The sequence below is a fragment of the Panicum virgatum genome, chromosome 5N, assembly GCF_016808335.1.
Source record: "Panicum virgatum strain AP13 chromosome 5N, P.virgatum_v5, whole genome shotgun sequence".
In the NCBI taxonomy this organism is placed as follows: domain Eukaryota; kingdom Viridiplantae; phylum Streptophyta; class Magnoliopsida; order Poales; family Poaceae; genus Panicum; species Panicum virgatum.
In genome coordinates, this window is record NC_053149.1 from 29,911,758 (window position 1) to 30,055,936 (window position 144,179).

Genomic DNA, 144,179 nt, shown 5'->3' on the forward strand with positions numbered 1-144,179 from the left:
GAGAGCAGAATCTGCTGTCTTCACTTCATGGCACCAGGTCGAGGGCCACCGCAACAGTCATACCTCAAGCAAGCCGTATTCCTGGAGGCCATCACTGTCAACAATAGCTAGATTAGGAAAATCAAAGGAACCAGGAGGACCAGGAAGTCGCAAGCTTCCATCGCCCCTGGGGTGGCCAGCCACCGACAAACCAAGCTCCTAGGCCTCAACCAAATCACAACAACAACCGCGGGCAGAACAGGGAAGAAGTAGCCGACTCCATAGTGGACGCACGGGACATCATCAATGCAAGACGCAGATCGCAGCTTGTAGACAACTCCGATCACTTCCAAGCCCTAAGCAGAGTCTTTGACAATGTCGAGTACCCGAAGGACTTCAAACCCACGAACATCCAGAAGTACAACAGTAAGCAAGACCCTGCTCAATGGTTACGTTTATACTCGACCGCTGTTAGTGTTGCAGGAGGAGACACCTATAACACCCTAATTTAAATTTCAGTATTTAATAATAAAATTAATTGGGTTTATTTAATTTTCTAAGGTTTATATGCTTAGTCTTGCTTTTAAATAAATTTTTCTATCGCAAGTAATTAAAATTTTTCTAGGTTCAAACTTGTTTGTGCATTCATGCTGGTGCATAAATTTTATTGGTTGAGTGGATAGGGTTTGAATTCAAACTCTAGTTTGAATTCAAATAGATTTGGGTGTAGTTTGGAAAAGAAAAAGAGAAAAGAAAAAGAAGAAGGGAACCCAAACCAGCCCAACAACCCAACCCGGCGGCCCAACCCGCTCCCTCCTTCCCTCTTCTCCCCGCGGCCCAGTCCGCTTCCCCCACGGCCCAGCTCCCTCTGCGCTCGGCCTAGCCGCGTCACGCGAGCCCCTCCTCCCCTTCTGGCCCAGCGAGCCACTCCCCACTCAGCCGCGCAACGCGCTCACCCGCGTTCGCTGACCGCGCGACCCCACCTGTCGGCACTTTCTCCTTCCCTTCCTTTTCTTCTTCCCCGCGTCCGAACTCCTCTGCTCACGCGATCGCACCCCGCTCGCTCCGTCCCTGCACTGTGGACCGCCCCTCTCCGCAGACCCACTGGTCAGCCATACCCGCGCCCCATCCCTCTAGAAGCTTCAACAACGGAGCCCGGGATCACGCGGAGCGGTTGCTCGCGATCCGCTTTCACCGCGCTGCGCCCGCGATCCTCGCCAGCCTTCCTTCTAGGGGCACGCACGCCCAGGCCCGAACCCTACATTTAATTGGCCCGCGAACCTTTCTGTGACCTACCACGCCACAACACCACCGCCTCTCCACATTCCAGAGCCACTGCCGCCCCGTCTTGCCGCCGGAGCAGAGCCGCTGCGCCGCCGTGGCCACGTCGCTCCGCCGCACCCCAGCCCCACCGGAGCTGCACAGCAGCTCCGCCTCGAGCCCAGGAAGCTCCCCGAGCCGCTGTCCCCGACCCCGGTCCTCACCCGCACCAGAATTTCTCCGGAGCACCGCCGTTGGTGAGTTCGGTCCGCCACTCGATTCCACTCTGACCGCCGGCGACCCCCGAGCCTCTCTGATCGCCGTGGCTCCCTTGCAGGCACTCCACGCGTCGATCCGTGGAGTCCAGGAGCACGGAGACTACCTGCAACAGCCTCCTCCCCGAGCGCCGCCCGCAACTCGTCGCCCGACTTTGACGCCGGCAGCACTGCACGTCAGCGCATCTCAATCTCGAGCCTCGGTGAGCATCAGTCCGACCCCCTGTTTCCTTGCGCTAGTTGTTTCCGCTCGAAGCGCACTCTAGGAGCCCCGGCACCGTTCGCCGGTGATGTCCCGTCAGCGACACGTCAGCAGAAACCAGTGAAACCCGCGTTCAATCCTACCCGTTAGATCTAGATCCAATGCTCAGGGTTCACCCGAGCTCGAGTCAACCAGTCGGATAACGGTCAACTATGACATTTTTGCTAAAGAGACCCCGCAGTTTCCAGTAATCAACCCGCAGTCCTGAGCAGTGTAAAAATAATTCCAAAACTGCCCCTATTTTTACATTTTGAACCCTAAGCTTTTTAGTATTCGAACCCGCAGTCCAGCCCTTGCAGTTTTGTGAGTCAGACCCCATATCTATGGTTTCATTACGTATAGGTCCCTGGTTTTGCGCAGAAGCCCGTAGAAACCCTATTTTCTTGCAGTTTAGTCCCTAAACCTGGTTTTGGGCCTAGTTTTCGCGTTCTAGCTCCGTTTTAGGCGTTCTTTATGTTCACGTGATCATTGTAACACGTAGAATACCAGTACCCGGAGCAGCCACCATCTTCACAGCAGTTTGAGCAGCAGGAGAACTTTGAAGAAGGCAAGTATAACATGAACACCACCTATCACTTTTAAATACATTTTCATACTGCATTTTAATACTGTATGCCTATAAGGATTTTCCTAGCCACTTTCTGTCCTTTATATATATCCCTTGGGTTGCATTTTGGTTAGTTGTGCTAGGTTGCTGCGCTATAACACACTTGGTCTTTTTTAATTAATTTGATTAATGGTATATGCAACTTAATTCTGGGAGTGGCCTTCTGTGATCTGTGCTTGAGTGGCTCACGTCTCGTTAAAAATTGGTTTTTCTAGAAACATGGTTTAGGGGGGCAGCACGGTGCTTAGTGCTTGGTTGGCCACTCTCCATAAGGACCGGTTCATAGAGCGACAACCTGGGACAACAGCGCTACCATAAGACTGGAATGAGACAGTCTTGACTTACTAATTAGGTCTTTTTTGGTTTGGAGTAACTTACCTACGGGGCAAGAGTGGTAAGCTTCAATGGTCCCTGCTCCTCTGGCTTGGTCTGTGCTCTATGACTTGTACCCCCGTGAGGTGGGCCCCATCGTTGCTGATCCAACTCTTCACGATTACGCCTTACCAAAGAGATTCTTTGTAACGGCCTCGTAGTGTGTTTGCTAGTCATCTCACCTAAGGAAGTGTGATGAACAACTAGTGTAACTCACGACTTGTGTGTAAAAGATGTGCAACCTCTGCAGAGTGTAAAACTAGTATACTAGCCGTGCGGTCATGAGCGGCCCAGATCCTCCTTTTGATTAGTGGGGTTATCTTCCTTTGATTAGGGGGGTTCCCCGGGTGGTTTGGTTTGGTTCTCAGTAGTATTATAATTTATTCTGATTAATTACTATGTAACTGGGGTATGGTAACTCATCAACTTCTAGTAAATAGCTTTAATAAAATTTTTACAAGATTAAAAGCTAATGCAGTTAAGTCAGCCAACCTTAGTGCCTCATAGTTTGTGTTATACTTGTTGAGTACTAGTTGTGTACTCACACTTGCCTACTCTACTCTTTTCCTCTTGTTCTTTTTGGGGATACTCTACTACTGCTCAGTTCCTGCCGACAAGAGGGAGTTCACCCAGAGCTACCAGGAGAACGAGGACTTCTAGGCGTTCGTCTCCCAGTCGACGTCCCTGTGGCGCCTAGCTTCCGAGTTTCGTACTTGTTTTACGCTTCCGCATATTTAGTATCAGACATTTGTCATTAATGTAATAAATAACATTCGTACTCGCTTTATTATATCTTTTTACGTGATATGTGCTGTGATATACTGTTCATTCTGTTGTATATACGTGTGACTTGATCCTGGCACGTATATGATTGCTCGGTTTATGTCCTTTTGTAAACCGGAGGTCGCTGGAGCACGGAGGGAGAAAGAAAGGAAAGAGATGACAGGTGGGGTCGCGATGTCAGTCGGAGGGCAGCGGGACGCGGTGCTGTGGAATGTGGCTGACGGTTGGGCCCGCCTTGTCAGCGGCAAGCGAGGGAACGGCGCTCGGGCGAGCGGAGGGCGCGGGGGGGGGGGGGGGGGAGGCACTGTCTTGCTGGGCCGATCCGGAAGGGGGGTGGGCCGAGTGCGGGGATTGCTGGGCCGGCACAGGTAAAGGGGAGAGGAGTGCGGGCCGGACTAGTTGGGCTGCCGGGCTGGGTTTGGTTTTGTGTTTCTTTTCCTTTTCTATTTCTAATTCAAACCAAACTAAACCTATTTGAATTCAAATTTGAATTTGAATTCAAACCACACTCAATCAAATAAAATTATGCACCAGCATGAATGCACAAACAAGTTTAAACCTAGAAAAGTTTTAATTAATTGTGAAAGAAAAATTAAATTAAATGCAAGGCTAAGCATAAAAACCTTAGAAAATTAAAAAAAAAAGCCAATTAAATTTATTATTAAATGCTGAAATTTAAATTAGGGTGTTACAGACCCTACCCCCTTATAGGAATCTCATCCCCGAGATTCAGCTGGACTGGCTAGCAAAGAGATCTAGATATGTCTTCCTCAGCTCATCTTCTCACTTCCATGTAGCCTCAGCTTCACTGTGATGACTCCACTGAACTCTGCACATCTTGATGCGCTTGTTCCGTGTTACCCTCTCTGATGTCTCCAGAATCTTCACCGGATGCTCAGTATAGGTCAGATCTTCCTGCACATCTAACCCATCCAGTGGTGCCTGCTCCTCAGGTACTCGCAGACACTTCTTCAGCTGAGAAATATGGAAGACATCATAAACTCCGGAGAGACTGGTAGGCAACTCCAGGCGATAAGCAACTTCGCCTTTCCTCTCTAGCACCTTGAATGGACCAATATACCGAGGTGCTAGCTTCCCCTTCACATTAAACCTGCGGATTCCTCTCATCGGGGACACCTTCAGATATACATAATCATCAACGCTGAAGGTCAGGTCCCTCCGTTTGCCATCTGCATAGCCCTTCTGCCTACTCTGTGCAATTCTTAGATTCTCCCGCACAGCCTGTACTATCTGCTCTGCATCTTCTATAATGTCATGGCCAAATAGCTGCTTCTCACCAATCTGATCCCAATATAGAGGAGACCTGCACTTTCTGCCATACAATGCCTCAAAGAGGGACTTCTTCAGACTGGCCTGGTAGCTGTTGTTATAGGAGAACTCAGCGTACGACAGGCACTTATCCCAACTAGTACCATACTGAATAGCACAAGCTCTCAGCCTCTCCTCCAACACTTGGTTGGTTCTCTCTGTCTTCCCATCTGTCTGAGGATGATAGGCGGTACTGAAGCGCAGCTTCGTATCCAGCGAATCATGGAGCTGCTCCCAGAACCATGAAGTGAACTGAGATCCTCTGTCAGATATGATCTTCTTGGGCACACCATACAAACAGACAATCCGGGAGATGTACAACTCTGCAAGTCTAGCACCGGAGTAAGTAGTGTTCACTGGAATGAAGTGAGCAACCTTCGTCAAATGATCCACTACTACCCATATGGAGTTGTACCCTTTCTGAGTACAGGGCAACCCAACAATGAAGTCCATAGTGATCTCCTCTCATTTCCACTCTGAAATCTTCAATGGCTGTAGCAGACCTGCTGGCCTATAATGCTCAGCCTTGACACACTGACTGGTGTCGCATATAGCCACGTACTCTGCCACTGAATGCTTCATCCCATACCACCAGAAGCATTCCTTGAGATCATAGTACATCTTGGTACTGCTCGGATGAATAGAGTAAGCTGTATCATGAGCCTCACTCAATATCAACTTTCTGAGATCCTTCACATCTGGCACACAGATCCGGATCTTGTACCACAAGGTACCCTGATTATCCTCTCTGAAATGAGGAGCCTTGCCTTTTTTTGAGCAAATCACGGATCTCCTGCAGCTTCTCATCTTCCTTCTGATGCTGCCGGATCTTTGCCTCTAGATTGGGCACTGCCTCGAATGCTGCACTCGAAGTATGATGCTAGAAACCCAGACTCAACTGCTCAAACTCCTCACATAACACCTGAGGCATCTGGAAAGCAATGGCCATGTTGATATAGCTTCTTCTGCTCAGAGCATCTGCCACCACATTGGCCATACCCGGATGATAGTGAATCTCAAGGTCATAATCCTTGACCAGCTCTAACCATCTCCTCTGCCGCATGTTCAGCTCATTCTGCATGAAAATATACTTGAGGCTCTTGTGATCAGTGTAGATATCACACTGCTGCCCATACAAGTAATGCCTCCAAATCTTCAGAGCATGCACAACTGCGGCTAACTCAAGATCATGAGTGGGATAGTTCAACTCATGCCGACGTAACTGCCGTGAAGCGTAAGCAATCACTCTACCCTCCTGCATCAGAACACAACCAAGACCATCCTTTGAAGCATCACAGTACACAGTGAACCTCTTACTCTGGTCTGGCAGAGTAAGGACTGGCGCCGTAGTTAACCTCTTCTTCAGCTCATCAAATGCCATCTGACGCTCATCTGTCCATATGAGTGCCGCATTCTTCTCTAGCAAGGAAGTCAAGGGCTTCGCGATCTTGGAGAAATTCTCAATGAACCTCCGATAATATCGTGCTAGGACCAAGAATGACCAGACTTCCTTCACCGTCTACGGTGTCTCACACTCGAGCACATCCTTCACCTTGCTTGAATCAACTGCATTGCCTCCCTTGGAGATGATATGACCGGGGAATGGAACCTCGTCAATCCAGAACTCGCACTTGCTGAACTTAGCATACAGCTGATGCTCCCTCAATCTCTGCAACACGAGCCTCAGATGAACTTCATGCTCTGCCTCTGACTTGGAAAAGATCAGAATATCATTAATGAAGATCACCATTAAGACATCCAGATAATCCATGAAAACCATGTTCATCAAGTGCATGAAGAAAGCCGGGGCATTAGTCAAGCCGAAAGACATGACCGTGTACTCATACATCCCGTACTTGCAGGTGAATGTCATCTTCGGAATATCCTCAGGACGGATCCTCAGCTGAAAATAGCCCGAACGCAGATCAATCTTTGAGAATACATGAGCACCTCGAAGCAGATCAAACAGATCCTCAATACGGGGCAGTGGATGCTTGTTCTTAATGATAACTGCGTTCAGCTCCCGATAATTGATACACATTCTGTTCAAGCCATCCTTCTTATCTACTAGCAACAACGGAAAAGCCCAAGGAGAAAAGCTGCGATGGATATAGCCCTTGGCTACCAACTCATCAATAGTCTTCTTGACTTCCTCATGCTCTATAGGTGCCATGCGGTAGAGCCACTTTGCAATAGGAGCTGGGCCAGGCAAGGGGTCAATAGAAAACTCAAGGTCGCGTTCAGGCGGCATACCTGGCAAATCATCTGGAAAGACATCCGGGTATTCAGACACCACGTGAATACCATCCGTGGGTCTAGCCTCCATCTGATGAAGAAATCCTGAGGGCTCTGAAGCACTGACTGTCACCTCTTGGCCATCAGATGCTGACAAGTGAACTGTCCGCTGAGCACAATCAATACGGACTCCCCATCTGGTAAGGGTCTCCATGCCCAAAATCACATCTATCCCCGAGGAATCAATGACGATTAAACCAGTGCGGAATTCTACCCCCCCTTATGACCATACTAACTTTGGAGCATATAGAGCATGTGTGTATCTGGCCCCCAGGTGAGGTAACTACCATAGCTGTCCTCATACAAGAAACTGGTATACGATGCTGCTCGGCAAATGACTTGGAAATGAAAGAATGAGTAGCACCGGTATCGAAAAGCACTGTAGGTGGATGAGAGTTGACCATGAACGTACCAATAACCATGTTAGGAGCCTCGGCCGCTGACCCAGCCATCACGTGGTTCACCCGGCCCTGTGCTGGTGCCCAGGGCTGAGCTGGGCGCCCCTGCTGTCCCGCCTGCGCCTTCCGGGGGCAAGAGTTGGCGTAGTGCCCCGACTGGCCGCAGTGATAGCACGCGCGAGGAGGTGCTGGAACCTGCTGTCCGGCAGGAGGAGCTACCTGCCGTGGAGCCTGAGGTGGGGGCAGAGCTGGTGGAGCGACACGAGCCAGAGGTGCCAGAAACCTCTGGCCCTGGCCCGCCTGCTGCTACTGTCGAGGCGGGTACTGCTGCGGCCGCTGCTGGTACTACTGGGGTGGCGGTACTGCTGCTGCTGGTACTGCTGGGGCGGCTGGAGGCGAGGACGGGTGTTGCTGCCAGAAGCAACGGGAGTGATCTTCCTCTTCTTGTACTCCATCTCCCGGTGCTTGCGCTCCGTGTTGAGCGCGCTGTCAACCAGATAGTTGAAGTCGTCGAAGCGGAGGTTGAGCAGCGCGTACTGGATGTAGTCCTCGAGACCCCCCATGATGTGCTCCTACTTGTCGCGATCATCCGCGACCTCGGCAGGGGCGTAGCGAGCGAGCTGAAGGAAACGATCACGATACTCTGTGACCGTCATAGTCCCCTGAAGAGATAAGGACAGATGTATGACGAATGATTAGCTCATGCTTCAGAAAGATAGATCAAAAGGGATACTAGCTCAAAAGGAAATGCTGAAAGATTATATCTGAGTTTACCTGCTTAAGCGCAAGGAACTCCTTCCTCTTCGTCTTCATAATGCCCGCCAGGATGTTGGGGCTACAGAACCGCTCCCGGATCTGGATCCAGGTGAAAGCCTCGCAGTCCTGAACTCGGTGGGACTCCCACCAGTCCAAAGCTACCCCTCGCAGCTGTCCTGCTGTGTACAAGACACGCTCCCGATCATCGCACTGGGCGATGTCCAGCTGTCGCTCCACTGCACGGAGCCAGTCGTCTGCCTGAAGTGGGTTAGAAGTGTGGGAGAACGTCGGTGGGTGACCCCTCAGAAACTCCGCACGCCTGTCGCGGGGCTGTTGTGGTGGAGGCGGAGGCGGCGGCTGAGCGTGGACCTGCTGCAGTGCCTGAACTGTGGCGGAACCACCCAAAACTACTGGGCCCGGGTGCACTGATCTTTGTTGCTAAGCAACTCTGACCCAAAATTGGCACTCACCGGTAGTTCCTCGAGGGAAGCCTCGATAAAAGCCACACTATTCCAGGATCAGCAGACAACACTCACACGAAGGTGAGCCCAGAGATTACAACACAGAACATTTCATACATCTCAGAGTGATTGCAGCGGAAAAGAAATTTATTACAAACCAGGTTCAGAATAGTAAAGTACTATAGAGTTCCATCTACTCAAATTATTCAAGTCTCATTGTTCTAGCAAAATAACGTGACGCATCGATAAAGCCCGTACGAAAGCGTCACTCAGCGGGAGGGTGGTCAGCACCAGCTGAAGGGCCATCCCACTCAACAGACCAGCCCGGAGGCAAAGTACACGGCCAAGTAAGACTTGCAACCAGATCTTCAAAGTTAGTACCTGAAAAACAGTGCCACAAGCAAGGCTGAGTATACTAATACTCAGCAAGACTGACCCGTCACCGGATATAACATAGTCCGATAACTAGACATGCAATGCTTTTTGGTTGGAGGGGTTTGTTTGCACAAAAACATGCCACTAAGAGTTGGTCCTTATTTGCAAATTTTATCTAGCCGTCTTCTAGTTAGATTAATCGTTCTAAGTTTGCATCTAACTCTACACAAACATGGTAGAGCAACCATTTAATCAACCAGCAGTATTATCATTATTATGTTCCACTTGTTACTCTGTGTGACCGAAATCATTAAGCAATCTCATGCCGTGAGAGGCGGACGATTCTGAATCGAATTTCAACCTGGCCAGGGGAACCTAGACCACACGTATGGGAACCAAATCACCCACACAACTTTCCCCCTTTCTTTCCAGTTCGTGGATCCGGAACACCCTCCCCGACTACAGAGCCCGACGTCTCTGCACCCGTACGTCTGGACAAAAATAAAATCTACTTCTAACAAGAGGGTGCGAGATCGTTCCACTCGCTGGTCCAATCAGGTACTTAAGCTTACCGATTACCATATTTCTCGGCATGTGGCTAGTACTTTCAAACGCTTAACGAAATGAGCCACACACCGCGACCTTAACCATTTTTGACTATACCAGCGGGGTACCCCGCCCGTTGTCCTTATATTTCAGCAGGAATTAAAGTCAGTAAAATTCCTATTTGCTCGCGAGAGGCAGGAAACCCCTTGACCTCTACCGTACCTAATTAGCATGGCAACTAGTCGATAAAAAGATCCGGGCATCAAACATAGGTACCTAGGGATCATGCATCTAAGGTTTTCGATCAACGCCTTGAAAACTTAAATGCAGAAATAAAATTAATACAACATATACAAATAGTTGGACGAATATAAGGCGTAAAATAATGGGATTATGCACTAGGGCTTGCCTTATTGGGCACTGTTCAAAAGTAGCCTTGGGCTCTTCCGAACATTGGTTCGGGTCTTGATTCAAGTCAGTAATTAAGAGAGACACTCTCCGGAGTGGTAGTATTCGCGGCACCAACTCGTAATCACCGTCGAGTAGATTTACCGTTTCTATATGCATGCAGAATTGATATTGTTACAACATGATATAAACATATTTATTTCCTTCACTATAAAGTTGTAGTCCAATATATCATGTGTTTGTTGTGGTGGTCTTAGTTAACTTTATTTTCTGGGCAATTGTTTATAGAGTAGTTCTTAAATTCACTTTACTTCATAAAAAAGCTGTGTGGTGGGTTTTATATTAAATGTAAACACCTAGTTGTTTGACTATTTAACTTCATAAGTTAGGATTAGTTTCTGGAGCTACAATTTTTATGTAAGGTACTTCATCTACTCAGCTACTCCCAGTAAAAAAATTTCAAGTACAAACAATAAAGCATCTAGCCATGAAAATTATCCAAAACTGAGCATGTACTAATGAAGATGTATTTATCCAGACTAAACTACACTAGATCTGGAGTTCAAAATTTAACAGCATCAACTAGACACTATGTGTGCTGAACTGTAATTTTTCCAAATTTAATCTGCGCATATAACAGGAGATATAAAATCGGCAAATTTAACATGCATTTATTAAACTTAAATTCTTCAAAGAGTTCTACCAGGTTTCTGCACATAAAACTTTTACCAGAGCTTATTTTCTATCTAAACATGCTGTAGTAAAAATATGAAGCATTTTCATCCCAATTATAAATATCAAGGAATAAAACAACGTATACATATGCATTATTATTCGAATTATAAAATTTGTGGTAAAGCATGTCAAATTTTTTCTATAGCATCTACTCAAACTGTTTAGTAATGGGAGCAAAAATCATGAGTATTCAAGCATTATTGTTACCAGGACAAAAAGAACAAATCTATTCATGGCATAACATGCACATTTTGTATCTACCGTTATGTTCATCACATGGATCTCAAATTTTGTAGACATGCATTTATGACTAAAAGAGAGTCCCAAAAATATTATCAGATTTTTATACACAAAGGAACTTTTTATCACAAATAAAGCCTACTTATCAAGCATTAACTCAAATATATAGTTAAACTAATCTTAAATTTCTCAAACTTGCGCAACAGTAAGGTTTTAGTGACATGCATACAAGGAAAAAGTTTCATACACATAACCTCATTATTTCTACCAGCATTAATACATGAGCAATACTAGTAGATTTAGAAATCTTGATCATTTGAGCAAGCAAACAAATTCAAACATATCTCATATTTCTACCAGGTTCTTATAACAGTACTAAGTTCAACATATCCAAAAATCAGAGTCATTTGTTGAGTAGAACTTCCTGAACATGCATTAATGGCTTTTCTTATTCTTTTCTATAGATAATTATTGGTTGAGTTTCTGCAGATTTGGTTGTTACAAAACTTGTAGATCTTGTTACAAGGATTCCAGATCAGTTGAGTTTGCATTTTTACGATTTTTTACGAATTGTTATGTATTTTCAAAGTTCACTGTTTTGAAGTTTAAGCACATTTTGCAGTTTGACCCCTAGAAGTTTCGTTTCTTTTAACTTGGGGTCCCTGGACGGAAATCTCAGAATAGGGGAGGGTTTGTGCGGCGTTCCCGGCGAGGAGAGTCACCGGCGGCGAGGGGCAAGTGGGGGAAAATGATGAGGAGACCGGCGCGCACCTATGGGTGGTCTTGTGGCGCAGGGAGGTGCCCGGAGGCGGCGGCTCGACGGAGCAGGGCGGCCGGCGGTGATGGCCGCTCAACGCGGCAGCGCTCCGGCGAGGATGGGTCAGGGTAGCCGGGCCTGGGAGCTTCCTGGGAACGAGCTTAAGCTAACTGGAGGGTCAATTTGGGTTGAGAGGAGGCCAAGTAGGTAGCTCGGCGTGAGGGCGAGGTGAACGGCAATGGCGACCGCCGGCAAAGGGCTCTGCTCGGCCTTTTAATAGGCGTGGACGAGGGGGAGGGCGAGCTGAGGAGGGAGCAGCCGGGGCAGGGCTCGAAGCTAGGGGAGGACGCGGACTCGGCACGTCGCTCGGCCATGGCGATGGCGTGGCGAGCAGGGGCGCGTGCGGGGGTTCGTGGCAGCACGACGCGGAGCCAGGGAGAAGCGGGCTGGGGGAGCTCGTGCTGGGGGAGGTGCGGAGCTAGCAGGGCGCGGCGCGTGGCCGGCCAGGTGGCGCCGGCGGCGTACGGACGCAACCCGTAGGCATGGTGCCGGGAGGCGAGAGGTAGGAGATGGAGTGGAGGGTAAATTCGTAATTAACTCGAAGTTCAAGATTCAAAACTGTAAACTCAATTTTTCTCCTTCTTCTTTGCCTCAATTGAAAAACTTTTGAATACCATTTTTGTTCAGTTTTTCGAGATCTACAACTTTCGTTTTATGCACCTTTTCATTAGAGCAATGATTTGAGAGTTATTTAATTATTTCAAAAACTGCATTTTAAAGTACTTATCATTCCATGTGAGTTTTGGCACTTTTACTCCTAGGCTTCAACTAGGCTTTTGTTTAACATGACATGGTGAATATGTATATTCATTTTCCTATGCATAAGTGCATTGGTTTGAAAGTTATTTTTAACTTCCTTATTACTAGAAATTGAAATCCTGTTTATTTGAATGTTTAAATTTTGAATTAGCAAAAAGTCTTTTTAAATTAAACTATGTGCCCCAAAAATATGAGTGTATCTTTATACTAAATTTTTGTGACCAGTTGAGCATGAAAGTTCAAGAATATTAAAGGAACAAGTTTTATATCCACACATACTCATATACAAGGATGCATTATTGTTTTGTATAAATATTTGACATTATGTGCTAAAGGAATGTTTAATCCTTTGTTCGAATTTTTATTTTGTTCCATTACTCTGAGTTGTCATTTGAGAATTAAGTGAATACTAAATATTTTCTTATTGGACCTCCGAGGTAAGTATGGTCTTTATGTCTTCTTCTCTTTAAAAAGATTTTCAAGATTTCAAACTACTTGTGCGTTGAATATTTGTGGCCTCATTTTATTATTTTGTTTGAACTAGTAGATCCTCACAAATCCTGAATGGTTCCATTAATCATTTCATGTGATGGTTTTCCAGTTTGAATTTGATTTGCGTAGAAAAATTATAGATCATTATGAAAAATGTATTTTAGTGCCTTATTACCACTTATGTCAAGTCAAGTTTAAAAGTGTACCAAAAATTGTTTTTTAAGCACATTGCACTCAAACACATGCACTCATACATTTACACACACGTTTGCAAAAACTAGACATAGGGTTCTTATTTAAGTTTTCTTAGCTCATTTGTGTGTGAAGTTATGTTAATTGCCTGGCTTTGGTTAAACTGACACCAGAGGTGTCACATGAATGGTGTTGTTCAGGGTGGCCATCATCTGCATCTGGATCTGGAAGATGTGCTCCGGAGTCAAGGGTGGAGGCATCGGCATCCCGGTACCCTGATTGTTCTGCCCCTGCTGCTGGCCAGAACCGGAACCGGTGCTCCTGGTGTTCACCATCTGATTTGAACAAAAGATGTATGAGTAAAGATATTGCAGAAATAATTTCAGACGGACATGATATCTATCTGCAAGGAAGACTTAGGCATGATAAAGTAGAAAGGATAGAGTGCATGGTTTTAACCCCAACGTTCTAACTCACTTTATTAATTAATTAACTTTAACTTAAAACTGATTTTCATTAAACAAATTTTAACTACTAAGCTATGCAATCAACCAAAAATCCAAATCAAACATTGGCATAATAACAAGCATTCAAAAGTTCATTCTTTAGTAGAGTTTAACTCACAACTCGACTAACACAACGCGTCGCAGAACGTTCTATCGTGCTATTATAAAGGGGTCATTTAGCTTACACTTATGATGGTCAAACGACTTTTTTCAGGCCAGAGATCTACGGAAACTAATTCTATAGAGAAAATTCAAGGCAAGACGAGTAAAAATCTTGGAATTTCAAGGAATATAATAGCAAAATAGTTTCAGCAGACAAGGCTTAGAGAGAAGAAGACCTAAAACTCGACCAGTTCTATCTAGGTTTTTGTCCTACAGTCGATGTAGCTCTGATACCACTCTGTAACACCCGGTTTATAAAAGGACATAAACCGAGCAATCATATACGTGCCAGGATCAAGTCACACGTATATACAACAGAATAAACAGTATATCACAACACATATCACATAAAAAGATATAATAAACTGAGTACAAATGTTATTTATTACAATAATGACAAAATGTCTGATACAGAGTATGCGGAAGCGTAAAACATATACGATAACTCTCATCGAAAGCTGAGCAGGGCACCACAGGGACATCGACTGGGAGACGAACGCCTATAAGTCCTCATACTCCTAGTAGCTCCGGGTTAACTCACTCGCGTCTGCAGGAACTGAGCAGCAGTAGAGTATACCCAAAAGAACAAGAGGAAAAAGTGTAGAGGAGGCAAGGGTGAGTACACAACTCGTACTCAACAAGTATAACACAAACTATGAGGCTCTAAGGTTGGCTAACTCAACTGCATTAGCTTTTAAGTCTTGGTAAAGTTTTATTACAGCTATTTACTACAAGTTGATGAATTACCATACCCCAGTTACATAGTAATTAATCAGAATTAATTATGATACTACTTAGAACCAAACCAAACCACTCGGGGAACCCCCCTAATCAAAGGAAGATAACCCCACTAATCAAAAGGAGGATCTGGGCCGCTCATGACCGTGATCACGGCTAGTATACCAGTTTTACACTCTGCAGAGGTTGCACATCTTTACCCACAAGTCGTGAGCTACGCTAGTTCATCACACTTCCGTAGGTGAGATGGCTAGCAAGCACACTACGAGGCCTTTACAAAGAATCTCATTGGTAAGGAGTAACCGCGAGGCTGGATCGGCGACTATGGAGCAGGTCTAGTGGGCGTCAAGACACGGAGCACAGACGAGGCCACTCAGTACGAGGGCCATAGAAGCTTACCTCCCCTGCCCCACAGGTAAGTTACTCCAAACCAAAAAGACCTAATTATTACACCAAGACCGTCCCATTCCAGTCTTGTGGTAGCGCTGTTGTCCCAGGTTGTCGCTCTATGAACCGGTCCTTATGGAGAGTGGCCAATCCAGCACTAAGCACCGTGTTGGCCCCCTAAACCATGTTTCTAACAAAAACCAATTTTTAACGAGACGTGAGCCACTCAAGCGGGCCACTCCCAGAATTAAGTTGCATATACCATTAATCAAATTAATTAAAAAGGACCAAGTGTCTTATAGCGCAACAACCTAGCACAACTAACCAAGATGCAACCCAAGGGATATATATGAGGTAATAAAGTGGCTAGGAAAGTCCTTATAGGCATACAGAATTAAAATGCAGTATGAAATTGTATTTAAAAGTGATAGGTGATGTTCATGTTATACTTGCCTTCCTCAAACTGCTCCTGCTGCTCAAACTACTCAGAAGGTGGTGGCTGCTCCGGGTACTGGTACTGGGCTCCTCTGGTAGCTCAACGTCTACTCACGAACACATGGCCAGAAAAAAGGCAACAATATAAACATACATGCAAACAAGAGCAAACACTAAGAAATAGTACAACAATACATGAAAACAGCAAACAAAACTAAGCTAGAACTATTCTACGCATTACAATGATCGCGTGGACATAAAGAATTCTTAAAACGGAGCTAGAACGCGAAAACTAGGCCTAAAACAACGATCTCGGGTGTTTCTGGCCGTTGGATCAAGATTGAGCGATCCAGATCAAAGGGGACGCGGGGGCGGCAGTGCAAAGTGCCGGAGATGCGTTCCCGCGGCGGGGCTTCACTGGCGTTGAGCAATCCAGTGCCACAGGGGTCTATTCGGGCCGGGGTTTGGCCGTGGAGCACCACCGTGGCATGCGTAATCCACCTGGGGTGTTAGCAAGGCTCGGCGAGGTTTTGGGAGGCACGCGCAAGGACGGCGGCGGCTCTGCGCGATGGAGCTCGCCGGCGTGCTCACGTTCTAGCGTTTCCGGTCTGGGTTCTGGGTGGGATTGAGTCAGTGAGTGCGTGTGGTGCAAGAGCATGCCCGATCGTGGCTTTCGCAGGGTTCTACTGCACAGTAGCGCGATCGCCACGGCGGAGCGGCGGTACGTGCGGCGGCGGCGCACCGGCGTATGGTGCTCTGGCACCTAGGGCTCACTAGGGTCTACAACAGCTAGCGCAAAAGGTGTAGGAGGTCGGGGCGGTGCTCACCGTGCACTGGATTAGATGGAGGCGTGGCGCAGTGTAACACCCTGATTTAATTTCAGCATTTAATAATAAATTTAATTGGCTTTTTTTTAGATTTTCTAAGGTTTATTGTGTTTAGTATGGCATTTAATTCAATTTTGTTCCTTAATGATTAAAATTTATCATAGGTTTAATTTTTTTTGTGTTGCATTCATGCTGGAGCATCTTTTCTATTGTTGTGTGGTTAGGTTTTGAATTCAAATTAGTTTGAATTCAATTAGTTGTTTTTGGTTAGAATTTAGAAAGGAAAAAAGGAAAAACAAACCCACAACCAAACCCAACCGGACCCAAACTCACCCCAAACTCAACCCATCTCCCCAGCCCAAAATCCCGCCGGCCCAGTCCCTTCCCAGCACTCTCTCCGCGGCCCAGACCCCAGCCCAGGCCCGCTCGCCCTCTTCCCCGCTGGCCCAAGCCGCCGGTCCGGCCCACGCCGCAGGCCTGTTTCCCCCCCCCCCCCGCTCCACTCACGCTACACGGCTCCGCTCACCCAGCGCCCATTAGCACACCGCACTCCTCCCTCACCCCGCACTCACCCGGGTCCACAACCAGCCTCTTCCGCGCGCGCACACCACCCTGGCGCACGGGACCTACCCGTCAGCCCTTGCTGCGCACTGAGCCGCGCTCCCGCCGCGCGCTCGCTGCATCCCCGACCGCCCGGTCCCACCCGCCAGCATCACTCCGCAGCCGCGCCCCGCAGCTCAGCGACTCAGCACCTCTCCCGCGCCTCAGCTCCGCGGCCCACGCGCCAGGATGCCTCCCCGCCCCACGCGCGTCGCCCCTCTCGCTGACGGGCTGACCCCACCGGGTCAGGCCCGTCTCCCCCGCCTCTCCCGGCTGCGTAACGGCCAGCCGCGACCCCGGCCCGGTGATCTCGCCAGCCTTCCTATTCGGGCGCGCACGCCGAGATTCCGGCGCCCCTACTTAAACCACCCCGCAGCCCCCGGGAGATCTATCCCAGCCCATCGCCGCCCAAACCCTACCTCCGCCGCACTCGCTCAGCCCCGCCGCGCAGGGTCCTCTGCGCCGCCGCGGACCGGCCGCACCACCGCCTCCTAACCATCGCCGATCACCCCAGAAGCTCCATACCGACTCTGGGAGTCTACCCAAACCGATCTCGCTCGACCTCAACGCCTGCACGCGCCTGATTTCCACCGGCGAGCATTCCAGGTGTCCTGTCCGCCGCCCGATTTCCTCGCCGCCGGCCATCGCCGAGTCTCCCTGACCACCATGGCTCCATCGCAGGTACTCCGCAAGACGACCTGCGGAGCCCAGAGACCCGGAGGCGCTGCCTTCTTCCTCCTCCACGAACACCGCGTCGTCGCCGTCGCTGGTCACCACTGTCGTTGCCCCTGCGCCCATTCTTCTCCTTTTTCCAGAGCCCGGTGAGCATCTCCCCATCCCCCTCTATCTTGCTCACCTGATGCCTAGGCACGTGGCCCACTTCTGTGGCCAGACACCGCACGCCGGCGGGCGCCGCCGCGCAGTGCCGCCCTGCACCGCCACGAGCCCCGACCAAGCCCCAATCCCATGACCTGAGTGTCCAGGTGGTTTACGCATGTCATTATCGTGCTCCATGGCCAAACTTCGACCCAAACGGAGCTTTGTAGCACCCGTTTCGCTAGCTCCGGCCGAGCGCCGCCGCGGAGCTCTGCTCCGGCGACCCAGCGCCGCCGCCCGCACCCCCAACCGCCCGTGGCCGCTCGTTCCCGAATCAACGCGCCAGATTAGATCCAAGCCCGAGCCATCCTGAGCCGCTAGATCGCGATCCAACGGCCCATATCCAAAGATACCGGTTCGGCTTGGTAAAATTGTTAAAGAGACCCTCGGTTTACTAGATATCAACCCGCAGTCCTAGCGCATTGAAAAATAATTATATCCAGGTCCAGTTTTTAACACTTTAGCCCCTGAGCTTTGTAGTTTTTGAACTCGCGATCCAGACCTGTCCTTTTTGCGAGTTAGACCCCAGGAATAAGGTTAAATTTCGTTTTAGTCCTCGGTTTTAGCAGAAAACCCCCTGGAACTTCAGTTTTCTTACAAATAAGCCCCTGAACCTTGTTTTAGGCCTAGTTTATGCGTTTTAGCTCCGATTTTAGCGTTCTTTATGTCCACGCGATCGTTGTAATGCGTAGAATAGCTCTAGAGTAGTTTTGTGTGCTGTTTTCATGTATTGTTGTACTGTTTCTTAGTTTTGTTAGTGTTTGCTCGTATGCTTATTTTTGTGCATTGTTTTGGCCATGTGTTCGTGAGTAGACGTTGATCCATCTGAGGAGCCCCAGTACCAGTACCAGGAGCAGCCGTCTTCCGAGCAGTTTGAGCAGCAGCCAGAGCAGTACGAGGAAGGCAAGTATAACATGAACAACCTATCATCTTTAAATACAATTTCATACTGCATTTTAATACTGTATGTCTTTAAGGACTTTCCTAGCCACTTTATATCCTTTATATATATCCTTTGGGTTGCATTTTGGTTAGTTGTGCTAGGTTGCTGCGCTATAACACAATTTGGTCCTTTATAATTAATTTGATTAATGGTTTACTTGAATTTAATTCTGAGAGTGGCACTCTGTGTGGCTTGAGTGGCTCACGTCTCGTTAAAATTGGCTTTTGTTAGAAACATGGTTTAGGGGGCCAGCACGGTGCTTAGTGCTTGGTTGGCCACTCTCCATAAGGACCAGTTCATAGGGCGACAACCTGGGACAACAGCGCTACCACAAAGCTAGAATGGGATAGACTTGGCGTAATAATTAGATCTTTTTGGTTTGGAGTAACTTACCTGCGGGGCAAGAGTAGTAAGCTTCAATGGTCCCTGCTCCTCCGGCTTGGTCTGTGCTTGGATTGCGCTCCTGTGCTTGTACCCCCGGAGGTGGGCCCCATCGTCGCCGACCTAACTCTCGCGGTTACGCCTTACCAACGAGATTCTTTGTAAAGGCCTCGTAGTGGGTCGCTAGTCATCTCACCTAAGGAAGTGTGATGAACCTCTAGCGTAGCTCACGGCTTGTGGGTAAAGATGTGCAACCTCTGCAGAGTGTAAAACTGGTATACTAGCCGTGCTCACGGTTATGAGCGGCCCAGATCCTCCTTTTGATTAGTGAAGTTACCTCCTTCCGACGAGGGAGGTGCTTCTCAGGGTTTACCTTGGTGGCTTGGTTTTGGTTTGGTTCTCCGTAGTATCATAATTAAATCTGATTAATTACTATGTAACTGGGTTAATGGTAATTCATCAACTCGTAGTAAATAGCTTTAATAAAATTTTGCCAACACTTAAAAGCTAATGCAGTTGAGTCAGCCAGCCTAGAGCCTCATAGTTTGTGTTATACTTGTTGAGTACAAGTTGTGTACTCACTCTTGCCTCTTCTCTACTTTTTCCTCTTGGCTACGCTACTGCTGCTCAGTTCCTGCCGACACGAGGGAGTTCGTCCAGCGCTACCAGGACTACGAGGACTTCTAGGTGTTCGTCTCCCAGTCGACGTTCCTGTGGCGCCCTGCTTCAGCTTCGGAGAGCTTTTATCGTATTTTGTACTTCGCTTCCGCTGTATCAGACATTTTGTCATTAATGTAATAAATAACTTTCGTATTTCGATTTATTATGTCTTATTCGTGATATGTGCTGTGATATACTGTTCATTCTGTTGTATATACGTGTGACTTGATCCTGGCACGTATATGATTGCTCGGTTTATGTTCTTTTATAAACCGGGTGTTACAGAGTGGTATCAGAGCCGTATCGACTGTAGGACGAAGCCTAGATAGAACTGGTCGAGTTTTAGGACTTCTTCTCACCAATCCTTGACTGCTGAAATTATTTTACTATTATACCCCTTGACTTCTATGACTTTTACCCTTCTTGCCTTGATTTCTCTCTCTGAAGAATAGTTCTCGTAGATTTGGCCTGAATCAGTCATCTGATGTAACACCCGGTTTATAAAAGAACATAAACCGAGCAATCATATACGTGCCAGGATCAAGTCACACGTATATACAACAGAATGAACAGTATATCATAGCACATATCACGTAAAAAGACATAATAAAGCGAATACGAATGTTATTTATTACAATAATGACAAAATGTCTGATACAGCGGAAGCGAAGTACAAATACGATAAAACTCTCCGAAGCTGAAGCAGGGCGCCACAGGGACGTCGACTGGGAGACGAACACCTAGAAGTCCTCGTAGTCCTGGTAGCGCTGGACGAACTCCCTCGTGTCGGCAGGAACTGAGCAGCAGTAGCGTAGCCAAGAGGAAAAAAGTAGAGAAGAGGCAAGAGTGAGTACACAACTTGTACTCAACAAGTATAACACAAACTATGAGGCTCTAGGCTGGCTGACTCAACTGCATTAGCTTTTAAGTGTTGGCAAAATTTTATTAAAGCTATTTACTACGAGTTGATGAATTACCATTAACCCAGTTACATAGTAATTAATCAGATTTAAACATGTTACTACTGAGAACCAAACCAAAACCAAGCCACCAAGGTAACCCCGAGAAGCACCTCCCTCGTCGGAAGGAGATAACTTCACTAATCAAAAGGAGGATCTGGGCCGCTCATAACCGTGAGCACGGCTAGTATACCAGTTTTACACTCTGCAGAGGTTGCACATCTTTACCCACAAGTCGTGAGCTACGCCAGTTGTTCATCACACTTCCTTAGGTGAGATGGCCAGCGACTCACTACGAGGCCTTTAAAAAGAATCTCGTTGGTAAGGCGTAACTGCGAGAGATAGGTCGGCGACGATGGGGCCCACCTCCGGGGGTACAAGCACAGGAGCGCAATCCAAGCACAGACCAAGCCGGAGGAGCAGGGACCATTGAAGCTTACTACTCTTGCCCCGCAGGTAAGTTACTCCAAACCAAAAAGATCTAGTTATTACGCCAAGTCTATCCCATTCTAGCCTTGTGGTAGCGCTGTTGTCCCAGGTTGTCGCTCTATGAACCGGTCCTTATGGAGAGTGGCCAACCAGGCATTAAGCACCGTGCTGGCCCCCTAAACCATGTTTCTAAAAAAAACATCTTTTAACGAGAAGTGAGCCACTCAAGCCACACAGAGTGCCACTTTCAGAATTAAGTTCAAGTAAAACATTAATCAATTTAATTAAAAAGGACCAGAGTGTGTTATAGCGCAGCAACCTAGCACAACTAACCAAAAAGCAACCCAAGGATATATATAAAGGATATAAAGTGGCTAGGAAAGTCCTTATAGGCATACAGTATTAAAATGCAAGTATGAAAATGTATTTAAAGATGATAGGTTGTTCATGTTATACTTGCCTTCCTCGTACTGCTCTGGCTGCTGCTCAAACTGCTCCGAAGACGGCTGCTCCGGGTACTGGTACTGAGGCTCCTCAGATGGATCAACGTCTACTCACGAACACATGGCCAAAACAATGCACAAAATAAGCATACAAGCAAATACTAACAAAAACTAAGAAACAGTACATCAATACATTAAACTAGTCTAAAACTATTCTACGCGTTACAACGATCGCGTGGACATAAAGAACGCTAAAAACGGAGCTAAAACGCACTTTCTAGGCTAAAAACAAGTTCTAGGGGCTTATTTGTAAGAAAACTGAAGTTTCAGGGGCTTTTCTGCTAAAACCGAGGGCTAAAACATAATTAAACTAAAACTCTGGGGTCTAACTCGCAAAACTACAGGGCTTGGACTGCGGGTACAAAAACCAGGAAGGTCAGGGGCCTAAAAGCTAAAAACTGGACCTAGTTGGAATTTCTTTTGAACTAAGCTGGACGGCGGGTTAATTCTAAATAAACCTAGGGTCTCTTTAACAAAAATACCGGCCGAACCGGTACGCGTGGATCCAGACCGCTGGATCTGGATCTAACGGTGCGGGTCTGACGGGACCTTGATCTAATCTAGTGCGTTAGATCTAGATCGGACGGGCTGAGTGCAACAGGGCGCGGGGCGGCGGCGGAGCTCGCCGGACTTGAGTCCCCGCGGCGGCGCTCCACCGGGAACTCGCCGGAGAGGACGGTTTAGGCGCTACAGGGGACCTTTTGGCCTGGGGTTTGATGCAAAAGAGCGAGCGCGGCGTGCGTAACGCACTGGCGGCAACGGGGAGGCGGTTCGGGGCTCCGGGAGTGGCGCTCATCGGAGAGGGCGGCACGGCGTGGCGGCGTATCGCCGGAGCGTGGTGTGCTGTGCCAAAAGGGAGGACTACGACCCACCTATTATAGTGCAACAAGGTGAAAGCAAACTGGGTGGTGCTCACCGGGCTTAGGATCGAAGAGGGGTCCGGCGCAGAGGCTGCGGCGGCGCGGACCGGCGGCGAAACTCGGCGGTGTGCTCGCGGACGGGTCGAGGCAGGGCGTCTCCGGGCCTGCTGAGCAGTCGAGGAAGTCCGGGCGGGGCACTGCAAGGGGTAGAGGGATTCAGGGCGGCCAGAGCACCAGTGGCGGCGAGAAATTTCGGCAGCGGCGGAGTTCACCTGCGGCGGAGGCTAGGCGAAATCCCGGCGCTGGCGTGGCTGAACTCGTGGGACCGGAAGCTCGGAGAGATCCTGGGCGCCGAGGCGTAGCAGGTGCGGGAGTCCTGGCGGCCTGAGGTGCGACGGGGCAGCGCAGGCGCGGCGGTGGAGGGAGCTCTGTTCCGGCGGGGTGGCTGCTAGGGTTGCGGCAGCCTCTGGCGTGGGGTGTGGGTGCAGGGGGGTCCGCCGAGTGGGTTTAAAGAGGCCGGGCGGAGATTGCGGCGGGGCGCAGCGGGATTAGGATCCCGGCGACCTCGCCGGTGATCTCGGGGGGGGGGCCGTTGCGGAGTCGGGAAGGAAGGGGAGAAGAGGGGGCTGACGCGTGGGCCCGGCGTGGCAGAGGGAGGAGGGGCGCGTGCGACGCGGGTGCGGGGTGAACGGCCGACCTGCGGGGCCCAGATGCAGGCGGTGTGAGAGCGGGCGCGCTGGCTGGGCTCGAGCGAGCGGGAGCGGGAGAGGGGCGAGTGTGCTAGGCCTGTGTGACGAGCTGGGCCGGAGAGGGAGCGCTGACGCGGGAGTCTGGGCCGAAGTGGGCCCGCGGGAAGGGAGAGGGAGGAGTGGGCTTGGGCTGGTGGGTTCTTGGGCCGGGTTAGAGTGGGGTTTGGGTTTGGTTGAGGGTTTTGTTTTCTATTTCTATTTTCTCTTTCTTTTCTATTTCTAAACCAATCAAAGTTTGAATTCAAATAAAATTTGAATTCACCCACACTCAAACAATTAAAAACTATGCACCGGCATGAATGCAACACAAAATTTAAACCTATGGTAAAATTTTAATTACTTATAGAACTAAAATTGAATTAAATGCCATACTAAACACAATAAACCTTAGAAATTTAAATAAAGCCAATTAATTTTATAATAATTGCTGAAATTTAAATTAGGGTGTTACAGACCCTACCCCCTTAAAGAAATCTCGTCCCGAGATTTAGCTGGGCTGGCTAGCAAAGAGATCTGGATAGGTCTTCTTCAACTCATCTTCTCGCTCCCAAGTAGCCTCAGCTTCACTGTGATGACTCCACTGAACTCTGCACATCTTGATGCGTTTGTTCCGAGTAACCCTCTCTGATGTCTCCAGAATCTTCACCGGATGCTCAGTATAAGTCAGATCCTCCTGAACATCGACTCCATCCAGGGGTGCCTGCTCCTCGGGTACTCGCAGACACCTCTTCAGCTGAGATATATGGAAAACATCATGAACTCCTGAGAGACTGAGAGGTAACTCCAGGCGATAAGCAACTTCGCCTTTCCGCTCTAGCACCTTGAATGACCCCACATACCGAGGTGCTAACTTCCCTTTGACATTGAATCTACGGATTCCTCTCATCGGAGACACCATCAGGTACACATAATCACCGACACTGAAAGTCAGGTCTCTCCGTTTGCCATCAGCATAGCTCTTCTGTCTGCTTTGTGCAATCCTCAGATTTTCTCGCACAGCCTGAACCATCTGCTCTGCATCATCTATGATCTCAGGACCGAAGAGCTGCTTCTCACCAATCTGATCCCAATAGAGAGGAGTCCTGCATTTTCTGCCATACAATGCCTCGAAGGGAGACTTCTTCAGACTGGCCTGATAGCTGTTGTTATATGAAAACTCAGCATAAGACAGGCACTTATCCCAACTAGTTCCGTACTGAATAGCACAAGCTCTCAGCATATCCTCCAACACTTGGTTGGTCCTCTCTGTCTGCCCATCTGTCTGAGGGTGATAAGCCGTACTGAAACGCAGCTTCGTATCCAACGAATCATGGAGCTGCTCCCAGAAACGAGAAGTGAACTGAGACCCTCTGTCAGATATAATCTTCTTCGGCACGCCATGCAAGCAGACAATCCGAGAGATGTACAACTCTGCAAGTCTAGCACCGGAGTAAGTAGTGTTCACTGGAATGAAGTGAGCAACCTTCGTCAATCGGTCCACTACTACCCAAATGGAGTTGTACCCTTTCTGAGTACGAGGCAATCCAACAATGAAGTCCATAGTGATTTCCTCCCATTTCCACTCTGGAATCTTCAAAGGCTGCAATAGACCTGCTGGCCTCTGATGCTCAGCCTTGACACGCTGACAGGTGTCACAAATAGCCACGTACTCTGCCACTGAACGCTTCATACCATACCACCAGAAACGTTCCTTCAGATCATAATACATCTTCGTGCTGCCCGGATGAATAGAGTATGCTGTATCATGGGCCTCACTCAGAATCAACTTCCGGAGATCCTTCACATCTGGAACACAGATCTGGTTCTTGTACCACAAGGTACCATGATCATCCTCTCTGAAATGTGGGGCCTTGCCCTTCTTGAGCAACTCACGAATCTCCTGCAGCTTCTCATCATCTTTCTGATGCTGCCTGATCTCTGCCTCTAGAGTCGGTACTGCCTCGAATGCTGCACTCGAAGTATGATGCAAGAAGCCCAGACTCAACTGCTCGAACTCCTCGCATAACTCTGGAGGCATCTGGAAAGCCACGGCCATGTTGACATAACTTCTTCTGCTCAAAGCATCTGCTACAACATTGGCCTTGCCCGGATGATAGTGAATCTCCAGATCATAGTCCTTGACCAACTCTAACCATCTTCTCTGCCGCATGTTCAGCTCATTCTGCGTGAAAATGTACTTGAGGCTCTTGTGATCAGTGTAGATGTCACACCGCTGCCCATACAAGTAGTGCCTCCAAATCTTCAGAGCATGCACAACTGCGGCTAACTCAAGATCATGAGTGGGATAGTTCAGCTCATGCCGACGTAACTGCCGTGAAGCATAAGCAATCACTCTGCCCTCCTGCATCAGAACACACCCAAGACCATCCTTCGAAGCATCACAATATACCGTGAACCTCTTCGTCTGGTCTGGCAGAGTCAGGACTGGCGCCGTAGTCAACCTTTTCTTCAACTCATCAAAGGCCATCTGACGCTCATCAGTCCATACAAAAGCCACATTCTTCTCTAGCAAAGAAGTCAAAGGCTTCGCGATCTTGGAGAAATTCTCAATGAACCTCCGATAATATCCAGCTAAGCCCAAGAAAGATCTGACTTCCTTCACTGTCTGCGGTGTCTCCCACTCTAGCACATCCTTCACCTTGCTTGGATCAACAGCAATGCCTCCCTGAGAGATAACATGACCGAGGAATGGAACCTCGTCAATCCAGAACTCGCACTTGCTGAACTTGGCATACAGCTGATGCTCTCTCAATCTCTGCAATACAAGTCTCAGATGCTCCTCATGCTCTTCTTCTGTCTTGGAGAAGATCAGAATATCATCAATAAAGATCACCACGAAGACATCCAGATAATCCATGAAAACCATGTTCATCAGATGCATGAAGAAAGCCGGGGCATTAGTCAAGCCGAAGGACATGACTGTATACTCATATAGCCCGTACTTGCAGGTGAATGCCGTCTTCGGAATATCCCCAGGACGGATCCTCAGCTGAAAATAACCCGAACGAAGATCAATCTTCGAGAATATACGAGCACCTCGAAGCAAATCGAAGAGATCCTCAATACGGGGCAGTGGATGCTTGTTCTTGATAGTGACTGCATTCAGCTCACGATAATCCACACACATCCTCTTCGAGCCATCCTTCTTATCTACCAGCAATAATGGAAAAGCCCAAGGAGAGAAGCTGCGACGGATATAGCCCTTGGCTAGCAACTCATCAATAGTCTTCTTAACTTCTTCATGCTCTATAGGTGCCATACGGTAGGGCCGCTTTGCAATAGGAGCTGTGCCAGGCAAGAGATCAATACAAAACTCAATGGCACGTTCAGGCGGCATACCTGGCAGATCATCCGGAAAGACATCCGGGAATTCAGACACCACGCGAATACCGTCCGTGGGTCTAGCCTCCATCTGATGAAGAAATCCAGAAGGCTCTACTGCACTGATAACAACCTCTTGGCCACTGGAAGCTGATAGCAAGACTGTCCTCTGAGCACAATCTATCCGAACTCCCCATTTGGCCAGAGTCTCCATTCCCAGAATGACATCAATGCCCTTGGTGTCTAGCACCATCAGATCAGTACAGAACTCTACTCCCCTCAAAGAAACACTGACTCTCGGGCAGTAAGTGTGAGACCTCAACTGTCCTCCCGGTGAAGATACTAACAGGCACCTCTTTAATGTGCTAGTATGAATACCATGATGCTCGATAAAAGACTGAGTAATGAAGGAATGCGTAGCACCAGTATCAAAAAGCACTGTAGCTGGATATGAATTAACCATGAACGTACCAATAACCACGTTGGGAGCCTCGGCCGCTGACTCGGCCGTCACGTGGTTCACCCTGCCCTGTGCTGGCGCCCTGGGCTGAGCTGGGCGTCCCTGCTGTCCCGCCTGTGCCTTCCGGGGGCAAGCGTTGGCGTAGTGCCCCGGCTGGCCGCAGTGAAAGCAGGTGCGAGGAGGTCCCTGAGCCTGCTGTCCGGTAGGAGCTGCCGGACGTGGAGCCTGTGGTGCCGGTGGAGCCGGTGGAGCACGAGGCGGAGGTGCCGGTAACCTCTGGCCCTGACCTGCCTGCTGCTGTCGAGGCGGGTACTGCTGCGGTGGCCTCTGCTGGTACTGCTGAGGAGGCCGGTACTGAGGCTGGTACTGCTGGGGCTGCTGGAGTCGAGGACGAGTGTTGCTGCCAGGAAGCAACGGGGACAACCTTCCTCTTCTTGTCCTCCATCTCCAGGTGCTTACGCTCAGTGTTGAGCGCACTGTCAACCAGATGGTTGAAGTCGTCGAAGCGGAGGTTGAGCAGTGCGTACTGGAGGTAGTCCTCAAGACCCTCCATGAAGTGCTCCTGCTTCTTGCGGTCATCCGCAACCTCGGCAGGGGCGTAGCGTGCCAGCTGAAGAAAGCGATCACGATACTCCGTGACTGACATAGTCCCCTGAATTCACAAAGACAGATAGATATCGGAAGATTAACTCAAGATTCATAAAGATAGAACAAGGGGCATTAGCTCAAAAGAAAACGCTGAATGATTATACTTAAGATTACCTGCTTCAGTGCAAGGAACTCCTTCTGTTTCATCTTCATAACGCCCGCGGGGACGTTGTGGCTGCGGAAACGCTCCCTGAACTGGAGCCAGGTGAGAGCCTCGCGGTCGTGAACTGGGTGGGACTCCCACCAGTCCAAAGCTGCACCTCGCAGCTGTCCTGCTGCGTACAAGACGCGCTCACGGTCATCGCACTGGGCGATGTCCAGCTGACGCTCCACTGCACGGAGCCAGTCGTCAGCCTGAAGAGGGTCGGACGTGTGAGAAAACGTCGGCGGGTGACCCCTCAGGAACTCAGCACGCCTGTCGCGAGGCTGCGGCGGTGGAGGAGGCGGAGGCTGAGTGTGAGCGTGCTGAAGAGCCTGAACAGTGTTGTTCAGGGTGGCCATCATCTGCATCTGGAGCTGGAAGTACTGCTCCGGAGTCAAAGGCGGCGGCATCGGGATCCCAGTACCCGGGTTGTTCTGACCCTGCTGCTGGCCAGAACCGGAACCGGTGCTCCTGGTGTTCACCATCTGATTTGAACAAAAGATTTCACGAGTAAGGATATTGCAAGAATAAACTCAGATAGATATGATAACTCTTTGCGGAAAAAGACTCAGCCATGATAAAGTAGACAGGATGGAGTTGACTGTTTTACCCCCAACGATCTAACTCATTTTATTAATTAGTTAACTTTACATCTGAGTGATTTTCTTTAAACAAATTTAAACTACTAAGCTATGCAATCATTCAAAAATCCAAATCAAACATGTAGCATAATAACAAGCAGACAATTTTCATGACTTAGCCGAGTTTAACACACGACTCGACTAACACAACGCGTCGCAGAGCGTGCTATCGTATTATTATAAAAGGGTCACCTAGCTTACTCATGGTGGTCAGATGACTGATTCAGGCCAAATCTACGAAAACTTTTTCTTCAGAGAAAGAAATCAAGGCAAGACGGGTAGAAAGTCATAGAATTCAAGGGGTATAATAGTAAAATAGTTTCAGCAGACAAGGATTGGAGAGAAGAAGTCCTAAAACTCGACCAGTTCTATCTAGGCTTCGTCCTACAGTCGATATGGCTCTGATACCACTCTGTAACACCGGGTTTATAAAAGAACATAAACCGAGCAATCATATACGTGCCAGGATCAAGTCACACGTATATACAACAGAATGAACAGTATATCATAGCACATATCACGTAAAAAGACATAATAAAGCGAATACGAATGTTATTTATTACAATAATGACAAAATGTCTGATACAGCGGAAGCGAAGTACAAATACGATAAAACTCTCCGAAGCTGAAGCAGGGCGCCACAGGGACGTCGACTGGGAGACGAACACCTAGAAGTCCTCGTAGTCCTGGTAGCGCTGGACGAACTCCCTCGTGTCGGCAGGAACTGAGCAGCAGTAGCGTAGCCAAGAGGAAAAAAGTAGAGAAGAGGCAAGAGTGAGTACACAACTTGTACTCAACAAGTATAACACAAACTATGAGGCTCTAGGCTGGCTGACTCAACTGCATTAGCTTTTAAGTGTTGGCAAAATTTTATTAAAGCTATTTACTACGAGTTGATGAATTACCATTAACCCAGTTACATAGTAATTAATCAGATTTAAACATGTTACTACTGAGAACCAAACCAAAACCAAGCCACCAAGGTAACCCCGAGAAGCACCTCCCTCGTCGGAAGGAGATAACTTCACTAATCAAAAGGAGGATCTGGGCCGCTCATAACCGTGAGCACGGCTAGTATACCAGTTTTACACTCTGCAGAGGTTGCACATCTTTACCCACAAGTCGTGAGCTACGCCAGCTGTTCATCACACTTCCTTAGGTGAGATGGCCAGCGACTCACTACGAGGCCTTTAAAAAGAATCTCGTTGGTAAGGCGTAACCACGAGAGATAGGTCGGCGACGATGGGGCCCACCTCCGGGGGTACAAGCACAGGAGCGCAATCCAAGCACAGACCAAGCCGGAGGAGCAGGGACCATTGAAGCTTACTACTCTTGCCCCGCAGGTAAGTTACTCCAAACCAAAAAGATCTAGTTATTACGCCAAGTCTATCCCATTCTAGCCTTGTGGTAGCGCTGTTGTCCCAGGTTGTCGCTCTATGAACCGGTCCTTATGGAGAGTGGCCAACCAGGCATTAAGCACCGTGCTGGCCCCCTAAACCATGTTTCTAAAAAAAACATCTTTTAACGAGAAGTGAGCCACTCAAGCCACACAGAGTGCCACTTTCAGAATTAAGTTCAAGTAAAACATTAATCAATTTAATTAAAAAGGACCAGAGTGTGTTATAGCGCAGCAACCTAGCACAACTAACCAAAAAGCAACCCAAGGATATATATAAAGGATATAAAGTGGCTAGGAAAGTCCTTATAGGCATACAGTATTAAAATGCAGTATGAAAATGTATTTAAAGATGATAGGTTGTTCATGTTATACTTGCCTTCCTCGTACTGCTCTGGCTGCTGCTCAAACTGCTCCGAAGATGGCTGCTCTGGGTACTGGTACTGAGGCTCCTCAGATGGATCAACGTCTACTCACGAACACATGGCCAAAACAATGCACAAAATAAGCATACAAGCAAATACTAACAAAAACTAAGAAACAGTACATCAATACATGAAAACAGCACATTAAACTAGTCTAAAACTATTCTACGCGTTACAACGATCGCGTGGACATAAAGAACGCTAAAAACGGAGCTAAAACGCACTTTCTAGGCTAAAAACAAGTTCTAGGGGCTTATTTGTAAGAAAACTGAAGTTTCAGGGGCTTTTCTGCTAAAACCGAGGGCTAAAACGTAATTAAACTAAAACTCTGGGGTCTAACTCGCAAAACTACAGGGCTTGGACTGCGGGTACAAAAACCAGGAAGGTCAGGGGCCTAAAAGCTAAAAACTGGACCTAGTTGGAATTTCTTTTGAACTAAGCTGGACGGCGGGTTAATTCTAAATAAACCTAGGGTCTCTTTAACAAAAATATCGGCCGAACCGGTACGCGTGGATCCAGACCGCTGGATCTGGATCTAACGGTGCGGGTCTGACGGGACCTTGATCTAATCTAGTGCGTTAGATCTAGATCGGACGGGCTGAGTGCAACAGGGCGCGGGGCGGCGGCGGAGCTCGCCGGACTTGAGTCCCCGCGGCGGCGCTCCACCGGGAACTCGCCGGAGAGGACGGTTTAGGCGCTACAGGGGACCTTTTGGCCTGGGGTTTGATGCAAAAGAGCGAGCGCGGCGTGCGTAACGCACTGGCGGCAACGGGGAGGCGGTTCGGGGCTCCGGGAGTGGCGCTCATCGGAGAGGGCGGCACGGCGTGGCAGGCGTATCGCCGGAGCGTGGTGTGCTGTGCCAAAAGGGAGGACTACGACCCACCTATTATAGTGCAACAAGGTGAAAGCAAACTGGGTGGTGCTCACCGGGCTTAGGATCGAAGAGGGGTCCGGCGCAGAGGCTGCGGCGGCGCGGACCGGCGGCGAAACTCGGCGGTGTGCTCGCGGACGGGTCGAGGCAGGGTGTCTCCGGGCCTGCTGAGCAGTCGTGGAAGTCCGGGCGGGGCACTGCAAGGGGTAGAGGGATTCAGGGCGGCCAGAGCACCAGTGGCGGCGAGAAATTTCGGCAGCGGCGGAGTTCACCTGCGGCGGAGGCTAGGCGAAATCCCGGCGCTGGCGTGGCTGAACTCGTGGGACCGGAAGCTCGGAGAGATCCTGGGCGCCGAGGCGTAGCAGGTGCGGGAGTCCTGGCGGCCTGAGGTGCGACGGGGCAGCGCAGGCGCGGCGGTGGAGGGAGCTCTGTTCCGGCGGGGTGGCTGCTAGGGTTGCGGCAGCCTCTGGCGTGGGGTGTGGGTGCAGGGGGGGTCCGCCGAGTGGGTTTAAAGAGGCCGGGCGGAGATTGCGGCGGGGCGCAGCGGGATTAGGATCCCGGCGACCTCGCCGGTGATCTCGGGGGGGGGGGGCGTTGCGGAGTCGGGAAGGAAGGGCAGAAGAGGGGGCTGACGCGTGGGCCCGGCGTGGCAGAGGGAGGAGGGGCGCGTGCGACGCGGGTGCGGGGTGAACGGCCGACCTGCGGGGCCCAGATGCAGGCGGTGTGAGAGCGGGCGCGCTGGCTGGGCTCGAGCGAGCGGGAGCGGGAGAGGGGCGAGTGTGCTGGGCCTGTGTGACGAGCTGGGCCGGAGAGGGAGCGCTGACGCGGGAGTCTGGGCCGAAGTGGGCCCGCGGGAAGGGAGAGGGAGGAGTGGGCTTGGGCTGGTGGGTTCTTGGGCCGGGTTAGAGTGGGGTTTGGGTTTGGTTGAGGGTTTTGTTTTCTATTTCTATTTTCTCTTTCTTTTCTATTTCTAAACCAATCAAAGTTTGAATTCAAATAAAATTTGAATTCACCCACACTCAAACAATTAAAAACTATGCACCGGCATGAATGCAACACAAAATTTAAACCTATGGTAAAATTTTAATTACTTATAGAACTAAAATTGAATTAAATGCCATACTAAACACAATAAACCTTAGAAATTTAAATAAAGCCAATTAATTTTATAATAATTGCTGAAATTTAAATTAGGGTGTTACATCTGACCACCATGAGTTAGCTAGGTGACCCTTTTAAAATAATACGATAGCACGCTCTACGACGCGTTGTGTTAGTCGAGTCTTTTTGCTAAACTCGGCTAAGTTGTGAAAATTGTCTGCTTGTTATTATGCTACATGTTTGATTTGGATTTTTGACTGATTGCATAGCTTAGTAGTTTAAATTTGTTTAAAGAAAATCACTCAGATGTAAAGTTAACTAATTAATAAAATGAGTTAGATCGTTGGGGGTAAAACAGTCAACTCTATCCTGTCTACTTTATCATGGCTGAGTCTTTTTTCGCAAAGAGTTATCATATCCATCTGAATTTATTCCTGCAATATCCTTACTCGTGAAATCTTTTGTTCAAATCAGATGGTGAACACTAGGAGCACCGGTTCCGGTTCTGGCCAGCAGCAGGGTCAGAACAACCAGGGTACCGGGATCCCGATGCCTCCGCCTTTGACTCCGGAGCAGTACTTCCAGCTCCAGATGCAGATGATGGCTACCCTGAACAACACCGTTCAGGCTCTTCAGCACGCTCACACTCAGCCTCCGGCTCCTCCACCGCCGCAGCCTCGCGACAGGCGTGCTGAGTTCCTGAGGGGTCACCCGCCGACGTTCTCTCACACGTCCGACCCTCTTCAGGCCGACGACTGGCTCCGTGCAGTGGAGCGTCAGCTGGACATCGCCCAGTGCGATGACCGTGAGTGCGTCTTGTACGCAGCAGGACAGCTGCGAGGGGCAGCCTTGGACTGGTGGGAGTCCCACCCAGTCCATGACCGTGAGTCTCTCACTTGGCTCCAGTTCAGGGAGCGTTTTCGCAGCCACAACGTCCCCGCGGGCGTTATGAAGATGAAACAGAAGGAGTTCCTTGCACTGAAGCAGGTGATCTTAAGTATAATCATTCAACGTTTTCTTTTGAGCTAATGCCCCTTGTTCTATCCTTATGAATCTTGAGTTAATCTTTCGATATCTATCTGTCTTTGTGAATTCAGGGGACTATGTCGGTCACGGAGTATCGTGATCGCTTTCTTCAGCTGGCACGCTACGCCCCTGCCGAGGTTGCGGATGACCGCAAGAAGCAGGAGCACTTCATGGAGGGTCTTGAGGACTACCTCCAGTACGCGCTGCTCAACCTTCGCTTCGACGACTTCAACCATCTGGTTGACAGCGCGCTCAACACCGAGCGCAAGCACTTAGAGATGGAGGACAAGAAGAGGAAGATTGTCCCCGTTGCTTCCGGCAGCAACACTCGCCCTCGACTCCAGCAGCCCCAGCAGTACCAGCAGCAGTACCGGCCTCCCCAGCAGTACCAGCAGAGGCCACCGCAGCAGTACCCGCCTCGACAGCAGCAGCAGGCAGGTCAGGGCCCGAGGTTACCGGCACCTCCGGCTCGTACTGCTTTACCAGCTCCACCGGCACCGCAGGCTCCACGTCCGGCAGCTCCTACCGGACAGCAGGCTCAGGGACCTCCTCGCACCTGCTTTCACTGCGGCCAGCCGGGGCACTACGCCAACGCTTGCCCCCGGAAGGCTCAGGCGGGACAGCAGGGGCGCCCAGCTCAGCCCAGGGCGCCAGCACAGGGCAGGGTGAACCACGTGACGGCCGAGTCAGCGGCCGAGGCTCCCAACGTGGTTATTGGTACATTCCTGGTTAATTCATATCCAGCTATAGTGCTTTTTGATACTGGTGCTACGCATTCCTTCATTACTCAGTCTTTTGTTGAGCATCATGGTATTCATACTAGCACATTAAAGAGGTGCCTGTTAGTATCTTCACCGGGAGGACAGTTGAGGTCTCACACTTACTGCCCGAGAGTCAGTGTTTCTTTGAGGGGAGTAGAGTTCTGTACTGATCTGATGGTGCTAGACACCAAGGGCATTGATGTCATTCTGGGAATGGAGACTCTGGCCAAGTGGGGAGTTCGTATAGATTGTGCTCAGAGGACAGTCTTGTTATCAGCTTCCAGTGGCCAAGAGGTTGTTATCAGTGCAGTAGAGCCTTCTGGATTTCTTCATCAGATAGAGGCTAGACCCACGGACGATATTCGCGTGGTGTCTGAATTCCCGGATGTCTTTCCGGATGATCTGCCAGGTATGCCGCCTGAACGCGCCATTGAGTTTTGTATTGATCTCTTGCCTGGCACAGCTCCTATTGCAAAACGGCCCTACCGTATGGCACCTATAGAGCATGAAGAAGTTAAGAAGACTATTGATGAGTTGCTGGCCAAGGGCTATATCCGTCGCAGCTTCTCTCCTTGGGCTTTTCCGTTGTTCCTGGTAGATAAGAAGGATGGCTCGAAGAGGATGTGTGTGGATTATCGGGAGCTGAATGCAGTTACTATCAAGAACAAGCATCCACTGCCCCGTATTGAGGATCTCTTCGATTTGCTTCGAGGTGCTCGTATATTCTCGAAGATTGATCTTCGTTCGGGTTATTTTCAGCTGAGGATCCGTCCTGGGGATATTCCGAAGACGGCATTCACCTGCAAGTACGGGCTATATGAGTATACAGTCATGTCCTTCGGCCTGACTAATGCCCCGGCTTACTTCATGCATCTGATGAACATGGTTTTCATGGACTATCTGGATGTCTTCGTGGTGATTTTCATTGATGATATCCTGATCTTTTCCAAGACAGAAGAAGAGCATGAGGAGCACCTGAGACTCGTATTGCAGAGATTGAGAGAGCATCAGCTGTATGCCAAGTTCAGCAAGTGCGAGTTCTGGATTGACGAGGTTCCATTCCTCGGTCATGTTATCTCTCAGGGAGGCATTGCTGTTGATCCGAGCAAGGTGAAGGATGTGCTCGAGTGGGAGACACCGCAGACAGTGAAGGAAGTCAGATCTTTCTTGGGCTTAGCTGGATATTATCGGAGGTTCATCGAGAATTTCTCCAAAATCGCGAAGCCTTTGACTTCTTTGCTAGAGAAGAATGTGGCGTTCATATGGACTGATGAGCGTCAGATGGCCTTTGATGAGCTGAAGAAGAGGTTGACTACGGCGCCAGTCCTGACTCTGCCAGACCAGACGAAGAGGTTCACGGTATATTGTGATGCTTCGAAGGATGGTCTTGGGTGTGTTCTGATGCAGGAGGGCAGAGTGATAGCCTATGCTTCACGGCAGTTACGGCGGCATGAGCTGAATTATCCTACTCATGATCTTGAGTTAGCCGCAGTTGTGCATGCTCTGAAGATTTGGAGGCATTACTTGTATGGGCAGCGGTGTGATATCTACACCGATCACAAGAGCCTCAAGTACATTTTCACGCAGAATGAGCTGAACATGCGGCAGAGGAGATGGCTAGAATTGGTCAAGGACTATGATCTGGAGATTCACTATCATCCGGGCAAGGCCAATGTTGTAGCAGATGCTCTGAGCAGAAGAAGTTATGTCAACATGGCCGTGGCTTTCCAGATGCCTCCAGAGTTATGCGAGGAGTTCGAGCAGTTGAGTCTGGGCTTCTTGCATCATACTTCCAGTGCAGCATTCAAGGCAGTACCGACTCTAGAGGCAGAGATCAGGCAGCATCAGAAAGATGATGAGAAGCTGCAGAAGATCCGTGAGTTGCTCAAGAAGGGCAAGGCTCCTCATTTCAGAGAGGATGATCAGGGTACCTTGTGGTACAAGAACCGGATCTGTGTTCCAGATGTGAAGGATCTTCGGAAGTTGATTCTGAGTGAGGCCCATGACACAGCTTACTCTATTCATCCGGGCAGCACGAAGATGTATTATGATCTGAAGGAACGTTTCTGGTGGTACAGGATGAAGCGTTCAGTGGCAGAGTACGTGGCTATTTGTGACACCTGTCAGCGTGTCAAGGCTGAGCATCAGAGGCCAGCAGGTCTGTTACAGCCTTTGAAGATTCCAGAGTGGAAATGGGAGGAAATCACTATGGACTTCATTGTTGGATTGCCTCGTACTCAGAAAGGGTACAACTCCATTTGGGTAGTAGTGGATCGATTGACGAAGGTTGCTCACTTCATTCCAGTGAACACTACTTACTCCGGTGCTAGACTTGCAGAGTTGTACATCTCTCGGATTGTCTGCTTGCATGGTGTGCCCAAGAAGATCATATCTGACAGAGGGTCTCAGTTCACTTCTCGGTTCTGGGAGCAGCTTCATGATTCTTTGGATACGAAGCTGCGATTCAGTACGGCTTATCACCCTCAGACAGATGGGCAGACAGAGAGAACCAACCAAGTGTTGGAGGATATGCTGAGAGCTTGTGCTATTCAGTACGGTACTAGTTGGGATAAGTGCCTGTCTTATGCTGAGTTTTCATATAACAACAGCTACCAGGCCAGTCTGAAGAAGTCACCCTTCGAGGCATTGTATGGCAGAAAGTGCAGAACTCCTCTCTATTGGGATCAGATTGGTGAGAAGCAGCTCTTTGGCCCTGAGATCATAGATGATGCAGAGCAGATGGTTCAGGCTGTGCGAGAAAATCTGAGGATTGCACAGAGCAGACAGAAGAGCTATGCTGATGGCAAGCGGAGAGACCTGACTTTCAGTGTCGGTGATTATGTGTATCGGAAGGTATCTCCGATGAGAGGAATCCGCAGATTTAATGTCAAAGGGAAGTTAGCACCTCGTTATGTGGGGCCATTCAAGGTGCTAGAGCGGAAAGGCGAAGTTGCTTATCGCCTGGAGTTACCTCTCTGTGGCGGAACCACCCAAAACTACTGGGCCCGGGTGCACTGATCTTTGTTGCTAAGCAACTCTGACCCAAGGTGGCACTCACCGGTAGTTCCTCGAGTGAAGCCTCGATAAAAGCCACGCTATTCCAGGATCAGCAGACAACACTCACACGAAGGTGAGCCCAGAGATTACAACACAAACCATTTCATACATCTCAGAGTGATTGCAGCGGAAAGAAAATTTATTACAAACCAAGTTCAGAGTAACAAAATACCACGGAGTTCTAACTACTCAATTATTTAAGTCTCATGTTCAACGGAAGCAGCAAAGATAACTAGCGAGATAACGTGACGCATCGGTAAAGCCCGTACGAATGCGTCACTCAGCGGGAGGGTGATTAGCACCAGCTGAAGGGCCATCCCACTCAACAGACCAACCCGGAGGCAGAGTACAAGGCCAAGTAAGACTCGCAAACAGATCTTCAAAGTTAGTACCTGAAAAACAGTGCCACAAGCAAGGCTGAGTATACTAATACTCAGCAAGACTGACCCGTCTCCGGATATAACATAGTCCGATAACTAGACATGCAAGCTTTTTGGTTGGTAGGGTTTGTTTGCCAAAAATGCCGCTAAGTGTTGATCCTTAATTTCAGGTTTTACTTAGCCAGATTCTAGTAGAATTAACAATTCTAAATTTGCAACTGACTCTACTCAAACATGGTAGAGCAACCATTTAATCAACCAACAGTATTTTCATCATCGTATTCCACTTGTTACTCTATGTGACCGAAATCATTAAGCAATCTCATGCCGTGAGAGGCGGACGATTCCGAATCGAATTTCAACCTGGCCAGGGGAACCTAGACCACACGCATGGGGATCGACTTCGCTCCCGCCCATGCTACTTTTCCCCTTTCTTTCCAGTCCGTGGATCCGGAACACCCTCCCCGACTACAGAGTCCGACCACTCTGCACCCGTACGTCGCGACATAAAAATAAACCCTACTTCTACCAGGAGGGTGCGAGATCGTTCCACTCGCCGGTCCAATCAGGTACTTAAGCTTACCGATTACCATATTTCTCGGTATGTGGCTAGTACTTTCAAACGCTTAGCGAAATGAGCCACACACCGCGACCTTAGCCATTTTTGACTACACCAGCGGGGTATCACAACTACACAACCCCGCTCGTTGTCCTTACATTTCAACAGGAATTAAAGTCGGTACAATTCCTATTTGCTCGCGAGAGGCAGGAAACCACTCGACTTCTATCGTACCTATTTAGCATGGCAACTAGTCGATAAAAAGATCCGGTATCAAACATAGGTTCCTATGGATCATGCATCTAGGGTTTTCGATCAACGCCTAGAGAACTTAAATGCAGAAAACCAACTATTACCATACATTAATAAATAGATGGCAGAATGATAATTCGGAAAAATAGTGGGATTATGCTCCGGGGCTTGCCTTCTTGGGCACTGTCAGGCAGAAAAGGTTCTGGGGCTTGGCCAAGGTCTTGGGACAAGTTAGTACAGTTCAGATTAACCTCCTGCTCCGCACGAGAGTCCGCGGGCACCAGTTCGTAGTCTCCGTCCGCGAGGTTAACCGTTTCTATATGCAATGCAAGATTTTGAGTTATTCAGGGATATAATTTCTTTCCTTCACGATAAAGTTGTAGTCCATGAAAGTTAATTTAGTGATGATCTCACATTTCATTGCATGGGCAATCGTTTATAGAGTAGCAAACATAACTACGGTCATTCATGAATGAGTGGGGTTTTGGGTTTTCATTTTTACTTTCAACACATAGCATGCTTTCATTATTCCTTAACAACACAACTACTAAAAAGCGAGTGATGAAACACTAAATTAACTCAGATTCAAACTTGAACATTCAGGGTATAAATTTCAGCATCTACCATAGAGCAAGAACTATAACTATTCATGCAAATGGATTACTCTAGTTACTTCATCTTTTTGTACAGAATGTTCAACATGGATTCTGGTGCTACAAATTTTATGCAAGCTACTTCAAAGCATAAACTCAGTACTGAAATTTTTCCAGATTTTATACACTTATATAGCAGAGGTGATAAAAAGATTAAAAACAGCAAGCCATTAACAAAGATTAATTCTACATAAAGTTTTACTAAGGATTTGGTTCTCAAATTTTTACCAGAGACTAGTCCTGAGTTAAACATACTCCAGAAAATTTTTGAAGATTTAACTCACTATGATAAATTAGTTATTCAGTTAACTTAACATGAGTTTGCATGAATTTCTCAAGATGCATTCCACCAGTATTGCATCTGAACTTTTTATCACAGGTAGAACATACTCTAAACAAGATCATGCCCAAAAATAATGATCAGAAACATTGTAGATTACTCAGAACAAAAATAGTAAATCTAGCCCTAAGATGCTAAGCATGATTATTCGATAAAGCCAAACCCAGTAACTGCAGCTCAAATTTTTTTGACAGGAACACAGAGCTAAAAAGAGACTCCAGAAATAAACATGGATTTTTCTGAGCATAAGAACTATATATAAGGAATTAAGTTGATTAAACAAGCATAAATCATTGTATATAGCAAAAGAACTCTAATAAATCTTAAATTTAGATATTAACAGTGTTTTAGTTTTACATGCACGCAGTAAAAATTCCAGGGCAAGTTCATGTGCATATTTTCCAGAATTAAATCGAGAAAGCTAACAACAGATTAGAGAATCTTGATTGTTCCAACATGATAACTGTTTTGGGTTGGTGTCATCTTTTTACTGTGATATTAAAATTCCATTAGTGATAACATATCCAAAAATCAAAGTCATTTGATGAGCAGAACTTCATGAACATGCATAAGGTGGTTTTATTAATCTTTTCCCTAGATTAAACTTGGTTGAGTTTCTGCAAAAGTGAATGTTACAAAATTTGTAGATCTTGTTACAAGGATTCCAGATCAGTTGAGTTTGCATTTTTCTGATTTTTCTGTGATTTGTTTCGCATTTTAGAAGTTCACTGGTATACATTGTAAAACTTGCAGAAACACCCTTAGACGAAAAAAACAAATTACAACCGGGTCCTTCGCCGGCCTTCTCCGCCGTGGCATCTTGCCGGTGGTGTTCTGCGGTGCAGGGCTTACCGGGGCTGCCACGGGGAGGCGCGTGGGGGAGAAAGGATCGAGGAACACCTACCCTGGTCGACGTTCGAGCGTTTGGAGCACAGGTTCAAGCTCGTCGGCGTTGATGGCGGGTCGGTTGTTCGGTTCGCCGGTGTTGGAGGCGAAGGAGGGCTCGGGGTAGGGGAACAAGGCGCGCACGAGCACCGCGTGAGCTCGTGGATGCTTCTGGGGTAGCTGTCGGGCTCGGTCTTCCCCGGAGCTGGCCGGTCCGCGGTGAGCCTGAGCTCGCCGGCGGCGGCGCAAAAGGGGAACGGCTTCGGGAGGGGGTTTGGATTCGATTCCGCGCGCGTGGAGCTTAACTGGGAGGTGGCGAAGCTGCTGCGGTGGTCGGAGGGGGCAATGTGGGGCTGGGCTAGCCGGTCCGCGCGAGCTGGATCTCGGCGGCCATGGCGGAGCGGCGGGAGGAGGAAGAAGGGGAAGAAGGGGCGCGGCTGTGGGGTTCTGGGGGTCTTTATAGGCCAAGGAGCTACTGGGGGAGGAATGCAGTGACTGGGGGCGGTTGATTTGGTCCTGGGCGGCTCGACGGCGAGCGGGCGGAGGAGGCAGCGGCGCTGCGCCGGCCGGGGTGTCGTGGCGGCTCGGGAGTGGCCTGGGACGCGTGTGCGCGCGAGGAGGTGCCAAGGGGCGGGCCAGGTGGCGTGGAGAGGTTTCCCCGGGTCCATTTGGCCGCGGGCGCACGGTGGACGAAGTCCACCGGCGGCGTACGGCAGGCGGCGGCTGAAACAGAGCAAGCCGGGAAAGAGAGATGGAGGTAGGGGCTCTTTTGCGATTTCTGAAAATTTCAGGGACCTCTCGGTAAACAAAAATTATCTCCTACTTGGAGGGCTCAAATGGAAAAGTGTTGAATACCATTTTTGCATAACTTTTCAAGATCTACAACTTTTGTGTTATGCAAATTTTCGTTTGAAACTCACATTTTGAACTATTGGTACATTTACATATTTGCACAAAAGGACTTTAGTTTTAATCAGTTTTTGACTTGATTTTGGCTGAAGTTCAATTGAGCACATGTCAATTGAAATACCTCTCATGAGCCAACAAAAATTTTGTGCACATTTTTGAATTAAAATTTGAGTAGTTTTTCACTCCTTTCTCTTTTTCCTTTAATTTCTTTTGTATGATTTGTATTTTATTTGGTCCTTTCTCTTTGAATTAGTTTCCCAAATTTTTCTTTTAACTTTCCCTAATGTGTATTGATTGGATTTCAAAGTATTGACACCTGAGGTGTCACAACCTACCCCCCTTAAAAAGAATCTCGTCCCGAGATTGGATGATTGAATTGAGGCGGGGAAAATGATATACCTGAGGTAGAGCTAAGGAAACCCGGATAGTGTCGATTAAGATAATCCTCCGTCTCCCAAGTGGCTTCTTCTTCAGTGTGATGAGACCACTGAATTTTATACATTTTTAACACCTTTCGACGAGTACCTCTCTCTTTTTGATCCAGAATTTTGAGTGGATATTCGGTATATGAGAGATCGGGCTCCACTAAAATTTCCTGCTGATCAATGATTTCCGTAGGAACTCGAACACATTTCTTAAGTTGGGATATGTGGAAAACATTATGGATGGCGGCAAGTCGTGAAGGAAGTCGCAAACGATAAGCCATGGGTCCACATTCTTCAATGATTTCATATGGCCCGACATAGCGAGGTGCGAGCTTACCCCTAACTCCGAAACGTTGAACGCCTCGAGTTGGGGACACTCGTAAATAGACGTGATTACCAACCATGAACTTCAAAGGATCCCTTCTTTTATCGAAATAACTCTTTTGCCGAGATTGGGCTGCTCGGAGGTTTGCTTGTACTATTTTTCTTTCTCTTCAGCCTCGACCACTAATTCAGGTCCAAAGATTTGACGTTCTCCAGTCTGGGACCAACTCAAAGGAGTTCGACACCGTCGACCATACAAGGCCTCGAAGGGTGCCATCTTCAGACTGGCCTGATAGCTGTTGTTATAAGAAAACTCAGCCAAGGTTAAACATTTGTCCCAGTTTTTGTCATAATGGATGACACATGCTCGAAGCATATCCTCAAGAATTTGATTCACCCTTTCGGTCTGTCCGTCAGTCTGTGGATGGTAAGCTGAGCTTCGAATTAATTTAGTTCCGAGAGCCTCTTGAAGTTGCTCCCAAAACCTTGCCACAAACTAAGGACCACGATCCGATATAATTGTTTTTGGTATACCGTGTAGGCAGACAATCCGATCAATATAGATCTCAGCATATTTCTTGGCTCGATATTCAGTATGCACTGGAATAAAATGAGCAGTCTTTGTGAGCCTATCAACAATGACCCAAATGGAATCATGGTGCTGAGAAGTATTTGGTAATCCCACGATGAAATCCATGCTGATATCTTCCCATTTCCAAGACGGAATCGGTAGAGGTTGGAGAGTTCCAGCAACTTTCAAGTGACTAGCTTTCACTCTCTGGCAGGTGTCACATTCTGCGACATATTTGGCAATCTCTCTCTTCATGCGAGTCCACCAAAAATTTTGCCTGAGATCTTGGTACATCTTGGTGCTGCTCGGATGAATAGAGAATTTAGAGAGATGTGCTTCATCCAGGATTTGTTTCCGCAGGTCAGGATTCTTGGGAACGACTAGGCGATCCTCGAACCACAAAATTCCTTTATGGTCCACTCGGAAACACTTATATTTATTTTCACCTTCTACTACTTGCTGCTTGATGATACCAACCCTTTTGTCGTGTAATTGTGCCATGATGACCTGGTCATAGAGTGTTGGTTCCACCGAAATATGATTCAAAGAGCCCTGAGGAATAATTTCTAATTTCAGCCTTTGCAGTTCAGCACACAATGTGTCATTATATGACTCCGTTGATAGGCAATTGCAGTGAACCTTGCGACTGAGCGCATCGGCTACAACATTCGCCTTGCCCGGATGATAATGAACCTCCAGATCATAATCTTTAATTAATTCCAGCCATCTTCGTTGCCTCATATTTAGCTCACTTTGAGTGAAAATGTATTTGAGACTCTTATGGTCGGTATAGATATTGCAATGAGTGCCCATAAGATAATGTCTCCAAAGCTTGAGAGCATGAATAACGGCGGCTAGTTCCAGATCATGAGTGGGATAATTTAGCTCGTGTGGCCGAAGAGCTCGGGAAGCATAAGCTATCACCCGATTGTCTTGCATTAGAACACAACCAAGACCAGTGCCTGAAGCATCACAATAAACGTCGTATGGTTTGTTGTTGTCAGGTTGAGCCAAGACTGGTGCAGTGGTTAGATGTGCTCTCAATGTATGGAATGCTTCATCACACTTCGTGTTCCATTTAAACTTGACATCTTTCCTTAGTAGTTCTGTCATGGGCTTAGCAATTCTGGAGAAGTCCGGAATAAATCTGCGGTAATACCCTGCCAAGCCGAGAAAACTGCGGATCTGATGAACTGAAGTAGGAGGTTTCCAGTCCATCACTTCTTGCACTTTGCTGGGATCAACTGAAATGCCTTCACTAGATATAGTGTGACCCAGAAATTTGACTGTGTCCAGCCAGAATTCACACTTGGAGAATTTTGCGTACAGCTTATGATCTCTGAGACGTTGAAGAACAATGCGCAGATGTTGCTCATGTTCTGCCTCATCTTTGGAATAGATCAGAATGTCGTCAATAAAGACCACGACAAACTTGTCAAGTTCCGGCATAAATACCGAGTTCATGAGATACATGAAATAGGCCGGAGCATTGGTGAGACCGAAAGACATAACCAAGTACTCATAGAGACCATATCGGGTTGAGAAGGCGGTCTTGGGAATATCGCAAGGCCGGATTTTAATTTGATGATAACCCGAATGAAGATCAATCTTGGAGAAAATCTTTGCTCCAGCCAATTGATCAAACAATACATCAATGCGGGGAAGTGGATATTTATTTTTGATGGTCACCGCATTGAGAGGCCGGTAATCAACACACAACCTCAGACTATCATCCTTCTTCTTTACGAACAATGCTGGACAACCCCAAGGTGAAGCACTTGGGCGAATAAAACCCTTGTCCAACAGTTCTTGTAGCTGGATTTTTAGTTCAGCCAATTCTTTAGGCGGCATTCGATATGGCCTTTTTGAAATAGGTGCTGTACCAGGCTGAAGTTCAATGACAAATTCGATATCCCGGTCTGGCGGCATACCAGGTAAATCTTCCGGAAAAACATCTACATACTCACGGACTACCGGAATATCTTCGAGACGAATATCTTTATTGGCATAGGCACAAGAGTTGTGACATTGAGGATGTGGTAAATATAGAACCGAATGACCATGAGTTGGAGAATTTATTTCAACAGCTCGGGAAGAGATATCTAACATTACCCCATGTCTTTTCATCCAATCCATTCCTAGTATAATGTCCATACCTTCTAGTGGCAACAAGATTAAAGTGGTAGGAACAGTTTTACTACCCAAACTAAGTGGCGCATTATGAACGATTTGGTTTGATGCGACTTTACCACCCGGGGTAGATATCATGAATGACCCTTTTGTGTGACAGAAATCTAACCCAACCCTTGCTCCAAATTTAGAACTAATGAAGCTATGAGATGCACCAGAATCGAATAAGATAACAGTGGGGTGTTGGTTTATAGAGAATGTACCCGACATGATTGGTGCTCCCTCAGGGAGGTCAGCAAGGTTGGTGAAGTTAAGTCGGCCCTGCCTGACTTGAATGGTTTGCCTCTTGCCCTTGTGCTGATCATTTCTGCGAGAAGCCTGCCCTTGAGATTGTCCCGCCTGGGGGCACATCTTGGCAAAGTGATCCGGACTCCCGCATCTGAAATAGCGGTTATTATTATCGGGGCGAGCGGCTGGCTGAGCATTCGGCCTAGGGCCGTTCTGCTGCTGCTGAGGTGCAAATCGAGCTTGCTGGGGAAGCCCGAATCGAGTCTGCTGCTGCTGTTGAGGAGGCCTAATAATCCAACGCCCTGGCTGAGGGGCCTTCTGAGAGGATGCGGGTGGGTTATTTTGCACAATACGATACCTCGGTGCAGAGGCACTCGAGGGTCCAGCAGGTGCCTTGCGCTTCTTTTCAGCGCGGTGTGCAGAAATCAGATCCTCCTGAGATATGGCCATATTCACCAATTCATTGAATGAGTCTGCTCGGACAAGGTTTAGCCTCTCTTGTAATTTGGTACCAAGGCCTCGACGGAAGCGCTCACGCTTCTTAGCGTCGGTATCGGCATGATGTCCAGCATAATGACACAATTGATGGAATACTTGAGCATATTGCACCACAGTACGAGTGCACGGAGTTAAGGACAAGAACTCGTTGAGCTTACGGTCAAGAAGTCCAGCTGGAATATGATGATCTCGAAAAGCCAATTTGAACTCATTCCAGTTCACCACATGATCAGCCGGTAGCATCCCGTGGTAGTGATCCCACCACATACGAGCTGATCCGCGAAGCTGCTGCGCGGCGTAGCGAGTCTTGTTTGCTTCGGAACAAGGAGTAGTCAATAGAGAAAACTTGGACTCAATCGTGCGAATCCAAGCGTCAGCGTCCAGAGGCTCATCCGCTTTATTGAACAGCGGAGGCTGAGTACTGAGGAAATCTTGGTAGCTCGCTTCTTGTGCGTGATGAGCATGATGCCCACCCCGCGGTTGTTGCTGAGCTTGAACCAACTGCCGCAAAATCTCTGTCTGGGCAGCAAGAACCTCAGCAATACCCACTGGTGGAGGAGGTGGAGGTGGATCGCCATTCCCTCCGGCTCCAAAACCACTAGGGGTGCCTCGAGTTGATCCAACCATCTGAAATGTGAGTACTTTTGCATTAGGCTCATCATTATCATCATTTCAAATGGAATATACAACTCAATATGACATGGAAATACTGTAAATTGCTTAATCAGGTTGTGCAGCAAGACCAGAGATACGAAAACGCTCATAACTGGAGTTCGGTACATGATATGGACTTGAAATTTTTACAAGAGATAGGAAATTTCATGATCTACAACTTTGGTAGTCATCACAAAGTCAGATTTCCAGAGTAGGTTAGTCGAAAAATTCAATTACTCCTCCTCTGGTTTTTCTGCTTCACAGAAAACAGAGCTTCTGTAATTTGCGATTATCTCCTGCAATACCAATCCGTTTGGGCTGAAATTTTGCGAGCAGGTTCCTGATGAAATTTGGAACAATTTTGGTATTCAACTCAGGAGCTAAATCCGAAAGGAAAAGAGGATAAAAATTCGAACTAACTGCTGCCTTCAGCTTTTTGCAGATCACTGATAATTAACACTAGTAGCATAAGGGGTTCATTACATCCATCGTTCTCTCATTTCTACTTGGTCACTCCTAACATCAGTACTAAGGGGGTTACTCAACTCTAAGTTAGCCTAGTAGCCATGATCCAAAAGTAGGCCACACTAAGAGGAGTCTACAAAAGCTAAGAAACAGCGCCTCAGTCTACATGTTGACCGATGCCTCACTCGCCGCGGGAGTGTGAACCTCAACCGGTGCGGGCTGCGGCGCCTGGTCCTCGGAGTCCATCTCTGAAACGCCCTCTATCTCCTGGGGCTCGTCCTCCTCGTCCACCTGCATCTCGTCGGGAGGTGCGTGAAGGGCATCCTGCGCGTGCTGTATCGCGTGGAGCTGCCCCTGAGCCTCGTCCATCTCAAGCTGCAGGTCGTGAAACTGGTCCTCCAAGAAGTTGATCGTAGCGTCCCGATCCGACACAGTGTCGTGAAGCTCGTGAACCTGGCCGTGGAGCTGGGCGATAAGAGTAGCCCTGCTCTCGAGCTCGGTACTAGCCTCCTGAAGCTGCCCATCTCTCAGCTGGACCGCCAGGTGCAAGGCCTGAGCATGGTCCACCAACTGAGCGACGGCGTAACTCTGGTAAGTGTGAAGTCTGTAAAGGCCGTCCAAGCACATCGCTGACGTCCGAAGTGCCCCGACCGGGTCAAGGGTAGCAACCACGTCCACGTGTGCCATCCGGTCGAGCCAAAGCGGGTCTGCCGGGTCAGGTGCAGGGAACAACCCGAACGCGGTCAGAACCACCTCCAGAGGGCGCAAAGAGCAAAAGGTGGTCATCGCCCTCATGGCGGTAAGCTCCCAGGTGTCCAGCAGGTAGTGACCTACCATCTGAGTCACGATCGGCTCCCACCCGTTGAGCGGGTGCTGCGGGATCACCATCGTCACACTGCAGCGACGAACTCCGTCCTCCACAAACTCGTGGCCATCGTAAACCGGTGGCTGGAGGTAACCGGCTGCACTCAAAAGCTCCCAAAGACGGCGGGGAAACCCGTCCCAGTGCAGGCAAGCGGAGTGCACGTGCCCCTGCGCGTCAACGACCAGCAGCTCTTCCATCTGTCCCAACAAAAGACCGATGGATCAGCTGATGGTAACAAGAACTACTAACTCTGGAACAGTGAAAGAAATGGCCAAAACTGTAGAGAACTTGCTTCAAAAATTCTCAAAAATTTACACAAGATCCCTCTGATGTTAAGGAACAATTCACCTAGTCATCACTAAGCTCAATTCGGATTCCATGGGGGTGATATGCTCAGGTATTCAGAGTGGTGTCAACCAGGAAAACTGAGTGTCCAGAGAGGGTGTATTTTGACTACAACTCTCAACCCAGACGTCAAAAATTCTTCAAATTTTTATGGTAAGCTCATCACTTAGTTGTCTACAACTTTCATGTTGAACGATTTTTAGTTTGAGCAACTTATAAAGGTCGAAAAATTTCAGTTGTATAGACGGTTCAGAGTTAACAGTTTTACACAGGGTTGATCCAAAAATACAAATACCATGCTAGAAGGCTTCAAAAATTTTCAAATTTTTACAGCAGCTTGATAACTTAGGAAAAATCATTTAGTCTTACTACCCCAAGTCGATTTAAGTAACTTAACAGAAGGTTAAAATTCGTGGAAACCAGGTTGCAGACTTTCTGGATACTCCCTAGGATAGTGTTTTAATGGATTTGCTTGCGATTTCCCCAGAGATTTATTTGCTAATCTTTTTGAGAATGAATGCAGAGCCTATACGTCCTTACCAAGGAAAAAATTGCCAAGTAACCTTAGTCTTACGCAATGACTTTGGTGGCATACATATTACGTCTCTCACTATATAGCTACTCGATATAGCTAGATAGCCTATAATTCGATTTCGAGTTAGCGTACCTGCAGAAGATTGACAGCATATAAAATGAACCTTTCGTGCCAGCACTCACGAAAGCGTCCCCATACATTACCGATCACTATAGAATTGGCATCCATACCATTACCGCCGTATGGACAACGTTAAGCATACGTTATCGAAACAACGTATTGACTGAGTACCGTCTTTGACGGGGAATTGAATTCCAATTTCGAACCATTACTCCCCATGTACTCAACCGAAGTTGGTATATGGGCAGCAGCTCAAGTAGGCCACTGCTTGAGCTCCAGCGTTCGGCTCGCATCACCGACGGGAAGGTCAGACTCTCTCAGCTGACTGAGTAAGCATACCTTCGTGGCGATGATGTAGTTGCAGAATTTAACTTACAATATTTAAATACTGAAAAGTAAGGTGCTGGAAGTTAGCCATACAAAATAAGCCACCTGATTATACCCATAAGATTCCCTAGGGCTTTATGTCCTAGACTTGTCCTTGGAGATCCTAAACTCTTTCAAAACTTTAGTAGCTTTGAAGTCAAGTTTTAAGTTGTTGTTGTGAAAACCGAGGTTGCCATCCCTGGTAGGCTATCTGCGAGCTCTGATGCCAGCTGTGGCGGAACCACCCAAAACTACTGGGCCCGGGTGCACTGATCTTTGTTGCTAAGCAACTCTGACCCAAGGTGGCACTCACCGGTAGTTCCTCGAGTGAAGCCTCGATAAAAGCCACGCTATTCCAGGATCAGCAGACAACACTCACACGAAGGTGAGCCCAGAGATTACAACACAAACCATTTCATACATCTCAGAGTGATTGCAGCGGAAAGAAAATTTATTACAAACCAAGTTCAGAGTAACAAAATACCACGGAGTTCTAACTACTCAATTATTTAAGTCTCATGTTCAACGGAAGCAGCAAAGATAACTAGCGAGATAACGTGACGCATCGGTAAAGCCCGTACGAATGCGTCACTCAGCGGGAGGGTGATTAGCACCAGCTGAAGGGCCATCCCACTCAACAGACCAACCCGGAGGCAGAGTACAAGGCCAAGTAAGACTCGCAAACAGATCTTCAAAGTTAGTACCTGAAAAACAGTGCCACAAGCAAGGCTGAGTATACTAATACTCAGCAAGACTGACCCGTCTCCGGATATAACATAGTCTGATAACTAGACATGCAAGCTTTTTGGTTGGTAGGGTTTGTTTGCCAAAAATGCCGCTAAGTGTTGATCCTTAATTTCAGGTTTTACTTAGCCAGATTCTAGTAGAATTAACCATTCTAAATTTGCAACTGACTCTACTCAAACATGGTAGAGCAACCATTTAATCAACCAACAGTATTTTCATCATCGTATTCCACTTGTTACTCTATGTGACCGAAATCATTAAGCAATCTCATGCCGTGAGAGGCGGACGATTCCGAATCGAATTTCAACCTGGCCAGGGGAACCTAGACCACACGCATGGGGATCGACTTCGCTCCCGCCCACGCTACTTTTCCCCTTTCTTTCCAGTCCGTGGATCCGGAACACCCTCCCCGACTACAGAGTCCGACCACTCTGCACCCGTACGTCGCGACATAAAAATAAACCCTACTTCTACCAGGAGGGTGCGAGATCGTTCCACTCGCCGGTCCAATCAGGTACTTAAGCTTACCGATTACCATATTTCTCGGTATGTGGCTAGTACTTTCAAACGCTTAGTGAAATGAGCCACACACCGCGACCTTAGCCATTTTTGACTACACCAGCGGGGTATCACAACTACACAACCCCGCTCGTTGTCCTTACATTTCAACAGGAATTAAAGTCGGTACAATTCCTATTTGCTCGCGAGAGGCAGGAAACCACTCGACTTCTATCGTACCTATTTAGCATGGCAACTAGTCGATAAAAAGATCCGGTATCAAACATAGGTTCCTATGGATCATGCATCTAGGGTTTTCGATCAACGCCTAGAGAACTTAAATGCAGAAAACCAACTATTACCATACATTAATAAATAGATGGCAGAATGATAATTCGGAAAAATAGTGGGATTATGCTCCGGGGCTTGCCTTCTTGGGCACTGTCAGGCAGAAAAGCTTCTGGGGCTTGGCCCAGGTCTTGGGACAAGTTAGTACAGTTCAGATTAACCTCCTGCTCCGCACGAGAGTCCGCGGGCACCAGTTCGTAGTCTCCGTCCGCGAGGTTAACCGTTTCTATATGCAATGCAAGATTTTGAGTTATTCAGGGATATAATTTCTTTCCTTCACGATAAAGTTGTAGTCCATGAAAGTTAATTTAGTGATGATCTCACATTTCATTGCATGGGCAATCGTTTATAGAGTAGCAAACATAATTACGGTCATTCATGAATGAGTGGGGTTTTGGGTTTTCATTTTTACTTTCAACACATAGCATGCTTTCATTATTCCTTAACAACACAACTACTAAAAAGCTAGTGATGAAACACTAAAGTAACTCAGATTCAAACTTGAACATTCAGGGTATAAATTTCAGCATCTACCATAGAGCAAGAACTATAACTATTCATGCAAATGGATTACTCTAGTTACTTCATCTTTTTGTACAGAATGTTCAACATGGATTCTGGTGCTACAAATTTTATGCAAGCTACTTCAAAGCATAAACTCAGTACTGAAATTTTTCCAGATTTTATACACTTATATAGCAGAGGTGATAAAAAGATTAAAAACAACAAGCCATTAACAAAGATTAATTCTACAGAAAGTTTTACTAAGGATTTGGTTCTCAAATTTTTACCAGAGACTAGTCCTGAGTTAAACATACTCCAGAAAATTTTTCAAGATTTAACTCACTATGATAAATTAGTTATTTAGTTAACTTAACATGAGTTTGCATGAATTTCTCAAGATGCATTCGACCAGTATTGCATCTGAACTTTTTATCACAGGTAGAACATACTCTAAACAAGATCATGCCCAAAAATAATGATCAGAAACATTGTAGATTACTCAGAACAAAAATAGTAAATCTAGCCCTAAGATGCTAAGCATGATTATTCGACAAAGCCAAACCCAGTAACTACAGCTCAAATTTTTTTGACAGGAACACAGAGCTAAAAAGAGACTCCAGAAATAAACATGGATTTTTCTGAGCATAAGAACTATATATAAGGAATTAAGTTGATTAAACAAGCATAAATCATGGTATATAGCAAAAGAACTCTAATAAATCTTAAATTTAGATATTAACAGTGTTTTAGTTTTACATGCACGCAGTAAATATTCCAGGGCAAGTTCATGTGCATATTTTCCAGAATTAAATCGAGAAAGCTAACAACAGATTAGAGAATCTTGATTGTTCCAACATGATAACTGTTTTGGGTTGGTGTCATCTTTTTACTGTGATATTAAAATTCCATTAGTGATAACATATCCAAAAATTAAAGTCATTTGATGAGCAGAACTTCATGAACATGCATAAGGTGGTTTTATTAATCTTTTCCCTAGATTAAACTTGGTTGAGTTTCTACAAAAGTGAATGTTACAAAATTTGTAGATCTTGTTACAAGGATTCCAGATCAGTTGAGTTTGCATTTTTTTGATTTTTCTGTGATTTGTTTCGCATTTTAGAAGTTCACTGGTATACACTGTAAAACTTGCAGAAACACCCTTAGACGAAAAAAACAAATTACAACCGGGTCCTTCGCCGGCCTTCTCCGCCGTGGCATCTTGCCGGTGGTGTTCTGCGGTGCAGGGCTTACCGGGGCTGCCACGGGGAGGCGCGTGGGGGAGAAAGGATCGAGGAACACCTACCCTGGTCGACGTTCGAGCGTTTGGAGCACAGGTTCAAGCTCGTCGGCGTTGATGGCGGGTCGGTTGTTCGGTTCGCCGGTGCTGGAGGCGAAGGAGGGCTCGGGGTAGGGGAACAAGGCAGCGCACGAGCACCGCGTGAGCTCGTGGATGCTTCTGGGGTAGCTGTCGGGCTCGGTCTTCCCCGGAGCTGGCCGGTCCGCGGTGAGCCTGAGCTCGCCGGCGGCGGCGCAAAAGGGGAACGGCTTCGGGAGGGGGTTTGGATTCGATTCCGCGCGCGTGGAGCTTAACTGGGAGGTGGCGAAGCTGCTGCGGTGGTCGGAGGGGGCAATGTGGGGCTGGGCTAGCCGGTCCGCGCGAGCTGGATCTCGGCGGCCATGGCGGAGCGGCGGGAGGAGGAAGAAGGGGAAGAAGGGGCGCGGCTGTGGGGTTCTGGGGGTCTTTATAGGCCAAGGAGCTACTGGGGGAGGAATGCAGTGACTGGGGGCGGTTGATTTGGTCCTGGGCGGCTCGACGGCGAGCGGGCGGAGGAGGCAGCGGCGCTGCGCCGGCCGGGGTGTCGTGGCGGCTCGGGAGTGGCCTGGGACGCGTGTGCGCGCGAGGAGGTGCCAAGGGGCGGGCCAGGTGGCGTGGAGAGGTTTCCCCGGGTCCATTTGGCCGCGGGCGCGCGGTGGACGAAGTCCACCGGCGGCGTACGGCAGGCGGCGGCTGAAACAGAGCATGCCGGGAAAGAGAGATGGAGGTAGGGGCTCTTTTGCGATTTCTGAAAATTTCAGGGACCTCTCGGTAAACAAAAATTATCTCCTACTTGGAGGGCTCAAATGGAAAAGTGTTGAATACCATTTTTGCATAACTTTTCAAGATCTACAACTTTTGTGTTATGCAAATTTTCGTTTGAAACTCACATTTTGAACTATTGGTACATTTACATATTTGCACAAAAGGACTTTAGTTTTAATCAGTTTTTGACTTGATTTTGGCTGAAGTTCAATTGAGCACATGTCAATTGAAATACCTCTCATGAGCCAACAAAAATTTTGTGCACATTTTTGAATTAAAATTTGAGTAGTTTTTCACTCCTTTCTCTTTTTCCTTTAATTTCTTTTGTATGATTTGTATTTTATTTGGTCCTTTCTCTTTGAATTAGTTTCCCAAATTTTTCTTTTAACTTTCCCTAATGTGTATTGATTGGATTTCAAAGTATTGACACCTGAGGTGTCACACTCTTAGCCTCTCAGGAGTTCATGATGTTTTCCATATATCTCAGCTGAAGAGATGCCTACGAGTACCCGAGGAGCAGGCACCCCTGGATGGAGTGGACGTCCAGGAAGATCTGACTTATACTGAGCATCCGGTGAAGATTCTGGAGACATCAGAGAGGGTTACACGGAACAAGCGTATCAAGATGTGCAGAGTTCAGTGGAGTCACCACAGTGAAGCTGAGGCTACTTGGGAGCGAGAAGATGAGTTGAAGAAGACATATCCAGATCTCTTTGCTAGCCAACCCAGCTAAATCTCGGGGACGAGATTTCTTTAAGGGGGTAGGGTCTGTAACACCCTGATTTAATTTCAGCATTTAATAATAAATTTAATTGGCTTTTTTTTAGATTTTCTAAGGTTTATTGTGTTTAGTATGGCATTTAATTCAATTTTGTTCCTTAATGATTAAAATTTATCATAGGTTTAATTTTTTTTGTGTTGCATTCATGCTGGAGCATCTTTTCTATTGTTGTGTGGTTAGGTTTTGAATTCAAATTAGTTTGAATTCAATTAGTTGTTTTTGGTTAGAATTTAGAAAGGAAAAAAGGAAAAACAAACCCACAACCAAACCCAACCGGACCCAAACTCACCCCAAACTCAACCCATCTCCCCAGCCCAAAATCCCGCCGGCCCAGTCCCTTCCCAGCACTCTCTCCGCGGCCCAGACCTCAGCCCAGGCCCGCTCGCCCTCTTCCCCGCTGGCCCAAGCCGCCGGTCCGGCCCACGCCGCAGGCCTGTTCCCCCCCCCCCCCCGCTCCACTCACGCTACACGGCTCCGCTCACCCAGCGCCCATCAGCACACCGCACTCCTCCCTCACCCCGCACTCACCCGGGTCCACACACCAGCCTCTTCCGCGCGCGCACACCACCCTGGCGCATGGGACCTACCAGTCAGCCCTTGCTGCGCACTGAGCCGCGCTCCCGCCGCGCGCTCGCTGCATCCCCGACCGCCCGGTCCCACCCGCCAGCATCGCTCCGCAGCCGCGCCCCGCAGCTCAGCGACTCAGCACCTCTCCCGCGCCTCAGCTCCGCGGCCCACGCGCCAGGACGCCTCCCCGCCCCACGCGCGTCGCCCCTCTCGCTGACGGGCGGACCCCACCGGGTCAGGCCCGTCTCCCCCCGCCTCTCCCGGCCGCGTAACGGCCAGCCGCGACCCCGGCCCGGTGATCTCGCCGGCCTTCCTATTCGGGCGCGCATGCCGAGATTCCGGCGCCCCTACTTAAACCACCCCGCAGCCCCCGGGAGATCTATCCCAGCCCATCGCCGCCCAAACCCTACCTCCGCCGCACTCGCTCAGCCCCGCCGCGCAGGGTCCTCTGCGCCGCCGCGGACCGGCCGCACCACCGCCTCCTAACCATCGCCGAGCACCCCAGAAGCTCCATACCGACTCTGGGAGTCTACCCAGACCGATCTCGCTCGACCTCAACGCCTGCACGCGCCTGATTTCCACCGGCGAGCATTCCAGGTGTCCTGTCCGCCGCCCGATTTCCTCGCCGCCGGCCATCGCTGAGTCTCCCTGACCACCGTGGCTCCATCGCAGGTACTCCGCAAGACGACCTGCGGAGCCCAGAGACCCGGAGGCGCTGCCTTCTTCCTCCTCCACGAACACCGCGTCGTCGCCGTCGCCGGTCACCACTGTCGTTGCCCCTGCGCCCGTTCTTCTCCTTTTTCCAGAGCCCGGTGAGCATCTCCCCATCCCCCTCTATCTTGCTCACCTGATGCCTAGGCACGTGGCCCACTTCTGTGGCCAGACACCGCACGCCGGCGGGCGCCGCCGCGCAGTGCCGCCCTGCACCGCCACGAGCCCCGACCAAGCCCCAATCCCCCGACCTGAGTGTCCAGGTGGTTTACGCATGTCATTATCATGCTCCACGGCCAAACTTCGACCCAAACGGAGCTTTGTAGCGCCCGTTTCGCTAGCTCCGGCCGAGCGCCGCCGCGGAGCTCTGCTCCGGCGACCCAGCGCCGCCGCCCGCACCCCCAACCGCCCGTGGCCGCTCGTTCCCGAATCAACGCGCCAGATTAGATCCAAGCCCGAGCCATCCTGAGCCGCTAGATCGTGATCCAACGGCCCATATCCAAAGATACCGGTTCGGCTTGGTAAAATTGTTAAAGAGACCCTCGGTTTACTAGATATCAACCCGCAGTCCTAGCGCATTGAAAAATAATTATATCCAGGTCCAGTTTTTAACACTTTAGCCCCTGAGCTTTGTAGTTTTTGAACTCGCGATCCAGACCTGTCCTTTTTGCGAGTTAGACCCCAGGAATAAGGTTAAATTTCGTTTTAGTCCTCAGTTTTAGCAGAAAACCCCCTGGAACTTCAGTTTTCTTACAAATAAGCCCCTGAACCTTGTTTTAGGCCTAGTTTATGCATTTTAGCTCCGATTTTAGCGTTCTTTATGTCCACGCGATCGTTGTAATGCGTAGAATAGTTCTAGAGTAGTTTTGTGCGCTGTTTTCATTTATTGTTGTACTGTTTCTTAGTTTTATTAGTGTTTGCTCGTATGCTTATTTTTGTGCATTGTTTTGGCCATGTGTTCGTGAGTAGACGTTGATCCATCTGAGGAGCCCCAGTACCAGTACCAGGAGCAGCCATCTTCCGAGCAGTTTGAGCAGCAGCCAGAGCAGTACGAGGAAGGCAAGTATAACATGAATAACCTATCATCTTTAAATACAATTTCATACTGCATTTTAATACTGTATGCCTTTAAGGACTTTCCTAGCCACTTTATATCCTTTATATATATCCTTTGGGTTGCATTTTGGTTAGTTGTGCTAGGTTGCTGTGCTATAACACACTTTGGTCCTTTATAATTAATTTGATTAATGGTTTACTTGAATTTAATTCTGAGAGTGGCACTCTGTGTGGCTTGAGTGGCTCACGTCTCGTTAAAATTGGCTTTTGTTAGAAACATGGTTTAGGGGGCCAGCATGGTGCTTAGTGCTTGGTTGGCCACTCTCCATAAGGACCGGTTCATAGGGCGACAACCTGGGACAACAGCGCTACCACAAGGCTAGAATGGGATAGACTTGGCGTAATAATTAGATCTTTTTGGTTTGGAGTAACTTACCTGCGGGGCAAGAGTAGTAAGCTTCAATGGTCCCTGCTCCTCCGGCTTGGTCTGTGCTTGGATTGCGCTCCTGTGCTTGTACCCCCGGAGGTGGGCCCCATCGTCGCCGACCTAACTCTCGCGGTTACGCCTTACCAACAAGATTCTTTGTAAAGGCCTCGTAGTGGGTCGCTAGTCATCTCACCTAAGGAAGTGTGATGAACCTCTAGCGTAGCTCACGGCTTGTGGGTAAAGATGTGCAACCTCTGCAGAGTGTAAAACTGGTATACTAGCCATGCTCACGGTTATGAGCGGCCCAGATCCTCCTTTTGATTAGTGAAGTTACCTCCTTCCGACGAGGGAGGTGCTTCTCGGGGTTTACCTTGGTGGCTTGGTTTTGGTTTGGTTCTCCGTAGTATCATAATTAAATCTGATTAATTACTATGTAACTGGGTTAATGGTAATTCATCAACTCGTAGTAAATAGCTTTAATAAAATTTTGCCAACACTTAAAAGCTAATGCAATTGAGTCAGCCAGCCTAGAGCCTCATAGTTTGTGTTATACTTGTTGAGTACAAGTTGTGTACTCACTCTTGCCTCTTCTCTACTTTTTCCTCTTGGCTACGCTACTGCTGCTCAGTTCCTGCCGACACGAGGGAGTTTGTCCAGCGCTACCAGGACTACGAGGACTTCTAGGTGTTCGTCTCCCAGTCGACGTTCCTGTGGCGCCCTGCTTCAGCTTCGGAGAGCTTTTATCGTATTTTGTACTTCGCTTCCGCTGTATCAGACATTTTGTCATTAATGTAATAAATAACTTTCGTATTTCGATTTATTATGTCTTATTCGTGATATGTGCTGTGATATACTGTTCATTCTGTTGTATATATGTGTGACTTGATCCTGGCACGTATATGATTGCTCGGTTTATGTTCTTTTATAAACCGGGTGTTACACGCAGGGTCGTCGACGTCGTGCTCCAGCGGCGGCGCAGGAATGGAGCTCGAGGATGGGGCTGCTGTAGGGCGTCTCCGGGCCTGCTGATCCATCGAGGAAGTCCGGGTGGGGGCTGTGGAGGTGTGCAGGGGTTAGGGCGGCCTGAATCACACCGGCGGTGAGGAAACGCAGCGGCGGAGGATCTCACCGAAGTTCGCCGTAAACAGCTGTCCGAGCAAAATTCTGGCGTGGTCGTGGCGGAGACCGAGGGCAGCGGGTTCGGGAAGCTTCCTGGGCTCGAGGCAGAGCTGCTGTGCGGCTCCAGTGGGGCTGGGGTGCGGCGGAGTGGCGTGGCCGCGTCGGAGCGGGGTGCTCTGCTCCGGCGGCAAGACGGGGCATGGACGCTGGGGTTGTGGTGGCGGCTACGGCGTAGTGTGGTAGGGTTCAGGAAGGTGCGTGGGGCAATTAAAGGCCGAAGTGGTATCTGGGCGTGTGTGCAGGGGGCTGGAGCGGGCATCACGGCGGCGAGCACGGCGTGCGGAAAAGGCGGATCGCGCACAACGGCCTCGCGCGATCTCGGGCTTGGGCAGGGAAGGTTCTGGAAGAGCGGGCGTGCAGGAGAGGCTGGCCCGTGGGTCTGGCAGGGCTGGCAAGGTCCACGTGCAGGAGAGGTGACCGTCCAGAGGAAGCGGAGGTCGCTGGCGCGCGGAGGGAGATAGAAAGGAAAGAGATGACAGGTGGGGTCGCGGTGTCAGTCGGAGGGGAGCGGGATGCGGCGCTGCGGAACGTGGCTGATGGTTGGGCCCGCCTTGTCAGAGGCAGGCGAGGGAACGGCGCTCGGGCGAGTGGAGGACGCGGGGGGGGGGGGGAGGCACTGTCTTGCTGGGTCGATCCGGAAGGGGGGTGGGCCGAGCGCGGGGATTGCTGGGCCGGCACAGGGAAAGGGGAGAGGAGTGCGGGCCGGACTGGGTGGGCTGCCAGGCTGGGTTTGGTTTTGTGTTTCTTTTCCTTTTCTATTTCTAATTCAATACAAAATAAACCTATTTGAATTCATACCACACTCGATCAAATAAAATTATGCACCAACATGAATGCACAAACAAGTTTAAACCTAGAAAAAATTTAATTACTTGTGAAAGAAAAATTAAATTAAATTCAAGGCTAAGCATAAAAACCTTAGAAAATTAAAAAAAGCCAATTAAATTTATTATTAAATGCTGAAATTTAAATTTGGGTGTTACACTACTTTATCATTCCTAAGTCTTTCCAGCAGAAAAATATCATATCCGTCTGAAATTATTTCTACAATATCTATGCTCATACATCTTTTGTTCAAATTAGATGGTGAACACCAGGAGCACCGGTTCCGGTTCTGGCTAGCAGGGGCAGAACAACCAGGGTACCGGAATGCCGATGCCTCCACCCTTGACTCTAGAGCAGTTCTTCCAGCTCCAGATGCAGATGATGAGCACCCTGAACAACACTATTCAGGCACTGCAGCAGGTCCACGCTCAGCCGCCGCCTCCGCCTCCACCACAGCAGCCCCGCGACAGGCGCGCGGATTTTCTGAGGGGTCACCCGCCGACATTCTCCCACACGTCTGACCCACTCCAGGCGGACGACTGGCTCCGTGCAGTGGAGCGTCAGTTGGACATCGCCCAGTGCGATGATCGGGAGCGTGTCTTGTACGCAGCAGGACAGCTGCGAGGGGCAGCTTTGGAATGGTGGGAGTCCCACCAGATTCAGGACCGCGAGGCTTTCACCTGGATCCAGTTCCGGGAGCGGTTCCGTAGCCACAACGTCCCCGCGGGCGTGATGAAGACAAAGAAGAAGGAGTTCCTTGCGCCTAAGCAAGTAAACTCAGATATAATCTTTCAGTATTTCCTTTTGAGCTAAGATCTCCCTTGTTCTATCTTTCTGAAACGGGAGCTAATCATTCGTCATACATCTTTCTTTTTCACTTCAGGGGACCATGACGGTGACGGAGTACCATGACCGTTTCCTTCAGCTCGCTCGCTACGCCCCTGTCGAGGTCGCGGATGACCGCGACAAGCAGGAGCACTTCATGGAGGGTCTTGAGGACTACATCCAGCACGCGCTGCTCAACCTCCGCTTCGACGACTTCAACCATCTGGTTGACAGCGCGCTCAACACGGAGCGTAAGCACCGGGAGCTAGAGGATAAGAAGAGGAAGATCACTCTAGTTGCTTCCGGCAACAACACCCGTCCTCGCCTCCAGCCGCCCCAGTAGTACCAGCAGCAGCAGCAGTACCGGCCGCCACAGCAGTACCAGCAGCAGGCGCAGCAGTACCTGCCTCGACAGCAGCAGCAGGCGGGCCAGGGCCAGAGGTTTCCAGCACCTCTAGTTCATGCCGCTCCACCAGCTCCGCCAGCACCTCAGGCTCCATGACAGGCAGCTCCTCCTGCCGAACAGCAGGCTCCAGCACTCCCTCGCACCTGCTATCACTACGGCCAGCCGGGGCACTACGCCAACTCTTGCCCCCGGAAGGCGCAAGCGGGACAGCAGGGGCGCCCAGCTCAGGCCAGGGCACCACTTCAGGGGAGGGTGAACCACGTTACGGCCGAGGCTCCCAATGTGGTTATTGGTACGTTCATGGTCAATTCATATCCAGCTATAGTGCTTTTCGATATTGGTGCTACGCATTCCTTCATTACACAGTCTTCACCGGGAGGACAATTGAGGTCTCATACTTTCTACCCCAGAGTCAGTGTATCCTTAAGGGGGGTAGAATTCAGTATAGATCTGATGGTGCTAGACACCAAGGGCATCGATGTCATTCTGGGGATGGAGACTCTTGCTAAGTGGGGAGTCCGGATACATTGTGCTCAGAGGACAGTCATGTTATCGGCTTCCAGTGGTCAGGATGTTACTATCAGTGCAGTGGAACCTTCTGGATTTCTTCATCAGATGGAAGCTAGACCCACGGATGGTATTTGCGTGGTGTCTGAATTCCCGGATGTCTTTCCGGATGATTTGCCAGGTATGCCGCCTGAATGCGACATTGAGTTTTCTATTGATCTCTTGCCTGGCACAGCTCCTATTGCAAAGCGGCCCTACCGCATGGCACCTATTGAGCATGAGGAAATCAAGAAGACCATTGATGAGTTGCTAGCCAAGGGCTATATCCGTCGCAGCTTTTCTCCTAGGGCTTTTCCGTTGATGTTAGTAGATAAGAAGGATGGTTCGAAGAGAATGTGCGTCGATTATCGGGATTTGAACGCAGTTACCATCAAGAACAAGCATCCACTGCCCCGTATTGAGGATCTTTTTGATCTGCTTCGAGGTGCTTGTGTATTCTCGAAGATTGATTTGCGTTCGGGTTATTTTCAGCTGAGGATCCGTCCCGAGGATATTCCGAAGACGGCATTCACCTGCAAGTACGGGCTGTATGAGTACACGGTCATGTCTTTCGGCCTGACTAATGCCCCGGCTTTCTTCATGCATCTGATGAACATGGTTTTCATGGATTATCTGGATGTCTTCGTGGTGATCTTTATTGATGATATTCTGATCTTTTTCGTGTCTGAGGCAGAGCATGAAGTTCATCTGAAGCTCGTGTTGCAGAGATTGAGGGAGCATCAGCTGTATGCTAAGTTCAGCAAGTGCGAGTTCTGGGTTGATGAGGTTCCATTCCTGGGTCATATCATCTCCAAGGAAGGCATTGCAGTTGATCCGAGAAAGGTGAAGGATGTGCTCGAGTGGGAGACACCGCAGACGGTGAAGGAAGTCCGGTCATTCTTGGGCTTAGAAGGATATTATCGGAGGTTCATTGAAAATTTCTCCAAGATCGCGAAGCCCTTGAATTCTTTGCTAGAGAAGAATGTGGATTTCATATGGACTGATGAGCGTCAGATGGCCTTTGATGAGTTGAAGAAGAGGCTTACTACAGCGCCAGTCCTTACTTTGCCAGACTAGAGCAAGAGGTTCATAGTCTATTGTGATGCTTCGAAGGATGGTCATGGTTGTGTCTTGATGCAGGAAGGCAAGGTGATCGCTTATGCTTCATGGTAGTTACGTCGGCATGAGCTGAACTATCCCACTCATGATCTTGAGTTAGCCGCAGTTGTGTATGCTCTGAAGATTTGGAGGCATTACTTGTACGGGCAACAGTGTGATATATACACTGATTGTAACACCCTACCAAAAGGCAAGCAGCAGAAGTAATGCAAGAAGTGATGTTAAGTTCACAGGGAGGTCAACCAAGTAGCGTCATTCACCTCCACCACAAGTGCTACAAATGCGGACAAAAAGGTCATTATGCCAAAAGTTGTCCACAGAAGCGCCCATCACTGGTAGCACCAGTCCAGGACCTTTCACCAGTTCCGCGTACCAGTGGTGACGAGACCGACCTTATTTCCGGGAATTGCTCCAAGCAAGATGCTCAGAATGATCAGGCTCAGCAGCAGGTGATACCAGTGTGCAGTGATCGTACGAAGCATGAGCAATCCAAGAAGGGGCCAAAAGAGTACCTCCAGGGTAGAGTTCACCATGTGTCAGCAGAAACCATTCGGGATAATAGTCCAGTCATTCTTGGTATGCTCCTGGTCAACTCTTTCCCAGCCTCAGTGTTGATAGACCCTCGTGCTACACATTCATTCATCAGCACGCAGTTTGCTGCTAAGCATGGGATATTGAAGCTTCCCATGAGGAAGAGAATGGTTGTCAAATCATCAGAAAAAGAACAGATCTCCAGTTACATATGTCCTCGAGTCAGCATGAGGATAGGCGAGGCAACCTTCCCTGAGGACCTTATTGTGATGGAGTCAACAGGAATCGACATCATTCTTGGTCAAAATTGGTCAGATCGAAACAAACTTGTGATGCAGCCTACCAAAAGAATGGTAAAGGTCCAGACCTCGTCAGGAGAGCGAATTGAGCACGAGGTTCAACATACTTCCAACTCAAGACATGCGGGTGTGAGAATCCAACTCAGGAGTGAGTAGAACTTAATCCCATCCTTGTTTCTCTTTGCTAGCCAGCCCAGAATCTCGGGACGAGATTCCTGTAAGGGGGTAGGATTTGTAACACCCTAAGTCAAATTTCAATATTTAATAATAAATTTAATTGGCTTTATTTAAATTTCTAAGGTTTATTGTGTTTAGTATGGCATTTAATCCAATATTTGATCCTCAAGTAATTAAAATTTTATCATAGGTTAAACTTTGTTGCTGCATTCATGCTGGAGCATTTATTTTATTTGCTTGTGTGCATAAGGTTGTTGAATTCAAATTTTGAATTTGAATTCGAATAGATATAGTTTGAGTTGAGTTTGAATAGGAAAAAGAAAAAGAGAGAGCAAATGGAATTAGAAGAAACCCAACCCATAGCAGCCCAAAACCAGGAAGCAGCCCAGCCGGTTCCAACCCTTTCCTCTCCACACCCGGCCCTCCCCCAGCGCGACCCACACCCCCTAGCCCAGCGGGCGCCGCGTAGCCGCTGCCTCTCCACGCGTGGTCCAGCCCAGTGCTCGGGCCCAGCGTCCTTTTCCCCGGCCTGCCCCGCGCCACGCGACCGGAGCATCGCCCCACGCTTGCCCACCTCCGCTCGGCCCGCTCCACCCGTACGCCACGCGCGTTGCCAGCTTCCTCTCCTCCGTCCCGCTGCCACACCAGGCCTGCATGTCGGCGACTCCCTCCGCAGCCGCGTAGCGCGCTCCCCACCTTCGACTAATAGGCCGGCCCCGCGCCCTGCTCGCCCCACCTAGCAGCCACCGCAGCTGCGTCCCGCGCCCGCCGTTCACTCGCTGACCACACGGCCCCACCGGTCAGTTTCATCTCCCTCCTCATCCCGTGTCCCCTGCTCGCGCGTGCAACGGAATCCCGAGATCTTCGCCGGCTTCCTTTCCTGGGCACGCCTGCCCAAGATGCCCGAGCCTTCTTTAAACGCACCCGCGACCCCCCTGCGTCGCATCTCGCCACCGCAGACGCCCCAAACCCTAGCCTCGGCTGCCTTGTTTTGCTCCGCCCGAAGCAGAGCTCTACGCCTCTGCAGGAGCGTCGCTCCTCGGCCCCCCAGCCTCCACCGGCCGCCGCAGGATCTCCTTGGTGGCCCCAGGAGCATCACCGGCCGCCTTCACATCCCCTTGCTCCGCGCTCGCTCGGGATTTCCACCCGGACCCGCCTCAGGTGAGCGCCGCCGCCCCTGCGATTTCCTCGCCGCCGGCGACTTCGAAGCCCCCCTGACCCATCTAGCATCCCCGCAGGAGCTTCACGAGTCGAACCATCGGATCCAGAGACCCGGAGGACCTACGCAGCACCCCATCCGCGAACACGGCCTCCACTCCGCCGCCAATCGTCGACGCCGACCGCCCTGTGCCGCTTCCCCGCTTGATCCGAGCCTTGGTGAGCTACACCCCAAACACCCCCCTTCTTCTACGCCCGTTCCCGTAGCCCGTGGCGCACCCTAGGTGCCCGGACGCCGCACGCCAGCGAGCCCTGCTGCGCCGAGCCGCCCCACCGCCGTGCACCTTGCCCTGACCCCCCGCAGCACCCCACTACCCACCCCAGTGGACCACGCGTGTCGTGCTCCTTCTTTTGCACCAAACCGTAGGCCAAAAGACCCTCGGTAGCGCCTAATCCTCCTACTCTGGCGAGCCTCCACACAGCGCCGCCGCGCGCCACCGGTTGCGCCGCCGCCCAGCGCGCCCAATCTCCTCGATCCGTTCGATCCAGAACGAACGGCCCTGATTAGAACGGCGACCCCCTTTGATCCTTGCCACCAGATCTAGATCTGACTGCCCAGATCTGAACGTACCCCTTCGCCTGGCCATTTTGTTAAAGAGCCCCTTGGTTTATCAGTAATCAACCCGCACTCCTTTGTAGTTCAAAAATAATTGCAGTTAGGCCCAAAACTTTGCAAGAACCCCCCTAAACTTCATGGAAATAGTACCCGCCGTCCAGGCCCGCTGATTTTGCACGCTAGCCCTTGTATCTAACCTTTAATTGTCCTCGGTTTTGCCCAGAAACCCCCTGGAACTCTGTTTTCCTTACAAATAAGCCCCTAGAACTTATTTTTAGCCTAGATTATGCGTTTTAACTCCGTTTTAGGCGTTCTTTATGTCCACGCGATCGCTGTAACGCGTAGAATAGTTTTAGACTAGTTTAGTGAGCTGTTTCCATGTATTGATGTACTGTTTCTTAGTTTTTGTTAGTGTTTGCTTGTATGCTTATTGTTGTGCATTGTTTTGGCCATGTGTTTGTGAGTAGACGCTGATCCAGTTGAGGAGCCCCAGTACCAGTACCTGGAGCAGCCATCTTCTGACCACTTTGAGCAGCAGCAGGAGCAGTACGAGGAAGGCAAGTATAACATGAACACCACCTATCATTTTAAATACATTTTCATACTGCATTTTAATACTGTATTGTAACACCTGGTTTATAAAAGAACATAAACCGAGCAATCATATACGTGCCAGGATCAAGTCACACGTATATACCACAGAATGAACAGTATGTCATAGCACATATCACGTAAAAAGATATATTAGAGAGAATACGAATGTTATTTATTACAATAATGACAAAAATGTCTGATACAGCAGAAGCGAAGTACAAAATACGAATAAAGCTCTCCGAAGCTGAAGCAGGGCGCCACAGGGACGTCGACTGGGAGACGAACACCTAGAAGTCCTCGTAGTCCTGGTAGCGCTGGACGAACTCCCTCGTGTCGGCAGGAACTGAGCAGCAGTAGCGAAGCCAGAGGAAAAAGTAGAGAAGAGGCAAGAGTGAGTACACAACTTGTACTCAACAAGTATAACACAAACTATGAGGCTCTAGGCTGGCTGACTCAACTGCATTAGCTTTTAAGTGTTGGCAAAATTTTATTAAAGCTATTTACTACGAGTTGATGAATTACCATTAACCCAGTTACATAGTAATTAATCAGGATTAATTAAGAAACTACTGGGAACCAAACCGAAACCAAGCCACCAAGGTAACCCCGAGAAGCACCTCCCTCGTCGGAAGGAGATAACTTCACTAATCAAAAGGAGGATCTGGGCCGCTCATAACCGTGAGCACGGCTAGTATACCAGTTTTACACTCTGCAGAGGTTGCACATCTTTACCCACAAGTCGTGAGCTACTGTAGCGAAAATGGCCTCTCATGCCATATTTCAATATAATGTTTTGGCGATTGATGACACACGCAACACTTGAACTAATGTGTTTGCTTAGATGATATACTCAGGCTTTTAGGTTCAAGTGATGACAAAGAGAAGAGATGCGAAGCTAGGCCCGAAGGGCCGCCCCTACGGGGGTTCCGCTACCGCAAAATGTACTCATCGGTGCAATGACAGAGATGGCCTGCGGGCTAGGGTTTGGCACCGGATGAACCGACGATAGGAAGTTTGAATACGTCGGTGCAATGGCAGAAGCAGACCAAGAAAAATGCATACATCGGATGAACCGATGATGCACCGGTTAATGGCGTCGGTGCAGTTGTCCAGAGAGTTTGTTTTTCAAGGATCAGAGGACAGTTGCACTCACCGGTTAAACCGACGCTAATATTACATACACCGGTCGATTGCGTCGGTTGATTGCCCGTACACGTAACGGCTAGTTTTCAGTGGGCAGTTTAGTATCACCGGTTAAACCGACGATGCCAATTTGGGGAGCATCGGATTAACCGGTGTTAAGCACATTTCTGGCAGCTTTTCTCCAACGGCTATTTTTGCTTGTGCTGCCTATATATACCCCAAGGCTGCACCATTTGAGAGTGCTGGAGTTCAAGGAAGTATACAAGAGCTAAAGATCATCTCCAACCACCATAGAGCTTCATTGTACATCATATAGGCTTAAGCACACTTGTGAGAGTGCTTAGTGCTTGTAATAGGGATTAGTTCTTGCGAGAGCTCCCTTGAGAGAAGTCTTGCTGCGGCAAGCAACTTGTGATCCGTCGTGTGACCCTCCGTCTTGGTGTGGAGTGGCAACGACACTTTGTGCGGGGGAAGAGGAGGCCCCCTCCTTGGTGGAGAAGCTCCGTAGTGGATTTCGGCCGGGTGACCGAGAGAGACGGTGGCGGTGCACGAGACTCGGTGTCTTGTGGGCACTTGCCTTTGCTTGCCGGCATCGCCATTGGTGGCGTAGTGCAAGACGGTGATCGGAAGAGCCTCGGTGTCCCGTGGACGTAGGCGTTTATGCCGAACCACGTTACATGACCGTGTCTACTCGGGAGTTTGCATCCCTCTTGCACTTACCTCTTTACTTACCGCATTACGTGTCCGCACTTACTCTACCTTGCATACCTTTACTTTCCTAGTTAGTTTGATTAGGATTAGCTAGGTTGCAAGTCTTTTTAGGGGTTAGTAGAGAGTAGCATAGATAAACCTTAGTCATAACTAGCATGCGTAGGACGTGTTAGGTTTATCTTATGCAAGTAGTTTGAGCCCTAGGTTAAAAAGCGATTAGCGACCCTATTCACCCCCTCCCCCTCTAGGGTCGGACACCCCGGTGATCCTTACAGCTACGCCAGTTGTTCATCACACTTCCTTAGGTGAGATGGCCAGCGACTCACTACGAGGCCTTTACAAAGAATCTCGTTGGTAAGGCGTAACCGCGAGAGATAGGTCAGCGACGATGGGGCCCACCTCCGGGGGTACAAGCACAGGAGCGCAATCCAAGCACAGACCAAGCCGGAGGAGCAGGGACCATTGAAGCTTACTACTCTTGCCCCGCAGATAAGTTACTCCAAACCAAAAGGATCTAATTATTACGCCAAGTCTATCCCATTCTAGCCTTGTGGTAGCGCTGTTGTCCCAGGTTGTCGCTCTATGAACCGGTCCTTATGGAGAGTGGTCAACCAAGCACTAAGCACCGTGCTGGCCCCCTAAACCATGTTTCTAAAAAACATATTTTAACGAGAAGTGAGCCACTCAAGCCACACAGAGTGCCACTCTCAGAATTAAATTCAAGTAAACCATTAATCAAATTAATTAAAAAGGACCAGAGTGTGTTATAGCGCAGCAACCTAGCACAACTAACCATAATGCAACCCAAGGATATATATAAAGGATATAAAGTGGCTAGGAAATCCTTAAAGGCATACAGTATTAAAATGCAGTATGAAAATGTATTTAAAAGTGATGGGTTGTTCATGTTATACTTGCCTTCCTCGTACTGCTCTGGCTGCTGCTCAAACTGATCCGAAGACGGCTGCTCTGGGTACTGGTACTGGGGCTCCTCAGATGGATCAACGTCTACTCACGAACACATGGCCAAAACAATGCACAATAATAAGCATACAAGCAAACTCTAACAAAAACTAAAGAACAGTACATCAATACATGAAAACAGCACACTAAACTAGTTTAAAACTATTCTACGCGTCACAACGATCGCGTGGACATAAAGAACGCTAAAAACGGAGCTAAAACGCGTATTCTAGGCCAAAAACAAGGTTCAGGGGCTTATTTGCAATAAAAACAGGGTTCCAGGGACTTTTCTACTAAAACCGAGGGCTAAAACGTAAATAAACGTTAACTCCAGGGTCTAACTCATAAAAGAACCAGGGCTGGACGGCGGGTTTAAATCTGGTAAAACTCAGGGGGCTACGCGTTAAAATCAGGACCTCTGCGTAAATATTTTTGAACAAGTTCGGACTGCGGGTTGATTTCAACAGAACCGGGGGTCTCTTTAACAAAAGTACTGGCCGAACCGGTACGCGCGGTTTCTGGCCGCTGGATCTAGATCTGAGGGTCTAGATCTAATGGATCCCAGACCTAATCTGGCGCGTTGATCCAAGATCCGGCGGTCCGGGGCAAAGGGGCGCGGGGTGGCGGCGGAACGTCGCCGGAGAAACCTTCCCCGCGGCGGCGCCTCGCCGGAGAGGCCCGAAATCGGCCATCCTGGGGTCGAATCGACGGTTTATTGGGTCGGGAGGACTCCACGCAACATGCGTGATCCACTGGGAGGTTTTCCGGGGTCTCTCGGGGCTACAACTACCAAATTCTAGCGCCAAAAGGAGCGGGAGGAGTTGCGGGTGCTCACCAGGCTCGGAAACGAAGGAAAGGGCCGGGCGAAGTCGATGGCGAGGCTGACCGGCGGCGGAGCGGGGACGGTGATCGCGGGCGGGGTTTGGCGGCCGTCCTCCGGGCGCCTGGACTCCGCGGGTCGGCTCGTGGGGCACCTGCGGTGGTGTCACGAGGTCAGGATGGGCTGAAAGCCACCGGTGGCGATGGAAATGCCTCGGCGGAGCTGCTTACCGGTGGTGGGCGCTCTGCTCTGGCAAGGCGGCGGCGCTAGGGTTTGCGGCGCTGCGGATTGGGGGTGGATGGGTGCAGGGGAAGGCTCGGGCCCCTATTTGTAAGGCGGCGGCCAACCTGGGCGTGCGTGCCCGGGATGGAACCTCGCCGAGATTTGCGGGCGGGGATCTCGGCCGGGCGTTGCGGGAGGAGGAGGATAGACCTGGCGAGCGGGCCCAGGCTGGCAGCGAGTGGGTGGAGCTGGCGTGTGGGGCCGGGCTGCAGCGGGAAGGCGCGGGCGGCAGGTGGGCCAGGGGCGTCGGCGGGAGCGGCCGCGAGCGCGTGGGAGAAGCTGGGCGCTGGGCTGCTGCGAGCGGGAGCGCGGGGCGGGCCGGGCCGCGTGACGCGGGGCAGGCCGGGAAGCGGGCTGGCCGGGGGATTGGGCCGCGCATGGGGTTTGCTGGGCCGAGCGGGGAAGAGAGAGCTGGGCCGCGCTGGCTGGGCTGCGGCGGTTGAGGTTTGGGCCGGGTTTCAAGCTGGGTTGGGTTTTTCTAGTTTTGGGTTTTCTCTTCCTTTCTATTTCTAAACTTTTCTTCTCCTAATTCAAACAAGGTTTGAATTCAAATACAAATTTGAATTCAACCACACTCAAATAAAAGCATGCACCAGCATGAATGCAACAACAAAGTTTTAACCTTAGACAAAATTTTAATAACTTAATGGAACAAAATTAGATTAAAAATGCCAACTAAACACAATAAACCTTAGAAATTTAAATAAAGCCAATTAAATTTATTAATAAATGCTGAAATTTAAATTAGGGTGTTACATGTATGCCTATAAGGATTTCCTAGCCACTTTATATCCTTTATATATATCCTTTGGGTTGTATTTTGGTTAGTTGTGCTAGGTGTCGTGCTATAACACACTTGGTCCTTTTTAATTAATTTGATTAATGGTATATGCAACTTAATTCTGAGAGTGGCCCTCTGTGTGGCTTGAGTAGCTCACATGTCGTTAAAATTGGTTTTGATAGAAACATGGTTTAGGGGGCCAGCACGGTGCTTACTGCCTGGTTGGCCACTCTCCATAAGGACCGGTTCATAGAGCGACAACCTGGGACAACAGCGCTACCACAAGACTGGAATGGGACGGTCTTGGCTTACTAATTAGGTCATTTTGGTTCGGGAGTAACTTACCGACGGGGCATGGGGGGTGGTGAGCTTCAATGGTGGCCAGGCTATGAGGCTTGGTCTGTGTACCCCTCGAGGTGGTTACCATCGTTGCGGAGCCTGATTCCTTAGTGGTTACACCTTACCAACGTGTCCTTTGTAACGGCCTCGTAGTGAGTCGCTAGTCATCTCACCTAAGGAAGTGTGATGAACAACTAGCACAGCTCACGACTTGTGGGTAAAGATGTGCAACCTCTGCAGAGTGTAAAACTGGTATACTAGCCGTGCTCACGGTCATGAGCGGCCCAGATCCTCCTTTTGATTAGTGGGGTTATCTCCTTCCGATGAGGGGGGTGCCTCTCGGGGTTTCCTTGGTGGTTTCGGTTTGGTTCTCAGTAGTAACATGATTAATCTTGATTAATTATTATGTAACTGGGTTTATGGTAATTCATCAACTTGTAGTAAATAGCTTTAATAAAATTTTGCCAAGACTTAAAAGCTAATGCAGTTGAGTCAGCCAACCTTAGAGCCTCATAGTTTGTGTTATACTTGTTGAGTACAAGTTGTGTACACACTCTTGCCTCTTCTCTACTTTTTCCTCTTGGGGATACTCTACTGCTGCTCAGTTCCTGCCGACGCGAGGGAGTTCGCTCAGCGCTTCCAGGACTACGAGGACTTCTAGGAGTTCGTTTCCTAGTCGACGTCCCTGTGGCGCCCTGCTTCCAAGAGTTTCTCGTATATGTTTTATGCTTCCGCATACTCTGTATCAGACATTTATGTCATTAATGTAATAAATAACTTTCGTACTCGCTTTATTATATCTTTGTACGTGATATGTGCTGTGATATACTGTTCATTCTGTTCTATATACGTGTGACTTGATCCTGGCACGTATATGATTGCTCGGTTTATGTCCTTTTATAAACCGGGTGTTTCAGAGTGGTATCAGAGCCGTATCGACTGTAGGATGAAAGCCTAGATAGAACTGGTTGAGTTTTAAGTCTTCTTCTCTCTCAGCCTTGTCTGCTGAAGCTATTTTGCTATTATACCCCTTGAATTCCAAGATTCTCACTCGTCTTGCTTTGATTTCTCTCCATAAAATAGTTTTCCGTAGATTCTGGCCTGGAGTAAGTCGTCTGACCATCATAGGTGTAAGCTAGATGACCCCTTTATAATAATACGATAGAACGATCTGCGACGCGTTGTGTTAGTCGAGTTGTGTGTTAAACTCGGCTAAAGTATAAATTTGAATGCTTGTGCTTATGCAAATGTCTGATTTGGATTTTTGGTTGATTGCATAGCTTAGTAGTTAAACTTTGTTTAATGAAAATCAGTCCTAAGTTAAAGTTAATTAATTAATAAATTGAGTTAGATCGTTGGGGGTAAAACCATCCACTCTATTCCCTCTACCTTATCATGCCATGGGTTTCCCCGGTCTTGTTTGTTGAGGAGGCTAGTGCGAAGAGGATGTGATATCCCGAAATTCACCGACAAGGACGTCACCGACGAGGACGTCGGTTTCTGTAAGGGGGTAGGATTTGGAACACCCTACCAAAAGGCAAGCAGCAGAAGTAATGCAAGAAGTGATGTTAAGTTCACAGGGAGGTCAACCAAGTAGCGTCATTCACCTCCACCGCAAGTGCTACAAATGCGGACAAAAAGGTCATTATGCCAAAAGTTGTCCACAGAAGCGCCCGTCACCGGTAGCACTAGTCCAGGACCTTTCACCAGTTCCGCGTACCAGTGGTGACGAGACCGACCTTATTTTCCGGGAACTGCTCCAAGCAAGATGCTCAGAATGATCAAGCTCAGCAGCAGGTGATACCAGTGTGCAGTGATCGTACGAAGCATGAGCAATCCAAGAAGGGGCCAAAAGAGTACCTCCAGGGTAGAGTTCACCATGTGTCAGCAGAAACCATTCGGGATAATAGTCCAGTCATTCTTGGTATGCTCCTAGTCAACTCTTTCCCAGCCTCAGTGTTGATAGACCCTCGTGCTACACATTCATTCATCAGCACGCAGTTTGCTGCTAAGCATGGGATATTGAAGCTTCCCATGAGGAAGAGAATGGTCGTCAAATCATCAGAAAAAGAAAAGATCTCCAGTTACATATGTCCTCGAGTCAGCATGAGGATAGGCGAGGCAACCTTCCCTGAGGACCTTATTGTGATGGAGTCAATAGGAATCGACATCATTCTTGGTCAAAATTGGTCAGATCGAAACAAACTTGTGATGCAGCCTACCAAAAGAATGGTAAAGGTCCAGACCTCGTCTGGAGAGCGAATTGAGCATGAGGTTCAACATACTTCCAACTCAAGACATGCGGGTGTGAGAATCCAACTCAGGAGTGAGTAGAACTTAATCCCATCCTTGTTTCTCTTTGCTAGCCAGCCCAGAATCTCAGAACGAGATTCCTGTAAGGGGGTAGGATTTGTAACACCCTAAGTTAAATTTCAATATTTAATAATAAATTTAATTGGCTTTATTTAAATTTCTAAGGTTTATTGTGTTTAGTATGGCATTTAATCCAATATTTGATCCTCAAGTAATTAAAATTTTATCATAGGTTAAACTTTGTTGCTGCATTCATGTTGGAGCATTTATTTTATTTGCTTGTGTGCATAAGGTTGTTGAATTCAAATTTTGAATTTGAATTCGAATACATATAGTTTGAGTTGAGTTTGAATAGGAAAAAGAAAAAGAGAGAGAAAATGGAATTAGAAGAAACCCAACCCATAGCAGCCCAAAACCAGGAAGCAGCCCATCCGGTTCCAACCCTTTCCTCTCCACACCCGGCCCTCCCCCAGCGCGACCCACACCCCCTGGCCCAGCAGGCACCGCATAGCCGTTGTCTCTCCATGCATGGTCCAGCCCAGTGCTCGGGCCCAGCGTTCTTTTCCCCCGGCCTGCCCCGTGCCACGCGACCGGAGCATCGCCCCGCGCTCGCTCACCTCCGCTCGGCCTGCTCCACCCGCACGCCACGCGCGTTGCCAGCTTCCTCTCCTCCGTCCCGCTGCCACACCGGTCCCGCATGTCAGCGCCTCCCTCCGTAGCCGCGTAGCGCGCTCCCCACCTTCGACTGACAGGCCGGCCCCACGCCCTACTCGCCCCACCTGGCAGCCATCGCAGCTGCGTCCCGCGCCCGCCGTTCACTCGCTGACCACGCGGCCCCACCGGTCAGTTTCATCTCCCTCCTCATCCCGTGTCCCCCGCTCGCGCGCGCAACGGAATCCCGAGATCTTTGCCGGCTTCCTTTCCTGGGCACGCCTACCCAAGATGCCCGGGCCTTCTTTAAACGCACCCACGACCCCCCCCCCCTGCGTCGCATCTCGCCACCACAGACGCCCCAAACCCTAGCCTCGGCCGCCTTGTTTTGCTCCGCCCGGAGCAGAGCTCTGCGCCTCCGTGGGCGCGCCGCTCCTCGGCCTCCCAGCCTCCACCGGCCGCCACAGGATCTCCTTGGTGGCCCCAGGAGCATCACCAGCCGCCTTCACATCCCCTTGCTCCGCGCTCGCTCGGGATTTCCAGCCGGACCCGCCTTAGGTGAGCGCTGCCGCCCCTACGATTTCCTCGCCGCCGGCGACTTCGAAGGCCCCCTGACCCCTCTAGCATCCCCGTAGGAGCTTCACGAGTTGAACCATCGGATCCAGAGACCCGGAGGACCTACGCAGCACCCCGTCCGCGAACACGGCCTCCACTCTGCCGCCAGTCGTCGACGCCGACCGTCCTGCGCCGCTTCCCCGCTCGATCTGAGCCTTGGTGAGCTACACCCCAAACCCCCCCTTCTTCTACGCCCGTTCCCGTAGCCCGTGGCGCACCCTAGGTGCTCGGACGCCGCACGCCGGCAAGCCCTGCTGCGCCGAGCCGCCCCACCGCCATGCACCTTGCCATGACCCCCTGCAGCACACCACTACCCACCCTAGTGGACCACGCGTGTCGTGCACCTTCTTTTGCACCAAACTGCAGGCCAAACGGCCCTTGGTAGCGCCTAATCCTCCTACTCCGGCGAGCCTCCGCGCAGCGCCGCCGCGCGCTACCAGTTGAACCGCCGCCCAGCGTGCCCAATCTCGTCGATCCGTTCGATCTAGAACGAACAGCCCTGATTAGAACGGCGACCCCCTTTGATCCTAGCCACCAGATCTGGATCTGACGGCCCAGATCTGAACGTACCCCTTCGCCTGGCCATTTTGTTGAAGAGCCCCTTGGTTTCTCAGTAATCAACCCGCACTCCTTTGTAGTTCAAAAATAATTGCAGTTAGGCCCAAAACTTTGCAATAACCCCCCTGAACTTCCTGGAAATAGTACCCACCGTCCAGGCCCACTGATTTTGCACGCTAGCCCTTGTATCTAACCTTTAATTATGTTTTAGTCCTCGGTTTTGCCCAGAAACCCCCTGGAACTCTGTTTTCCTTACAAATAAGCCCCTAGAACTTGTTTTTAGCCTAGATTATGTGTTTTAACTCCGTTTTAGGCGTTCTTTATGTCCACGCGATCGTTGTAATGCGTAGAATAGTTTCAGACTAGTTTAGTGTGCTGTTTCCATGTATTGATGTACTGTTTCTTAGTTTTTGTTAGTGTTTGCTTGTATGCTTATTGTTGTGCATTGTTTTGGCCATGTGTTCGTGAGAAGATGCTGATCCAGTTGAGGAGCCCCAGTACCAGTACCCGGAGCAGCCGTCTTCTGACCACTTTGAGCAGTAGCAGGAGCAGTACGAGGAAGGCAAGTATAACATGAACACCACCTATAACACACTAAATTCTGTTGTGCTAGGGGATATATATATCCTTTGGGTTGCATTTTGGTTAGTTGTGCTAGGTGTTGCGCTATAACACACTTGGTCCTTTTTAATTAATTTGATTAATGGTCTATGCAACTTAATTCTGAGAGTGGCCCTCTGTGTGGCTTGAGTGGCTCACGTCTCGTTAAAATTGGTTTTGATAGAAACATGGTTTAGGGGGCCAACACGGTGCTTACTGCCTGGTTGGTGTAACACCCTAATTTAAATTCCAGCATTTAATAATAAATTTAATTGGCTTTATTTAAATTTCTAAGGATTATTGTGTTTAGCCATGCATTTAATTTAATTTTGTTTCACAAGTAATTAAAAATTTGTCTAAGTTTAAAAAAAATTTGTGTTGCATTCATGCTGGTGCATACTTTTACTTGAGTGTGGTTTGAATTCAAATTTATATTTGAATTCAAACTTTGTTTGAATTAGGAATAGAAAAGTTTAGTAATAGAAAAGAGAGAGAAAGGAAACTCAACCAAACCCAACAACCGGGCCCAACCCAACTCCCTCTCCTTTTCTCGCGCCCGGGCCGACCCAGCCTTTCCTCCTGGCCTAGCTCTTTTTCCCCCCCGAGCCCACTCGCGAGCGGCCCACCTCCTCCCCTTCAGCTCCGCTCGGCCTCCCATCCCGCGCAGCGGCCCGACATGGGCTTCAGCCCACGCCCCCGCCTTCACCCGCTCAGCAACGGCCTGCACGCGCCCCCGCCCCTGCCACCTGGGCCCGCACGACAGCCAGCCTTCGCTCACCGCCCACGCATCGCCCCTCTCCTCCCGCCGCTGACCCGTGGGCCCCGCCCGCCAGCTTCGTCTTCCTCGCGCAACCGAAGCCGAGATCCCCGGCCCCGATCGCGCCGGCCTTCCAACCACGGGCGCGCACGCCCAGGTCACCCGCCGGCCTTTAATTAGCACCCCACGGACCCCCCGCATCCCATCCCGCTAGCGCCGCCGCGCCCCGCAAACCCTAGCTGCCCCTCCCCTCGCTCCGTGAGAGCAGACCACCGCGCCGCCGCGGCCACGCCGCACCCCAGATCGCCATTTGCCGCGCCGCAGCTTCGCCAAGGCCCCGCGACCCTCCTTGGAACCACAGCTCCAAGGTTTTCGCCACGTCGCGCTGGGATTTTTGACCCGAAGCCATCCCCGCCGGTGAGTCCACTCCCGAGCAATTGCTCGCCGCCGTAGGATCTTGGACCCCTCTGACCCCTTGTTCTTCTCCCCAGTGACGCCACGAGTCGAAACCTGCAGCCAGACACCCGGAGGACCGCCGCAGCGCCCCTGTCCACGGACTCCGACCCACCGCCGCCGCTAACCTTCGCCGACGACCCACCTACGCCGCAACTCCGGCCACCCCAACCTCTCGGTGAGCACCGCCTGGTCTCCCCTTTCCTTTGCACCTGTTGTCCTAGATCGTAGGCCGCTATAGCGCTTAGAACCCCGCTCGCCGGCGAGAGTCTCCTCGCCGACCCGCCGCCGCAGGGCCAGCGCCGCCACGGACGTTCTCCAGCCCCGCCAAGGCCACCAGTGCGTCACTCATGCCGCGCATGTGCTCCACGGCCAAGCCACGGTCCAAACCGAGCCTGGGAGCACCGGATTGGCCTTCTCTAGCAAGTCCCGAGCCGCACCGCCGCGGGATTTGTCGCCGGCGGTGGCGCGCCGCCGTTCCCCCGTGCCCCTTTCACTCCAGCCGTCAGATCCGTAACCGACGGGTCAGATTAGATCCAAAAGCCCAACCCCGCTGAGCCATCAGATCTAAATCTAACGGCCCAGATCTGCGCGTACCCCTTCGGCCCGGCTCTTTTTCTAAAGAGACCCTCATCTTTTGCCAAATCAACCCGCGGTCCATAGCCTTTGAAAATAATTACAGTTTAGTCCCATCTTCAACAACTAGCCCCCTGGGTTTCTTTAAAATAGGACCCGCCGTCCAGATTCGTTCTTTTTGCGGGTTAGACCCTGAAGCTTTAGTTTAATTACGTTTTAGTCCCCGGTTTTTGCAGAAAACCCCCTGGAACCTTAGATTTCTTGTAGATAAGCCCCTGAACCTTGTTTTTAGCCTAGATTTTGCGTTTTAGCTCCGTTTTTAGCGTTCTTTATATCCACGCGATCGATGTAACGCGTAGAACAGTTTAGGCTTAGTTTTTCTTGCTGTTTTTATGTATTGATGTACTGTTTCTTAGTTTTCGTTAGTGTTTGTATGCTTATTATTGTGCATTGTTTTGGCCATGTGTTCGTGAGTAGACGTTGATCCATCTGAGGAGCCCCAGTACCAGTACCCGGAGCAGCCGTCTTCCGAGCACTTTGAGCAGCAGCAGGAGCAGTACGAGGAAGGCAAGTATAACATGAACAACCTATCACTTTTAAATACAATTTCATACTGCATTTTAATACTATATGCCTATAAGGATTTCCTAGCCACTTTATATCCTTTATATATACCTTTGGGTTGCATTTTGGTTAGTTGTGCTAGGTTGCTGTGCTATAACACACTCTGGATTATATATACTTTTTAATTAATTTGATTAATGGTTTACTTGAACTTAATTCTGAGAGTGGCCCTCTGTGTGGATGAGTGGCTCACGTCTCGTTAAAAGATGGTTTTTGTAGAAACATGGTTTAGGGGGCCAACACGGTGCTTAGTGCTTGGTTGGCCACTCTCCATAAGGACCGGTTCATAGAGCAACAACCTGGGACAACAGCGCTACCACAAGGCTAGAATGGGATAGACTTGGCGTAATAATTAGATCTTTTTGGTTTGGAGTAACTTACCTGCGGGGCAGGGGCGGTAAGCTTCTATGGCCCTCGTGCTGAGTGGCCTCGTCTGTGCTTCGTGTCTTGACGCCCACTAGACTTGCTCCATAGTCGCCGATCCACCCTCGCGGTTACTCCCTACCAACGAGATTCTTTGTAAAGGCCTCGTAGTGAGTCGCTAGCCATCTCACCTAAGGAAGTGTGATGAACAACTGGCGTAGCTCACGGCTTGTGGGTAAAGGTGTGCATCCTCTGCAGAGTGTAAAACTGGTATACTAGCCGTGCTCACGGTTATGAGCGGCCCAGATTCTCCTTTTGATTAGTGGGGTTGTCTCCTTCCGACGAGGGAGGTGCATCTCGTGGTTACCTTGGTGGCTTGGTTTCGGTTTGGTTCTCAGTAGTAACATGTTTAATCTTGATTAATTACTATGTAACTGGGTTAATGGTAATTCATCAACTTGTAGTAATTAGCTTTAATAAAATTTTGCCAAGACTTAAAAGCTAATGCAGCCAGTCAGCCAACCTTAGAGCCTCATAGTTTGTGTTATACTTGTTGAGTACAAGTTGTGTACTCACTCTTGCCTCTTCTCTACTTTTTCCTCTTGGCTACGCTACTGCTCAGTTCCTGCCGACACGAGGGAGTTCGTCCAGCGCTACCAGGACTACGAGGACTTCTAGGTGTCCGTCTCCCAGTCGACGTCCCTGTGGCGCCCTGCTTCAGCTTCGGAGAGTCTTTATCGTATTTTGTACTTCGCTTCCGCTGTATCAGACATTTTTGTCATTTATGTAATAAATAACATTCGTATTCGCTTTATTATATCTTTTTACGTTATATGTGCTGTGATATACTGTTCATTCTGTTGTATATACGTGTGACTTGATCCTAACACGTATATGATTGCTCGGTTTATGTTCTTTTATAAACCGGGTGTTACAGAGTGGTATCGGAGCCATATCGACTGTAGGACGAAGCCTAGATAGAACTGGTCGAGTTTTAGGACTTCTTCTCTCCAATCCTTGTCTACTGAAACTATTTTACTATTATACCCCTTGACTTCTATGACTTTTACCCGTCTTGCCTTGATTTTTCTCTCTGAAGAATAGTTTTCGTAGATTTTGGCCGGAATCAGTCATCTGGCCACCATGAGTATAATCTAGGTGACCCTTTCATAATAATACGATAGCACGTTCTGCGACACGTTGTGTTAGTCGAGTCGTATGTTAAACTCGGCTAAATCGTGAAATTGTCTGCTTGTGATTATGCTTCATGCTTGATTTGGATTTTTGAATGATTGCATAGCTTAGTAGTTTAAATTTGTTTAAAGAAAATCACTCTTATATTAAAGTTAACTAATTAATAAAATGAGTTAGATCGTTGGGGGTAAAACAGTCCACTCTATCCTGTCTACTTTATCATGGCTAAGTCTTTTTCCGCAAAGAGTTATCATATCCATCTGAATTTATTCCTGCAATATCCTTACTCGTGAAATCTTTTGTCAAAATCAGATGGTGAACACTAGGCGTGGTTCTGACGAGCAGGGGCAGAACAACCAGGGTCAGAACACCCAGGGGACCGGGATCCCGATGCCGCCGCCTTTGACTCCGGAGCAGTACTTCCAGCTTCAGATGCAGATGATGGCTACCCTGAACAACACAGTTCAGGCTCTTCAGCAGGCTCACACTCAGCCACCGCCTCCTCCACCGCCGCAGCCTCACGACAGGCGTGCTGAGTTTCTGAGGGGTCACCCGCCGACATTTTCTCACACATCCGACCCTCTTCAGGCTGACGACTGGCTCCGTGCAGTGGAGCGTCAGTTAGACATCGCCCAGTGCGATGATCATGAGCGCGTCTTGTACGCAGCAGGACAGCTGCGAGGGGCAGCTTTGGACTGGTGGGAGTCCAACCCAGTTCACGACCGCGAGGCTCTCACTTGGCTCCAGTTCCGAGAGCGTTTCCGCAGCCATAACGTCCCTGCGGGCGTTATGAAGATGAAGCAGAAGGAGTTCCTTGCACTGAAGCAGGTAATCTTAAGTATAATCATTCAGCGGTTTCTTTTGAGCTATTGCCCCTTGTTCTATCCTTATGAATCTTGAGTTAATCTTTCAATATCTATCTGTCTTTGTCACTTTAGGGGACTATGTCGGTCACGGAGTATCGTGATCGCTTTCTTCAGCTGGCTCGCTACGCCCCTGCCGATGTTGCGGATGACCGCAAGAAGCAGGAGCACTTCATGGAGGGTCTTGAGGACTACCTCCAGTTCGCGCTGCTCAACCTCTGCTTCGACGACATCAACCATCTGGTTGACAGCGCGCTCAACACTGAGCGCAAGCACCTGGAGATGGAGGACAAGAAGAGGAAGGTTGTCCCCGTTGCTTCCGGCAGCAACACTCGTCCTCGCCTCCAGCCGCCCCAGCAGTACCAGCAGCAGTACCGGCCTTCTCAGCAGTACCAGCAGAGGCCCCCGCAGCAGTACCCGCCTCGACAGCAGCAGGCAGGTCAGGGCCCGAGGTTACCGGCACCTCCGGCTCGTGCTCCACCCGCTCCACCGGCACCGCAGGCTCCACGTCCGGCAGCTCCTACCGGACAGCAGGCTTCGACACTTGCACGCGTCTGCTATCACTGCGGCCAGCCGGGGCACTACGCCAACACTTGCCCCCGAAAGGCGCAGGCGGGATAGCAGGGGCGCCCAGCTCAGCCCAGGGCGCCAGCACAGGGTCGGGTGAACCACGTGACGGCCGAGTCAGCGGCCGAGGATCCTAACGTGGTTATTGGTACGTTCATGGTCAACTCTCACCCCACTATAGTGCTTTTCGATACCGGTGCTACCCATTCTTTCATTTCCAAGTCATTTGCCGAGCAGCATGGTATACCGGTTTCTTGTATGAGGACAGCTATGGTAGTTACCTCACCTGGGGGTCAGATACGTACATGTTCTATATGCTCCAGAGTTAGTATTGTCATAAAGGGGGTAGAATTCCGCACTGGCTTGATAGTTCTTGACTCCTCGGGGATAGATGTGATTTTGGGCATGAAGACACTTACCAGATGGGGAGTCCGTATTGATTGTGCTCAGCGGACAGTTCACTTATCGGCATCTGATGGCCAAGAGGTGACAGTCAGTGCTTTAGAGCCTTCTGGATTTCTTCATCAGATGGAGGCTAGACCCACGGACGGTATTCGCGTGGTGTCTGAATTCCCGGATGTCTTTCCGGATGATCTGCCAGGTATGCCGCCTGAACGAGCCATTGAGTTTTGTATTGATCTGTTGCCTGGCACAGCTCCTATTGCAAAGCGGCCCTACCGTATGGCACCTATAGAGCATGAGGAAGTCAAGAAGACTATTGATGAGTTGCTAGCCAAGGGCTATATCGGTCGCAGCTTCTCTCCTTGGGCTTTTCCTTTGTTGCTGGTAGATAAGAAGGATGGCTCGAAGAGAATGTGTGTCGATTATCGGGAGCTGAATGCAGTTACTATCAAGAACAAGCATCCACTGCCCCGTATTGAGGATCTCTTTGATTTGCTTCGAGGTGCCCGTATATTCTCGAAGATTGATCTTCGTTCGGGATATTTTCAGCTGAGGATCCGTCCTGGGGATATTCCGAAGACGGCATTCACCTGCAAGTACGGGCTATATGAGTATACGATCATGTCCTTCGGCTTGACTAATGCCCCGGCTTTCTTCATGCATCTGATGAACATGGTCTTCATGGATTATCTGGATGTCTTTGTGGTGATTTTCATTGATGATATTCTGATCTTCTCCAAGACAGAGGAAGCGCATGAAGAGCATCTGAGGCTCGTGTTGCAGAGATTGAGAGAGCATCAGCTGTATGCCAAGTTCAGCAAGTGCGAGTTCTGGATTGACGAGGTTCCATTCCTCGGTCATGTTATCTCTCAGGGAGGCATTGCTGTTGATCCGAGCAAGGTGAAGGATGTGCTCGAGTGGGAGACACCGCAGACAGTAAAGGAAGTCAGGTCCTTCTTGGGCTTCGCTGGATATTATCGGAGGTTCATTGAGAATTTCTCCAAGATCGCGAAGCCTTTGACTTCTTTGCTAGAGAAGAATGTGGCATTCATATGGATTGATGAGTGTCAGAGGGCCTTTGATGAGCTGAAGAAAAGGTTGACTACGGCGCCAGTCCTGACTCTGCCAGACCAGACGAAGAGGTTCACGGTGTATTGTGATGCTTCGAAGGATGGTCTTGGGTGTGTTCTGATGCAGGAGGGCAGAGTGATTGCTTATGCTTCACGGCAGTTACGTCGGCATGAGCTGACTTATCCTACTCATGATCTTGAGTTAGCCGCAGTTGTGCATGCTCTGAAGATTTGGAGGCATTACTTGTATGGGCAGCGGTGTGATATCTACACTGATCACAAGAGTCTCAAGTATATTTTCACGCAGAATGAGCTGAACATGCGGCAGAGGAGATGGCTAGAGTTGGTCAAGGATTATGACCTGGAGATTCACTATCATCCGGGCAAGGCCAATGTTGTAGCAGATGCTTTGAGCAGGAGAAGCTATGTCAACATGGCCGTGGCTTTCCAGATGCCTTTAGAGTTATGCGAGGAGTTCGAGCAGTTGAGTCTAGGCTTCTTGCATCATACTTCCAGTGCAGCATTTGAGGCAGTACCGACTCTAGAGTCAGAGATCAAGCAGCATCAGAAAGATGATGAGAAGCTACAGGAGATCTGTGAGTTGCTCAAGAAGGGCAAGGCTCCTCATTTCAGAGAGGATGATCAGGGTACTTTGTGGTACAAGAACTGGATTTGCATGCCTGATGTGCATGATCTCCGGAAGTTGATTCTGAGTGAGGCCCATGATACAGCTTACTCTATTCATCCGGGCAGCACGAAGATGTATTATGATCTCAAGGAACGTTTCTGGTGGTATGGGATGAAGCGTTCAGTGGCAGAGTACGTGGCTATTTGTGACACCTGTCAGCGTGTCAAGGCTGAGCATCAGAGGCCAGCAGGTCTATTGCAGCCTTTGAAGATTCCAGAGTGGAAATGGGAGGAAATCACTATGGACTTCATTGTTGGATTGCCTCGTACTCCGAAAGGGTATAACTCCATATGGGTAGTAGTGGATCGTCTGACGAAGGTTGCTCACTTCATTCCAGTGAACACTACTTACTCCGGTGCCAGACTTGCAGAGTTGTACATCTCTCGGATTGTCTGCTTGCATGGTGTGCCCAAGAAGATTATATCTGATAGAGGGTCTCAGTTCACTTCTCGGTTCTGGGAGCAGCTCCATGATTCATTGGATACAAAGCTGCGTTTCAGTACGGCTTATCACCCTCAGACAGATGGGAAGACAGAGAGAACCAACCAAGTGTTGGAGGATATGCTGCGAGCTTGTGCTATTCAGTATGGTACCAGTTGGGATAAGTGCCTATCATATGCTGAGTTTTCATACAACAACAGCTACCAGGCCAGTCTGAAGAAGTCCCCCTTCGAGGCATTGTATGGCAGAAAGTGCAGGACTCCTCTCTATTGGGATCAGGTTGGTGAGAAGCAGCTCTTTGGCCCTGAGATCATAGATGATGCAAAGCAGATGGTTCAGGCTGTGCGAGAAAATCTGAGGATTGCACAGAGCAGACAAAAGAGCTATGCAGCTGGCAAACGGAGAGACCTGACTTTCAGTGTCGGTGATTATGTGTATCTGAAGATGTCTCCGATGAGAGGAATCCGCAGATTCAATGTCAAAGGGAAGTTAACACCTCGGTATGTGGGTCCATTCAAGGTGCTAGAGCGAAAAGGCGAAGTTGCTTATCGCCTGGAGTTACCTCTCAGCCTCTCAGGAGTTCATGATGTCTTCCATATATCTCAGCTGAAGAGATGTCTGCGAGTACCCGAGGAGCAGGCACCACTGGATGGAGTGGATGTGCAGGAAGATCTGACATATACTGAGCATCCGGTGAAGATTCTGGAAACATAAGAGAGGGTTACTCGGAACAAGCGCATCAAGATGTGCAGAGTTCAGTGGAGTCACCACAGTGAAGCTGAGGCTACTTGGGAGCGAGAAGATGAGTTGAAGAAGACATATCCAGATCTCTTTGCTAGCCAGCCCAGCTAAATCTCGGGGATGAGATTTCTTTAAGGGGGTAGGGTCTGTAACACCCTAATTTAAATTCCAGCATTTAATAATAAATTTAATTGGCTTTATTTAAATTTCTAAGGATTATTGTGTTTAGCCTTGCATTTAATTTAATTTTGTTTCACAAGTAATTAAAAATTTGTCTAAGTTTAAAATTTTTTTGTGTTGCATTCATGCTGGTGCATACTTTTACTTGAGTGTGGTTTGAATTCAAATTTATAGTTGAATTCAAACTTTGTTTGAATTAGGAATAGAAAAGCTTAGAAATAGAAAAGAGAGAGAAAGGAAACTCAACCAAACCCAACAACCGGGCCCAACCCAACTCCCTCTCCTTTTCTCGCGCCCGGGCCGACCCAGCCTTTCCTCCTGGCCCAGCTCTTTTTCCCCCCCGAGCCCACTTGCGAGCAGCCCACCTCCTCCCCTTCAGCTCCGCTCGGCCTCCCATCCCGCGCAGCGGCCCGACATGGGCTTCAGCCCACGCCCCCGCCTTCACCCGCTCAGCAACGGCCTGCACGCGCCCCCGCCCCTGCCACCTGGGCCCGCACGACAGCCAGCCTTCGCTCACCGCCCGCACATCGCCCCTCTCCTCCCGCCGTTGACCCGTGGGCCCCGCCCGCCAGCTTCGTCTTCCTCGCGCAACCGAAGCCGAGATCCCCGGCCCCGATCGCGCCGGCCTTCCAACCACGGGCGCGCACGCCCAGGTCACCCGCCGGCCTTTAATTAGCACCCCACGGACCCTCCGCATCCCATCCCGCTAGCGCCGCCGCGCCCCGCAAACCCTAGCCGCCTCTCCCCTCGCTCCGTGAGGGCAGAGCACCGCGCCAACGCGGCCACGCCGCCCCGCCGCACCCCAGACCGCCATTAGCCGCGCCGCAGCTTCGCCAAGGCCCCGCGACCCTCCTTGGGACCACAGCTCCAAGGTTTTCGCCACGCCGCGCTGGGATTTTCGACCCGAAGCCATCCCCGCCGGTGAATCCACTCCCGAGCAATTGCTCGCCGCCGTAGGATCTTGGACCCCTCTGACCCCTTGTTCTTCTCCCCAGCGACGCCACGAGTCGAAACCTGCAGCCAGACGCCCGGAGGACCGCCGCAGCGCCCCTGTCCACGGACTCCGACCCACCGCCGCCGCTAACCTTCGCCGACGACCCACCTACGCCGCAACTCCGGCCACCCCAACCTCTCGGTGAGCACCGCCTGGTCTCCCCTTTCCTTTGCACCTATTGTCCTAGATCGTAGGCCGCTATAGCGCTTAGAACCCCGCTCGCCGGCGAGAGTCTCCTCGCCGACCCGCCGCCGTAGGGCCAGTGCCGCCACGGACGTTCTCCAGCCCCGCCAAGGCCACCAGTGCGTCACTCATGCCGCGCATGTGCTCCACGGCCAAGCCACGGTCCAAACCAAGCCTGGGAGCACCGGATTGGCCTTCTCCGGCAAGTCCCGAGCCGCACCGCCGAGGGATTTGTCGCCGGCGGTGGCGCACCGCCGTTCCCCCGTGCCCCTTTCACTCCAGCCGTCAGATCCGTAACCGACGGGTCAGATTAGATCCAAAAGCCCAACCCCGCTGAGCCATCAGATCTAAATCTAACGGCCCAGATCTGCGCGTACCCCTTCGGCCCGGCTCTTTTTCTAAAGAGACCCTCATTTTTTGCCAAATCAACCCGCGGTCCATAGCCTTTGAAAATAATTACAGTTTAGTCCCATCTTCAACAACTAGCCCCCTGGGTTTCTTTAAAATAGGACCCGCCATCCAGATTCGTTCTTTTTGCGGGTTAGACCCTGAAGCTTTAGTTTAATTATGTTTTAGCCCCCGATTTTTGCAGAAAACCCCCTGGAACCTTAGATTTCTTGCAGATAAGCCCCTGAACCTTGTTTTTAGCCTAGATTTTGCGTTTTAGCTCCGTTTTTAGCGTTCTTTATATCCACGCAATCGTTGTAACGCGTATAACAGTTTAGGCTTAGTTTTTCTTGCTGTTTTTATGTATTGATGTACTATTTCTTAGTATTCGTTAGTGTTTGTATGCTTATTATTATGCATTGTTTTGGCCATGTGTTCGTGAGTAGACGTTGATCCATCTGAGGAGCCCTAGTACCAGTACCCGGAGCAGCCATCTTCCGAGCACTTTTAGCAGCAGCAGGAGCAGTACGAGGAAGGCAAGTATAACATGAACAACCTATCACTTTTAAATACAATTTCATACTACATTTTAATACTGTATGCCTATAAGGATTTCCTAGCCACTTTATATCCTTTATATATACCTTTGGGTTGCATTTTGGTTAGTTGTGCTAGGTTGCTCCGCTATAACACACTCTGGTCCTTTTTAATTAATTTGATTAATGGTTTACTTGAACTTAATTCTGAGAGTGGCCCTCTGTGTGGATGAGTGGCTCACGTCTCGTTAAAAGATGGTTTTTGTAGAAACATGGTTTAGGGGGCCAGCACGGTGCTTAGTGCTTGGTTGGCCACTCTCCATAAGGACCGGTTCATAGAGCGACAACCTGGGACAACAGCGCTACCACAAGGCTAGAATGGGATAGACTTGGCGTAATAATTAGATCTTTTTGGTTTGGAGTAACTTACCTGCGGGGCAGGGGCGGTAAGCTTCTATGGCCCTTGTGCTGAGTGGCCTCGTCTGTGCTTCGTGTCTTAACGCCCACTAGACCTGCTCCATAGTTGCCGATCCACCCTCGCGGTTACTCCCTACCAACGAGATTCTTTGTAAAGGCCTCGTAGTGAGTCGCTAGCCATCTCACCTAAGGAAGTGTGATGAACAACTAGCGTAGCTCACGGCTTGTGGGTAAAGATGTGCATCCTCTGCAGAGTGTAAAACTGGTATACTAGCCGTGCTCACGGTTATGAGCGGCCCAGATCCTCCTTTTGATTAGTGGGGTTGTCTCCTTCCGACGAGGGAGGTGCCTCTCGGGGTTACCTTGGTGGCTTGGTTTCGGTTTGGTTCTCAGTAGTAACATGTTTAATCTTGATTAATTACTATGTAACTGGGTTAATGGTAATTCATCAACTTGTAGTAATTAGCTTTAATAAATTTTTGCCAAGACTTAAAAGCTAATGCAGCCAGTCAGCCAACCTTAGAGCCTCATAGTTTGTGTTATACTTGTTGAGTACAAGTTGTGTACTCACTCTTGCCTCTTCTCTACTTTTTCCTCTTGGCTACGCTATTGCTACTCAGTTCCTGCTGACACGAGGGAGTTCGTCCAGCGCTACCAGGACTACGAGGACTTCTAGGTGTCCGTCTCCCAGTCGACGTCCCTGTGGCGCCCTGCTTCAGCTTCGGAGAGTCTTTATCGTATTTTGTACTTCGCTTCCGCTGTATCAGACATTTTTGTCATTTATGTAATAAATAACATTCGTATTCGCTTTATTATATCTTTTGACGTGATATGTGCTGTGATATACTGTTCATTCTGTTGTATATACGTGTGACTTGATCCTGGCACGTATATGATTGCTCGGTTTATGTTCTTTTATAAACCGGGTGTTACAGTTGGCCACTCTCCATAAGGACCGGTTCATAGAGCGACAACCTGGGACAACAGCGCTACCATAAGACTTGAATGGGATGGTCTTGGCTTACTAATTAGGTCATTTTGGTTCGGGAGTAACTTACCGACGGGGCATGGGGGGTGGTGAGCTTCAATGGTGGCCAGGCTACGAGGCTTGGTCTGCGTACCCCTCGAGGTGGTTACCATCATTGCGGAGCCTGATTCCTTAGCGGTTACACCTTACCAACGTGTCCTTTGTAACGGCCTCGTAGTGAGTCGCTAGTCATCTCACCTAAGGAAGTGTGATGAACAACTAGCGCAGCTCACGACTTGTGGGTAAAGATGTGCAACCTCTGCAGAGTGTACAACTGGTATACTAGCCGTGCTCACGGTCATGAGCGGCCCAGATCCTCCTTTTGATTAGTGGGGTTATCTCCTTCCGACGAGGGTGGTGCCTCTCGGGGTTTCCTTGGTGGTTTCGGTTTGGTTCTCAGTAGTAACATGATTAATCTTGATTAATTACTATGTAACTGGGTTTATGGTAATTCATCAACTTGTAGTAAATAGCTTTAATAAAATTTTGCCAAGACTTAAAAGCTAATGCAGTTGAGTCAGCCAACCTTAGAGCCTCATAGTTTGTGTTATACTAGTTGAGTACAAGTTGTGTACACACTCTTGCCTCTTCTCTACTTTTTCCTCTTGGGGATACTCTACTGTTGCTCAGTTCCTGCCGACGCGAGGGAGTTCGCTCAGCGCTTCCAGGACTACGAGGACTTCTAGGCGTTCGTCTCCCAGTCGACGTCCCTGTGGCGCCCTGCTTCCGAGAGTTTCTCGTATATGTTTTACGCTTCCGCATACTCTGTATCAGACATTTATGTCATTAATGTAATAAATATCTTTCGTACTCGCTTTATTATATCTTTTTACGTGATATGTGCTGTGATATACTGTTCATTCTGTTGTATATACGTGTGACTTGATCCTGGCACGTATATGATTGCTCGGTTTATGTCCTTTTATAAACCAGGTGTTACACTGATCATAAGAGCCTCAAGTATATTTTCACGCAGAATGAGCTGAACATGCGGCAGAGGAGATGGTTAGAGCTGGTCAAGGATTATGACCTGGAGATTCACTATCATCTAGGAAAGGCCAATGTTGTGGTAGACGCTCTGAGCAGAAGAAGCTATGTCAACATGGCCGTGGCTTTCCAGATGCCTCCAGAGTTATGCGAGGAGTTTGAGTAGTTGAGTCTGGGTTTCTTGCATCATACTTCAAGTGTAGCATTCAAGGTAGTACCCACTCTAGAGGCAGAGATCCGGCAGCATCAGAAGGAAGATGAGAAGCTGCAGGAGATTCGTGAGTAGCTCAAGAAAGGCAAGGCTCCTCATTTCAGAGAGGACGATCAGGGTACCTTGTGGTACAAGAACTGGATCTGTGTGCCTACTCTACTCTTTTCCTCTTGTTCTTTTTGGGGATACTGTACTGCTGCTCAGTTCCTACCGACGTGAGGGAGTTCACCCAGAGCTAACAGGAGTACGAGGACTTCTAGGCATTCATCTCCCAGTCGACATCCCTGTGGCCCCCAGCTTGCGAGTTTCGTACTTGTTTTATGCTTCCACATATTTTGTATCAGACATTTGTCATTAATGTAATAAATAACATTCGTACTCGCTTTATTATATCTTTTTATGTGATATATGCTGTGATATACTATTCATTCTGTTGTATATACGTGTGACTTGAGCCTGGCACGTATATGATTGATCGGTTTATGTCCTTTTGTAAATCGGGTGTTACAACACCAACACCAAGGTCCTATATTTCCCGATGGCCCTGGAGCCCGCACCCCTCACGTGGCTCGAGAGCTTGGCTCGCGAGTCCATACAATCATGGGATGATCTCAAGAAGGCCTTCATCGACAACTTCCAAGGGTCCCTACATTCAGTAGCTACTCGACACGCTTTGTCCATGTGCAAGCAGGAGCAAGGCAAATCGATCAGATCCTACGTCATGCGCTTCTTCGACACAAGAGCCACCATCCCTAACATCGCCGACGATGATGTCATCGACTACTTCCAGAGCGGCATTACCGTCCAGTCTCTATACCGTGACTTCGGGCGCAATCGCCCCAAAACGGTAGTGGAGCTACGAGACATGATGTAGCACTGGACAGACGAAGAGGAGCAAGAATGCAGTCGCTTCCCACGCCGTAACAACGACAACAATGGGAAGCGCCACAATGACCATGGAGGGCCCAGTAACCAGCGGGATCCTGCGCGCAAGCGCAAGCCTGACGACACTTTCGGCACCATGGATCGCACTCCGTGTGGTAAGAAGGGTGACAAACCGCTGGATCAGTTCGACAAGATCCTTCACAACAAAAGGTGTCCAATCAACCCCAAGAGCAACCACTTGATGTGGGAGTGCACGATCCTGCGCAAATCCTTCCAGTCGGTACCTTCAGACGCCCCTAAGAAAAAGCAAAACAAAGATGACGAAGATGACAAGAAAGACCCTGATGGTTTCCAACAACCACTAAATGTCGTCAACGTCATATTTGGAGGAGATCCCAGCTTCTCTCCAAGCAAGCCCAGAAGATCCTACTCAGAGAGATCCTTTCAGTTCAGCCAGCAATTCAGAGGCCATAAAATACAGTGAAGTCCCCATTATCTTCTCCAGGGAAGATCAATGGACCAGCTTCTCTGATCCTGGAAACTTCCCGCAAGTACTCGACCCAGTTGTCCAAGGATCCAAGCTCACTCGAGTACTCATTGATGGCGGCAGTGGGCTCAACCTGATCTTCGCAAGTACATTGGCCAAGATGGGCCTCAACTACATGAGCCTACTGACTCCATGCAAGGCCCCATTCTACGGCATTGTTCCCGGAAATTCATCTACACCGATTGGCTCGGTCACTCTCCCGGTCACATTCGATACAGAACAAAACTTCCGGATGGAGTACATCAAGTTCGAAGTAGCTAACTTCGAATCTTCCTACCACGCCATACTGGGAAGACCTGCGCTAGCTAAGTTCATGGCAATACCACACTATGTGTACCTGTTCCTCAAGATGCCAGGCAACACAGGAGTACTCTCCCTATGAGGAGACCTCCTCAAATCCTTCGAGTGCGACAAGGAAGCAATAGATCCTGCTGCCACAATCCGAGTTCCTAGCTCTGTCAATGAAATACTTGCTGCAGCTAAGGAACTCTCACTCAAGGAGTCAATGCCATCCAAAAAGCCAAGCCAGTCATCAGTTAAGCCAACTGGTGACGTGGGGACCAAGACTATCCAGCTACAAGAGGGAGACGACTCCAAAACTGCCATCATCGGAGCAGGTTTGGGCGACAAATAGGAACTCAAGCTCATCAACTTCCTTAGGGCCAACAAAGACGTATTCGCATGGAAACCAGTGGACATGCCAGGGGTGCCCTAGGAGTTGATTGAGCGTGCCTTGAAAGTCGACTCCAAAGCCACACCAAAAAAGCAACGGTTACGGTGTTTCTCACCGGACAAGCGAGAAGCCATCAAGAAAGAGCTGGCGAAACTACTCGCAGTAGGGTTTATCAAAGAAGTCTACCATCCTGAATGGCTGGCCAACCCTGTACTTGTCCAGAAGAAGAACAATAACAAGTGGAGGATGTGTGTCGACTACACTGATCTAAACAAGCATTGCCCAAAGGATCCTTTCGGGCTACCCCGATTGATCAAGTAATCGATTCCACAGAAGGATGCGTCCTGTTATCATTCCTCGACTACTACTCAGGGTATCATCAGATTGCCTTGAAAGAAGAAGACCAAATCAAGACGGCCTTTATCACCCCTTATGGGGCATACGCCTACAAGACCATGTCCTTCGGGTTGAAGAACGCTGGGGCCACTTACCAGCGTGCGATACAGCTGTGCTTCGCCAATCAGCTACATCGCAATGTTGAAGCTTATGTTGACAATGTTGTCGTGAAAACCAAGACCCAAGATCAATTCATCAGAGACTTGGAAGAAACCTTCAACAGCCTCCGAAAATTCTGTTGGAAACTCAACCCAACCAAGTGTGTCTTTGGCGTGCCCTCTGGAAAACTACTCGGATTCATCGTCAGCAACCGAGGAATCGAGGCCAACCTAGAGAAGATCAATGCCATCATGGCCATGGACGCCTCAGCTACTATCAAAGACGTCCAAAAGCTTACAGGCTGCATGGCAGCCTTGAACCGATTCTTGTCCAGACTTGGCGAACGGGGCTTACCCTTCTTCAAGCTCCTCAAGCGACAAGACAAATTTGAGTGGACTACAGAAGCCGCGGAAGCACTCGAGAATCTCAAGCATCATCTCTAGTCACCGCCAATTCTTACAGCTCCACTACCAGGCGAGGAACTACTCCTCTACATCGTCGCGACTACTCACATAGTGTAACACCCTAAATTAAATTTCAGTATTTAATAATAAATTCAATTGGCTTTATTTAATTTTCTAAGGTTTTATATGCTTAGACTTGCATTTAAATTAATTTTCTCTCACAAGTAATTAAAATTTGTCTAAGTTTAAATTTTGTTGTTGCATTCATGCTGGTGCATGTTTTATTTTGCTTGATTTCATAGGGGTTTGAATTCAAATTTCATTTGAATTCAAATAGTTTGATTGGTTTGAGTTAGATTGAAATAGCAATTAGAAAAGGAAAAAGGAAAGAAATCCAAAACCCAGCCCAAAAATCCCAAACTCCCGCCCAGCCCGCTCAGCCCACTCTCTCTTTCTTTTCTCCCGCGCGCAGCCCGTTTCCCTCTCCTCCCGGGCCTGCTCTAGCGCCGCAGCCCAGCTGGTCCCCCCCCCCACGCTCCCACCGGTCCGCTCGCTCTCTCAGCTCGCGCGCACAGTCCCTGACAAGGCGGGCCCAACCGTCAGCCGCGTTCACCCGCAGCCGCGTCGCCCTCTCTCCCTCTGCCAAGTCGAGCCCGCTTGTCGGTCCCGTCTCCTTCCTTTCTCCTTTCCCCCGCCGAGCCTCTGCTCCACCCACTTCGCCCGACCCTGCCCCGTGGACCACCCCAGCCCTGCAGGCCCACCGACCAGCCCGCAACGCGCACGCCTAGACCTTCCAGAAGCTGCGCTCAAGCCGGATTCCGCGGAGACTGGTGCACGATCTGCTTTCCCCGTGCAGCACTGATCCCGGCCGTGATCCTCGCGATCTCTTGCCGGGCACACACGCCACAATCACTGTCCCACCTTCTTTAAACCTCCCCTGCGACCCCAGTGCGCCGCACTTGCCTCCCAACGCCGCCCCGAGCCAAGATCCACCCCGCCGCTCTGCTCCGCCGCGAAGAGGCCCCTGCGCCGCCGCAGCCACGCTGCTACGCCGCACCTCCCCCCCCACACAGACCCCCGCAGAGGCTTTGCCTCGACGCTGTGAAGCTCCCCGGAGCCTCCTTTCTCGACCTCGACCGGTGCAGCGCTGTAGTTTCGGACCGAGCCCACCGCCGGTGAGAACCTCCGCCCCTACAAATCCTCGCCTCCGGTGATCGCCGGACCGTCCTGACCCTCCATAGCACCTCCGCAAGAACTCAACGCGTCGAACCACGGGATCCAGAAGCCTGGAGGACCACCGCACCGCCCTGTCCGCGAGCTCCGCCCTGACCACGCCGCCGATCAACGTCGCCGCTGACCCTGTACGCCGTTTTCGCCCGTTCCGACCCTCGGTAAGCACCCTCAGGCCATCCAATCCTTTTGCACTAGATTAGGTAGGCCTTAGCCCCTGGAATCCGCGGAGCACCTGCTCGCTGGTGTGTCCCGCCGCGCACACCCGCCGCCGCAGCTACTAGCACCGCCACAGACCTCCCCGAGGCCCGCAAAGACCCCAGGTGGACTACACGTGCCGCGTAGGCCACCCCAGACCCAAGTTCGGGTCGATTTGACCCCCGGACGGCCATGTTTGGCCAAGTCCGGTGAGCCCCCACCGCAGGAGCACGTCACCGGCGTGTCCCGCCGCCGCCCGCGCGCCCTTTGCCCCTGGCCGCCCGATCTGGAAACAGCGGCCCAGATTAGAACGTGGGCCGATCCGATCTGATCTGCCAGATCGCGATCCAATGGCCCATACGCGTAGATACCGGTTCGGCCTGGACCTTTTGTTAAAGAGCCCCTTAGATTTTCTATATTCAACCCACAGTCCGCGCCCGTTCAAAAGTATTTGCAGATTGGCCCAAAACTTTGCACGGATTGTTTTCATGTATTATTGTACTGTTTCTTAGTTTTTGCTATTGTTTGCATGTATGTTTATGTTGTGTACTGTTTTTGGCCATGTGTTCGTGAGTAGACGTTGAGCTACCGGTGGAGCCCCAGTACCAGTACCCAGAGCAGCCACCACCTTCTGAGCACGTTGAGCAGCAGGAGCAGTTTGAGGAAGGCAAGTATAACATGAACACCACCTATCACTTTTAAATACAATTTCATACTGCATTTTAATACTGTATGCCTATAAGGATTTTTCCTAGCCACTTTGTTATCTTATATATATCCCTTGGGTTGCATTTTGGCTAGTTGTGCTAGGTGCCGCGCTATAACACACTTGGTCGTTTTTTAATTAATTTGATTAATGGTATATGCAACTTAATTCTGGGAGTGGCCCGTTTGAGTGGCTCACGTCTCATTAAAAATTGGTTTTTCTAGAAACTTGGTTTAGGGGGCTCGCACTATGTTTTGTGCTAGCTACTCTCCATAAGGACCGTACGTCATTAGAGCGACAATCTGGGACAACCGCGCAACCACAAGACTGGAATGGGACGGTCTTGGCTTACTAATTAGGTCATTTTGGTTCGTGAGTAACTTACCGACGGGGCAGGAGGGGTGGTGAGCTTCAATGGTCCCTGCACTACGAGGCTTGGTCTGTGTACCCCCTCGACGTGGGCACCATCGTTGCGGAGCCTAATTCCTTAGCGGTTACACCTTACCAACGTGTCCTCTGTAACGGACTCGTAGTGAGTTTGCTAGTCATCTCACCTAAGGAAGTGTGATGAACAACTAGCGTAGCTCACGACTTGTGGGTAAAGATGTGCAACCTCTGCAGAGTGTAAAACTGGTATACTAGCCGTGCTCACAGTCATGAGCAGCCCGGATCCTCCTTTTGATTAGTGGGGTTACCTTGGTGGTTTGGTTTGGTTCTCAGTAGTAACATGGTTAATTTTGATTAATTACTATGTAACCAGGTTTAAGGTAAATCATCAACTTGTGGTAATTAGCTTTAATAAAATTTTGCCAAGATTAAAAGCTAATGCAGTCGAGTCAGCCAACCTTAGAGCCTCATAGTTTGTGTTATACTTGTTGAGTACAAGTTGTGTACTCACTCTTGCCTACTCTACTCTTTTTCCTCTTGTGGATACTCTACTGCTGCTCAGTTCCTGCTGACGCGAGGGAGTTCACCCGGAGCTACCAGGAGTATGAGGACTTCTAGGCATTCGTCTCCCAGTCGACGTCCCTGTGGCGCCCTGCTTCCGAGAGTTATCGTATATGTTTTATGCTTCCGCATACTCTGTACCAGACTTTTGTCATTATTGTAATAAATAATATTCATACTCGCTTTATTATATCTTTAACATGATATGTGCTGTGATATACTATTCATTCTGTTGTATATACGTGTGACTTGATCCTGGCACGTATATGATTGCTCGATTTATGTCCTTTTGTAAACCGGGTGTTACAGAGTGGTATCAGAGCTATATCGATTGTAGGACGAAAGCCTAGATAGAACTGGTCGAGTTTTAGATCTTCTTCTCTCTAATCCTTGTCTGCTGAAACTATTTTGCTATTATATTCCTTGAATTCTGAGACTTTTACTCGTCTTGCCTTGATTTTTCTCTATAGAATTAGTTTCCGTAGCTTTGGCCCTGAAGTATCTCGCCGACCCTTTTCAGTCTAGGATTCCCTGACCCCAACACGATAGACCGTTTTGCGACACGTTGTGTTAGTCGAGTTGTGTGTTAAACTCGACTAAAGTATGAACTTTTGAATGCTTGTTATTATGCCAATGTTTGATTTGGATTTTTGGTTGATTACATAGTTTAGTAGTTAAATCTATTTAAAGAAAATCAGTCTTAAGTTAACGATAATTAATTAATAAAATGAGTTAGATCGTTGGGGGTAAAACCATTCACTCTATCCTCTCTACCCTATCATGCCTTGGGTTTCTCCAGTCTTGCTTGTTGAGAAGAAGGATAGCACGAAGAGGATGTGATATCCAGGGATTCACCGACAAGGACGTCACCGACGAGGACATCGGTTTCTGTAAGAGGGTAGGGATGTGACACCCTGGCCTACAGAGAGTACAGGAGAATTTGAGAATCTCTCATATGAGGCAGAAGAGTTATTCTATAGTTCTCTTTTTCGAGTATATGCCACACCTATCTGGAGTTAGCAGTAGTGATGCATGGGTAGTGTTGTCCAAATAAGATAGAACCTTACATAGTGGGGTTTTCTCTCTTCTTTGACCTTACCAATCTATGCTTCCTTTTATACCAGCTCAGATGTCGGCGGAACAAAAAGGCCTTGAAGACAGTGCAACGGGTGATGGTGTTCATGCAAAAGTTTCCGTGGAGCAGCCGATAATGGTACAAGATCAATCTTCGCAAACAACATACCACCCGAAGAATGGTGAGAAAGCTTGTCCGTGTTGCCAATTCTATGGTGTTCCCCGTCGTCAAGTTCGTGCGACTGAAGATGAAGCCACAACTAGGAGGAACTAGAGGTTGTTCTCCAGTACAAAGAGAAAGAGGTCTCATCAAGAGCAGCTAGCAGAGGATTCCTTTTTCCTTGACGCTCCATCAGTCGAAGAGCTACAGACCATCCAGAAGAGAAAGGATCCTGAGTGCTCTAGACATACATAGGTCAAGAACCAAGCACTCTATGATTATGTTGATGGGTTGACTATCACTATGAATGTGATTCAGCCACGCGGCCGCAAGGAGTCCAAAAAGCAAGCAGCAGAAATGATGCAAGATGTGATGTTAAGTTCACAAGGAGGTCAACCAAGTAGCGGCATTCACCACCGCCGCATATTCTACCAATGCAGGCAAGAAGGTCATTGTGCCAAAAGTTGTGCCCAGAATCACCTGCCACCGGTAGAACCAGTCCAGGACTCTTCAACAATCCTGCGTACCAATGGTGACGAGACCGGCCTTATTTCCGGGAACTGCTCCAAGCAAGATGAACAGAATGATCAGGCTCAGCAGCAAGTGATACCAGAGTGCAGTGATCGTACAAAGCATGAGTAATCCAAGAAGGGACCAAAAGAGTACCTCCAGGGTAGAGTTCACCATGTGTCAGCAGAAACCATTCGGGGTGATAGTCCAGTCATTCTTGGTATGCTTCTAGCCAACTCATTTCCAGCCTCAGTGTCAATAGATCCTCGTGCTACACATTCATTCATCAGCACGCAGTTTGCTGCTAAGCATGAGATATTGAAGCTTCCCATGGGGAAGAAAATGGTCATCAAATCATCAGGAAAAGAATAGATCTCCAGTTACATATGTCCTCGAGTTAGCATGATGATAGGCGAGGCAACCTTCCCTGAGGACCTTATTGTAATGGAGTCAACAGGAATCGACATCATTCTTGGTCAAAATTGGTCAGATCGAAACAAACTTGTGATGCAGCCTACCAAAAGAGTGGTAAAGGTCCAGACCTCGTCAGGAGAGAAAATTGAGCATGAGGTTCAACATACATCCAACTGAAGACATGCGGGTATGAGAATCCGACTCAAGAGTGAGTAGAACGTAATCCCATCCTTGTTTCTCTTTGTGTAACACCCGGTTTATAAAAGAACATAAACCGAGCAATCATATACGTGCCAGGATCAAGTCACACGTATATACAACAGAATGAACAGTATATCACAGCACATATCACGAATAAGACATAATAAATCGAAATACGATTGTTATTTATTACATTAATGACAAAATGTCTGATACAGCGGAAGCGAAGTACAAATACGATAAAAACTCTCCGAAGCTGAGCAGGGCGCCACAGGGACGTCGACTGGGAGACGAACATCTAGAAGTCCTCGTAGTCCTGGTAGCGCTGAACGAACTCCCTCTTGTCGGCAGGAACTGAGCAGCAGTAGCGTAGCCAAGAGGAAAAAGTAGAGAAGAGGCAAGAGTGAGTACACAACTTGTACTCAACAAGTATAACACAAACTATGAGGCTCTAAGGTTGGCTGACTGACTGCATTAGCTTTTAAGTCTTGGCAAAATGTTATTAAAGCTATTTACTACGAGTTGATGAATTACCATTAACCCAGTTACATAGTAATTAATCAGAATTAAACATGTTACTACTGAGAACCAAACCGAAACCACCAAGGTAACCCCGAGAGGCACCTCCCTCATCGGAAGGAGACAACCCCACTAATCAAAAGGAGGATCTGGGCCGCTCATAACCGTGAGCACGGCTAGCATACCAGTTTTACACTCTGCAGAGGTTGCACATCTTTACCCACAAGTCGTGAGCTACGCCAGTTGTTCATCACACTTCCTTAGGTGAGATGACTAGCGACTCACTACGAGGCTTTTACAAAGAATCTCGTTGGTAGGGAGTAACCGCGAGGGTGGATCGGCGACTATGGAGCAGGTCTAGTGGGCGTCAAGACACGAAGCACAGACGAGGCCACTCAGCACGAGGGCCATAGAAGCTTACCGCCCCTGCCCCGCAGGTAAGTTACTCCAAACCAAAAAGATCTAATTATTACGCCAAGTCTATCCCATTCTAGCCTTGTGGTAGCGCTGTTGTCCCAGGTTGTCGCTCTATGAACAGGTCCTTATGGAGAGTGGCCAACCAAGCACTAAGCACCGTGCTGGCCCCCTAAACCATGTTTCTACAAAAACCATATTTTAACGAAACGTGAACCACCCAAGCACGAAGCACAGTGGGCCACTCTCAGAATTAAGTTCAAGTAAACCATTAATAAAATTAATTAAAAAGGACCAGAGTGTGTTATAGCACGGCACCTAGCACAACTAACCAAAATGCAACCCAAGGTATTATATAAAGGATAAATGTGGCTAGGAAATCCTTATAGGCATACAGTATTAAATGCAGTATGAAATTGTATTTAAAAGTGATAGGTTGTTCACGTTACACTTGCCTTCCTCGTACTGCTCCTGCTGCTGCTCAAAGTGCTCGGAAGACGGCTGCTCCGGGTACTGGTACTGGGGCTCCTTAGATGGATCAACGTCTACTCACGAACACATGGCCAAAACAAAGCACAATAATAAGCATACAAGCAAACACTAATAAAAACTAAGAAACAGTACATCAATACATAAAAACAGCACACTAAACTAGTCTAAAACTATTCTACGCACTACAACGATCGCGTGGACATAAAGAACACTTAAAACGGAGTTAAAACGCATAATCTAGGCCAAAAACAAGTTCTAGGGGCTTATCTGCGAGAAAACTAAGGTTCCAGGGGGTTTTCTGCAAAAACCGAGGGTCTAAACGTAATTAACCATTAAATCTAAGGGCTAACGTGCAAAACCAATGGCCCTAGATGGCGGGTTTGATTTCTGGAAAGCTCAGGGGGTCTGTGCAAAGTTTTGGGCTTATCTGCAATTATTTTTGAACTACAAAGGAGTGCAGGTTAAATATGAAAAACTAGAGGGGCTCTTAAGCAAAAACACCAGGCTGAACCGGTATCTTCCAATAAGGGCCGTTGGATCACGATCTGACGGATCAGATCGGATCGGGCCACGATCTAATCGTGACCGCTGGGCTCGGATCGGAGGGCCCTGGGAGTTTGGGCGCGTGGGGCGGCGGCGGGACTCGCCGGAGCGCGGTTCCGCGGCGGCGAGTTCGCCAGAGCAAGCCAAAACGGCGCTCCCGTGCATGGTTTGCCCCGGGATTTGGCCTAGGAGCTCGAGAATGGCACGCGTGGTCCACCTGCGTGCTCAGGACGGGGGATTGGAGCTCGGGACGGCGTGAATCATGGACGGCGGCGGCTCTGCACGGAGACCCTCGCCGGCGATTGGGTGCTCCGGGGACTCCAGGGCTACGGCAGACCTAATCTAGCGCAAAAAGGCTTGGGATGGCCTGAGGGTGCTTACCGAGGGCCCAAAACGACCGGAGCTGCAGCCAGGGGCAGTCGGCAACGAGTACCGGCGGCGTGGTCAGGGCGGAGCTCGCGGACAGGGTGGTGTGGTGGTCTTCCGGGCTTCGGGATCCTGCGGTTCGGCTCGGGGTGGTGCTACGGCAGTGTACAAAGGGTCAGGAAGGCCGGAGCCTCAACGGCGGCGTGAAATCGCACCGGGCGGCGCGTCTTACCGGCGGTGGCTCTGGTTGAAAAATCCGGCGCAGCTCGGGCTGAGTCTTCGATCCGGTGGCACGGAGCTAGGTGGTGGCGGCGCGGCTGGGGTTAGGGGTGGCGCGTTGGTGGAGGATGAGGCGCAGGGGTGCGGCTGGGGTTAAGAAGGGCAGGGCCGGGGATTGCGGCGGGATAGGGATCCCGGCGACCTCGCCGGTGATCCCGGGCGGCCGTTGCGTGGAGCCGGGAAGGAAGGGGAGGAGAGGGTGCTGACGCGCGGGCCCAGGCGGTCGGTGGGATGCGGCGCTGGCTCGCTGGCGTGTGGGCCTGGGGAGCGACGCGGGGTGACGGGCGACGCGGGCGATGCGGGCGACGCTGACGTGCGGGCCCAGATGGCAGGCGGGTGTAGTGCGCGGGGTAAGGGTGAGTCGCTGGGCTGCTGCGTGACGTGGACATGCAGGGCAGGCCGGGGAGCGGGCTGGGCAGGTGGCGCGCGCGTGCGGGTTGTGGAAAGAAGGGAGCTGGGCCTCGCGGGAAAGAGCTGGGCCGCAGAGGGGAGTGCTGGGCCGTCATAGGGAAAGGGAGAGGGGTCCGGGCCTGGGTTTGGTTGGGGCCGGGGTCTGGGGTTTAGCTGGGCTTTGGGTTTTGCCCTTCTATTCCTAAATCAAACAAGTTTGAATTCAAATGCAAAAATTTGAATTCAAACCACACTCAATTAAAAGTATGCACCAGCATGAATGCACAACAAAATTTTTAAACCTAGACAAATTTTTTAATTACTTGTGAAACAAAATTAAATTAAATGCAAGGCTAAACACAATAAACCTTAGAAATTTAAATAAAGCCAATTAAATTTATTATTAAAAGCTGGAATTTAAATTAGGGTGTTACAGACCCTACCCCCTTAAAGAAATCTCATCCCCGAGATTTAGCTGGGCTGGCTAGCAAAGATATCTGGATATGTCTTCATCAGCTCATCTTCTCGCTCCCATGTAGCCTCAGCTTCACTGTGATGACTCCACTGAACTCTGCACATCTTGATGCGCTTGTTCGGAGTAACCCTCTCTGATGTCTCCAGAATCTTCACCGGATGCTCAGTATAAGTCAGATCTTCCTGCACATCGACTCCATCCAGGGGTGCCTGCTCCTCGGGTACTCGTAAACACCTCTTCAGCTGAGATATATGGAAGACATCATGAACTCCTGAGAGGCTGAGAGGTAACTCCAGGCGATAAGCAACTTCGCCTTTCCGCTCTAGCACCTTGAATGGCCCCACATAACGAGGTGCTAACTTCCCCTTGACATTAAACCTGCAGATTCCTCTCATCGGAGACACCTTCAGGTACACATAATCACCAACACTGAAAGTCAGGTCCCTCCGTTTGCCATCAGCATAGCTCTTCTGTCTCTTCTGTGCAATCCTCAGATTTTCTCGCATAGCCTGAACCATCTGCTCTGCGTCATCTATGATCTCAGGGCCAAAGAGCTGCTTCTCACCAATCTGATCCCAATAGAGAGGAGTCCTGCACTTTCTGCCATACAATGCCTCGAAGGGGGACTTCTTCAGACTGGCCTGATAGCTGTTGTTATATGAGAACTCAGCATATGAAAGGCACTTATCCCAACTAGTACCGTACTGAATGGCACAAGCTCTCAGCATATCCTCCAACACTTGGTTGGTTCTCTCTGTCTGCCCATCTGTCTGAGGGTGATAAGCCGTACTGAAACGCAGCTTCGTATCCAACGAGTCATGGAGCTGCTCCCAGAACCGAGAAGTGAACTGAGACCCTCTATCAGATATGATCTTCTTGGGCACACCATGTAAGCAGACAATCCGAGAGATGTACAACTCTGCCAGTTTAGCACCGGAGTAAGTAGTGTTCACCGGAATGAAGTGAGCAACCTTCGTCAATCGATCCACTACTACCCAAATGGAGTTGTACCCTTTCTGAGTACGAGGCAATCCAACAATGAAGTCCATAGTGATTTCTTCCCATTTCCACTCTGGAATCTTCAAAGGCTGTAACAGACCTGCTGGCCTCTGATGCTCAGCCTTGACACACTGACAGGTGTCACAAATAGCCACGTACTCTGCCACTGAACGCTTCATCCCATACCACCAGAAGCGTTCCTTCAGATCATAATACATCTTTGTGCTGCCCGGATGAATAGAATAAGCTGTATCATGGGCCTCACTCAGAATCAACTTCCGAAGATCATGCACATCAGGCACGCAGATCCGGTTCTTGTACCACAAAGTACCCTGATCATCCTCTCTGAAATGAGGAGCCTTGCCCTTCTTGAGCAACTCACGAATCTCCTGCAGCTTCTCATCATCTTTCTGATGCTGCCGGATCTCTGACTCTAGAGTCGGTACCGCCTCAAATGCTGCACTGGAAGTATGATGCAAGAAGCCCAGACTCAACTGCTCGAACTCCTCGCATAACTCTGGAGGCATCTGGAAAGCCACGGCCATGTTGACATAACTTCTTCTGCTCAGAGCATCTGCTACAACATTGGCCTTGCCCGGATGATAGTGAATCTCCAGATCATAATCCTTGACCAACTCTAGCCATCTTCTCTGCCGCATGTTCAGCTCATTCTGCGTGAAAATGTACTTGAGGCTCTTGTGATCAGTGTAGATATCACACCGCTGTCCATACAAGTAATGCCTCCAAATCTTCAGAGCATGCACAACTGCGGCTAACTCAAGATCATGAGTGGGATAGTTCAGCTCATGCCGACGTAGCTGCCGTGAAGCATAAGCAATCACTCTGCCCTCTTGTATCAGAACACACCCAAGACCATCCTTCGAAGCATCACAATATACCGTGAACCTCTTGGTCTGGTCTGGCAGAGTCAGGACTGGCGCCGTAGTCAACCTTTTCTTCAGCTCATCAAAGGCCCTCTGACGCTCATCAGTCCACACGAACGCCACATTTTTCTCTCGCAAAGAAGTCAAAGGCTTCGCGATCTTGGAGAAATTCTCAATGAACCTCCGATAATATCCAGCTAAGCCCAAGAATGACCTGACTTCCTTCACTGTCTGCGATGTCTCCCACTCTAGCACATCCTTCACCTTGCTCGGATCAACAGCAATGCCTCCCTGAGAGATAACATGACCGAGGAATGGGACCTCGTCAATCCAGAACTCGCACTTGCTGAACTTGGCATACAGCTGATGCTCTCTCAATCTCTGCAATACGAGTCTCAGATGCTCCTCATGCTCTTCTTCTGTCTTGGAAAAGATCAGAATATCATCAATGAAAATCACCACGAAGACATCCAGATAATCCATGAAGACCATGTTCATCAGATGCATAAAGAAAGCCGGGGCATTAGTCAAGCCGAAGGACATGACCGTATACTCATATAGCCCATACTTGCAAGTGAATGCCGTCTTCGGAATATCCCCAGGACGGATCCTCAGCTGAAAATAACCCGAGCGAAGATCAATCTTCGAGAATATACGAGTACCTCGAAGCAAATCAAAGAGATCCTCAATACGGGGCAGTAGATGCTTGTTCTTGATAGTGACTGCATTCAGCTCCCGATAATCGACACACATCCTCTCCGAGCCATCCTTCTTATCTACAGCAATAATGGAAAAGCCCAAGGAGAGAAGCTGCGACGGATATAGCCCTTGGCTAGCAACTCATCAATAGTCTTCTTTACTTCTTCATGCTCTATAGGTGCCATACGGTAGGGCCGCTTTGCAATAGGAGCTGTGCCAGGCAAGAGATCAATGCAAAACTCAATGGCGCGTTCAGGCGGCATACCTGGCAGATCATCCGGAAACACATTCGGGAATTCAGACACCACGCGAATACCGTCCGTGGGTCCAGCCTCCATCTGATGAAGAAATCCAGAAGGCTCTGAAGCACTGACTGTCACCTCTTGGCCATCAGATGCCGATAAGTGAACTGTCCGCTGAGCACAATCAATACGGACTCCCCATCTGGTAAGGGTCTCCATGCCCAGAATCACATCTATCCCCGAGGAGTCAATAACTATCAAGCCAGTGCGGAACTCTACCCCCTTTATGACAATACTAACTCTGGAGCATATAGAACATGTACGAATCTGACCCCCAGGTGAGGTAACTACCATAGCTGTCCTCATACAAGAAACCGGTATACCATGCTGCTCGGCAAACGACTTGGAAATGAAAGAATGAGTAGCACCGGTATCGAAAAGCACTGTAGCGGGGTGAGAGTTGACCATGAACGTACCAATAACCACGTTGGGAGCCTCGACCGCTGACTCGGCCGTCACGTGGTTCACCCGACCCTGTGCTGGCGCCCTGGGCTGAGCTGGGCGCCCCTGCTGTCCCGCCTGCGCCTTCCGGGGGCAAGTGTTGGCGTAGTGCCCCGGCTGGCCGCAGTGATAGCAGACGCGTGCAAGTGTCGAAGCCTGCTGTCCGGTAGGAGCTGCCGGACTGTGGAGCCTGCGGTGCTAGCGGAGCTGGTAGAGCAGTACGAGCCAGAGGTGCCGGTAACCTCGGGCCCTGACCTGCCTGCTGCTGTCGAGGCGGGTACTGCTGCGGCCTCTGCTGGTACTGCTGAGGAGGCCGGTACTGCTGCTGGTACTGCTGGGGCGGCTGGAGGCGAGGACGAGTGTTGCTGCCGGTAGCAACGGGGACAACCTTCCTCTTCTTGTCCTCCATCTCCAGGTGCTTGCGCTCAGTGTTGAGCGCGCTGTCAACCAGATGGATGAAGTCATCGAAGCGGAGGTTGAGCAGCGCGTACTGGAGGTAGTCCTCAAGGCCCTCCAAGAAGTGCTCCTGCTTCTTGCGGTCATCCGCAACATCGGCAGGGGCGTAGCGAGCAAGCTGCAGAAAGCGATCACGATACTTCGTGACCGACATAGTCCCCTGGAGTGACAAAGACAGATAGATATCGAAAGATTAACTCAAGATTCATAAGGATAGAACAAGGGGCATTAGCTCAAAAGAAACCGCTGAATGATTATATTTAAGATTACCTGCTTAAGTGCAAGGCACTCCTTCTGCTTCATCTTCATAACGCCCGCGGGGACGTTGTGGCTGCGGAAACGCTCCCTGAACTGGAGCCAGGTGAGAGACTCGCGGTCATGAACTGGGTGGGACTCCCACCAGTCCAAAGCTTCCCCTCGCAGCTGTCCTGCTGCGTACAAGACGCGCTCACGATCATCGCACTGGGCGATGTCCAGCTGACGCTCCACTGCACGGAGCCAGTCGTCAGCCTGAAGAGGGTCGGACGTGTGAGAAAACGTCGGTGGGTGACCCCTCAGGAACTCAGCACGCCTGTCGCGAGGCTGCGGCGGTGGAGGAGGCGGAGGCTGAGTGTGAGCCTGCTGAAGAGCCTGAACAGTGTTGTTCAGGGTGGCCATCATCTGCATCTGGAGCTGGAAGTACTGCTCCGGAGTCAAGGGCGGAGGCATCGGGATCCCGGTCCCCTGGGTGTTCTGACCCTGGTTGTTCTGCCCCTGCTGGTCAGAACCACGCCTGGTGTTCTCCATCTGATTTTGGACAAAAGATTTCACGAGTAAGGATATTGCAGAAATAATTCAGATGGATATGATAACTCTTTGCGGAAAAAGATTAAGCCATGATAAAGTAGACAGGATAGAGTGGACTGTTTTACCCCCAACGATCTAACTCATTTTATTAATTAGTTAACTTTAACATCAGAGTGATTTTCTTTAAACAAATTTAAACTACTAAGCTATGCAATCATTCAAAAATCCAAATAATACATATAGCATAATAACAAGCAGACAATTTTCACGACTTAGCCGAGTTTAGCAAAAAGACTCGACTAACACAACGCGTCGCAGACCGTGCTATCGTATTATTATAAAAGGGTCACCTAGCTAATACTCATGGTGGTCAGATGACTGATTTAGGCCAAAATCTACGAAAACTATTCTTCAGACAGAGAAATCAAGGCAAGATGGGTAAAAGTCATAGAATTCAAGGGGTATAATAGTAAAATAGTTTCAGCAGACAAGGATTGGGGAGAAGAAGTCCTAAAACTCGACCAGTTCTATCTAGGCTTCGTCCTACAGTCGATACGGCTCTGATACCACTCTGTAACACCCGGTTTATAAAAGAACATAAACCGAGCAATCATATACGTGCCAGGATCAAGTCACACGTATATACAACAGAATGAACAGTATATCACAGCACATATCACGAATAAGACATAATAAATCGAAATACGATTGTTATTTATTACATTAATGACAAAATGTCTGATATAGCGGAAGCGAAGTACAAATACGATAAAAACTCTCCGAAGCTGAGCAGGGCGCCACAGGGACGTCGACTGGGAGACGATAACCTAGAAGTCCTCGTAGTCCTGGTAGCGCTGAACGAACTCCCTCGTGTCGGCAGGAACTGAGCAACAGTAGCGTAGCCAAGAGGAAAAAAGTAGAGAAGAGGCAAGAGTGAGTACACAACTTGTACTCAACAAGTATAACACAAACTATGAGGCTCTAAGGTTGGCTGACTGACTGCATTAGCTTTTAAGTCTTGGCAAAATGTTATTAAAGCTATTTACTACGAGTTGATGAATTACCATTAACCCAGTTACATAGTAATTAATCAGAATTAAACATGTTACTACTGAGAACCAAACCGAAACCAACAAGGTAACCCCGAGAGGCACCTCCCTCGTCGGAAGGAGACAACCCCAACTAATCAAAAGGAGGATCTGGGCCGCTCATAACCGTGAGCACGGCTAGCATACCAGTTTTACACTCTGCAGAGGTTGCACATCTTTACCCACAAGTCGTGAGCTACGCCAGTTGTTCATCACACTTCCTTAGGTGAGATGACTAGCGACTCACTACGAGGCTTTTACAAAGAATCTCGTTGGTAGGGAGTAACCGCGAGGGTGGATCGGCGACTATGGAGCAGGTCTAGTGGGCGTCAAGACACGAAGCACAGACGAGGCCACTCAGCACGAGGGCCATAGAAGCTTACCGCCCCTGCCCCGCAGGTAAGTTACTCCAAACCAAAAAGATCTAATTATTACGCCAAGTCTATCCCATTCTAGCCTTGTGGTAGCGCTGTTATCCCAGGTTGTCGCTCTATGAACCGGTCCTTATGGACAGTGGCCAACCAAGCACTAAGCACCGTGCTGGCCCCCTAAACCATGTTTCTACAAAAACCATATTTTAACGAGACGTGAGCCACCCAAGCACAAAGCACAAAGGGCCACTCTCAGAATTAAGTTCAAGTAAACCATTAATCAAATTAATTAAAAAGGACCAGAGTATGTTATAGCGCAGCACCTAGCACAACTAACCAAAATGCAACCCAAGGTATTATATAAAGGATAAATGTGGCTAGGAAATCCTTATAGGCATACAGTATTAAATGCAGTATGAAATTGTATTTAAAAGTGATAGGTTGTTCATGTTACACTTGCCTTCCTCGTACTGCTCCTGCTGCTGCTCAAAGTGCTCGGAAGACGGCTGCACCGGGTATTGGTACTGGGGCTCCTCAGATGGATCAACGTCTACTCACGAACACATGGCCAAAACAAAGCACAATAATAAGCATACAAGCAAACACTAATAAAAACTAAGAAATAGTACATCAATACATAAAAACAGCACACTAAACTAGTCTAAAACTATTCTACGTGCTACAACGATCGCGTGGACATAAAGAACACTTAAAACAGAGTTAAAACGCATAATCTAGGCCAAAAACAAGTTCTAGGGGCTTATCTGCGAGAAAACTAAGGTTCCAGGGGGTTTTCTGCAAAAACCGAGGGTCTAAACATAATTAACCATTAAATCTAAGGGCTAACGTGCAAAACCAATGGCCCTGGACGGCGGGTTTGATTTCTGGAAAGCTCAGGGGGGTCTGTGCAAAGTTTTGGGCTTATCTGCAATTATTTTTGAACTACAAAGGAGTGCGGGTTGAATATGAAAAACTAGAGGGGCTCTTAAGCAAAAACACCATGCTGAACCGGTATCTTCAGATAAGGGCCGTTGGATCACGATCTGACGGATCAGATCGGATCGGGCCACGATCTAATCGTGACCGCTAGGCTCGGATCGGAGGGCCCTGGGAGTTTGGGTGCGTGGGGCGGCGGCGGGACTCGCCGGAGCGCGGTTCCGCGGCGGCGAGTTCGCCGGAGCAAGCCAAAATGGCGCTCCCGTGCATGGTTTGCCCCGGGATTTGGCCTAGGAGCTCGAGAACGGCACGCGTGGTCCACCTGCGTGCTCAGGACGGGGGATTGGAGCTCGGGACGGCTTGAATCATGGACGGCGGCGGCTCTGCACGGAGACCCTCGCCGGCGAGCGGGTGCTCCGGGGACTCCAGGGCTACGGCAGACCTAATCTAGCGCAAAAAGGCTTGGGATGGCCTGAGGGTGCTTACCGAGGGCCCAAAATGGCTGGAGCTGCAGCCAGGGGCGGTCGGCGACGAGTACCGGCGGCGTGGTCAGGGCGGAGCTCGCGGACAGGGCAGTGTGGTGGTCTTCCGGGCTTCGGGATCCTGCGGTTCGGCACGGGGTGTTGCTGCGGCAGTGTACAAAGGGTCAGGAAGGCCGGAGCCTCAACGGCGGCGTGAAATCGCACCGGGCGGCGCGTCTTACCGGCGGCGGCTCTGGTTGAAAAATCCGGCGCAGCTCAGGCTGAGCCTTCGATCCGGTGGCACGGAGCGGTGCGGGACGGCGAGACGGAGCAGGTGTGGGATCCTAGCGGGCGGTGCTGCGGTGGAGCGGCAGAACCGCGGCGGCGCAGAGGTCCCTTGGCAGCGGAGCTAGGTGGTGGCGGCGCGGCTGGGGTTAGGGGTGGCGCGTTGGTGGAGGATGAGGCGCAGGGGTGCGGCTGGGGTTAAGAAGGGCAGGGCCGGGGATTGCGGCGGGATAGGGATCCCGGCGACCTCGCCGGTGATCCCGGGCGGCCGTTGCGCGGAGCCGGGAAGGAAGGGGAGAAGAGGGTGCTGACGCGCGGGCCCAGGCCGTCGGTGGGATGCGGCGCTGGCTCACTGGCGTGTGGGCCTGGGGAGCGACGCGGGGTGACGGGCGACGCGGGCGATGCGGGCGACGCTGACGTGCGGGCCCAAATGGCAGGCGGGTGTAGCGCGCGGGGTAAGGGTGAGTCGCTGGGCTGCTGCGTGACGTGGACAGGCGGGGCAGGCCGGGGAGCGGGCTGGGCAGGTGGCGCGCGCGCGCGAGTTGAGGAAAGAAGGGAGCTGGGCCTCGCGGGAAAGAGCTGGGCCGCAGAGGGGAGTGCTGGGCCGTCATAGGGAAAGGGAGAGGGGTCCGGGCCTGGGTTTGGTTTGGGCCGGGGTCTGGGGTTTAGCTGGGCTTTGGGTTTTGCCCTTCTATTCCTAAATCAAACAAGTTTGAATTCAAATGCAAAAATTTGAATTCAAACCACACTCATTTAAAAGTATGCACCAGCATGAATGCACAACAAAATTTTTAAACCTAGACAAATTTTTTAATTACTTGTGAAACAAAATTAAATTAAATGCAAGGCTAAACACAATAAACCTTAGAAATTTAAATAAAGCCAATTAAATTTATTATTAAAAGCTGGAATTTAAATTAGGGTGTTACACTTTGCTAGCCAGCCCAGAATCTCGGGACGAGATTCCTGTAAGAGGGTTGGATTTGTAACACCCTAAATTAAATTTCAGTATTTAATAATAAATTTAATTGACTTTATTTAATTTTCTAAGATTTTATATGCTTAGACTTGCATTTAAATTAATTTTCTCTCACAAGTAATTAAAATTTGTCTAAGTTTAAATTTTGTTGTTGCATTCATGCTGGTGCATGTTTTATTTTGCTTGATTTCATAGGGGTTTGAATTCAAATAGTTTGATTGGTTTGAGTTAGATTGAAATAGCAATTAGAAAAGGAAAAAGGAAAGAAAACCAAAACCCAACCCAAATATCCCAAACTCCCGCCCAGCCCGCTCGGCCCACTCTCTCTTTCTTTTCTCCCACGCGCAGCCCGTTTCCCTCTCCTCCCAGGCCTGCTCCAGTGCAGCGGCCCAGCTGGTCCCCCCCCCCACGCTCCCACCGGCCTGCTCGCTCTCCCAGCTCGCACGCGCGTAGTCCCTGACAAGGCGGGCCCAACCGTCAGCCGCGTTCACCCGCAGCTGCATCGCCCTCTCTCCCTCTGCCAAGTCGGGCCCACTTGTCGGTCCCGTCTCCTTCCTTTCTCCTTTCCCCCGCCGAGCCTCTGCTCCGCCCGCTTCGCCCGACCCTGCCCCGTGGACCACCCCAGCCCTGCAGGCCCACCGACCAGCCCGCAACGTGCACGCCTAGACCTTCCAAAAGCTGCGCTCAACCCGGATTCCGTGGAGACCGGTGCTCGATCCGCTTTCCCCGCGCGGCACCGATCTCGGCCGTGATCTTCGTGATCTCCTGCCGGGCACACACGCCGAAATCACCGTCCCACCTTCTTTAAACCTCTCCTGCGACCCCAGTGCGCTGCACTTGCCTCCCAGCGCCGCTCCAAGCCGAGATCCACCCCGCCACTCTGCTCCGCCGTGAAGAGGCCCCTGCGCCGCCGCAGCCACGCTGCTACGCCGCACCTCCCCCCCCCCCACAGACCCCCGCAGAGGCTTTGCCTCGACGCCGTGAAGCTCCCCGGAGCCTCCTTGCTCAACCTCGACCGGTGCAGCGCCGTAATTTCGGACCGAGCCCACCGCCGGTGAGAACCTCCGCCCCTACAAATCCTCGCCTTCGGTGATCACCGGACCGTCCTGACCCTCCGTAGCACCTCCGCAGGAACTCCACGCGTCGAACCGCGGGATCCAGAAGCCCAGAGGACCACCGCACCGCCCTGTCCGCGAGCTCCGCCCGGACCACGCCATCGATCAACGTCGCCGCTGACCCTGTACGCCGTTTTCGCCCGTTCCGACCCTCGGTAAGCACCCTCAGGCCATCCCAATCCTTTTGTGCTAGATTAGGTAGGCCGTAGCCCCTGGAATCCCCGGAGCACCCGCTCGCCGGCGTTTCCCGCCGTGCACACCCGCCGCCGCAGCTACTAGCACCGCCACGAACCTCCCCGAGGCCCGCAAAGACCCCAGGTGGACTACACGTGCCGCGTAGGCCACCCCAGACCCAAGTTCGGGTTGATTTGACCTCCGGACGGCCAAGTTTGGCCAAGTCCGTTGAGCCCCCACCGCAGGAACACATCGCCGGCGTGTCCTGCCGCCGCCCCGCGCGCCCTTTGCCCCTTGCCGCCCGATCTGGAAACAGCGGCCCAGATTAGAACGTGGGCCGATCCGATCTGATCCGCCAGATCGCGATCCAACGGCCCATACGCGTAGATACCGGTTCGGCCTGGACCTTTTGTAAAAGAGCCCCTCAGCTTTTCTATATTCAACCCACAGTCCGCGCCCGTTCAAAAGTATTTGCAGATTGGCCCAAAACTTTGCACGGACCCCCCTGAGTTTCTTTAAATTAGAACCCGCCGTCCACCCTTAGCAGTTTTGCACGTTAGACCCTAGAACTAATCTTTAATTATGTTTAGACCCTCGGTTTTTGTAGAAAACCCCCAGAAACTCTGTTTATCTTACAGTTAAGCCCTTGGACCTTGTTTTTGCTCTAGTTTTCGCGTTCTAGCTCCGTTTTAGGTGTTCTTTATGTCCATGCGATCGTTGTAACGCGTAGAATAGTTCTAGCATAGTTTTGTTCGCTGTTTTCATGTATTATTATACTGTTTCTTAGTTTTTGCTATTGTTTGCATGTATGTTTATGTTGTGTATTGTTTTTGGCCATGTGTTCGTGAGTAGACGTTGAGCTACCGGAGGAGCCCAGTACCAGCAACCGGAGCAGCCACCACCTTCTAAGCACTATGAGCAGTAGGAACAGTTTGAGGAAGGCAAGTATAACATGAACACCACCTATCACTTTTAAATACAATTTCATACTGCATTTTAATACTGTATGCCTATAAGGATTTTTCCTAGCCACTTTATTATCTTATATATATCCCTTGGGTTGCATTTTGGCTAGTTGTGCTAGGTGCCGCGCTATAACACACTTGGTCGTTTTTAATTAATTTGATTAATGGTATATGCAACTTAATTCTAGGAGTGGCCCGTTTGAGTGGCTCACGTCTCGTTAAAAATTGGTTTTTCTAGAAACATGGTTTAGGGGGCTCGCACTGTGTTTTGTGCTAGCTACTCTCCATAAGGACCGTACGTCATTAGAGCGACAATCTGGGACAACCGCGCAACCACAAGACTGGAATGGGACGGTCTTGGCTTACTAATTAGGTCATTTTGGTTCGGGAGTAACTTACCGACGGGGCAGGAGGGGTGGTGAGCTTCAATGGTCCCTGCGCTACGAGGCTTGGTCTGTGTACCCCCTCGAGGTGGGCCCCATCATTGCGGAGCCTAATTCCTTAGCGGTTACACCTTACCAACGTGTCCTTTGTAACGGTCTCGTAGTGAGTTTGCTAGTCATCTCACCTAAGGAAGTGTGATGAACAACTAGTGTAGCTCACGACTTGTGGGTAAAGATGTGCAACCTCTGCAGAGTGTAAAACTGGTATACTAGCCGTGCTCACGGTCATGAGCGGCCCAGATCCTCCTTTTGATTAGTGGGGTTACCTTGGTGGTTTGGTTTGGTTTGGTTCTCAGTAGTAACATGGTTAATTTTGATTAATTACTATGTAACTGGGTTTATGGTAAATCATCAACTTGTGGTAATTAGCTTTAATAAAATTTTGCCAAGATTAAAAGCTAATGCAGTCGAGTCAGCCAACCTTAGAGCCTCATAGTTTGTGTTATACTTGTTGAGTACAAGTTGTGTACTCACTCTTGCCTACTCTACTCTTTTTCCTCTTGTGGATACTCTACTGCTGCTCAGTTCCTGCCGACGCGAGGGAGTTCACCCGGAGCTACCAAGAGTATGAGGACTTCTAGGCGTTCGTCTCCCAGTCGACATCCCTGTGGTGCCCTGCTTCCGAGAGTTATCGTATATGTTTTACGCTTCCGCATACTCTATACCAGACTTTTGTCATTATTGTAATAAATACTATTCGTACTCTCTTTATTATATCTTTAACGTGATATGCGCTGTGATATACTGTTCATTCTGTTGTATATACATGTGACTTGATCCTGGCACGTATATGATTGCTCGGTTTATGTCCTTTTGTAAACCGGGTGTTACACATAGTTAGTACGGCGAACGTCGTCGAATGCCCGGAGGAAGGCCATACTTACGGTGATCAGAGACCAGTCTACTTCATCAGCGAAGTACTCTCAGAGTTAAAGGTTAGATATCCATCAATCCAGAAACTTCTGTATGGAATACTAATTACTTCTAGGAAGCTTCGACACTTTTTCGATGAGTACAAGATCTCTGTAATAACTGACTTCCCATTGGGGGATATACTCCACAATCGGGATGTCACTGGACGAATCTCAAAGTGGGTAGTTGAACTGGGAGCCTTGGAAATCAATTTTAAGCCAAGAACATCCCTGAATGGCACAAGTCAACTTCCTAGCTGAATGGTTGGAAAATCAAGTTCCAGCACCTCACAACATCCCTGAGCATTGGGTAATGTACTTTGATGGCTCACTCAAGCTCGACGGAGGCGGCGTGGGAGTTTTGTTCATCTCCCACAAGGGTGAGCAATTGAAGTATGTGTTCCAATTTTTGTTTAAAGTCTCCAATAATAAAGCTGAATATGAGGCACTGATTCACGGCCTTCGACTAGTAGTCTCTCTCGGCATCAAGCGACTACTTGTCTACGGAGATTCTCTACTCGTCGTCCAGCAAGTAAATAAAGAATGGGACATCAACAAGGATACAATGGATGCATACGTCGAAGAAATCAGGAAGCTTGAAAACAAGTTCTCAGGATTGGAAATCCACCATGTAGACCGTGAAAATAACGTGGGAGCAGATGCCCTTTCCAAACTTGGACCTACTCGAGCAGCCGTTCCACCTAGAGTCTTTGTTCATGAACTTCATCATCCATCAGTCAAGTTACAAAGCCAACAAGCCACCGACATGGAGGCCTCGGCCACAGATAGAGAAGTACTGATGATTGAAGAAGATTAGCAGATCCAGTTTATTGACTTCATCAAGGAGTTCAAGCTTCCACCACATGTCGATCCCAAAAGCGCTGAAGTTGCTCGCATCATCAGGCGTAGCAAGGGTTTCGTCCTCGTCGGCGACAACCTATACAAGCACTCTACTTCGGGCATCCTCATGAAATGTGTTACCCTTGAAGAAGGAAAAGACATCCTCAGGGAGATACACGAAGGAGTTTGCGGCGACCACGCCGCATCAAGGACACTAGTCGGCAAGGCTTATAGATTAGGGTTCTTCTAGCCAACAGCTGTTTCAGATGCAGAAGACCTTGTCAGACGATGCCCTAGCTGTCAATTCTTTGGCAAAAAGACTCACGTCCCAGCACACAATCTGATAACAATCCCTCCATCATGGTCGTTCGCCTGTTGGAGTTTGGACATGATCGGACCATTAACCGTAGCTCCAGGAGGATTCAATCATGTGCTGGTAGCAGTCGACAAGTTTACCAAGTGGATCGAGTACAAGCCCATCGTCAAGATCTGATCAGATAGAGCAGTGGATTTCATCTCTGACATCATCCACCAGTTTGGATTTCCTCACACCATCATCACTGATCTTGGCTCTAACTTCACGTCCCAATCTTTTTGGGATTTCTGTGACAACTCTTGCATCGAGGTCAAATATGCGTCAGTAGCTCACCCTCGAGCAAATGGTCAAGTAGAGCGTATCAATGGCTTAGTACTTGATAGCTTGAAGAAAAGACTCTACGATGCCAACACCAAGAAAGGTGGCAAGTGGATTCAAGAATTACCACATGTGGTCTGGGTGCTGCGAACGAAGCCTAGCAAAGCAACTGGACAGACTCCTTTCTTTCTCACCTATGGGTCAGAGGCTATACTACCCACAGATATCATGTGGAAATCTCCAAGAGTATAAGCCTATCAAGAAGGAGAGGCAAATGAAGCTCGATAACTTGAGTTAGATTCAGTCAAAGAAGTCAGAATCAATGCTTTGACCCAATCGGCTAGATACCTTCAAGGAGTCAGACGCTATCATGATCACAATGTCCATCAAAGGTCTTTCAATGTTGGAGATCTAGTTCTACGAAGGATTCAAGACGAAACAAGGCTGCACAAGTTAAATTCCAGATGGGAGGGACCTTTGATCGTATCTAAGGTCACAAGACCTAGATCATACAGAATTACTGATGCAGATGGCAATAAGGTACCCAATTCTTGAAATATTGAGCACTTGCGCAGATTTTATCCTTGATGCAAGTAGCATAGTGATGTCAGTTGATCTCTTTAATAAAGCAGAGGTTTTCATCAGCTTTTCGACTACATTAAAGGCAGTTTTCAATCTGGCAGCATCATCACTACTCTCCAAAAAGGTTCATCCAACCAGGGTAATCTCCATGGATTCATACCAACCTGGATAATCTGTTCAGGATAGCTTACACAATTTTCCATCGAAAAATTATACAAGCCACATCCTTAATATAAGGACATAACCTACTCACTGGCTCGAGAAGGTATATGGATACCTTTACTAGTTGTCCATTTTGTGTAACTCGACGGAGTTCATCCTAACAGGTTAACTATAAGGAACTCCAGCCTTGTTTTAAAGGCAAAACTACTTGCTTGCTCGAGTATGTTATGGATACTACTAAAATTTGTCCTTCTGGGGTAACCCGACGGGGTTCATCCTAACTGGTCAATCTTAGTAGTTACTCCAAGTCTACAAGTTAGACACCCTATTCGCCAGCTCGAATAGATATTGGATATTTCTAAGATGGTTTCATCTCGGATAACTCGACGGGGTTCATCCCAACAGATCTATCTTAAAAATTACTCCAGTCTTTGGTTAGGACACCCTACTCGCTCGCTCGAGTAGTCTATAGATATTTTTACAGTTTTTCTATCTGGGTAATCCGACGGGATTCATCCTAACTGATCCACTATAGAGATTACTCTATGCGAACATTCTATTCGATTGATCGAGTAGTTTGTACTTATCTTACAGTATCATATCACACTTCTGAAGACACACCAACAGGATAAAAGCAATATCTACAAAGACAAGATTTTACAGAGATTACAAGAGTTGTTACAAGCATATTACTCTACCAAATTCTTCAAAATGTCTTCAGCGATTACTTCTGACTCTTTACAATAGTCTTGGAATTTCTCATCAGAACAATCAGGAGCTATTCCTTTGGCCATGAGAGCTAAGTTATGCTGAGGCCAGAAAGACTTAACAACTGCTAACATATGGGTTAGATAATTCTTGGAGGTGGCCATCATAATGTCGAAGAACATCTTAGGAGCCTCTTCTAGATGCTCTACCAAAGGCTTGCTGCTCGACGACCCCTCCTCAGAATCTACCATATCCACAATGACCTGAGCTGCTACTACTAGTCGAGTATGATCACTTGAAGAGCCTGATGGAAGGATATTTCAATAATTATCATCAAAAAAGCAAATACCAAGACAAAAGATCAAATACTCACAGGCTTGAGTGATCTGCAACTATTCTTGGAGCTTCAATTTCTCTTCTTGAAGCTTCGATTTCTCTTCCTCGAGGCTCTTAATCTGCCGCTTCATGTCACAAACTTCTAGATGATGCTTTTGGTTTGCTTCATACAGCCTATTCCATGTAGCAAGGGATTCATCTAGTCATTTGGCAATTAGGGCAATCTGTTGCTCCAAGGTTTTTCGATTGTCAACAGTCTTATATAAAGCATGAGACTTCATGAAAGACCGATTGGCAACGTCCTGTAACATACAAGACAAGATTGGTCAGATATCACGAACTACTCGACATAGGCATGTAGCAGCAAAAGAAGGTTTACCTTAGTATATTTAAAGCACCATTGCATGGAATCTACGAGCTTCTTCATATTGTCCACAGATAACAACGGATCATCAAAGAGCTCCTTACCCAATTCTTCTTGGGTAGATTGTGGCATTGACTGAAAGGGTACTAGTCGAACATTGGGATTCCGCAACCCCTCAGCTCTATTACTGCCAATTCCAGCAGCACTTGAAGTACCTTGTGCAGTTGCAGAAGGAGTAGGTGCGGGTACCTCAAGAATCGGCTCTTTTGACGCCTCAAGCATTTCCACGTTCGGAGAGAGAGTAGTCGAGTTCTCGATCAACCCAATTATTGGAGACTCGGGGGTGGGTCGAGTACTTGTCTCTGGACCACTCTCCATCCAGTTACGGAAGTCCTGGATTTGATCTTTCTCCTGTGTTGGAAGATATTGGATCCTAGCCAAGCAAAATTCCAAATAAGAAAGCTGAGGCAAACAGGATGTAATTAAAAAGTAACAGATTCTTACTGGCCAGCATCAAGACGGGATATCTTCCTCTGCAACAAAGCTCCATGAGCTGCCTTTCACTTTTTGCTTTCATCAAAAGGAGCAACATCTCCAGAAGTCGGAGGCATGCAATACCATGTCTTATAATTTTGCTGCAAAAGAGGCAAGGATTCGTCAGGAGATCAAAAACTTTATCTACAAGTACTCGGCAGTGTTTCTCAGCACTTACCCTGGATTTCTCGGGAGGATTGGATGCCCAAAAGATTACTAGTAGCTTCAAAAATTTGTCAAAGTTATCGAGTACTTTGCAACATCTTCTGATCGCCACAGAATGAGTCATTGCTTCGGGTGACAGTCTGGTGGGGTCCTTTGTACCTTCATATCTGAAGGCAGGATGCTTCCGAAGCTGGAGAAGCTGAACCCGATGGCTCACAAAGGAGAAGACCACATGATCACCGATAACTCCTTTGTTTTTCCAACTAGCAATGGCTTTAAAAATGCACTCAACTTGCTTGACACCTGGTCCTATGCTCGACCAGTTTTCTTGGACTTGGGGGGCGCTAGGAATTCTTTCTGGAAGTGGAGATTCAAAGTTCCCAACATGAAACCAATAACTCTTCCACTTGGCTCCTTTACCCATTGGATCGTAAGCCAAGTACTCGTCTCGGGTCTCAGGACAGAGTACTAATTCACACCCCCTGACGACGGCAGGTTTTGTGGCATTAGGAATGGGTACAAGGATAAAGAAGAGTTGAAAAAGGTGGAAGTGGGGAAGAATACCAAGGAATGCTTCGAAGAAATGAGTAAAAATAGAAAGATGCAAGATGGATTGGGGAGTCAGATGATGCAATTGGATTCCCCAGAATTGCAGAAGAGTATAGAAAAATTCTGACACAGGAAGGGCAAGCCCGCATTCCACAAAATCATGAAACACAACGGTGTCAAGAGTACCTTCCATAGGGTAATCTTCTCCTTGACTTGCGTGCCACTGGATCACAGCATGACTTTGAAGAAGACCCAAATTCTCCAGTTCTTGCACTGCTGCTCGAGACATTTTGCTCTTACGCCAGCCTATTGAAAGATTTACAACTGCTTCATCTTCAACCTTAGATTTGTTTACAACTGCTTCATCTTCAACCTTAGATTTGTCCTTCTCAGGAGCCATTTCAATGTCACGAGCTTCGGCTCGGGGGCAACGAGAGGGGCTAATGGATATCACAGGCAGTAGGCAACTTTGAATCTGAATTTGATGGTGGCCAGGAGTCAAAAGGATAAAAACCTTTGTAACACCCAGTTTATAAAAGAACATAAACCGAGCAATCATATACGTGCCAGGATCAAGTCACACGTATATACAACAGAATGAACAGTATATCACAGCACATATCACAAATAAGACATAATAAAACGAAATACGAATGATATTTATTAATGACAAAATGTCTGATACAGCGGAAGCGAAGTACAAAATACGATAAAAGCTCTCCGAAGCTGAAGCAGGGCGCCACAGGGACGTCGACTGGGAGACGAACACCTAGAAGTCCTCGTAGTCCTGGTAACGCTGGACGAACTCCCTCGTGTCGGCAGGAACTGAGCAGCAGTAGCGTGGCCAAGAGGAAAAAGTAGAGAAGAGGCAAGAGTGAGTACACAACTTGTACTCAACAAGTATAACACAAACTATGAGGCTCTAAGCTGGCTGACTGACTGCATTAGCTTTTAAGTCTTGGCAAAATTTTATTAAAGCTATTTACTACGAGTTTGATGAATTACCATTTACCCAGTTACATAGTAATTAATCAGAATTAATTAAGAAACTACTGAGAACCAAACCGAAACCAAGCCACCAAGGTAAACCCCGAGAAGCACCTCCCTCGTCGGAAGGAGATAACTTCACTAATCAAAAGGAGGATCTGGGCCGCTCATAACCGTGAGCACGGCTAGTATACCAGTTTTACACTCTGCAGAGGTTGCACATCTTTACCCACAAGTCGTGAGCTACGCCAGAGGTTCATCACACTTCCTTAGGTGAGATGACTAGCGACTCACTACGAGGCCGTTACAAAGAATCTCATTGGTAAGGCGAAACCGCGAGAGATAGGTCAGCGACGATGGGGCCCACCTCCGGGGGTACAAGCACAGGAGCGCAATCCAAGCACACACCAAGCCGGAGGAGCAGGGACCATTGAAGCTTACTACTCTTGCCCCGTAGGTAAGTTACTCCAAACCAAAAAGACCTAATTAATAAGCCAAGTCTATCCCATTCTAGCCTTGTGGTAGCGCTGTTGTCCCAGGTTGTCGCTCTATGAACCGGTCCTTATGGAGAGTGGCCAACCCAGCAGTAAGCACCGTGCTGGCCCCCTAAACCATGTTTCTACAAAAACCATCTTTTAACGAGACGTGAGCCACTCAAGCCACACAGAGTGCCACTCTCAGAATTAAGTTCAAGTAAACCATTAATCAATTTAATTAAAAAGGACCAAAGTGTGTTATAGCGCAGCAACCTAGCACAACTAACCAAAATGCAACCCCAAAGGTATATTTAAAGGATATAAACTGGCTAGGAAATCCTTAAAGGCATAGAATATTAAAATGCAGTATGAAAATGTATTTAAAAGTGATGGGTTGTTCATGTTATACTTGCCTTCCTCGTACTGCTCCTGCTGCTGCTCAAAGTGCTCGGAAGACGGCTGCTCCGGGTACTGGTACTGGGGCTCCTCAGATGGATCAACGTCTACTCACGAACACATGGCCAAAACAATGCACGATAATAAGCATACAAGCAAACACTAACAAAAACTAGGAAACAGTACATCAATAAATAAGAACAGCACACTAAACTAATCTAAAACTATTCTACGCGTTACAACGATCGCGTGGATATAAAGAACGCTAAAAACGGAGGTAAAACACATAAACTAGGCCTAAAACAAGGTTCAGGGGCTTATTTGTAAGAAAAACAGAGTTCCAGGGACTTTTCTGCTAAAACCGAGGGCTAAAACGTAATTAAACTAAAGCTTCAGGGTCCACTCGTAAAAAGAACGAACCCGGACGGCGGGTCCTATTTTAAAGAAGCTCAGGGGGCTTCGTGCAAAATTCTGGGCCTGACTGCAATTGTTTCTAAACAGAGGTGGATCGCGGGTTGAATATGGAAAAGTTGAGGGGCTCTTTAACAAAATGGCCAGGGCAAAGGGGTACGGGTGGATTTCAACCGTTGGATCGAGATCTGAGGGTTCAGGACGAAGGGGTACACCGATCTAATCTGGGGCGTCCATCCGGGATCGAGCGGTCAGGGCTGGGTGGGCGCGCGGGACGGCGGCGCAGGTCACCGGAGTCCTCTGCTCCGCGGCGGCGCGACATGGGGCTCGCCGGACTTGGCCAAATCTGGCCGTCCGGGGGTCAAATCGACCCGTTCTTGGGTCTGGGGTGACCTACAGGGCACGTGCAGTCCACCTGGGCCCTAAACGGAGCTCGGGGAGGCTCGGCTGGGGCTCGCCACGGCAGAGCCATGGCGTGCGCGGCGGCGGAGCGCCGGAGCACGTCGTGCCAGCAGCTAGGGCGGCACACGGCCTAATTAACCTAGCGCAAAAGATAGCAGGCAACGAGGCGGTGCTCACTGGGGGGTCGTGGTGGCCGGAGGCGCGACGCAGCGGGGTCGGCAGAGAAGTCCGTCGGCGATGGCGTGGCGGAGCTCGTGGACCGGTCGCTGGGGTGGTCCTCCGGGCTCCGGATCTCCACGGGTCGCCGCGGGATGGTGCTGCGGAGGCCTCACGGGGGTAAGGGGGGGCTCTGGGTCGCCGGCGGCGAGGAATTAGGGCAGCGGAGGTTACCTGCAGCGGTGCCGAGATCCCCCCCTGGCGCGGCGGAGCAGAGCAAGGGCGGCGGCTAGGGTTTGCGGTGGCTGCGGATGGGAGGAGGGCCGGGGACCCTTCTTATAGGACGGCGGCCAACCTAGGCGTGCGCGCCCGGGTTTGGAACCTCGCCGAGATTTGCGGCCGGGGATTTCTGCCGGGTGTTGCGCAAGCGAGGGAGACGGATCCGACAGAGGGGCCCGGGCTGTCAGCGGCTGGCGAGCACGCGCGGGCGCCGACGCCTTGGGCTCATGAGGCAGGGAGAGTGCGCGGCTGAGGCGAGCGGGGTGAGCTGCTGTTGCGCAAAGCAGGCCGGGGTGGAGCGGCCCGGTCGCGTGCGGGGGAGCGGGCCGCGTGGCGCGGGGCAGAAACGCTAGCGCGAGCGTGGGCCGCGCGTGAGTGAGCGGAGTGGGCCGGGCTGAGGGAGAGAGAGGGAGAGTTAGCTGGGCCGGGGTGGGCCGGCCGGGTTGGGTTGGGTTGAAGTTTTTTTTCTTCTTTTGGGTTTTGTTTCTATTTCCTATTCTTTTCTATTCCTAATTCAAACAAAGGTTTAATTCAAATACCAATTTGAATTCAAACCACACTCAATCAATTAAAAGCTATGCACCAGCATGAATGCAACACAAAATTTAAACCTTATGGTAAAATTTTAATTACTTATAGAACAAAATTTAGATTAAATGCAAGTCTAACACAATAAACCTTAGAAATTTAAATAAAGCCAATTAAATTTATTAATAAATACTGGAAATTTAAATTAGGGTGTTACAGACCCTACCCCCTTAAAGAAATCTCGTCCCCGAGATTTAGCTGGGCTGGCTAGCAAAGAGATCTGGATATGTCTTCATCAGCTCATCTTCTCGCTCCCATGTAGCCTCAGCTTCACTGTGATGACTCCACTGAACTCTGCACATCCTGATGCGCTTGTTCCGAGTAACCCTCTCTGATGTCTCCAGAATCTTCACCGGATGCTCAGTATAAGTCAGATCCTCCTGGACATCCACTCCCTCCAGGGGTGCCTGCTCCTCGGGTACTCGCAAACATCTCTTCAGCTGAGATATATGGAAGACATCATGAACTCCTGAGAGGCTGAGGGGTAACTCCAGGCGATAAGCAACTTCGCCTTTCCGCTCTAGCACCTTGAATGGCCCCACATAACGAGGTGCTAACTTCCCTTTGACATTGAATCTGCGGATTCCTCTCATCGGAGACACCTTCAGATACACATAATCTCCGACACTGAAAGTCAGGTCTCTCCGTTTGCCATCAGCATAGCTCTTCTGTCTACTCTGTGCAATCCTCAGATTTTCTCGCACAGCCTGAACCATCTGCTCTGCATCATCTATGATCTCAGGGCCAAAGTGCTGCTTCTCACCAATCTGATCCCAATAGAGAGGAGTCCTGCACTTTCTGCCATACAATGCCTCAAAGGGAGACTTCTTCAAATTGGCCTGGTAGCTGTTGTTGTATGAGAACTCAGCATAAGACAGGCACTTATCCCAACTAGTACCGTACTGAATGGCACAAGCTCTCAGCATATCCTCCAACACTTGGTTGGTTCTCTCTGTCTGCCCATCTGTCTAAGGGTGATAAGCCGTACTGAAACGCAGCTTCGTATCCAACGAATCATGGAGCTGCTCCCAGAACCGAGAAGTGAACTGAGACCCTCTGTCAGATATAATCTTCTTGGGCACACCATGCAAGCAGACAATCCGAGAGATGTACAACTCTGCAAGTCTAGCACCGGAGTAAGTAGTGTTCACTGGAATGAAGTGAGCAACCTTCGTCAATCGATCCACTACTACCCAAATGGAGCTGTACCCTTTCTGAGTACGAGGCAATCCAACAATGAAGTCCATAGTGATTTCCTCCCATTTCCACTCTGGAATCTTCAAAGGCTGCAATAGACCTGCTGGCCTCTGATGCTCAGCCTTGACACGCTGACAAGTGTCACAAATAGCCACGTACTCTGCCACTGAACGCTTCATCCCATACCACCAGAAACGTTCCTTCAGATCATAGTACATCTTCGTGCTGCCCGGATGGATAGAGTATGCTGTATCATGGGCCTCACTCAGAATCAACTTCCGGAGATCCTTCACATCTGGCACACAGATCCGGTTCTTGTACCACAAGGTACCATGATCGTCCTCTCTGAAATGAGGAGCCTTGCCCTTCTTGAGCAACTCACGAATCTCCTGCAGCTTCTCATCATCTTTCTGATGCTGCCTGATCTCTGCCTCTAGAGTCGGTGCTGCCTCAAAAGCTGCACTAGAGGTATGATGCAAGAAGCCCAGACTCAACTGCTCGAACTCCTCGCATAACTCTGGAGGCATCTGGAAAGCCACGGCCATGTTGACATAACTTCTTCTGCTCAAAGCATCTGCTACAACATTGGCCTTGCCCGGATGATAGTGAATCTCCAGGTCATAGTCCTTGACTAACTCTAGCCATCTTCTCTGCCGCATGTTCAGCTCATTCTGCGTGAAAATGTACTTGAGGCTCTTGTGATCAGTGTAGATATCACACCGCTGCCCATACAAGTAATGCCTCCAAATCTTCAGAGCATGCACAACTGCGGCTAACTCAAGATCATGAGTAGGATAGTTCAGCTCATGCCGACGTAACTGCCGTGAAGCATAAGCTATCACTCTGCCCTCCTGCATCAGAACACACCCAAGACCATCCTTCGAAGCATCACAATACACCGTGAACCTCTTCGTCTGGTCTGGCAGAGTCAGGACTGGCGCCGTAGTCAACCTCTTTTTTAGCTCATCAAAGGCCCTCTGACGCTCATCAGTCCATACAAAAGCCACATTCTTCTCCAGCAAAGAAGTCAAAGGCTTCGCGATCTTGGAGAAATTCTCAATGAACCTCCGATAATATCCAGCTAAGCCCAAGAAAGACCTGACTTCCTTTACTGTCTGCGGTGTCTCCCACTCTAGCACATCCTTCACCTTGCTCGGATCAACAGCAATGCCTCCCTGAGAGATAACATGACCGAGGAATGGAACCTCGTCAATCCAGAACTCGCACTTGCTGAACTTGGCATACAACTGATGCTCTCTCAATCTCTGCAATACGAGTCTTAGATGCTCCTCATGCTCTTCTTCTGTCTTGGAAAAGATCAGAATATCATCAATGAAAATCACCACGAAGACATCCAGATAATCCATGAAGACCATGTTCATCAGATGCATGAAGAAAGCCGGGGCATTAGTCAAGCCGAAGGACATGACTGTATACTCATATAGCCCGTACTTGCAGGTGAATGTCGTCTTCGGAATATCCCCAGGACGGATCCTCAGCTGAAAATAGCCCGAATGAAGATCAATCTTCGAGAATATACGAGCACCTCGAAGCAAATCAAAGAGATCCTCAATACGGGGCAGTGGATGCTTGTTCTTGATAGTAACTGCATTCAGCTCCCGATAATCCACACACATCCTCTTCGAGCCATCCTTCTTATCTACCAGCAATAATGGAAAAGCCCAAGGAGAGAAGCTGCGACGGATATAGCCCTTGGCTAGCAACTCATCAATAGTCTTCTTGACTTCTTCATGCTCTATAGGTGCCATACGGTAGGGCCGCTTTGCAATAGGAGCTGTGCCAGGCAAGAGATCAATACAAAACTCAATGGCGCGTTCAGGCGGCATACCTGGCAGATCATCCGGAAAGACATCCGGGAATTCAGACACCACGCGAATACCGTCCGTGGGTCTAGCCTCCATCTGATGAAGAAATCCAGAAGGCTCTACTGCACTGATAACAACCTCTTGGCCACTGGAAGCTGATAGCAAGACTGTCCTCTGAGCACAATCTATCCGAACTCCCCATTTGGCCAGAGTCTCCATTCCCAGAATGACATCAATGCCCTTGGTGTCTAGCACCATCAGATCAGTACAGAACTCTACTCCCCTCAAAGAAACACTGACTCTCGGGCAGTAAGTGTGAGACCTCAACTGTCCTCCCGGTGAAGATACTAACAGGCACCTCTTTAATGTGCTAGTATTAATACCATGATGCTCGACAAAAGACTGAGTAATGAAGGAATGCGTAGCACCAGTATCAAAAAGCACTGTAGCTGGATATGAATTAACCATGAACGTACCAATAACCACGTTGGGAGCCTCGGCCGCTGACTCGGCCGTCACGTGGTTCACCCTGCCCTGTGCTGGCGCCCTGGGCTGAGCTGGGCGCCCCTGCTGTCCCGCCTGCGCCTTCCGGGGGAAAGCGTTGGTGTAGTGCCCCGGCTGGCCGCAGTGAAAGCAGGTGTGAGGAGGTCCCTGAGCCTGCTGTCCGGTAGGAGCTGCCGGACGTGGAGCCTGCGGTGCCGGTGGAGCAGCACGAGCCGGAGGTGCCGGTAACCTCTGGCCCTGCCCCGCCTGCTGCTGCTGTCGAGGCGGGTACTGCTGCGGTGGCCTCTGCTGGTACTGCTGAGGAGGCCGGTACTGCTGCTGGTACTGCTGGGGCTGCTGGAGGCGAGGACGAGTGTTGCTGCCGGAAGCAACGGGGACAATCTTCCTCTTCTTGTCCTCCATCTCCAGGTGCTTACGCTCAGTGTTGAGCGCGTTGTCAACCAGATGGTTGAAGTCATCGAAGCGGAGGTTGAGCAGCGTGTACTGGAGGTAGTCCTCAAGACCCTCCATGAAGTGCTCCTGCTTCTTGCGGTCATCCGCAACCTCGGCAGGGGCATAGCGAGCCAGCTGAAGAAAGCGATCACGATACTCCGTGACCGACATAGTCCCCTGAATTCACAAAGACAGATAGATATCGGAAGATTAACTCAAGATTCATAAGGATAGAACAAGGGGGCATTAGCTCAAAAGAAAACGCTGAATGATTATACTTAAGATTACCTGCTTCAGTGCAAGGAACACCTTCTGCTTCATCTTCATAACGCCCGCGGGGACGTTGTGGCTGCGGAAACGCTCCCTGAACTGGAGCCAAGTGAGAGACTCGCGGTCATGGACTGGGTGGGACTCCTGTAACACCCTAATTTTAAATTTCAGTATTTATTAATAAATTAATTGGCTTAGGTTAAATTTTTCTAAGGTTTATTGTGTTTAGTTGGCATTTAATCTAATTTTTGTTCCTTAATTAATTAAAATTTATCATAAGTTTAAATTTTTGTTGCATTCATGCTGGTGCATAATTTTATTTGAGTGTGGTTTGAATTCAAATTCAACTTTGAATTCAAACTTTGTTTGGTTTAGAAATAGAAAAGGAGAAATAGAAAAGAATAAGACCCAAACCCAAATCTAGAAACCTAGCCCACTAGCCCAAACCCACCTCAGCCCAGTCCAACCCTCACCCCGCGCGGCCCGCGTAGCCAGCTCTCCGGCCCGCTACGCCTCTCCCCCGCGGCCTGCCTCCGCCCCGCTCAGCCCGAGCGCCCGCGCAGGCCCGCTTCGCCCCCCTCTCCCCCGGCCCATCCCCGCGCCTGGCCCCAGCCAGCGCCCACCCGCGCCTCGCCTTTCCCTCGCTGCAGCCCGGGCCCGCCTGTCGGACCCGTCCCCTTCCTCCGCTTGCTCTGTTTTGCTTCCGTCCCGGACGCCGCTGCGCCGTGGACCGCCGGCCCCGTAGGACCCGCTGAGCAGTCTCCCGTGCGCGTCCCCCTTCTAGAAGCTCCGCCCGAGCCAGAATCCCGCAGAACCGCGCCGAGATCCGATTTCTCCGCGCGCACGGATCCGGGCGCAATCCCCGCGGTGTCCACAACGGGCACGCATTTCCAAGATCTCCGGACCCTTCTTAAGTGGCCGTGACCCTCTCCGGTGCCCCACCCTCATCCAGCAACCCCCACCGAGCCCTAGAACGTCGCATCCACCCTCGCCACCGCCACCAGGTCTCTGCGCCGCCGTTGACACGCGGCCACGCCGCTCCGCCACGCCGGAGGCCCGGCCAAGCCGTGCAGGACCTTCGCCGTGGGACCAGTGACGTCCCAAAGCCCACTGCTTCCCACTCCGACCTCGGCTTCGACCTCGTCACCGAGCTCCGGTCAATCGCCACCTCTGCGCCCCGCCCGGACTTCACCGCCAGCCTCTCCGCGCAGCATCTTCGGCCAACTGCAGCCCCAGTGAGCTTTGCCCCGTGGCCCTTTTCCTTTTTGGCAGTTTTCCGTAGCCTGTAACTCGCCCCTGTAGCTAGGACACCGACGCCATCATGGCGCCGCCGCCGTAGGGTCGCCTCTGCAGCAGCGCACGGCCCTCCCCTCCCTGCAACGCCACGATAATGCCCTAGGAGTGTTGCGCGTGCCACGTATGTCACCATGGCGCGAGGACCCGGTCGAATTAGACCCCGGAGCACCAGTTTTGGCCAGCTCCGGTGCAGCGCCGCCGTGGGAGCTGCTGCTCCGGCGAGCCGCGCCGCCTCCCATGCGCCCTTTCCCTCTGAACCGCCCGATCCCAGACGCACGGCCGAGATTAGATCGGCTTACCTCTTTGATCCTAGCCACAAGATCCAGATCCGATGGCTGACATCCTTAGATACCGGTTCGGCCCGGACGTTTTTCTAAAGAGCCCCTCCCTTTATTGCAAATTAACCCGCCGTCCCTGGTAGTTCAAAAACAATTAGATCCAGGTCCGGTTTTTAGCACTTAACACCCTGAGCTTCTCAAATTTCAAACCCGCCGTCCAACACTCTTTCTTTCACGCGCTAGACCCTGGAACTAATGTTTAATTACATCCAGGCCCTCGGTTTTAGCAGAAAGCCCCCTGGAACTTCAGTTTTCTTACAAATAAGCCCCTGAACCTTGTTTTTAGCCTAGATTACGCGTTTTAGCTCCGATTTTAGCGTTCTTTATATCCACGCGATCGTTGTAACGTGTAGAATAGTTCTAGAGTAGTTTTGTGCGCTGTTTTCATGTAATGATGTACTGTTTCTTAGTTTTAGTTAATGTTTGCCTGTATGCTTATCATGCTTTGTTTTGGCCATGTGTTCGTGAGTTGACGCTGAGCTACCTGAGGAGCCCCAGTACCAGTACCCGGAGCAGCAGCCTTCTGAGCACTTTGAGCAGCAGCAGGAGCAGTACGAGGAAGGCAAGTATAACATGAACAACCTATCACCTTTAAATACAATTTCATACTGCATTTTAATACTGTATGCCTATAAGGATTTCCTAGCCACTTTATATCCTTTATATATATCCTTGGGTTGCATTTTGGTTAGTTGTGCTAGGTTGCTGCGCTATAACACACTTTGGTCCTTTTTAATTAAATTGATTAATGGTTTACTTGAATTTAATTCTGAGAGTGGCACTCTGTGTGGCTTGAGTGGCTCACTTCTCGTTAAAAGATGTTTTTTTAGAAACATGGTTTAGGGGGCCAGCACGGTGCTTAGTGCTTGGTTGGCCACTCTCCATAAGGACCGGTTCATAGAGCGACAACCTGGGACAACAGCGCTACCACAAGGCTAGAATGGGATAGACTTGGCGTAATAATTAGATCTTTTTGGTTTGGAGTAACTTACCTGCGGGGCAAGAGTAGTAAGCTTCAATGGTCCCTGCTCCTCCGGCTTGGTCTGTGCTTGGATTGCGCTCCTGTGCTTGTACCCCCGGAGGTGGGCCCCATCGTCGCCGACCTAACTCTCGCGGTTACGCCTTACCAACGAGATTCTTTTTAAAGGCCTCGTAGTGAGTCGCTGGCCATCTCACCTAAGGAAGTGTGATGAACAACTGGCGTAGCTCACGACTTGTGGGTAAAGATGTGCAACCTCTGCAGAGTGTAAAACTGGTATACTAGCCGTGCTCACGGTTATGAGCGGCCCAGATCCTCCTTTTGATTAGTGAAGTTATCTCCTTCCGACGAGGGAGGTGCTTCTCGGGGTTACCTTGGTGGCTTGGTTTCGGTTTGGTTCTCAGTAGTAGTATAGTTAAATTTGATTAATTGCTATGTAACTGGGATAATGGTAAATCATCAACTCGTAGTAAATAGCTTTAATAAAAGTTTGCCAAAACTTAAAAGCTAATGCAGTTGAGTCAGCCAGCCTAGAGCCTCATAGTTTGTGTTATACTTGTTGAGTACAAGTTGTGTACTCACTCTTGCCTCTTCTCTACTTTTTCCTCTTGGCTATGCTACTGCTGCTCAGTTCCTGCTGACACGAGGGAGTTCGTCCAGTGCTACCAGGACTACAAGGACTTCTAGGTGCTTCGTCTCCCAGTCGACGTCCCTGTGGCGCCCTGCTTCATCTTCGGAGAGCTTTTTCGTATTTTGTACTTCGCTTCCGCTGTATCAGACATTGTTGTCATTATTGTAATAAATAACGATCGTATTCGCTTTATTATGTCTTTTTACGTGATATGTGCTATGATATATTGTTCATTCTGTTGTATATACGTGTGACTTGATCCTGGCACGTATATGATTGCTCGGTTTATGTTCTTTTATAAACCGGGTGTTACAGAGTGGTATCAGAGCCGTATCGACTGTAGGACGAAGCCTAGATAGAACTGGTCGAGTTTTAGGACTTCTCCTCACCAATCCTTGTCTGCTGAAACTATTTTACTATTATACCCCTTGACTTCTATGACCTTTTTACCCTTCTTGCCTTGATTTCTCTCTCCGAAGAATAGTTTCGTAGATTTTGGCCTGAATCAGTCATCTGACCACCATGAGTTAGCTAGGCGACCCTTTAATAATAAAACGATAGCACGTTCCGCGACGCGTTGTGTTAGTCGAGTCTTTTGCTAAACTCGGCTAAGTTGTGAAAATTGTCTGCTTGTTATTATGCTGCATGCTTGATTTGGATTTTTGACTGATTGCATAGCTTAGTAGTTTAAATTTGTTTAAAGAAAAACACTCAGATGTTAAAGTTAACTAATTAATAAAATGAGTTAGATCGTTGGGGGTAAAACAGTCAACTCTATCCTGTCTACTTTATCATGGCTGAGTCTTTTTCCGCAAAGAGTTATCATATCCATCTGAGTTTATTCTTGCAATATCCTTACTCATGAAATCTTTTGTTCAAATCAGATGGTGAACACCAGGAGCACCGGTTCAGGTTCTGGCCAGCAGCAGGGTCAGAACAACCAGGGTACCGGGATCCCGATGCCTCCGCCTTTGACTCCGGAGCAGTACTTCCAGCTCCAGATGCAGATGATGGCTACCCTGAACAACACTGTTCAGGCTCTGCAGCACGCTCACACTCAGCCTCTGCCTCCTCCACCGCCGCAGCCTCGCGACAGGCGTGCTGAGTTCCTGAGGGGTCACCCGCCGACGTTTTCTCACACGTCCGACCCTCTTCAGGCTGACGACTGGCTCCGTGCAGTGGAGCGTCAGCTGGACATCGCCCAGTGCGATGATCGTGAGCGCGTCTTGTACGCAGCAGGGCAGCTGCGAGGGGCAACTTTGGACTGGTGGGAGTCCCACCCAGTTCACGACCGCGAGGCTCTCACTTGGCTCCAGTTCAGGGAGCGTTTCCGCAGCCACAACGTCCCCGCGGGCGTTATGAAGATGAAACAGAAGGAGTTCCTTGCACTGAAGCAGGTAATCTTAAGTATAATCATTCAGCGGTTTCTTTTGAGCTAATGCCCCTTGTTCTATCCTTATGAATCTTGAGTTAATCTTCCAATATCTATCTGTCTTTGTGAATTCAGGGGACTATGTCGGTCACGGAGTATCGTGATCGCTTTCTTCAGCTGGCACGCTACGCCCCTGCCGAGGTTGCGGATGACCGCAAGAAGCAGGAGCACTTCATGGAGGGTCTTGAGGACTACCTCCAGTACGCGCTGCTCAACCTCCGCTTCGACGACTTCAACCATCTGGTTGACAGTGCGCTCAACACTGAGCGTAAGCACCTGGAGATGGAGGACAAGAAGAGGAAGGTTGTCCCCGTTGCTTCTGGCAGCAACACTCGTCCACGACTCCAGCAGCCCCAGCAGTACCAGCCTCAGTACCGGCCTCCTCAGCAGTACCAGCAGAGGCCACCGCAGCAGTACCCGCCTCGACAGCAGCAGGCAGGTCAGGGCCAGAGGTTACCGGCACCTCCGGCTCGTGCTGCTCCACCAGCTCCACCGGCACCGCAGGCTCCACGTCCGGCAGCTCTTACCGGACAGCAGGCTCAGGGACCTCCTCGCACCTGCTTTCACTGCGGCCAGCCGGGGCACTACGCCAACGCTTGCCCCCGGAAGGCGCAGGCGGGACAGCAGGGGCGCCCAGCTCAGCCCAGGGCGCCAGCACCAGCTCGAGTGAACCACGTGACGGCCGAGTCAGCGGCCGAGGCTCCCAACGTGGTTATTGGTACGTTCATGGTTAATTCATATCTAGCTACAGTGCTTTTTGATACTGGTGCTACGCATTCCTTCATTACCCAGTCTTTTGTCGAGCATCATGGTATTCATACTAGCACATTAAAGAGGTACCTGTTAGTATCTTCACCGGGAGGACAGTTGAGGTCTCACACTTACTGCCCGAGAGTCAGTGTTTCTTTGAGGGGAGTAGAGTTCTGTACTGATCTGATGGTGCTAGACACCAAGGGCATTGATGTCATTCTGGGAATGGAGACTCTGGCTAAATGGGGAGTTCGGATAGATTGTGCTCAGAGGACAGTCTTACTATCAGCTTCCAGTGGCCAAGAGGTTGTTATCAGTGCAGTAGAGCCTTCGGGTTTTCTTCATCAGATGGAGGCTAGACCCACGGACGGTATTCGCGTGGTGTCTGAATTCCCGGATGTCTTTCCGGATGATTTGCCAGGTATGCCGCCTGAACGCGCCATTGAGTTTTGTATTGATCTCTTGCCTGGCACAGCTCCTATTGCAAAGCGGCCCTACCATATGGCGCCTATAGAGCATGAAGAAGTAAAGAAGACTATTGATGAGTTGCTAGCCAAGGGCTATATCCGTCGCAGCTTCTCTCCTTGGGCTTTTCCGTTGTTGCTGGTAGATAAGAAGGATGGCTCGAAGAGGATGTGTGTGGATTATCGTGAGCTGAATGCAGTTACTATCAAGAACAAGCATCCACTGCCCCGTATTGAGGATCTCTTCGATCTGCTTCGAGGTGCTCGTATATTCTCGAAGATTGATCTTCGTTCGGGTTATTTTCAGCTGAGGATCCGTCCTGGGGATATTCCGAAGACGGCATTCACCTGCAAGTACGGGCTATATGAGTATACAGTCATGTCCTTCGGCTTGACTAATGCCCCGGCTTATGTAACACCCGGTTTATAAAAGAACATAAACCGAGCAATCATATACGTGCCAGGATCAAGTCACACGTATATACAACAGAATGAACAGTATATCATAGCACATATCACGTAAAAAGACATAATAAAGCGAATACGAATGTTATTTATTACAATAATGACAAAAATGTCTGACACAGCGGAAGCGAAGTACAAAATTACGATAAAACTCTCCGAAGCTGAAGCAGGGCGCCACAGGGACGTCGACTGGGAGACGAAGCACCTAGAAGTCCTCGTAGTCCTGGTAGCGCTGGACGAACTCCCTCGTGTCGGCAGGAACTGAGCAGCAGTAGCGTAGCCAAGAGGAAAAAGTAGAGAAGAGGCAAGGGTGAGTACACAACTTGTACTCAACAAGTATAACACAAACTATGAGGCTCTAGGCTGGCTGACTCAACTGCATTAGCTTTTAAGTGTTGGCAAAATTTTATTAAAGCTATTTACTATGAGTTGATGAATTACCATTAACCCAGTTACATAGTAATTAATCAGAATTAATTATACTACTACTGAGAACCAAACCACGACCAGCCACCAAGGTAACCCCGAGAAGCACCTCCCTCGTCGGAAGGAGATAACTTCACTAATCAAAAGGAGGATCTGGGCCGCTCATAACCGTGAGCACGGCTAGTATACCAGTTTTACACTCTGCAGAGGTTGCACATCTTTACCCACAAGTCGTGAGCTACGCCAGTTGTTCATCACACTTCCTTAGGTGAGATGACTAGCGACTCACTACGAGGCCTTTAGAAAGAATCTCGTTGGTAAGGCGTAACCGCGAGAGTTAGGTCGGCGACGATGGGGCCCACCTCCGGGGGTACAAGCACAGGAGCGCAATCCAAGCACAGACCAAGCCGGAGGAGCAGGGACCATTGATGCTTACTACTCTTGCCCCGCAGGTAAGTTACTCCAAACCAAAAAGATCTAGTTATTACGCCAAGTCTATCCCATTCTAGCCTTGTGGTAGCGCTGTTGTCCCAGGTTGTCGCTCTATGAACCGGTCCTTATGGAGAGTGGCCAACCAGGCAGTAAGCACCGTGCTGGCCCCCTAAACCATGTTTCTAAAAAAAACATCTTTTAACGAGAAGTGAGCCACTCAAGCCACACAGAGTGCCACTCTCAGAATTAAGTTCAAGTAAACCATTAATCAAATTAATTAAAAGGACCAGAGTGTGTTATAGCGCAGCAACCTAGCACAACTAACCAAAATGCAACCCAAAGGTATATATAAAGGATATAAAGTGGCTAGGAAATCCTTAAAGGCATACAGTATTAAAATGCAGTATGAAATTGTATTTAAAAGTGATGGGTTGTTCATGTTATACTTGCCTTCCTCGTACTGCTCCTGCTGCTGCTCAAACTGATCCGAAGACGGCTGCTCCGGGTACTGGTACTGGGGCTCCTCAGAGGGATCAACGTCTACTCACGAACACATGGCCAAAACAACGCACGAAAATAAGCATACAGGCAAACATTAACAAAAACTAAGAAACAGTACAACAATACATGAAAACAGCGCACAAAACTATTCTAGAACTATTCTACACGTTACAACGATCGGCGTGATATAAAGAACGCTAAAAACGGAGCTAAAACGCATTAAACTAGGCCCTCTAAACTAAGTTCTAGGGCTTATTTGTAAGAAACTGAGTTTTTCAGGGGCTTTCTGCCCTAAAAACCGAGGGCCCCTAGACGTAATTAAAGACTAATCTCGGGGTCTTAACGTGTTAAAAACAGCAGCTATGGACGGGCGGTTCCTATTTTTTAAAGCAGCTCCGGGTCTTAAAACATAAAAGGAGCACGGGCAGATTTGGAAATATTTTTCAACTGAGTGGCATGCGGGATTAAATAAAGAAAAACTGAGGGCCTCTTTAACAAAAGTACGCGCGACAGGGTTATCTTCTAATCTGGGCCGCACGGTTTTTTGATCTGACGGCTCGGCATCTAAGTAACCTTGGATCTAATCGCGGCCGCTTACTTCGGATTCGGACGGTTCAAGAGGGTCAAAGGGAAGTTAGCACCTCGTTATGTGGGGCCATTCAAGGTGCTAGAGCGGAAAGGCGAAGTTGCTTATCGCCTGGAGTTACCTCTCAGTCTCTCAGGAGTTCATGATGTCTTCCATATATCTCAGCTGAAGAGGTGTTTGCGAGTACCCGAGGAGCAGGCACCACTGGATGGAGTCGATGTCCAAGAGGATCTGACTTATACTGAGCATCCGGTGAAGATTCTGGAGACATCAGAGAGGGTTACTCGGAACAAGCGCATCAAGATGTGCAGAGTTCAGTGGAGTCACCATAGTGAAGCTGAGGCTACATGGGAGCGAGAAGATGAGCTAAAGAAGACATATCCAGATATCTTTGCTAGCCAGCCCAGCTAAATCTCGGGACGAGATTTCTTTAAGGGGGTAGGGTATGTAACACCCTAATTTTAAAATTTCAGTATTTATTAATAAATTAATTGGCTTAGGTTAAATTTTTCTAAGGTTTATTGTGTTAGTTGGCATTTAATCTAATTTTTGTTCCTTAATTAATTAAAATTTATCATAAGTTTAAATTTTTGTTGCATTCATGCTGGTGCATAATTTTATTTGAGTGTGGTTTGAATTCAAATTCAACTTTGAATTCAAACTTGTTTGGTTTAGAATAGAAAAGGAGAAATAGAAAAGAATAAGACCCAAACCCAAATCTAGAAACCCAGCCCACCAGCCAAACCCACCCACCCCCAGTCCAACCCTCACCCCGCGCGGCGCGTAGCCAGCTCTCCGGCCCGCTACGCCTCTCCCAGCGGCCTCTCCGGGCCCACGCAGCTTCATGGGCACCCGCGCTGGCCAAGCCAGCGCCCCGCCCGATCCCTCTGCAGCCCGGGCCCGCTGTCGACCGTCCCCTTCCTCCGCCCGCCCGCGCTGCCTGCGCCTTCCGTCCCGGACGCCGCTGCGCCGTGGACCGCCGGCCCCGTAGGACCCGCTGAGCAGTCTCCCGTGCGCGTCCCCCTTCTAGAAGCTCCGGGAGAGGCCGGGATGGAGGAGTTGGCTGGGCTGCCTGGTGGGTTTGGGCTGGGTTCTAGATTTGGGTTTTCCTTTCTATTTCTATTTCTAGTTCTAATTCAAACAAAGCTATTTGAATTCAAACAAAATTTGAATTCAACTCCTATGCATTCAAACAAAATAAAGCCATGCACCAGCATGAATGCAACAAAATTTTAAACCTATGATAAATTTTAATCAATTAAGGAACAAAAATTAGATTAAATGCCAACTAAACACAATAAACCTTAGAAAATTTAACTAAAGCCAATTAATTTATTAACAAATGCTGAAATTTAAAAATTAGGGTGTTACAGACCCTACCCCCTTAAAGAAATCTCGTCCCGAGATTTAGCTGGGCTGGCTAGCAAAGAGATCTGGATATGTCTTCTTCAACTCATCTTCTCGCTCCCAGGTAGCCTCAGCTTCACTGTGGTGACTCCACTGAACTCTGCACATCTTGATGCGCTTGTTCCGAGTAACCCTCTCTGATGTCTCCAGAATCTTCACCGGATGCTCAGTATAGGTCAGGTCCTCCTGGACATCTACCCCATCCAGGGGTGCCTGCTCCTCGGGTATTCGCAGACACCTCTTCAGCTGAGATATATGGAAGACATCATGAACTCCTGAGAGGCTGAGAGGTAACTCCAGGCGATAAGCAACTTCGCCTTTCCGCTCTAGCACCTTGAATGGCCCCACGTAACGAGGTGCTAACTTCCCTTTGACATTAAATCTGCGGATTCCTCTCATCGGAGACACCTTCAGATACACATAATCACCGACACTGAAAGTCAGGTCTCTCCGTTTGCCATCTGCATAGCTCTTCTGTCTGCTCTGTGCAATCCTCAGATTTTCCCGCACAGCCTGAACCATCTGCTCTGCATCATCTATGATCTCAGGACCGAAGAGCTGCTTTTCACCAATCTGATCCCAATAGAGAGGAGTCCTGCATTTTCTGCCATATAATGCCTCAAAGGGAGACTTCTTTAGACTGGCCTGATAGCTGTTGTTATACGAGAACTCAGCAAATGACAGGCACTTATCCCAACTAGTACCATACTGAATAGCACAAGCTCTCAGCATATCCTCCAACACTTGGTTGGTTCTCTCTGTCTGCCCATCTGTCTGAGGGTGATAAGCCGTACTGAAGCGCAGCTTCGTATCCAACGAATCATGGAGCTGCTCCCAGAAACGAGAAGTGAACTGAGACCCTCTGTCAGATATAATCTTCTTCGGCACACCATGCAAGCAGACAATCCGAGAGATGTACAACTCTGCAAGTCTAGCACCGGAGTAAGTAGTGTTCACTGGAATGAAGTGAGCAACCTTCGTCAATCGATCCACTACTACCCAAATGGAGTTGTACCCTTTCTGAGTACGAGGCAATCCAACAATGAAATCCATCGTGATCTCCTCCCATTTCCACTCTGGAATCTTCAAAGGTTGTAACAGACCTGCTGGCCTCTGATGCTCAGCCTTGACACGCTGGCAGGTGTCACAAATAGCCACGTACTCTGCCACTGAACGCTTCATCCCATACCACCAGAAACGTTCCTTCAGATCATAATACATCTTGGTGCTGCCCGGATGAATAGAATAAGCTGTATCATGGGCCTCACTCAGAATCAACTTCCGAAGATCATGCACATCAGGCACACAGATCCGGTTCTTGTACCACAAGGTACCCTGATCATCCTCTCTGAAATGAGGAGCCTTGCCCTTCTTGAGCAACTCACGAATCTCCTGCAGCTTCTCATCATCTTTCTGATGCTGCCTGATCTCTGACTCTAGAGTCGGTACTGCCTCAAATGCTGCACTGGAGGTATGGTGCAAGAAGCCCAGACTCAACTGCTCGAACTCCTCGCATAACTCTGGAGGCATCTGGAAAGCAACGGCCATGTTGACATAACTCCTTCTGCTCAAAGCATCTGCTACAACATTGGCCTTGCCCGGATGATAGTGAATCTCCAGATCATAGTCCTTGACCAACTCTAGCCATCTTCTCTGCCGCATATTCAGCTCATTCTGCGTGAAAATATACTTGAGGCTCTTGTGATCAGTGTAGATATCACACCGCTGCCCATACAAGTAATGCCTCCAAATCTTCAGAGCATGCACAACTGCGGCTAACTCGAGATCATGAGTAGGATAATTCAGCTCATGCCGGCGTAGCTGCCGTGAAGCATAAGCTATCACTCTGCCCTCCTGCATCAGAACACACCCAAGACCATCCTTCGAGGCATCACAATACACCGTGAACCTCTTCGTCTGGTCTGGCAGAGTCAAGACTGGCGCCGTAGTCAACCTCTTCTTCAGCTCATCAAAGGCCATCTGACGCTCATCAGTCCATACAAAAGCCACATTCTTCTCTAGCAAAGAAGTCAAAGGCTTCGCGATCTTGGAGAAATTCTCAATGAACCTCCGATAATATCCAGCTAAGCCCAAGAAAGATCTGACTTCCTTCACTGTCTGCGGTGTCTCCCACTCGAGCACATCCTTCACCTTACTCGGATCAACAGCAATGCCTCCCTGAGAGATAACATGACCGAGGAATGGAACCTCGTCAATCCAGAACTCGCACTTGCTGAACTTGGCATACAGCTGATGCTCTCTCAATCTCTGCAATACGAGTCTCAAATGCTCCTCATGCTCTTCTTCTGTCTTGGAGAAGATCAGAATATCATCAATGAAAATCACCACGAAGACATCCAGATAGTCCATGAAGACCATGTTCATCAGATGCATGAAGTAAGCCGGAGCATTAGTCAAGCCGAAGGACATGACCGTATACTCATATAGCCCGTACTTGCAGGTGAATGCCGTCTTCGGAATATCCCCAGGACGGATCCTCAGCTGAAAATAACCCGAACGAAGATCAATCTTCGAGAATATACGAGCACCTCGAAGCAAATCGAAGAGATCCTCAATACGGGGCAGTGGATGCTTGTTCTTGATAGTAACTGCATTCAGCTCCCGATAATCCACACACATCCTCTTCGAGCCATCCTTCTTATCTACTAACAGCAACGGAAAAGCCCAAGGAGAGAAGCTGCGACGGATATAGCCCTTGGCTAGCAACTCATCAATAGTCTTCTTAACTTCTTCATGCTCTATAGGCGCCATACGGTAGGGCCGCTTTGCAATAGGAGCTGTGCCAGGCAAGAGATCAATACAAAACTCAATGGCGCGTTCAGGCGGCATACCTGGCAGATCATCCGGAAAGACATCCGGGAATTCAGACACCACGCGAATACCGTCCGTGGGTCTAGCCTCCATATGGTGAAGAAATCCCGAAGGCTCTACTGCACTGATAACAACCTCTTGGCCACTGGAAGCTGATAGCAAGACTGTCCTCTGAGCACAATCTATCCGAACTCCCCATTTGGCCAGAGTCTCCATTCCCAGAATGACATCAATGCCCTTGGTGTCTAGCACCATCAGATCAGTACAGAACTCTACTCCCCTCAGAGAAACACTGACTCTCGGACAGTAAGTATGAGACCTCAACTGTCCTCCCGGTGAAGATACTAACAGGCACCTCTTTAATGTGCTAGTATGAATACCATGATGCTCGACAAAAGACTGAGTAATGAAGGAATGCGTAGCACCAGTATCAAAAAGCACTGTAGCTGGATATGAATTAACCATGAACGTACCAATGACCACGTTGGGAGCCTCGGCCGCTGACTCGGCCGTCACGTGGTTCACCCTGCCCTGTGCTAGCGCCCTGGGCTGAGCTGGGCGCCCCTGCTGTCCCGCCTGCGCCTTCCGGGGGCAAGCGTTGGCGTAGTGCCCCGGCTGGCCGCAGTGAAAGCAGGTGCGAGGAGGTCCCTGAGCCTGCTGTCCGGTAGGAGCTGCCGGACGTGGAGCCTGCGGTGCTGGTGGAGCTGGTGGAGCACGGGCCGGAGGTGCCGGTAACCTCGGGCCCTGACCTGCCTGCTGCTGTCGAGGCGGGTACTGCTGCGGTGGCCTCTGCTGGTACTGCTGAGGAGGCCGGTACTGAGGCTGGTACTGCTGGGGCTGCTGGAGTCGAGGACGAGTGTTGCTGCCGGAAGCAACGGGGACAACCTTCCTCTTCTTGTCCTCCATCTCCAAGTGCTTACGCTCAGTGTTGAGCGCACTGTCAACCAGATGGTTGAAGTCGTCGAAGCGGAGGTTGAGCAGCGCGTACTGGAGGTAATCCTCAAGACCCTCCATGAAGTGCTCCTGCTTCTTGCGGTCATCCGCAACCTCGGCAGGGGCGTAGCGAGCCAGCTGAAGAAAGCGATCACGATACTCCGTGACCGACATAGTCCCCTGAATTCACAAAGACAGATGGATATCGGAAGATTAACTCAAGATTCATAAGGATAGAACAAGGGCATTAGCTCAAAAGAAACTGCTGAATGATTATACTTAGGATTACCTGCTTCAGTGCAAGGAACTCCTTCTGCTTCATCTTCATAACGCCCGCAGGGACGTTGTGGCTGCGAAAGCGCTCCCTGAACTGGAGCCAAGTGAGAGACTCGCGGTCATAGACCGGGTGGGACTCCCACCAGTCCAAAGCTGCCCCTCGCAGCTGTCCTGCTGCGTACAAGACGCGCTCACGATCATCGCACTGGGCGATGTCCAGCTGACGCTCCACTGCACGGAGCCAGTCGTCAGCCTGAAGAGGGTCGGACGTGTGAGAGAACGTCGGCGGGTGACCCCTCAGGAACTCAGCGCGCCTGTCGCGAGGCTGCGGCGGTGGAGGAGGCGGAGGCTGAGTGTGAGCGTGCTGAAGAGCCTGAACGGTGTTGTTCAGGGTAGCCATCATCTGCATCTGGAGCTGGAAGTACTGCTCCGGAGTCAAGGGTGGAGGCATCGGGATCCCAGTACCCTGGTTGTTCTGACCCTGCTGCTGGCCAGAACCTGAACCGGTGCTCCTGGTGTTCACCATCTGATTTGAACAAAAGATTTCACGAGTAAGGATATTGCAGGAGTAAATTCAGATGGATATGATAACTCTTTGCGGAAAAAGACTCAGCCATGATAAAGTAGACAGGATAGAGTTGATTGTTTTACCCCCAACGATCTAACTTATTTTATTAATTAGTTAACTTTAACATTTGAGTGATTTTCTTTAAACAAATTTAAACTACTAAGCTATGCAATCAGTCAAAAAATCCAAATCAAGCAGGTAGCATAATAACAAGCAGACAATTTTCACGACTTAGCCGAGTTCAGCAAAAGACTCGACTAACACAACGCGTCGCAGAACGTGCTATCGTATTATTTTAAAAAGGTCACCTAGCTATGATCATGGTGGTCAGATGACTGATTCAGGCCCGAATCTACGAAAACTATTCTTCAGAGGGAGAAATCAAGGCAAGACGGGTAAAAAGTCATAGAAGTCAAGGGGTATAATAGTAAAATAGTTTCAGCAGACAAGGATTGGTGAGAAGAAGTCCTAAAACTCGACCAGTTCTATCTAGGCTTCGTCCTACAGTCGATATGGCTCTGATACCACTCTGTAACACCCGGTTTATAAAAGAACATAAACCGAGCAATCATATACGTGCCAGGATCAAGTCACACGTATATACAACAGAATGAACAGTATATCATAGCACATATCACGTAAAAAGACATAATAAAGCGAATACGAATGTTATTTATTACAATAATGACAAAAATGTCTGACACAGCGGAAGCGAAGTACAAAATTACGATAAAACTCTCCGAAGCTGAAGCAGGGCGCCACAGGGACGTCGACTGGGAGACGAAGCACCTAGAAGTCCTCGTAGTCCTGGTAGCGCTGGACGAACTCCCTCGTGTCGGCAGGAACTGAGCAGCAGTAGCGTAGCCAAGAGGAAAAAGTAGAGAAGAGGCAAGGGTGAGTACACAACTTGTACTCAACAAGTATAACACAAACTATGAGGCTCTAGGCTGGCTGACTCAACTGCATTAGCTTTTAAGTGTTGGCAAAATTTTATTAAAGCTATTTACTATGAGTTGATGAATTACCATTAACCCAGTTACATAGTAATTAATCAGAATTAATTATACTACTACTGAGAACCAAACCACGACCAGCCACCAAGGTAACCCCGAGAAGCACCTCCCTCGTCGGAAGGAGATAACTTCACTAATCAAAAGGAGGATCTGGGCCGCTCATAACCGTGAGCACGGCTAGTATACCAGTTTTACACTCTGCAGAGGTTGCACATCTTTACCCACAAGTCGTGAGCTACGCCAGTTGTTCATCACACTTCCTTAGGTGAGATGACTAGCGACTCACTACGAGGCCTTTAGAAAGAATCTCGTTGGTAAGGCGTAACCGCGAGAGTTAGGTCGGAGACGATGGGGCCCACCTCCGGGGGTACAAGCACAGGAGCGCAATCCAAGCACAGACCAAGCCGGAGGAGCAGGGACCATTGATGCTTACTACTCTTGCCCCGCAGGTAAGTTACTCCAAACCAAAAAGATCTAGTTATTACGCCAAGTCTATCCCATTCTAGCCTTGTGGTAGCGCTGTTGTCCCAGGTTGTCGCTCTATGAACCGGTCCTTATGGAGAGTGGCCAACCAGGCAGTAAGCACCGTGCTGGCCCCCTAAACCATGTTTCTAAAAAAAACATCTTTTAACGAGAAGTGAGCCACTCAAGCCACACAGAGTGCCACTCTCAGAATTAAGTTCAAGTAAACCATTAATCAAATTAATTAAAAGGACCAGAGTGTGTTATAGCGCAGCAACCTAGCACAACTAACCAAAATGCAACCCAAAGGTATATATAAAGGATATAAAGTGGCTAGGAAATCCTTAAAGGCATACAGTATTAAAATGCAGTATGAAATTGTATTTAAAAGTGATGGGTTGTTCATGTTATACTTGCCTTCCTCGTACTGCTCCTGCTGCTGCTCAAACTGATCCGAAGACGGCTGCTCCGGGTACTGGTACTGGGGCTCCTCAGAGGGATCAACGTCTACTCACGAACACATGGCCAAAACAACGCACGAAAATAAGCATACAGGCAAACATTAACAAAAACTAAGAAACAGTACAACAATACATGAAAACAGCGCACAAAACTATTCTAGAACTATTCTACACGTTACAACGATCGCGTGGATATAAAGAACGCTAAAAACGGAGCTAAAACGCATAAACTAGGCCTAAAACAAGTTCTAGGGGCTTATTTGTAAGAAAACTGGAGTTTCAGGGGCTTTTCTGCTAAAACCGAGGGCCTAGACGTAATTAAAGACTAAATCTCGGGTCTAACGTGTAAAAACAGCAGCTATGGACGGCGGGTTCTATTTTAAAGAAGCTCAGGGTCTAAAACATAAAAGGAAGGGCAGATTTGGAAATATTTTTCAACTGAGGTGGACTGCGGGTTAAATAAAGAAAAACTGAGGGCCTCTTTAACAAAAGTAACGCGCGAAGGGGTATCTTCTAATCTGGGCCGCCGGTTTTGGATCTGACGGCTCGGATCTAAAGTAACCTTGATCTAATCGCGGCCGCTTACTTCGGATCGGACGGTTCAAGAGGGTTTGGGTGTGGGGCGGCGGCGGAACGCGCCGGCGGCACGCTTCCGCGGCGGCGCGTGGGGAATGACTCGCCGGAGTTCGCTAATCCGGCACTCCGGGGGTTGATTTGACCCGGGCTTGGGCCTGGGTGCATGCCCGCGGTATGCGCAAGGTACTGTAGGCAGGAGCGGGGCTCGGCCAGGTCTGGGCAGGGCTCGCCTCGGCGAGGGCGGACGGCGCGGCGGCGCATCACCGGCGCGCGCGCGCAGGGGCTGCTGGGGTGCGCTATAGGCTACACCAGCGGGTCGAAAAGGAAGAGCGGGTGGGGGAGGTCCTCACCGAGACGAAACGAGCGTGGGGGGGTCGTGCAGGGGGGTCCGGTGGCGAAGACCGGCGGCGAGCGGGAGCAGAGCTCGGTGGCGGGGCCGGTACGGGGGTGCTCCGGGCGTTGGATCTGCCGGAGGAGGTCCGTGAGGGTCCTGCGAGGGTGGTCCAGAGCTGAATTAGTCCGGGGGTCACCGGAGGTGACGAGTTGAGGCAAAACAGGGGCTCACCGGCGTGGAGGCCTCTCCGCGGCGGAGCTCGCTCCGAGCAGAGGCAAGGCGGAAAATGTGCGGCGCGGCGACTAGGGTGTGGTGGCGGCTGTGGGGGCGGGGATGGGTTTTCCAGGGGGCTGCGGGGTGGTTTTTAGAGGAGGGGCGCCGGAGATCTCGGCGTCCGCGCCAAGTTAGGAAACCGGCGACATTTACGGGCGGGGATCGCGGTAACGGCTCTGGCTCGATCCGGCTCGTGTGGGGGAAACTTCTAGAAGAGACAGGCGCTCGGAGGGCTGGCCAGTGGACCTCGGGCGCGCGCGGGGCTGAGCGGGACCACGGTCAGCGGGGGGTGCGGCGGAGCGGAGCAGAGCAGTTCGGGCGCGAGGTGGAAGAAGGCAGGTGGAGGGGAGGTCGCTGACGAGCGGGCCCGGCCGGTCAGAGAGAGGAGAGGCGAGGGCGATACGGGCTGCAGCGGGGCTGGGCCGAGCGGGACGCGACGCTGGCGGTGCCGGGCTGGGCGCGCGCGGTTTGGGCCCGCGGGGAGAGGCCGGGGTGGAGGAGTTGGCTGGGCTGCCTGGTGGGTTTGGGCTGGGTTCTAGATTTGGGTTTTCCTTTCTATTTCTATTTCTAGTTCTAATTCAAACAAAGCTATTTGAATTCAAACAAAATTTGAATTCAACTCCTATGCATTCAAACAAAATAAAGCCATGCACCAGCATGAATGCAACAAAATTTTAAACCTATGATAAATTTTAATCAATTAAGGAACAAAAATTAGATTAAATGCCAACTAAACACAATAAACCTTAGAAAATTTAACTAAAGCCAATTAATTTATTAACAAATGCTGAAATTTAAAAATTAGGGTGTTACAGCTTACTTCATGCATCTGATGAACATGGTCTTCATGGATTATCTGGATGTTTTCGTGGTGATCTTTATTGATGATATTCTGATCTTCTCCAAGACAGAAGAAGAGCATGAGGAGCATCTGAGGCTCGTGTTGCAGAGATTGAGAGGGCATCAGCTGTATGCCAAGTTCAGCAAGTGCGAGTTCTGGATTGACGAGGTTCCATTCCTCGGTCATGTTATCTCTTAGGGAGGCATTGCTGTTGATCCGAGCAAGGTGAAAGATGTGCTCGAGTGGGAGACACCGCAGACAGTGAAGGAAGTCAGATCTTTCTTGGGCTTAGCTGGATATTATCGGAGGTTCATCGAGAATTTCTCCAAGATCGCAAAGCCTTTGACTTCCTTGCTAGAGAAGAATGTGGCTTTCGTATGGACTGATGAGCGTCAGAGGGCCTTTGATGAGCTGAAGAAGAGGTTGACTACGGCGCCAGTCCTGACTCTGCCAGACCAAACGAAGAGGTTCACGGTATATTGTGATGCTTCGAAGGACGGTCTTGGGTGTGTTCTGATGCAGGAGGGCAGAGTGATAGCTTATGCTTCACGGCAGTTACGTCGGCATGAGCTGAATTATCCTACTCATGATCTCGAGTTAGCCGCAGTTGTGCATGCTCTGAAGATTTGGAGGCATTACTTGTATGGGCAGCGGTGTGATATCTACACTGATCACAAGAGCCTCAAG